Below are 137,219 nucleotides of genomic sequence, written 5' to 3'. Positions count from 1 at the left end.
TGGAGTTCCAGTAGAGAAAAATCCATACTTCCAGATGCATATTTGCTTTGCTCATTAGCTTTGGTTTCATTCATAGCCAGTCAGTCTATTTAGCCTGAGCAATACAAGCTCCAGGCCAGGGGGGTTGCACCGCTTAGAACCCCGAGGTGTAGAGCAGAGGAGGCACCACAGAACACAACAGAGATGCTCTGGTTGCTCGTCTGCCACTTGGTGTGGTGGGTGGGACATGTGCTGCTGTTGTAGGAGCAGTGGTTGTAGTAGGAGCAGCGGTTGTAGTAGGAGCAGCGGTAGGAGCAGGAGCAGCGGCTGTAGTAGGAGCAGGAGCAGCGGTTGTAGTAGGAGCAGCGGTAGGAGCAGGAGCAGCGGCTGTAGTAGGAGCAGGAGCAGCGGTTATAGTAGGAGCAGGAGCAGCGGTTGTAGTAGGAGCAGGAGCAGTGGTTGTAGGAGCAGGAGCAGCGGCTGTAGTAGGAGCAGGAGCAGCGGTTGTAGAAGGAGCAGGAGCAGTGGTTGTAGTAGGAGCAGGAGCAGCGGTTGTAGTAGGAGCAGGAGCAGAGGTTGTAGTAGGAGCAGGAGCAGTGGTTGTAGGAGCAGGAGCAGCGGCTGTAGTAGGAGCAGGAGCAGCGGTTGTAGTAGGAGCAGGAGCAGTGGTTGTAGTAGGAGCAGGAGCAGTGGTTGTAGTAGGAGCAGGAGCAGCGTTGTAGTAGGAGCAGGAGCAGCGGTTGTAGTAGGAGCAGGAGCAGCGGTTGTAGTAGGAGCAGGAGCAGCGGTTGTAGTAGGAGCAGGAGCAGCGGTTGTAGTAGGAGCAGGAGCAGTGGTTGTAGTAGGAGCAGGAGCAGTGGTTGTAGTAGGAGCAGGAGCAGTGGCTGTAGTAGGAGCAGCGGTTGTAGTAGGAGCAGTGGTTGTAGTAGGAGCAGGAGCAGCGGCTGTAGTAGGAGCAGGAGCAGTGGTTGTAGTAGGAGCAGGAGCAGTGGTTGTAGTAGGAGCAGGAGCAGTGGTTGTAGTAGGAGCAGGAGCAGCATTGTAGTAAGAGCAGGAGCAGCGGTTGTAGTAGGAGCAGGAGCAGCGGTTGTAGTACGAGCAGCGGTTGTAGGAGCAGGAGAAGCAGTTGTAGTAGGAGCAGGAGCAGTGGTTGTAGTAGAAGCAGCGGTTGTAGTAGGAGCAGGAGCAGCGGTTGTAGTACGAGCAGCGGTTGTAGGAGCAGGAGAAGCAGTTGTAGTAGGAGCAGGAGCAGTGGTTGTAGTAGAAGCAGCGGTTGTAGTAGGAGCAGCGGTTGTAGTAGGAGCAGGAGCAGCGGCTGTAGTAGGAGCAGGAGCAGTGGTTGTAGTAGGAGCAGGAGCAGTGGTTGTAGTAGGAGCAGGAGCAGCGGTTGTAGTAGGAGCAGGAGCAGCAGTTGTAGTTGTAGTAGGAGCAGCAGTTGTAGTAGGAGCAGGAGCAGTGGTTGTAGTAGCAGCAGGAGCAGTGGTTGTAGGAGCAGGAGCTGCGGTTGTAGGAACAGCCGTTGTTGGAGCAGCCGTTGTTGGAGCAGCTGTTGTTGGAGCAGCCATTGCAGGAGCAGCCGTTGCTGGAGCAGCCGTTGTTGGAGCAGCCGTTGTTGGAGCAGCCGTTGTTAGAGCAGCCATTGTTGGAGCAGCCATTGTTGGAGCAGCCGTTGCGGGAGTAGCGGTTCATTAGTATCCTGAATACAGAGAATGATAGAGACTATATATAATATGATAGAGAATGTAGAGTCTATGTCCTGAACACACCACGTTCCTCTGGTTCCAGGAAGATTGTGTGTGATAGAAGAAACAATTGAGTCAATGTGGACTGCAAAGCATTCTTAAAGGGACATTTCACTCATAAATGAAGATTTGTCAGATGTTTTCAGACCTCAAAAGTAGACTCTTGTCAAGATGAAACATTGATTGTGTGGATCTGGCTATAGGCCTCAATCCCAAATTAATGGATTAGCACTGTCTAATTTCCTAGATTTCCTGGTTTTATTCGGTGCTCATCTTTTCCATTCATTTGAAATGGAGGCGCAGAGCTGGATCTACACAACCAATGTCATTGGACATAGTTTCGTCTTGACTCCTTTAGAGGTCAGAAAAAGTCTAACAAACTTTTATTAGAAAGTGCAATGTCCCTTAAAGGCTTTAATCCTTAGCTGCTCGATCCATTTTTGGACTTATTAATGGATGATATGTACCCATTGATTCTTGAAGAAAATAACTTATAAAGGCCTCATGAGTTTAGGGCTCTATTCAATCTGGATCGCTGAAGCGTTACAGATTGCGCCCCCGGCAACTGCTCCGCCCACAACCGCAAGGCTCTCCAGAGGGTAGTGAGGTCTGCATAACGCATCACCGGGGGCAGGAGCAGTGGTTGTAGTAGGAGCAGGAGCAGCATTGTAGTAGGAGCAGGAGCAGCAGTTGTAGTAGGAGCAGGAGCAGCGGTTGTAGTAGGAGCAGGAGCAGCGTTGTAGTAGGAGCAGGAGCAGCGGTTGTAGTATGAGCAGGAGCAGAGGTTGTAGTAGGAGCAGGAGCAGTGGTTGTAGGAGCAGGAGCAGCGGCTGTAGTAGGAGCAGGAGCAGCGGTTGTAGTAGGAGCAGGAGCAGTGGTTGTAGTAGGAGCAGGAGCAGTGGTTGTAGTAGGAGCAGGAGCAGCGGTTGTAGTAGGAGCAGGAACAGCGGTTGTAGTAGGAGCAGGAGCAGCGGTTGTAGTAGGAGCAGGAGCAGTGGTTGTAGTAGGAGCAGGAGCAGTGGTTGTAGTAGGAGCAGGAGCAGTGGCTGTAGTAGGAGCAGCGGTTGTAGTAGGAGCAGTGGTTGTAGTAGGAGCAGGAGCAGCGGCTGTAGTAGGAGCAGGAGCAGTGGTTGTAGTAGGAGCAGGAGCAGTGGTTGTAGTAGGAGCAGGAGCAGTGGTTGTAGTAGGAGCAGCGTTGTAGTAAGAGCAGGAGCAGCGGTTGTAGTAGGAGCAGGAGCAGCGGTTGTAGTACGAGCAGGAGCAGTGGTTGTAGTAGGAGCAGCGGTTGTAGGAGCAGGAGCAGCAGTTGTAGTAGGAGCAGGAGCAGTGGTTGTAGTAGAAGCAGCGGTTATAGTAGGAGCAGTGGTTGTAGTAGGGGCAGGAGCAGTGGTTGTAGTAGGAGCAGGAGCAGTGGTTGTAGTAGGAGCAGGAGCAGTGGTTGTAGTAGGAGCAGGAGCAGCGGTTGTAGTAGGAGCAGGAGCAGCAGTTGTAGTAGGAGCAGGAGCAGCAGTTGTAGTAGGAGCAGGAGCAGTGGTTGTAGTAGCAGCAGGAGCAGTGGTTGTAGTAGCAGCAGGAGCAGTGGTTGTAGGAGCAGGAGCTGCGGTTGTAGGAGCAGCCGTTGTTGGAGCAGCCGTTGTTGGAGCATAACGCATCACCGGGGGCAAACTACCTGCCCTCCAGGACACCTACACCACCCGATGTCACAGGAAGGCCAAAAAGATCATCAAGGACAACCACCACCTGAGCCACTGCTTGTTAAACAGCCATCACAAACATTGAGTGGCTGCTACCAACATACTGACTCATCTCTAGCCACTTTAATAATTAAAAATTGGATGTAATGAATTCATCACCAGCCACTATAAACAATGCCACTTTATTTTATGTTTACATACCCTACATTACTCATCTCATATGTATATACTGTACTCTATACCATCTACTGCATCTTGCCTATGCCCTTCGGCCATCGCTCATCCATGTATTCATATGTACATATTCTTATTCATTCCTTTACACTTGTGTGTATAAGGTAGTTGTGAAATTGTTAGAGTACTTGTTAGATATTACTGCATGGGCGGAACTAGAAGCACAAGCATTTCGCTACACTCGCATTAACATCTGCTAACCATGTGCGTGAGACCAATAAAATTTGAATTGATTTGTCTATGTATCCAGAGATGGTCCTCAGTGTATCGAGTGCTGTAGAGTCTATGTCCTGAACACACCACGTTCCTCTGGTTCCAGGAAGATTGTGTGTGTGTGTGTGTGTATGTGTGTATGTGCACGTGTGATTGGGTTTTTTTTCCTGGCAGTTTCGTCCGACATATCCTGTCAGTGTACAAAATAGCAGCGTCAAGGTTCAACACTTATCACTTTGAGTGTTTTACACCACCTTTCCATAACTATTTACTCTACTGTTTTTGTTGATGGAAAATCTTCATTTGGGTAAATGTATAAATAAATATCATACTGATAGTTGCTATAACAAACACAGTCCAGGGGCAATGATGTTGCTTAGCAAATTCCTTAGCACCATATCACACAAATGACTTGTAATTTGGGAAATCATTCTTTGATTACAAGGTCTACTTTTATTACAGAAATTGCCAGATACCAAATCACTTTTTAAAGCAGTCCCATATACCAGTTGAAGTCAGAAGTTTACATACACTTAGGTTGAAGTCATTAAGATTTGTTTTTCAACCACTCCACAAATTTCTTGTTCACAAACTATAAGTTTGGCAAGTCGGTTAGGACATCTACTTTGTGCATGACACAAGTCATTTTTCCAACAATTGCCTACAGACAGATTATTTCACTTATAATTCACTGTATCACAATTCCAGTGGGTCAGAAGTTTACATACACTAAGTTGACTGTGCTTTTAAACAGCTTGGAAAATTCCAGAAAAGGATGTCATGGCTTTAGAAGGCTAATTGACATCATTTGAGTCAAATGGAGGTGTACCTGTGGATGTATTTCAAGGCCTACCTTCAAACTCAGTGCCTCTTTGCTTGGCATCATGGGAAAATCAAAAGTCTGGTTCATCCTTGGGAACAATTTCCAAAAGCCTGAAGGTACCACGTTCATTTGTACAAACAATAGTACGCAAGTATAAACACCATGGGACCACGCAGCCATCATACCGCTCAGGAAGGAGACGCATTCTGTCTCCTAGAGATGAACGTACTTTGATGCAAAAAATGCGACTCAATCCCAGAACAACAGCAAAGGACCTTGTGAAGATGCTGGAGGAAACAAGTACAAAACTATCTATATCCACAGTAAAACGAGTCCAATATGGAAGAAGCCACTGCACCAAAACCGCCATAAAAAAGCCTGACTATGGTTTGCAACTGCACATGGGTGACAAAGATCGTACATTTTGGAGAAATGTCCTCTGGTCTGATGAAACAAAAATAGAACTGTTTGTCCAAAATGATCATCGTTATGTTTGGAGGAAAAAAGGGGAGGCTTGCAATCTAAAGAACACCATCCCAACCTGTGAAGCATGGGGTGGCAGCATCATGTTGTGGGGGTGCTTTGCTGCAGGAGGGACGGGGGGACTTCACAAAATAGATGGCATCATGAGGGAGGAAAATTATGTGAATATTTTGAAGCAACATCTCAAGACATCAGTCAGGAAGTTAAAGCTTGGTCGTAAATGTGTCTTCCAAATGGGCAATGATCCCAAGCGTACTTCCAAAGTTGTGGCAAAATGGCTTAAGGACAACAAAGCCAAAGTATTGGAGTGGCCATCACAAAGCCCTGACCTCAAACCTATAGAATATGTGTGGGCAGAACTGAAACAGCATGTTGGAGCTAGGAGGTCTACAAACCTGACTCAGTTACACCAGCTCTGTCAGAAGGAATGGGCCAAAATTTACCCAACATATTGTGGGAAGCTTGTGGAAGGCTACCTGAAATGTTTGACCCAAGTTACAACTTCTTTGGGATAGGGGGCGGTATTTTCACGTCCGGATGAAAAGCGTGCCCAAAGTAAATTGCCTGTTTCTCAGGCCCAGAAGCTAGGATATGTATATAATTAGTAGATGTGGATAGAAAACACTCTGAAGTTTCTAAAACTGTTAGAATAATGTCTGTGAGTGTAACAGAACTGATTTGGCAGACGAAACCCCAAGCACAATCCATCCAGGGAAACGTTTTTTTGAGCTCATTGTGTTTTCCACTAGGTTTCATTGGGAATCCTGATTTATATGGGCCCTGGTTGCAGTTCCCATGGCGTCCACTAGATGTCAACAGTCTTTAGAAATTGGTTGAGGTTTTTCTTTTCAGGAATGAATAAGTACGGCTGTAAATTGTTCGTGTCACTGTGAAGGGCTGAAGTCTTTTATTGCGCGTACACAGGAGAGTGCTCCGTGGTATTTTTCTTCTGTGTTGAAAACAGATTATCCCGTCTTAAATTTGAACGATTACTTACATGTTAGGATACCTGAGGAAGGATTAGGAACATTGTTTTAAATGTTTGGACCAATTTTACAGGTAACTTATTAGATACTTTGTAGGCATGTTGGGCGTGTTGAAACCGGTGTATTTCTGAATCAAATGCGCCAAATAAATGGACATTTTTGGGACTTAAAAAAGTACATTATTGAACAAAAGGACCATTTGTGATGTTTCTGGGACATTTTGGAGTGCCAACAGAAGAAGATCTTCAAAGGTAAGGCATATAGTATATGGCTACTTCTGACTTTTGTGTCGCAACTCCTTGGTTGAAAATGATTTGTTATGCATTTGTGTGATGGATGCCCTCCTCAGATAATCGCATGGTTAGCTTTCGCCGTAAAGCCTTTTTGAAATCTGACACGTTGGCTGGATTAACAACAAGTTAAGCTTTATTTTGATGTATTGAACTTGTGATTTCATGAAAGTTTAATATTTATAGTAATTTCATTTGAATTTGGCACTCTGCCATTTCACCGGATGTTGGCCAGGTGGGACGCTACCTTTCCACTGATCTGCAAACAATATAACAATATAAAGGCAATGCTACCAAATACTTAATGAGTGTATGTAAACTTCTGTGATGAAAATAAATAAAAGCTGAAATAAATAATTCTCTACTATCATTCTGACATTTCACATGACCTAAGACAGGGAATTTGTACTAGGATTAAATGTCAGGAATTGCGGAAAGCTGAGTTTAAATGTATTTGGCTAAGGTGTATGTAAACTTCTGGCTATCAAAAACCATTACTCCCACTAACAACTTGTGCCCCCTTCTCTATGACTTCTGTTGAATGGACAATCTACTATATCTTCTCACACATCATGCATAAAACAACAACATTTATTCTTACTCTTCCTTCACCTCAACCCATGAGTTGTGTTCCGCCACCTGCCAACCCCATTTTGCGCTACTGCTACTCTCTGTTCATCATATATGCATAGTCACTTTAACCATATCTACATGTACATACTACCTCAATCAGCATGACTAACTGGTGTCTGTATGTAGCCTCACTACTTTTATAGCCTTGCTACTGTATATAGCCTCGCTACTGTTTTTCACTGTCTTTTAACTGTTGTTTTTATTTCTTTACTTACCTATTGTTCACTTAATACCTTTTTTTGCACCATTGGCTAGAGCCTGTAAGTAAGCATTTCACTGTAAGGTCTACCTACACCTGCTGTATTCGGCGCAAGTGACAAATAAACTTTGATTTGATTTGAGTTATTTTGTTTTGCCTAGACCGTAGACCTTGTTTTCAACATATATATTTTATAGCTTGTTTTTTAAAACATTTTAGTTCCCGTCAGTATTGGAAACTGCATCCCTTGGATTTGAAACTACATCCTTGTCTGATAGACTTCCCGGCAGTGGTGTGGCAGCTTCACTGTAAAGATTACCATGTCACATCTGCTGGATTGTATGGGGTTAAAGTTGAAGTCTGAAGAAGACTTTTTATGATATCACGCTTCCTCTTACCAGATAGTTGATATAGCAGCTGAGGTCAGACATGTTATACAGAAGAGCAACAAAGACTTAGAATTTCTCCCAAATGACTTCCCCATCTCCATCCTGAATTTCACAGTCAAAATTAAATACATCATTCTATATTTAGATCATATATGCCCATAATCCACTGTATATTTAGATCAGGTAGGCCTACAATGCACTTTTGAGATATTGTTCAGTTTGTCTGTGTCGTGGAATAACTCTGAGTTATCATTACAGAAAACCGTGACATGTCACAACCACAAACTACTGTAATAGCGCCTCATAAAACATAAATTGGCCCATTAGTTCCATAACAACCTGATAACAGCATGGAAGTCTGCTATTGTTTGATGTGTTATATTGAAGTGAGAAGACATTTACCGGTAATGGGGAAGTAGATACAGTTTAATAATTGTCTTTTGGAAAGTGTACTCCGTGACAATGCACAACAACAAGACAGCATTGTCGTTGTAGTGTATATTTTCTGTGGAAATGGAGCGTACCACCCACTTACCCCCTCTTTTGTTTCTCTCTTTAGAACTCAATGTGGAGCGTACCACCCACTTACCCCCTCTTTTGTTTCTCTCTTTAGAACTCAATGTGGAGCGTACCACCCACTTACCCCCTCTTTTGTTTCTCTCTTTAGAACTCAATGTGGAGCGTACCACCCACTTACCCCCTCTTTTGTTTCTCTCTAGAACTCAATGCACCCTATTTCCTTATTTCTTTATTACACCATGCAGACGTAGATTAACAAATACACTGTGTGTACAAAATTGAGTTGCATCTGCTTTTGCCTTCAGAACAGACAATTCGTCAGGGCATGGACAAGATCCCCTAAGCTTTCCACAGGAACGCTGGCCCACAGTTGTGTCAAGTTGGACGGATGTCATCCAGGAAAGGTTGGCTACTTTGAAGATTCTCAAATATAAAATATATTTTGATTTGTTTATCACTTTTTTTGGCTACTACACGATTCCATATGTGTTATTTCACCATTGATGTCTTCACTATTATTCCACAATGTAGAAAATTGTAAAAATGAAGAAAAACCCTTGAATGAGTAGGTGTTCTCAAACTTTTGACCGGTAGTGTAGATCATGGAAAGAGCAGGTGTTCCTAATGTTTGTACACTGGGGTATAAAGCCTGGTAAGATGATAAGCCTTATCATAGTTAAAGATGAGACACCTTTTTATAGTTAGTTTAGCTCCTTTTTGTACCTGAATTGATATGTGTAGTCACACTGTATGTGATAGATTTTGATAATACTTACATGGTTAATTCATCACTTTATCTTAAATTAGATTAGAATATATTTATTTTTCCTTTGAAGGAACTTTTTATACATTGACCTTAAAGTGCCCTACAAAGCTCAACAATGGAACTGATATTAAGATTAATAGCAAGAGCAATTCAGATAAACCTATTTACTGTGATAAAAGATAATATAATAATACCTTTAATAAAATACATGATACATTAATATGTAAATATTTAACTGGGTCACATAGCAATTCGATTTTTATTTGGTTACTGGTCAACATTTGTACTATGAGAAAATAAATCATTCACAATTTGGAAAGCTATTTTGTTCAAAGTAACTCACAGCTTGAATGATTACAAAACATTCATATATTTTAGGCATTGCAATATACCCTGTCAACCAGAGTATGTTAATTATGCATCTTGAAATACACAGAGGACACACAAACCGCAAGGTCATTGTAAAAACACATTGTCAGAGAAAAGAGAAAGCTGTACAGCTCATTCTCCTGTGCTCTTCATTCAGTTTCCAACACGCTCTCAGGATGGTGCGGTCAATGTGACTCTTGTCGTCTAGGTGGCGATCATTGCCATAGTGAACGAAGGATCAGGGTGGCTGTCGAACCAAACAGTAGAGTCAGGGAGTAACTGAAGACACGGCTGCCCCCTGCTGGTGTGGTGAGAGTGGTTGGCCATGTGGCTTTTGTTTCTGCAGTTGTTGGTCCAATTGTAGAATTCTTTAGGTCAGTTGTTTGTCCAATTGTAGAATTTTTTGGGACAGTTGTTGGTCGTATTGTAGAATTGTTTTGGTCAGTTGTTGGTCGTACTGTAGAATTTATTTGGTCAGTTGTTGGTCGTATTGTAGAATTTTTGGGTTCATTTGTTGATCCCATTGTAGAATTATGTTGCTCAGTTGTTGGTGTTGTAGAATTCTGTTGGTTGAAATGGAATAATTTACATTAGGCTACATGTTAATTCAGCATTAATTCACCCGTGTTTGAAATTTAAATGAATTAGGGACAGTTTTGAAATTTGCTGGGGTGGTATAATTTCTTCCATCCCAGCCAAATGTCATCTTCTGCTTGCATGCGTCTCCCCTATCAAGGTGTTTTGGTACTTCCCTAAAGGCAGAAATTCATCTAGCGTGTTAGGGGGTGATGAAACAAGGGAGCTCCGTTCATTTTCAATGAAGGGGAGAGAAGTTGGCGATGCAAGCATGCGTGAGGGCGAGTGAACAGGGTTGGGGAAAGCTGAACTTTTGTCACGTGTTTCCCGTGGCATCGCTTTGCTATTGATCGATCGAAGCCCGCTATAGTTTCCAGACCCTACTGGATTGGCTGTTGACACCTAGCATTACAAGCCTGCCAGCTAGCACCAACATGAAGGTGAAGCTAGCGTATAGTGAGTGAGTGGATCACTGTTGTTATTCACTACGCTTTTCCAAGCGCTTACTATACCACAGGTCAATATAGTCTGCCAGTCTGACTGTCTATCCTGCCCTCTATCCACCATTAGTTGCACTTAGAGTCACTTCTCCCCATCTTTCATCCTTTCTTTCTCATTCTCCCCCTGCAGAGCATTGCTAAGAGTGGAATGCTAATGAGTTTAAAACATGTTCAGCTATTATTACTGAGTTAGGTTTAAGTACATTACCTGTGCCATGGTGGAGGCCAGCAGGGCCAGTGTGCAGAGTCCCAGAACCAGGTACTTCATATTGCAGAGAGGCGAGGTGTCTTATGGGTCAGATACAAGAGGAAACTGCTGTCCTGGGTCTACAATCCTGGGTTTGCTATCCTTGGTCTGATCTGGCTGTGTAGAGTCTGACTACAGCTGAGGGTGAGCCTGGTCTTATATAACGTTCATCCAGGAAACAACCTTGACCAGCCCACATTACAGAACGGGAGCCGCCCATGAATGCAAAGTTGTCAAATGGCCTTGCCCATTAATTCGCAAAGAACATTTCTCTGTATTTCATCTGTAAACATTTGGGGTTAAAGAAGATGTATGATTGTGCAACATCAAAGGATGTCCATGCAAAAAACAACTATTTTTATTTCTCTAAAACAACATTGGAGGCGGCTTATGGTGGAGAAATTAACATACAATTGTCTGGCAACAGCTCTGGTGAACATTCCTGCAGTCAGCATGCCAATTACACGCTCCATCAAAACTTGAGATAACTGTGGCATTGTGTGGTGTGACAAAACTGCACATTTTAAAGTGGCCTTTTATTGATCCCAGCACAAGGTGCACCTGTGTAATGATCATGCTGTTTAATCAGCATCTTGATTTGCCACATTTGTCAGGTGGATGGATTATCTATGTGTAAAATACATAGACCTACATAGCATTAGCAGTAATTAAAACAGATAACATTACTCTCCGTAGCATCAGATACAGTTGAAGTCGGAAGTTTACATACACCTTAGCCAAATACATTTAAACTGAGTTTTTCACAATTCCTGACATTTAATCAGAGTAAAAATTCCCTGTCTTAGGTCAGTTAACATCAGCACTTTATTTTAAGAAGGGAAATTGTGTCACTTCTCTTGCGTTCAGTGCAAGCAGAGTCAGGGTATGTGCAGCAGTTTGGGCCGCCTGGCTCGTTGCAAACTGTGTGATGACCTTTTCTTCCTAACAAAGACCGTAATTAATTTTCCAGAATTTTACACAACTATGACATAGCATTGAAGGTTGTGCAATGTAACCGCAATATTGAGACTTAGGGTTGCCACCCGTTCGATAAAATACGGAACGGTTCCGTATTTCACTGAAAGAATACACTTTTGTTTTCTAAAGGAGTTTCCGGATTTGACTATATTAATGACCAAAGGCTTGTATTTTTGTGGGTTTATTATAATTAAGTCTATGATTTGATAGAGCAGTCTGACTGAGTGGAGTGGTGGTAGGCAGCAGCACACTCGTAAACATTCATTCAAACAGTGCTTTACTGCGTTTACCAGCAGCTCTTAGCAATGCTTGAAGCACAGCGCTGTTTATGACTTCAAGCCTATCAACTCGTGAGATTAGGCTGGCAATACTATAGTGCCTATAAGAACATCCAACAGTCAAAGGTATATGAAATACAAATGGTATAGAGATAAATAGTCGACGCGTCATAATTCCTATAATAACTACAACCTAAAACTTCTTAACTGGGAATATTGAAGACTCATGTGAAAAGGAAACATCAGCTTTCATATGTTCTCATGTTCTGAGCAAGGAACTTAAACGTTAGCTTTTTTACATGGCACATATTACACTTTTACTTACTTCTTCTTGTGTTTTTGCAGTATTTCAACCAAATTGAACATGTTTCATTATTTGAGACTAAATTGATTTTATTTATGTATTATATTAAGTTAAAATAAAAGTGTTCATTGTCCATTCAGTGTTGTTGCTTTTTTTGTTCCTCCAATAACCTGTATCGGTATCAGCGTTGACAAATCATAATCGGTCAACCTCTAACGTGTCACAGTTCCCTCCAATATCCAGCAATTTCGCACAGCCATTGAAGGGGAGTGGGACAACATTCCACAAGCCACAATCAACAGCCTGATCAACTTTATGTAAAGGAGATGTGTTGTACAGCATGAGGCAAATGGTGGTCACACCATATACTGACTGGTTTTCTGATCCATGCCCCTACTTAATTTTTTTTTTACTAACAGATACATATCTGTATTCCCAGTCATGTGAAATCCATAGATTAGGGCCTAATTTAATATACTGTATTTCCATTGACTGATTTTCTTATAGAAACTGTAACTCTGTAGAATCTTTGAAATTGTTGCATGTTGCCTTTATATTTTTGTTCAGTTTACTATGATGTCTTACGAGGGTCCTGAACCTCCCTATTTGTAACATTTCTACCGATATTGCCCTAAATTATATTTCCCACTGACTGACCGTGTTTTTTTTTAGATCCCCTAACAATACAGTGTGGACCTTGGTCAGGGAGGTGACCAAGAACCCGAGGTCACTCTGACAGAGCTACAGAGTTCCTCTGTGGAGATGGGAAAACCTCCAGAAGGACAACGGGTAGGGTTTCAGACGGAAGCCACTCCTCAGTAAAAGACACATGACATCCCGCTTGGAGTTTGCCAAAAGGCACCTAAAGGACTCTCAGACCACAATAAACAATATTCTCTGGTTTGATGAAACAAAGATTGAACTCTTTGGCCTGAATGCCAAGCGTCATGTGTGGAGGAAACCTGGACAATACCTATGGTGAAGCAAGGTGGTGGCATCATCATGCTGTGTAGGAACTGCGAGACTGGTCAGGATTGTGGCAAAGATGAATGGGGCAAAGTGCAGATGAAAACCTGCTCCAGAGCGCTCAGAACCTCAGACTGGAGCAAAGTTTCTAACAGGACACTAAGCACACAGCCAAGACAGCGCTGGAGTGGCTTTGGGACAAGTCTCTGAATGTCTTCGAGTGGCCCAGCCAGACCCCGGACTTGAACCCAATCTAACTCCCTGGAGAGACCTGAAAATAGCTGTGCAGCGATGCACCCCATCCAACCTGACAGAGCTTGAGAGGATCTCCAGAGAAGAATGGGAGAAACTCCCCAAATACAGGTTTGCCAAGCTTGTAGCTTCATACCCAAGAAGACGACCTGTTTTTTCTTTGTCATTATGTGATATTGCTTGAAGATTGATGATGGGGAAAAAACTATTCAATCCATTTTAGAATAAGGTTGTAATGTATCAAAGTGGAAAAAGTCAAGTGATCTGAATACTTTCCAAATGCACTGTATGTACATATGGGTAGGGTTAAAGCGACTAGGCAGCAGGATAGATAATAAACAGTTAACAGCAGTGTATGTGATGAGTCAAAAGATAGTTAAATGCAGATAGTTAAATAGCTAATCAATAGCTAGCCAGACTAACAATTTAGCAGTCTTATGGCTTGGGGGGGCTGCTGTTCATGGTCCTGTTAGTTCCAGAGTTGGTGCATCGGTTTCCTCTGATGATCTCAATGTTGATGGGACATGGTTCGTCAAGACCTCCAACAGCCGAAGCTAAGTAGTAACGTTAACATGATGCCTTCTAATTGCAGTCGCTGTACTCATAATATACAGGAGAACGATCGCCCTACGGCGAGGATAGTTGACGCAATCGTTAGGAAGGGTAATTTAAGTGTAGGAAAGGATGAAAAGGCGTCTGTGCCACCAGTAAGTACAGATAGTAGTATAAATCCCTTCGCACGGTCCCCGCCACCGGACAAATTTCTCATGGCTTCTGGAGGGAAATGCCGTATGAATGCTCAACTGGTGTCGCTCATTTAGCCGACAGAAACTTTCAACCGGTTCTCCCCATTAAGCAGCGAGTCAGAGTCTAAGGCCAAGCCTTCTCTGGTCTCTCCTCTTCCCGTTACGGAGCCTGAGACGCCGAAGCATCCCACCATTAGCTCTGACAAATTGAAAACCATAGTCATTGGCGACTCCATTGCCTGTAGTATTAGACTTAAAACGAATCATCCAGCGATCATACACTGTTTACCAGGGGGCAGGGCTACCGACATTAAGGCTAATCTGAAGATGGTGCTGGCTAAAGCTAAAACTGGCGAGTGTAGAGAGTACAGGGATATTGTTATCCACGTCGGAAGCAAAGACGTTAGGATGAAACAGTCAGAGGTCACCAAGCGCAACATAGCTTCAGCGTGTAAATCAGCTAGAAAGATGTGTCGGCATCGAGTAATTGTCTCTGGCCCCCTCCCAGTTAGGGGGAGGGATGAGCTCTACAGCAGAGTCTCACAACTCAAGCTCTGGTTGAAAACGGTTTTCTGCCCCTCCCAAAAGATAGAATTTGTAGATAAAAGTATTTTTGGGACTCACCCACAAACAGGACCAAGCCTGGCCTGTTGAGGAGTGACAGACTCCATCCTAGCTGGAGGGGTGCTCTCATCTTATATACAAACATAGATAGGGCTCCCTTAGCTCCACAATGAAATACGGTGCAGGCCAGGCAGCAGGCTGTTAGCCATCCTGCCAGCTTAGTGGAGTCTGCCACTAGCGCAGTCAGTGTAGTCAGCTCAGCTATCCCCATTGAGACTGTGTCTGTGCCTCGACCTAGGTTGAGGAAAACTAAACATGCTTAGGCGAACACCGGCAATCTCACTAGAATAAAGACCTCCTCCATTCCTGCCATTATTGAAAGAGATTGTGATACCTCACATCTCAGAATAGGGCTACTTAATGTTAGATCCCTCACTTCCAAGGCTGTTTTAGTCAATAAACTAATCACTGATCATAATCTTGATGTGATTGGCCTGACTGAAACATGGCTTAAGCCTGATGAATTTACTGTGTTAAATGAGGCCTCACCCCCTGGTTACACTAGTGACCATATCCCACGCACATCCCGCAAATGCAGAGGTGTTGCTAACATTTACGATAGCAAATTTCAATTTACAAAAAACCTGACGTTTTTGTCTTTTGAGCTTCTAGTCTTGAAATCTTTGCAGCCTACTCAATCACTTTTTATAGCTACTGTTTACAGGCCTCTTGGGCCATATATACAGCGTTCCTCACTGAGTTCCCTGAATTCCTATTGGACCTTGTAGTCATAGCAGATAATATTATAATTTTTGGTGACTTTAATATTTACATGGAAAAGTCCACAGACCCACTCCAAAAGGCTTTCGGAGCCATCATCGACTCAGTGGGTTTTGTCCAACATGTCTCCGGACCTACTCACTGCCACAGTCATACTCTGGGCCTAGTTTTGTCCCATGGAATAAATGTTATGGATCTTAATGTTTTTCCTCAAAATCATGGACTATCGGACCACCGTTTTATTACGTTTGCAATTGCAAATGATCTGCTCAGACCCCAACCAAGGAACATCAAAAGTGCTATAAATTCTCAGACAACACAAAGATTCCTTGATGCCCTTCCAGACTCCCTCTGCCTACCCAAGGACGTCAGAGGACAAAAATCAGTTAACCACCTAACTGAGGAACTCAATGTAACCTTGCGCAATACCCTAGATGCAGTTGCACCCCTAAAAACTAAAAACATTTGTCGTAAGAAACTAGCTCCCTGGTATACAAAAAATACCCGAGCTCTGAAGCAAGCTTCCAGAAAATTGGAACGGAAATGGCGCCACACCAAACTGGAAGTCTTCCGACTAGCTTGGAAAGACAGTACCGTGCAGTATCAAAGAGCCCTCACTGCTGCTCGATCATCCTATTTTTCCAACCTAAAGGAGGAAAAATAAGAACAATCCGAAATGTATTTTTGATACTGTCGCAAAGCTAACTAAAAAGCAGCATTCCCCAAGAGAGGATGGCTTTCACTTCAGCAGTAATAAATTCATTAACTTCTTTGAGGAAAAGATCATGATCATTAGAAAGCAAATTAGGGACTCCTCTTTAAACCTGCGTATTCCTCCAAAGCTCAGTTGTCCTGAGTCTGCACAACTCTGCCAGGACCTAGGATCAAGGGAGACACTCAAGTGTTTTAGTACTATATCTCTTGACACAATGATGAAAATAATCATGGCCTCTAAACCTTCAAGCTGCATACTGGACCCTATTCCAACTAAACTACTGAAAGAGCTGCTTCCTGTGCTTGGCCCTCCTAAGTTGAACATAATAAACGGCTCTCTATCCACCGGATGTGTACAAAACTCACTAAAAGTGGCAGTAATAAAGCCTCTCTTGAAAAAGCCAAACCTTGACCCAGAAAATATAAAGAACTATATTGAATCTCCTATTCCTCTAAAAAATTGTAGAAAAAGCTGTTGCGCAGCATCTCACTGCCTTCCCAAAGACAAGCAATGTATATGAAATGCTTCAGTCTGGTTTTAGACCCCATCATAGCACTGAGACTGCACTTGTGAAGGTGGTAAATTACATTTTAATGGCGTCAGACCGAGGCTCTGCATCTGTCCTCGTGCTCCTAGACCTTAGTGCTGCTTTTGATACCATCGATCTTTTGGAGAGATTGGAAACCCAAATTGGTCTACATGGACAAGTTCTGGTCTGGTTTAGACCTTATATGTCGTACAGATATCAGTTTGTCTCTGTGAATGGTTTGTCCTCTGACAAATCAACTGTAAATTTCGGTGTTCCTCAAGGTTCCGTTTTAGGTCCACTATTGTTTTCACAGTATATTTTACCTATTGGGGATGTCATTCGAAAACATAATGTTAACTTTCACTGCTATGCGGATGACACACAGCGGTACATTTCAATGAAACATGGTGAAGCCCCAAAATTTCCCTTGCTGGAAGCCAGGCTTCGGATGGCTGCAAACTTTCTACTTTTAAACTCGGACAAAACAGAGATGCTTGTTCAAGGTCCCAAGAAACAAAGAGATCTTCTGTTGAATCTGACAATTAATCTTGATGGTTGTACAGTCGTCTCAAATAAAACTGTGAAGGACATCGGCCTTACTCTGGACCCTGATCTCTCTTTTGACAAACATATCAAGATTGTTTCAAAGACAGCTTTTTTCCATACGCGTAACATTGCTAAGATCATACATTTTCTGTCCAATATTGATGCAGAAAAATGTATCCATGCTTTTGTTACTTCTAGGTTAGACTACTGCAGTGCTCTACTTTCCGGCTACCCGGATAAAGCACTAAATAATCTTCAGTTAGTGCTAAATACGACTGATAGAATCCTGAGTTTTACTGCTAACATACAAAGCCTTACATGGGCTTGCTTCTACCTATCTTTCAGATTTGGTCCTGCCGTACATACCTACACGTACGCTACGGTCACAAGACGCAGGCCTCCTAATTGTCCCTAGAATTTCTAAGCAAACAACTGGAGGCAGGGCTTTCTCCTATAGAGCTCAATTTTTATGGAATGGTCTGCCTACCCATGTGAGAGACGCAGACTCGGTCTCAACCTTATAGTCTTTATTGAAGACTCATCTCTTCAGTAGGTCCTATGATTGAGTGTAGTCTGGCCCAGGAGTGTGAAGGTGAACGGAAAGGCACTGGAGCAACAAACCGCCCTTGCTGTCTCTGCCTGGCCGGTTCCCCTCTCTCCACTGGGACTCTCTGCCTCTAACCCTATTACAGGGGCCGAGTCACTGGCTTACTGGTGCTCTTCCATGCCGTTACTAGGAGGGGTCCGTCACTTGAGTGGGTTGAGTCACTGACGTGGTCTTCCTGTCTGGGTTGGCTCCCCGCCTTGGGTTGTGCTGTGGCGGAGATCTTTGTGGGCTATACTTGGCGTTGTCGCAGGATGGTAAGTTGGTGGTTGAAGATATCCCTCTAGTGGTGTGGGGGCTGTGCTTTGGCAAAGTGGGTGGGGTTATATCCTGCCTGTTTGGCCCTGTCCGGGGGTTTCCTCGGATGGGGCCACAGTGTCTCCTGACCCCTCCTGTCTCAGCCTCCAGTATTTATGCTGCAGTAGTTTATGTGTCGTGGGGCTAGGGTCAGTCTGTAATATCTGGAGTATTTTTCCAGTGTCCTGTGTGAATTTAAGTATGCTCTCTCTAATTCTTTCTTTCTTTCTCTCTCACAGGGGACCTGGGCCGTAGGACCATGCCTCAGGACTACCTGGCATGATGACTGCTTGCTGTCCCCAGTCCACCTGGCCGTGCTGCTGCTCCAGTTTCAACTGTTCTGCCTGCGGCTATAGAACCCTGACCTGTTTACCGGATGTGCTACCTGTCCCAGACCTGCTTTTTTCAACTCTCTAGAGACAGCAGGAGCGGTAGAGATACTCTCAATGATCGGCTATGAAAAGCCAACTGACATTTACTCCTGAGGTGCTGACCTGTTGCATCCTCGACAACCACTGTGATTATTATTTTTTGACCATGCTGGTCATTTATGAACATTTGAACATCTTGGCCATGTTCTGTTATAATCTCCACCCGGCACAGCCAGAAGAGGACTGGCCACCCCTCAGAGCCTGGTTCCTCTCTAGGTTTCTTCCTAGGTTTTGGCCTTTCTAGGGAGTTTTTCCTAGCCACCGTGCTTCTACACCTGCATTGCTTGCTGTTTGGGGTTTTAGGCTGGGTTTCTTTACAGCACTTTGAGATATCAGCTGATGTACGGAGGGCTATATAAATACATTTGACTGCCATGCGATAGCAGAGAGAACAGTCTATGACTTGGGTGGCTGGAGGTTTCTGGAGTCTTTGGCAATTTTTAGGGTCTTCCTCTGACACCGCCTGGTATAGAGGTCTGGGATGGCAGGAAGCTCGGCCCCAGTGATGTACTGGGCCGTAAGCACTATCCTATGTAGTTTTGAGGTCTGGTGCCAAGTAGTTGCCATACCAAGCGGTAATGCAGCCAGTCAAGATGCTCTCAATGCTGCAGCTGTAAACCTTTTTTGAGTATCTGAGGACCCATGCCAAATCTTTCCAACCTCCTGAAGGTGAAGAGTTGTTGTCATGACCTCTTCACAACTGCGTTGGTGTGTGTTGACCATGATAATTCCTTCGTGATGTGGACCCCGGGGAACTTGAAGCTCACGACCTGATCCACTTCAGCCCCTGTCGATGTGGATGGTGGCATACTCGGCCCTCCGTTTCCTGTAGTGCACGATCAACTCCTTTGTCTTGCTGACACTGAGGGAGAGGTTGTTGTCTTGGCACCACACTTACAGGTCTCTGACCTTCTCCCTGTAGGAGAGAAGTGTCGTCAGTGATCAGGCCTACGACCGGCAATCTTAATGATGGTGTTGGAGTAGTGCACGGCCATACAATCGAGGGTGAAAAGGGAGTACAGGAAGGGACTAAGTACGCATCCCTGAGAGGCCCCCATGTTTAGGCCAGCCCGTCAGGAAGTACAGGATCCAGTTGCAGAGGGAAGTGTTTAATTCCAGGGTCCTTAGCATAGTTATGAGCTTGGAGGGAACTATGGTGTTGAACACTGAGCTGTAGTCAATGAACAGCATTCTCACGTTGGTATTCCCTTTGTTCAGATGTGAAAGGGCAGTGTGGAGTGCAATATAGATTGCTCATCTGTGGATCTGTTGAGGCGGTATGCAATTTGGAGTTGGTCCAGGCTTTCTCGGATGATGTTGTTGGCGTAAGCCATGATCAGCCTTTCAAAGCGTTTCATGGCTACAGGTGTGAGTGCTATGGGGCGATAGTAATTTAGACAGGTGACATTGGTGTTCTTAGGTATTACAGACTGGGTCAGTGAGAGGTTGAAAATGGCAGTGAAGATACTTTCCAGCTGGTCAGTGCATACTCTGAGTATGAGTCCTGGTAATCTGCCTGGCCCCTTACCATCCAGCCTTGTGAAATTGAACCTGTAAAGCTCTTATTCACATTGGCTACGGAGAGCGTGATCACACAGTCGTCTGAAACTGCTGGTACTCTCATGCATGGTTCAGTGTTGCTAGCCTCGAAGCGAGCATAGAAGATATTTAGCTCGTCTGGTAGGCTCACGTCCCTGAAAATGTTTATATCCTCCAATATTCTCTATCTGCAACTTGTTATGGTACTTGGGCTGCTATAACATTTGGTTTGAACTAACTCTGAGGATTTAGGCATGCTTTTTAAAACATTCTGCCATAAAGGCCCTTCCACTGCCAGTGTTTCACTAGCAGCTATGCTAATGCTGGCTGTGGGGTAATTAAATAAATAATATTTTTGGTCATTTTCTCTCAAGATCAATGGATGAGTCACTTTTTGTTAATAGAAATAACACATATTTCAAAGGCTGGTGTACCGCCCCTTTAAATGGCAGTCATTTTTAACACATAAAATAGTCCAGAATTAGTACTTACTTCAAAATGAAGAAAAAAAACTGAATGGTACTACAATTCAGTACAATGGTACTACTTAACAAGTGTATTTTATTTACAACTACAGTACAATCAAACATTTTTATATATATTTTTTAGCGTGTGCTAGTGATGATGTTTTCAGACATTTTGCACATGGTTATATGCATGTTCATGGTCTTTTTATAAGGTTGAAGGGACCAGTCATTGGTAGTGGTGAAAATAGGGGAAGGGCTCAGTGCTTGTCATTTTGATCAGTCTGTTGAGAGTTTCAGTCCCAAAGCATCTTCATAGCTCCTTCATACAATGTCCATGCCTAATGAATAGTATACACAGCTCACCTACTACAATTTCCACCTTTATATAGCACCTTCATTATTATCACTTACTATTACTAAGCCTGCACCTGTGAAACTGTACACAGATATGTTTTTTTTTCAGTTGTTAGTGAATGACTGTAAAGTAGAGTACTCTTCCAGTAAAGTGTTCCACAGGGCTCTGTTCTTATTCCTATACCATTTGGATTATTATGGCCATTAGGGGCCCCAGGAGGAGACTGTAAGAGCCCGACAGGGCTCCGGTGCCTCCATGAGGTGTGGGCGACATATGGTTGGCAGCAGTTATGTTGTTCTGGTTTGCTGTGGTATAATCAGTGGTCTGCAGGGACACATTGGTTGTGGTAGTCGTGGCGGTTACTAGAGTTGAGTGTGTGGACTGCGTACCAAGGGTTGTGGCGGCCGTTGTTGTATGGTTGGAGACAGATATGGTAGGAGGTCCCATGGTAACGTTACTGCTGATGTTGTTATTGGAGGTTGTCATTGGAAACGTGGTGTTCTCTGAGGGTTGGTTGCTGACTGGGTTTGATGAGATGGTTTCTGGTACTGTAATGTTTGAAGGGGTAACAGTTGTGCTGGTAGTTATGTTGGTAGCCTGTCAAAGATCATAGGAGAAAGATATATCCGATAACATATTATTATAACTTATGAAACAAACAATGAGCAAAAAGCTAATTGAAATGCTCTGCAATAATACCCTTATATTCAGTATGTCCTGATACATGAATGGTCATGTATCTAAATGTAATATCAGTCATGTATCTAAATGTAATGCCAGTCATCATATGGCGTAACATACCTCATGCCAATAGTCAATCATCATTTGTAGATATCACGTCTGTCATTAATTATTACGTCGATTCATTTCAAGAAAAGACGCACTGATGAAAGTGCACTAAACTAATTCCCACATGAGTCATTCATTATTCCGGGCTGTATCATAACCGGCAGTAATTGCGAGTCCCATAGTGCGGCACACATTTGGCCCAGTGTCGTCCGAGTTAGGGTTTGGCCGGGGTAGGCCGTCATTGTAAATAAGAATTTGGTCTTAACTGACTTGCCTAGTTAAATAAAGGTTAAATAAATAAAATAAAATCCACTATGGTGATGTGTGAGACAGGGTTCGACTGTGTTAAGACCACTACACACTTTGTGCAAACAGAGGGAAGGAGCGTCGTTTTCCCCTGCATTACCATGTGTGAAAACGATGCTCCGTCGCTGTGTTTGCGTAGTTTGTGTATAGTGGCCTTTAGCCAATGATTGACTCCAATTGTCTGATGCCAGAGACTAAGCCCTCCCACACTGTTTCCGAGAGGTCGACAATGACTCATGGCTATGCCACAAAAGGTCAACCACCCATGACTCTACTTGACTGCACCAGCCACACTTACTTTGCATATGGCTTCAGTTCTCGTGGCTGATAGTTGCAGTCTGTACTCTGTTACGTAAGTGTTCCCTGTCTCCTCTGCTTTTCATCTGGTCTAATCTAGTAGTCGGTTTTGTTTTTGCAGATAAGTCCTATCTCCTTTGTTCCTCTCACCGGAGCGTTCCCATACACGGACAGACACCAGAGGGAGAGGATAGATTGGTGATAGGGAATTGTTGTCTTTATTGGTTATTAATAGCATTTAGAGCTATCAATTATTTAGCAATCATGCAGAGGCCTAGATGTGTTAATTCTATCTGCTTGATTAGAATACCTTAAATGCTATAGTTACCAAATGCTGTTAATTGTATAAATAACAGAACAAGCACTAGTGTCCAGAGAGTTTTGTGCTGTCTAGCTCTGGGTTGAACACATATCTCTATGGGATGAACACATGTTTACTGCAACCCAGATCATTAGGTAACCTAAATATTGCTGATATGCATGATATTAATAGTGTCATGTTTATTTACAGTGCATTCGGAAAATATTCAGTCCCCTTCACCTTTTCCACATTTTGTTACATTACAACCTTATTCTAAAATGGATTAAATAGAAAAAAAATCTTCATCGTTCGGCACTCAGTACTCTATAATGTTTTTAGAAATGTTTGCAAATTTATAAAGAATAAAAAACAGAAACCTTATTTACATAAGTATTCAGACCCTTTGCTATGAGATTCAAAATTGAGGTCAGGTACATCCTGTTTCCATTGATCATCCTGTTTCTACAACTTGATTGGAGTCCACCTGTGGTAAATTCAAAAGATTACACATGATTTGGAAAGGCACACACCTGTCTATATAAGGTCCCACAGTTGACGGTCCATGTCAGAGCAAAAACCAAGCCATGAGGACGAAGGAATTGTCTATAGAAGCTAAGATCTGGGGAAGGGTACCAAAACATTTCTCCAGCATTGAAGGTCCCCAAGAACACAGTTGCCTCCTTCATTCTTAAATGGAAGAAGTTTGCAATCACCAAGACTCTTCCTCGAGCTGGACACATGGCCAAACTGAGCAATCGGGGGAGAAGGGCCTTGGTCAGGGATGTGACCAAGAACACGATGGTGACATTTTGACAGAGCTACAGAGTTCCTCTGTGGAGATGTATGAGAACCTTCCAGAAGGACAACTATCTCTGCAGTACTCCACTAATCAGGCCTTTATGGTAGAGTGGCCAGACGGAGTGGCATCTCCTCAGTAAAAGGCACAGGACAGCCCGCTCAGAGTTTGCCAAAAGACACCTAAAGGACTCTCAAGACCAAGAGAAACAAGATTCTCTAGTCTGAGGAAACCAAGGTTGAACTATTTGGCCTGAATGCCAATGTGGAGGAAACCTGGCACCATCACTATGATGAAACATGTTGGATGGCAGCATCATGCTGTTGGGCTGTTTTTCAGCGGCAGGGACTGGGAGACTAGTCAGGATTGGGGGGAAGATGAACGGAGAAAAGTACAGAGAGATCCTTGATGAAAACCTGCTCCAGAGTGCCCCAGGACTTCAGACTGGGGCAAAGGACCCTAAGCACACAGCCAATACAATGCAGGAGTGGCTTCGGGATAAGCCTCTGAATGTCCTTGAGTGGCCCAGCCTGAGCAGGACTTGAACCTGATCGAACATCTCTGGAGAGACTTGAAAATAGCTGTGCAGCCACGCTTCCCATCCAACCTGACAGATCTTGAGTGGATCTGCAGAGAAGAATGGGAGAAACTCCCAAAATACAGGTGTGCCAAGCTTGTAGCGTCATGCCCAAGAAGACTCGAGGCTGTAATCGCTGCCAAAGGTGCTTCAACAAAGTACTGAGTAAAGGGTCTGAATACTTATGTAAATGTGATATTTCAGTTTTTGATTTGTAATAAATTTGCTATGGGGTATTGTGTGTACATTTTGGCAGTGATCATGCTAGCACATACCCATAGACTGCCAGTCATTGCGTTAACGCTAGTTAGCATTGGCTGGCGAAACTACCATATTTGTTTATTTTTTTATTTGTCCTTTATTTAACTAGGCAAGTCAGTTAAAAACAAATTCTTATTTACAATGATGTCCTAGGAACAGTGGGTTAACTGCCTTGTTCAGGGGCAGAACGACAGACTTTTACCTTGTCAGCTCGGGGATTCGATCTAGCAACCATTCGGTTACTGGCCCAACGACATTAAAAGGGTATCCACGAGTTCATCTGACTCTGGGGAAGTAGGTAAAGGGGGCCCCCATTGCCAAAAATCCCGAAGTGTCATTGAATAAGTAGGGTCAGTAGGACTTAGTATATATTTATGCTGTCCTGTCATGTCATTCATCAACATTACCTATAATAATACATTTTAGGCTACTAAACACATTGGCCCTCTGTATCTCAGTAGGTAGAGCACGGATTTTGCCAGGACAGGATTCTGGGTTTGATTTCCAGGACAAACCTTATGTAAAATGTATGCTAAGTCACTTTGGATAAAAAAAAATCTGTGGTATCATATGGTATTATTATTATATACTACATTTGGGTTTGTAATATAATACTGTACCCTTCACTGTGATTAAAAATGAAAACAGAACACTTTTGACTAAGCAAAGAAACATCAGCTCGTGGACAGCTCATTTTTGTTTGCTATGTTTTACATAAGCAAAGTCAATGTGAATTTAAAAGGATTATGGTTAGCTACTGCAAACATACATTTAAATAGACAGGTTCCATATATTTTGCTACGTAATAGAATAGCCCTTGCTGGAATCTGTGTGCCAACCAGTGCCTTTAAAGGGGAACAAAGATACAGTACACAGCATCACCTACCTCAATGAAAACCAATGGCAGAAAGGCCAGAGAGGCAAACAGTACAAACTTCCCCATCTCTCTCCCAGTTGGTCTTCTGTGGTTTCCCCCTGGCTTTGTGGAGGAGGCTGACCTTCTCTCTGGCTTTTTATACTGCTACCAGTTTCCCAAAAGTAATAATGTCTCATAGTCACGGCAATTGGGGACGTCTAACGTCACGATAATCAAGTAGTAATTGGACTGACGCCAGTTCGCTTCATTAGTGTTTGGATACAGAGAGAGCAGATACTGAAATGTGCCTGATATGTAAAATAAAATGTAAAAAGTAAGCAAATGTGTCGTGAACATAACATGGCATAGCCCAGGGGGGTAGCTGAGGTTGAGGACACTAAAGAAGATGAATGTGATTTGACTAGATAAGTAGCATCTCAACCTTCTACACGGTGAAAATCTGTGCCACAGTTTTCGTCAGACCTGGCTCTCTCTCTTGCAGTCATGAAACTTTCTGTGGACTGAAGAGGACATAACAGTATATATGGCTTTATTGTTTTGGTGGTAGTGGAGGTTCAGATGAGACAACTGTTAGATTTGGACTTATACCTCTTTCATACACAGACAAAGTTTCCACAAATGTACCACGCCTGCTTCTTTTAACCTGCTTTTTAGCATATCTGAAAGAAAAAATCCACAAAGATCCACATAAAGAACTAGTCATGATTCCTGCATTTTCACAGACCCTGTAACCAAAAAAGCAGGTATCAGGTCTGTGTGAATGGTTCCTAGCTTTTTTGCAGGTAAATTCATTAACACTTATATTGTTTAACAGCGCCCTAATTTTAACTGCAAACAGCCCCGATGGTTTAACAACACCCCCCCCACCCCTCCCAATTTGCCAGTTACCCACCGATATGTATTAAATGGGTATATATACCTGCAAGAAAGTGGTAAATGGTATGCTAAGTGGTAAGCTAAATGGTAAAAGTGGCTGTTTGAAAGCAGGTCATATAAACATTGGTGCCTTACATTTTTTTTACAGGTAACATCTTCTGTCTGAAACGGGTATTAGACTCGGATGTATGTAATACCTGTTTCCAGAGAAGCCGCAGTTCTTCGGGCACACCGCCAGGTGTTACTTATTGTTGTGCCAGGCAGGGAAGCGGCCCCCTACTGTGCAGGCCAACAACCTGTCTGATGTGTTCGACCTCTAAAAAGTCAGCAAACTTCATCACCGACCGACCTCTGTTCTCTTTCTATTCCGTGTTTAACCTTAAATCACCTCCATGAAAAACCAACAGTGACTGACTGAGCCTGGATTTGAGAGAGTAGATCAGATAAGCCAGACCACATGAACTGGAATGTTACCACAAAAACAAGTAATTAAAGAGCAGCAGTAAAATAACAATGGCGAGACTATATACAGGGGGTACCGGTACAGAGTCTATATGCCGGGGCACCGGTTAGTTGAGGTAATATGTACATGTAGATAGAGTTATTTAAGTGACTATGCATAGATGATAACTGAGAGTAGCAGCGGTGTAAAAGAAGGGGAGAGGCGGGGGCAATGCAAATAGTCTGGGTAGCCATTTGATTAGATGTTCAGGAGTCTTATGGCTAGGGGGTAGAAGCTGTTTAGAAGCCTCTTGGAACTAGACTTGACGCTCCGGTACCGCTTGCCGTGCTGTAGCAGAGAGAACAGTCTATGACTAGGGTGGCTGGAGTCTTTGACTATTTTTAGGGCCTTCCTCTGACATCAGCTGGTATAGAGGTCCTGGATGGCAGGAAGCTTTGCCCCAGTGATGTACTGGGCCGTAAGCACTACCCTCTGTAGTGCCTATACCAGTTACCATACCAGGCAGTGATGCTCTCAATGGTGCAGCTGTAGAACCTTTTGAGAATCTGAGGACCCATGCCAAATAATTTCAGTCTCCTGTGGGGGAATAGGTTTTGTCGTGCCCTCTTCACGACTGTCTTGGTGTGCTTGGACCATGTTAGTTTGTATTAGAGGTCGACCGATTCTGATTTTTCAACACCGATACCGATTATTGGGGGGGCAAAAAAGACGATACCGATTAATCGGCCGATTTTTTTTATTTTATTTATTTGTAATAATGACAATTACAACTGAATGAACACTTATTTTAACTTAATATAATACACCAATAAAATCTATTTAGCCTCAAATAAATAATGAAACATGTTCAATTTGGTTTAAATAATGCAAAAACAAAGTGTTGGAGAAGAAAGTAAAAGTGCAATATGTGCCATGTAAAAAAGCTAACGTTTCAGTTCCTTACTCAGAACATGAGAACATATGAAAGCTGGTGGTTCCTTTTAACATGAGTCTTCAATATTCCCAGGTAAGAAGTTTTAGGTTGTAGTTATTATAGGAATTATAGGACTATTTCCCTCTATACCATTTGTATTTCATTAACCTTTGAATATTGGATGTTCTTATAGGCACTTAGTATTGCCAGTGTAACAGTATAGCTTCCGTCCCTCTCCTCGCTCCTCCCTGGGCTCGAACCAGGTACACAACGACAACAGCCACCCTCGAAGCAGAGTTACCCATGCAGAGCAAGGGGAACAACCACTCCAAGTCTCAGAGCAAGTGATGTTTGAAACGCTATTAGCGCTCACCCCGCTAACTAGCTAGCCATTTCACATCGGTTACACCAGCCTCATCTCGGGAGTTGATAGGCTTGAAGTCATAAACAGTGCAATGCTTGAAGCACAACGAGAGCTGAGCTGCTGGCAAAACGCACGAAAGGGCTGTTTGAATGAATGCTTACGAGCCTGCTGCTGCCTACCACCGCTCAGTCAGATACTTGTATGCTTGTATGCTCAGTCAGATTATATGCAATGCAGGACACGCTAGATAAACTAGTAATATCATCAACCATGTGTAGTTAACTAGTGATTATGATTGATTGATTGATTGTTTTTTATAAGATAAGTTTAATGCTAGCTAGCAACTTACCTTGGCTTACTGCATTCGCGTAACAGGCAGTCTCCCTGTGGAGTGCAACAAGAGGCAGGTGGTTATAGCATTGGACTAGTTAACTGTAAGGTTGCAAGAGTGGCTCCCCCGAGCTGACAAGGTGAAAATCTGTCACCGTTCCTAGGCCGTCATTGAAAATAAGAATTTGTTCTTAACTGACTTGCCTAGTTAAATAAATATTAAATAAAGGTGTATAAAAAAAAAATAATTGGCCAAATCAGTGTCCAAAAATTTCCGATCAAATCTTGAAATCGGCCCTAATTAATCGGCCATTGCGATTAATCGGTCGACCTCTTATTTGTAAAGGGGTAAGACAACAGGATATAAGATAAACAGAGTAGCAGCAGCTTGTATGTGAGTGGGTGTATGTACATACATGTATGTACATATTATGTGTGTGTGAGCAAATTTTGGCATGAGTGTTTTTGTGTGTGTTGGAGTGACACTGTGTGTGACTGTGAGTGGGCATAGAGACAGTCCAAAGATTGAAATACATGGTTAACTCCAGTCTGTGTAGCTATTTTTAGTCGTATTCAGACTTGAAGCTCTCATTTATTTATTTTTTACCCCTTTTTTCTCCCCAATTTCGTGGTATCCAATTGGTAGTAGTTACAGTCTTGTATCATCACTGCGGACTCGGGAGAGGCGAAGGTCGAGAGCACAACCCAACCAGCACAACCCAAGCACAACCCAAGCACAACCGAACCAAGCCGCACTGCTTCTTGACACAACGCACATCCAACCCAGAAGCACCAATGTGTCGGAGGAAACACCGTACACCTGGCGACCTGGTCAGCGTGCACTGCGCCAGGCCCGACACAGGATTCGCTAGTGCGCGATGAGACAAGGATATCCCTGCCGGCCAAACCCTCCCTAACCCGGACGACGCTGGGCCCTGCCCCCTATCGTGGCCGGCTGCGACAGAGCCTGGGCTCGAACCCAGAATCTCAGCTAGCACTGCGATGCACTGCGCCACCCGGGATGCCCCTCTTCCATGTAATTTCATTGAAATTACGTTGAACCAACGTGGAATAGACGTTGAATTGACGTCTGTGCCCAGTGGGCAAAGCCTTTGTAGGTGAGCCTTATCACCTGTCTTATCATACCACACACATTTCCTGTTATAGGGCACTTTTAAGTCTATCAGAGGGATAAAGCCACTGCTCGTACCATAATATTAGTAGCTAATGCTACTGGTAATATGCCACTGATTATACTACAGTAGATCTCCAATCGGTTAGTGTAAATCACAGTTTTATGTTAAAATATACAGTCTTAAAATGTTTGTGTGAATTGACCATTGTATCTAGTACTGTCTGTAGCTATCTCATATATTGGATTCTCTATTTACGGCATGTGAATACCTGGTTTATCATGTCAATAATCAGAATCTACTGTAATTGAAACAATTTCTGCTCTTTGCTCTGGTAGAAAGGAGGGGAGGGATTGGTACATTAAGTTTTGTTTCTTCCATAAATGAAACTTCACCATGTGAAAAACCCCCCCAGCAATAAGCAGGAAAATGCCAAACGATAATGCAACAAGTACATTGTTAACTTAATGGAGTCATAAAGATTGTTTGGTTTGTCTTAGATCTGACAGATTAGAGTTAAGTTTAGTTTCATCAAGGACAAACCCTAAAGGTGTGGCACTAGAGTTCCCTCTACATGGACATGCTGCAGGAACTCACATGAAATACAAACAAATATCACTTGAGGCATTCTCAAAATGTACATGTACCTTTAAGTAATTTAGCAGACACTCTTATTATCCAGAGCAACTTACAATTAGAATGTTATGTATTATTTTAAAAGCATAATATTTTAGAACAACACCACCCACATATTTGACATACACGGACTAGGGTTAGGGATCATTTGGGATCATTTGGGATCATTTTGACCTCAAGAAGAAACAAAAAGCCACAATCATAGCAAAAATAGTCACTTAATTCTCATCAAAACATCATTAGACATGTGCATAATGTTATCTGTGTTTGTTTTTTTTGTTAAAAGAGGGGGTTGACATGAAATTAACTGTGACTTGGCAAACTGAACGTCGCTCCTGACCAATAACTCTCATTACTATGCTTTAAATATAGTTTCAGGCTTGGATAAGCAGGAAGTTCTTCAGGATTTGTCCTCGCTTTTGTAATGTTTCGCACTGATAAGAAACATGTCACCTACAGTAGAGTATAGTCTAAGTACCTGGAAAGTCAACAACTCAAGACTTGTGTCCTTAGCCACAGTTTAGCACTAGAATTGTTTGACTGGAAACCAGTGGTGTTAAGGACTGCTTAAGTCGTTTTTTAGGGATATGTACTGTACTTTACTTTACTATTTATATTTATGGCAACTTTTACTTTTATTTCACTACCTTCCTAACAAAAATAATTGTACTTTTTACTCCATAAATTTCCCCTGACACCCAAAAGTACTTGTTACATTTTGACAGGAAAATGGTCCAATTCACACACTTATCAAGAGAACATCACAGGTCATCCCTACTGCCTCTGATCTGGCCGATTCATGAAACACGAATGCTTTGTTTGTAAATTATGTCTGATTGTTGGAGTGTGCCCCTGGCTATCCATAAATAATAATAAAAAAGTAAAACTTTTTCCACCACTGCTGGAAACCAATGAGAGTGGTAAGAACTTGCGCCGGAGTAGATGGCTGCCATGTTACGATCCCCTAAACAATTGTGCTATTGTGTGTATTTTCGCGTTATTTGTAACTTATTTGGTACATAATGTTTCTGCCACCATGTCTTATGACCAAAAAGAGCTTCTAGATATCAGGACAGAGATTACTCACCCCGTACTGTAGGAAAATTGGTTCTTTAACGAGTTGGATGGGAAGGATTTACTTCAGACACCCGACAAGGCCCTCATTCCCGTCATTCGCAGGAGAAAGAGACAGAGATATCGGGGGACGAAGGTCTGGGTGCCTTGTAAAGGTCCGACGGTGTGTGGGTAATCTCCCTTTACCATTCGGTCCTATTAGCCAATGCACAATCAATGGACAATAAAATAGACCAACTACGATCACGTATATCCTACCAACGGGACATTCAAAACTGTAATATATTATGTTTCACCGAGTCGTGGCTGAACAATGACATGAATAACATACAGCTGGAGGGTTTTACGTTTTTTCGGCATGATAGAACAGCGGCCTCTGGTAAGACAAGAGTTGGCAGTCTATGTATACTTGTAAACAACAGCTGATGCATGAAATCTAAGGAAGTCTCAAGGTTTTGCTCACCTGAGATAGTGTACCTCATGATAAGCTGTAGACCACACTATTTACCAAGGGAGTTTTCATCTATATTTTTTGTAGCTGTCTTTTTACCAACACAAACCGATGCTGGCACTAAGACCACATGCAATTTCTACCAGCATGTTAAATGTGCAACCAGAGGGGGAAAACACTCTAGACCTCCTTTACTCCACACACACAGAGATGCATACAAAGCTCTCCCTCGCCCTCCATTTGGCAAATCTGACCATAATTATTTTTTCCTGATTGCTGCTTACATACAAAAACTAAAGCAGGAAGCAAAAGTGACTCGGTCAATAAAAAAGTGGTCAGATGAAGCAGATGCTAAGCTACAGGACTGATTTACTAGCACAGACTGGAGTATGTTCTGGGATTCTTCTGATGGCATTGAGGAGTACACCACATCAGTCATTGGCTTCATCAATAAGTGCGTCGATAATGTCGTCCCAAGTGACCGTACGTACATACCCCAACCAGAAGCCATGAATTACAGGCAACATCCACACTGGCTAAAGGGTAGAGTTGCCGCTTTCAAGGAGCAGGACTCTAACCCGGAAGCTTATAAGAAATCCCGCTATGCCCTCCGACGAACAATCAAACAGGCAAAGCTTCAATACAGGACTAAGATTGAATCGTACTACAACGGCTCCTGTCGCTCATTGGATGTGACAGGTCTTGCAAACTGTTACAGACTACAAAGGGAAGCACAGCCACGTGCTGCCCAGTGACACAAGCCTAACAGACAAGCCAAATTGCTTCTATGCTCGCTTCGATGCAAGGAACACTGAAATATGCATGAGAGCACCAACTGTTCCAGGCGACTGTATGATCATGCTCTCCGTAGCCGATGTGAGTAAGACCTTTAAACAGGTCAACATTCACAAGACCGCAAGGCCAGATGGATTACCAGGACTTGTACTCCGAGCATGAGCTGACCAACTGGGAAGTGTCTTCACTGACATTTTCAACCTGTCCCTGACTAAGTCTGTAATATCAACTTGTTTCAAGCAGACCACCATAGTCCCTGTGCCCAAGAACACTAAGGTAACATGCCTAAATGACTACCGACCCGTAGCACTCACGTCTGTAGCCATGAAGTGCTTTGATAGGCTGGTCATGGCTCACATTGACACCAGCATCCCAGAAACCCTAAACCCACTCCAATTTGCATACTGCCCCAACAGATCCACAAATGATGCAATCTCTTCAATTACCTTGACACCGGTGCCCCCACACATTAACTCTGTGCCGGTACCCCCTGTATATAGCCCCGTTATTGTTCTTTTACTGATGCTTTTAATTATTCGTTTTTTTGATCTCTTACTTTTTTTTAGGTCTTTTCTTAAAACTGCATTGTTGGTCAAATAAAATTTGATTTGATTTTGATTTGATTTATTGCACTCAACACTATCCTTTCCCACCTGGACAAAAGGATGACCTATGTGAGAATGCTATTCATTGACTACAGCTCAGCGTTCAACACCATAGTGCCCTCAAAGCTCATCACTAAGCTAAGGACCCTGGGACTTAACACCTTCCTCTGCAACTGGATCCTGGACTTCCTGAAGGGCTGTCCCCAGGTGGTGAGGGTAGGTAAGAACACATCCGCCACGCTGATCCTCAACATGGGGCCAGTCAGGGGTGCGTGCTCAGTCCCCTCCTGTACTCCCTGTTCACTCATGACTGCATGGCCAGGCACGACTCCAACACCATCATTAAGTTTGCAGATGACACATCATTGGTAGGCCTGATCACCGACAACAATGAGACAGCCTATAGGGAGGATGGTCAGAGACCTGGCAGTGTGGTGCCAGGATAACAACCTCTCCCTCAACGTGATCAAGAGAAAGGAGATGATTGTCGACTACAGGAAAAGGAGGACCGAGCACGCCCCCATTCTCATCAACGGGGCTGTAGTGGAGCAGGTAGAAAGCTTCAAGTTCCTTGGTGTCCACATCACCAACAAACTATCATGGTCCAAACACACTAAGACAGTCGTGAAGAGGGAACGACAAAGCCTATTCCCCCTCAGGAGACTGAAAAAATATGGCATGGGTTCTCAGATCCTCAAAAAGTTCTGCAGCTGCACCATCGAAGCCATCACTGCCCGGTATGGCAACTGCTCCGCCTCCGACTGCAAGGCACTACAGAGGTAGTGCGTACGGCCAAGCTTCCTGCCATCCAGGAACTCTATACCAGGTGATGTCAGAGGAAGGCCCTAAAAAGTGTCAAAGACTCCAGCCACCCTAGTCATAGACTCTTCTCTCTGCTACCGCACGGCAAGCGGTACCAGAGCGCCAAGTCTAGGTTCAAAAGGCTTCTTAACAGCTTCTACCCCCAAGACATAAGACTCCTGAACAGCTAATCAAAGGGCTACCCAGACTCCTCTTACGCTGCTGCTACTCTCTGTTTATTATCTGTGCATAGTCACTTTAACACTACCTACATGTACATATTACCTCAATTACCTTGACTAACCGGTGCCCCCCGCACGCACGTTGACTCTGTACCGGTACCCCCTGTATATATCCTCGCTATTGTTATTTTACTGCTGCTGTTTAATTATTTGTTACTTTTATTTTTTTTTTTTTTTTTACTTTTAACTTATCTATTTTTTACTTAACACTTATTTTTTCTTAAAACTGCCTTAAAACTGGGCTTGTAAAAGTAAGCATTTCACTGTAAGATCTACACCTGTTGTATTAGGCGCATGTGACAAATACAATTTTATTTGGTTTGATTTGATTTGAAGACCCCTGTTAAACATGTCCAATTATCATGCATATGAATTAAGAGAGTGGGAGATTAAACTTGGTTCGGTCCATGGAGAAATCATACAACTCATTTCCCTCCATTTCTCACCTGTCGCGGTGGAACACCCAACTGCCCCAAGGACACCAGAGTCAAAGAGGGAAATGCCTTTTTTTTCCCCCGGTAACACCCTGTACTCACACCAAGTGTGAAGGCACTGTTGGACAATGCAAAGGCTTTGTAGGAGATCCTTATCACCTGCCTTATCATCCCACACATTTCCTGTTGTAGGCCACTTTAATGTCTATGAGAGAGATAAGCCGAGGTAGAAGATACCATAGTAGAAGCAATAGTTGTAGCAATTGAGATAGCCAGTGGTGCTACTACTGAGACAGTAGATCTCTAATGGGTTAGTGTAGATCATGGTGCTAATTTGAAACGTCTTCTTTTTGAGTAAATGGGTCAAATTGTAGTAGCCTATGTTGTATTTTTGATTATCTGCCCTACACGCTCCCATTTACAGCGTATGAATGGCAGGTTTACCATGTCAATAAAGCTATCAGAATCTAGCCTAATTAAAACAATGTACTGCTCTTTGCTCTGACGTAGAGAAATGCAGAAAGATTAGAGAGGGGAGGAAGGGGAGGGATTGGTAAACTAACTTTTGTTTCTTCCATAAACACAACTTCACCTGGTGGAAAAAAACAAAGAAACATGGAAAAATGCCAAATGCAATAACTACATTGTTAATTGAATAGGACCATATTGGCTTGTGGTCTTAGATGTGGCAGATTGCTCGGAATAAGTTTCGCTTTATCATGAACAAACCCTAAAGGTGTGGGTAGAGCTCCTTTTACAAAGATATGTTGCATGAACTCAAGTGAAAAACAAAACAATGTCGCTTGAGGCATTCTCAAAATGTGTTCACTCGATGTGATTTGCGTGCACAAGTTCCTGCAAACTGTGAGAGTGGTGGGGCAGGTCAAATGCAAATTCTGCCATTTAAAGTGCTGATTTGCATGGCTAACTGTTGTTACTAACAAGGTTTCTTTTTTATTTAACTAGGCAAGTCAGTTTATAAGAACAAATTATTATTTACAATGGCGGCCTACCAAAAGGCAAAAGGCCTCCTGCGGGGACAGGGGCTGGGATTAAAAATGAAAGAAAAATATAGGACAAAACACACATCATGACAAGAGAGACACCATAACACTACATAAAGAGAGACCGAAGACAACAACATAGCATGGCAGCAACACATAAACACAGCATGGTAGCAACACAACATGGCAGCAGCACAACATGGTAGCAGCACAAGACATGTTACAAACATTATTGGGCACAGACAACAGCACAAAGGGCAAGAAGCTAGAGACAACAATACATCACGCAAAGCAGCCACAACTGTCAAATCAAATCAAAGTTTACTTGTCACGTGCGCCGAATACAACAGGTGTAGACCTTACAGTGAAATGCTTACTTACAGGCTCTAACCAACAGTGCAAAAAGGGTATTAGGTGAACAATAGGTAAGTAAAGAAATAAAAACAACAGTTTAAAAGACAGTGAAATATAACAGTAGCGAGGCTATATACAGTAGCGAGGCTATATACAGGCACCGGTTAGTCAGGCTGATTGAGGTAGTGTGTACATGTAGATATGTGACTATGCATATATGATAAACAGAGAGTAGCAGTAGCGTAAAATAGTGGGTGGTGGGTGGTGTGTGGCGAGACACAATGCAGATGCCTTTTTGTCAGTAAGAGTGTCCATAATTGAGTCTTTAAATTAAGAGATGGAGATAAAACGGTCCAGTTTGAGTGTTTTTTTTGCAACTCTTTCCAGTTGCTAGTTGCAGCGAACTGAAAAAAGGAGCAACCCAGGGATGTGTTTGCTTTAGGCACCTTTAACAGAACGTGACTGGCAGAACAGGTGTTGTATGTGGAGGATGAGGGCTGCAGTAGGTACCTCAGATAGGGGGGGTGAGGCCTAAGAAGGTTTTTATAAATAAGCATCAACCAGTGGGTCTTGCGACATGTATACAGAGATGACCAGTTTACAGAGGAGTATAGAGTGCAGTGATGTGTCCTACAAGGAGCGATGGTTGCAATTCTGATGGCCGAAGGTAATCTGTTTATAGTCACTGTGAACTATTTCTGCGCACTTGCAATGGTTTCTCTATTGTACTTGCAGCCACTCTAGTTAAATCCAAAGAAGTAAAACGTAAAACAAGTTCTATTTTATTTTGAGAATGTATTTACAGTTGAAGTTGGAAGTTTACATACACCTTAGCCAAATACATTTAAACTCCGTTTTTTTTCGCGCAATTCCTGACATTTAATCCAAGTAAAAATTCCCTGGCTTAGGTCAGTTAGGATCACCACCTTATTTTAAGAATGTGAAATGTCAGAATAATAGTTGAGAGAATTATTTCTTTCAGTTTTTTACTACTTTCATCACATTCCCAATGGGTCAGAAGTTTACATACACTCAATTAGTATTTGGTAGCATTGCCATTGAATTGTTTAACTTGGGTCAAATGTTTTGGGTAGCCTTCCACAAGCTTCCCACAATAAGTTGGGTGAATTTTGGCCCATTCCTCCTGACAGAGCTAGTGTAACTGAGTCAGGTTTGTAGGCCTCCTTGCTCGCACATGCTTTTTCAGTTCTGCCTACAAATTTTCTATAGGATTGAGTAGGGGCTTTGTGATGGCCACTCCAATACCTTGACTTTGTTGGCCATTTTGCCACAACTTTGGGAGTATGCTTGGGGTCATCGTCCATTTGGAAGACCCAATTGCGACCAAGCTTTAACTTCCTGACTGATGTCTTGAGCTGTTGCTTCAATATATCCACATATTTTTTCTTCTCATGATGCCATCTATTTTGTGAAGTGCACCAGTCCCTCCTGCAGCAAAGCACCCCCACAACATGATGCTGCCACCCCCGTGCTTCACAGTTGGAATGGTGTTCTTTGGCTTGCAAGCGTCCCCCTTTTTCCTCCAAACATAGTCATGGTCATTATGGCCAAACAGTTCTATTTTTGTTTCAGACCAGAGGACATTTCTCCAAAAAGTATGATCTTTGTCCCAATGTGCAGTTGCAAACTGTAGTCTGGCTTTTTTATGGCAGTTTTGGAGCAGTGGCTGTTGTTCTGGGAATTGATTTGCACTTTTTGCACCAAAGTACGTTCATCTCTAGGAGACAGAATGCGTCTCTTTCCTGAGCGGTATGACAGCTGCGTGGTCCCATGGTGTTCATACTTGCGTACTATTGTTTGTACAGATGAACGTGGTACCTTCAGGTGTTTGGAAATTGCTCACGAGGATGAACCAGACTTGTGGAGGTCTACTTTTTTTCTGAGGTCTCTGCCGAATTATTTTGATTTTCCCATGATGTCAAGCAAAGAGGCACTAAGTTTGAAAGTGGCCTTGAAATATATCCACAGGTACACCTCCAATTAACTCAAATGATGTCAATTAGCCTATCAGAAGCTTCTAAAGCCATGACCTAATTTTCTGGAATTTTCCAAGCTGTTTATAGGCACAGCCAACTTAGTGTATGTCAACTTCTGACCCACTGGAATTGTGATACAGTGAATTATAAGTGAAATAATCGGTCTGTAAACAATTATTGGAAAAATGACTTGTGTAATGCACAAAGTAGATGTCCTAACTGACTTGCCAAAACTGTAGTTTGTTAACAAGAAATGTGTGGAGTGGTTGAAAAACAAGTTTTAATGACTGTATTTACAGTTGAAGTCGGACGTTTACATACACTTAGGTTGGAGACCATTAAAACTAGTTTTTCAACCACTCCACAAATTTCTTGTTAACAAACTATAGTAAGAGGATGGGGTGGTGCAAGTCGGTTAGGATATCTACTTTGGTGCTTTAGGTGCCAAGGATTCGGACATGTTGCAGCAGTGTGTAGAAGGGAGATCCCATGATGTGAGAAATGTGCAGGAGGGCATAGTCAGATGGAGTGTACGGTTTGGATAGAGAAAGCACTGTGTGTCAACTGTGGGGATGCCCGTGCAGCTGGGGATCCGAAGTGCCCTGTGAGAGAGGTTGAGATTGCCAGAGTTTGAGTGGGGCAGAAAGTTTCCTATGCTGAGGCAGTGAAGAGAGTAGAGGATAGCCCAAGGGTGATTGAGTCGACTGGGAGGCCCCCAGTGAGTATGCCTGAGGGATGAGCCAGAGAGGATGAGTTTGAGTAAAGTTGCTATGGTGATCAACTGCACTGATGGAGTGGAAAATCACAGAAGATAGATTATGTAGTTGCAGCAGCAGAGAAATATTTGAATGTGAGAGATTTTCATCTAGAAGATCTACAGGAAGTTTTGAGAAAGAAGTTCCTTCCTCCCAGGCAGATGGGCCTGGTGTAGGATTGTTTAGGGCCAAACATAAGGGGACACAACATCTAGTCTGCCGGAAAGCCACATGAAGAAGAAGGCAGGTCTTGGGCGATGGTCTTCCACAGCTTCAGATAAGGTGTTGTTCAGCCAGGCAGTTCAGAAAGGCTGGGCAGTAGCGGAGGGAGCTTCGATGGCACAGAGAGGGAGCAGCGTCAGTCAGTTACTTAGACAGGCCCAGAGCTCTTTATCAGGCACCTCGCTCATTGTCTCCTCCTTCTCCTCTGGATAGTCCACGACTGTGTCACGCCCTGACCTGAGTATTCTTTGTTTTCTTTATATATTTTGGTTAGGTCAGGGTGTGACGAGGGTGGTAAGTGTGTTTTTTGTCTCATCTAGGATTTTGTATGTCTAGGTGTGTGTCTGGTCTAGGCATATTGTAGGTCTATGGTGGCCTGGATTGGTTCCCAATCAGAGGCAGCTGTTTATCGTTTTCTCTGATTGGGAAACCTATTTAGGTTGCCATTTTCCAGTTTGGGTTCGTGGGTTGTTGTCTATGAGATGTTGCATGTTTGCACTCAGTTTTGATAGCGGTCGTAGTGTACTTTGTGGTTTTCCGTCTTTTCATTAAAATATGTATTCACATCACGCTGCGCTTTGGTCTCCTCACTACGACGATCGTGACAGACTGAAGTGTAACACCCACCCATGTTACACTGTGTCTGTCTGAAGTTTAAGGCACTTAAACTCACCTTGTACAAAAGGTTACAATGGTTCTCCTTAGTTATTTATCAAAAGTAACCAATATCTGGACTCAATAGACAATATCTGCACACATCTGCATTTACAAATGCTATAACTTGTGGCATTAATAGAACAAACATTTTATTTTCTTTATAACAAATCATTTTATTTATGGATAGTACTGCTGAATTTAAGAGTGTATATGTCTTTATTCCACTGTCTTATTGAATAAGATGGCACCTTATTTGTAGGACAATTCTGAGTTTGGGAATTTATTATGGTATGCCTTAAATTCAAGATATGGACTGTGCCTCCCATCATTGCTCTCTATGCTTGTACTATCCCCTAGTGGATAAATGTACTACTACAGTCCCATAGAAGCCGGAAGTGACGTGTTTGACAAGCTAACGCGGTTGTCTTCTTTGAAAGAGGCTGTTGAGTAGTCGGAACAACACATTTACAAATAAAACAGACACGTAGCTACGATAAGTCACAGCTGACAATTGTAAGGACACCATTTTACACCGTAAGTTTATGTATTTTTTAAATTTCACTCGCATGCTTCACAGTATTTAATTCATCCTTTAGCAAGCTAACACGTTAACTAGCTAGCTTAGCTAGCTATGGCTAACATAATCACGCCGCTTGTTTAATTTAGCTAGGCGGGAGTCGACGCTATCCAAGTCTAGATCGTTCATGATTCTCTTTGGTATACAATTCATTTACACACGTTTCTATTTCTTGAATAACTAGCTAACGTTAGCTTAGTAGCCCTTGGTCGAGACTCTCAATCCCATTACACAGAAGAGTCGTTGAAATCATTCGTCTTCGGTACTAGTAGTAATAGTGTGCAATCGGCAGGCACGCCCCCCCCCCCCCTCTCAGAGCCTATCGTTCAAAAAAAGGTTAAAACGGTGTGTGTTTTGAATTTGTGAGATTATTTTTAATGTGATTTGAAAGTACAGGGATATATACAGTACCGCATTTGAGAATCGAATCACGTGTAGATGGAAGTATTTGGCTGTTTTGGCTTCCAGAGCCAATTCTCCTTTAAACAGAACATGCAAGGTCCTTGGACCATAATGAGTAACATTTAGTCCATTATTGGGCTAGCAAATTAGTAGCTAGCATAACAAGGGTGCTGTTAATTAGATTGACAGTCCTCTTTAAAGTGAACTCTGTGGTAAAAACAAACGAAAAGCTAAAGAGCTGTTCTCTTTGTATTCAAGCTGGCCTTGCCTTTAAATGAGGACTCAACTCTTTTGCCAGTTCACTTCACCTATTTTGTGATCCGAGTCATCTTTGCATTCACATTGCTCTGTTTAGAAAGGAACCAAGATCTTTTCCCAACATTCACTCAATACACTGGGTTTTTTACAAAGTGCAGGACAAGCTATTCCATCAGAATGTGTTATTGGACAGCTAGATATACCATATGCCTACTTACATTTTGAAAACTAATCGATTGCATTTGCTTAAAAGATGAGTCATAATAATTGTAATCAGAAGATATTTTTAACTTGTAAATATTATTGGTAACAGATTACATAATGCTGTAATTGAAAATTGTACATCCAATGTAGGCTACCATCCCTTTAAGGGTACAAAATCCATTTTAGCTCTATGTTGTGATTCTCACCAAATAGGTTGTCTTTTCACACTATTCAACCCCCACAATTGAATAAGCAGTTTATGAAGCTCTTAGCCTATAGATCACATATTGCAAACAAATCATCTGAACTGAAAACTCCTTGCATTTTAGAATTTCTGTGCATCCTTGACTATTTACATAATTACTAATCATGTTTTTTCTGCAATACTGCTCATTAGAGGTCAACCGATTATGATTTTTCAATACCGGTACCGGTTATTGGAGGACCCAAAAGGCCGATACAGATTAATTGGCCAATTTTTTTTTAACATTTATTTTTTATTTGTAATAATGACAATTACAACAATATTGAATGAACACTTATTTTAACTTAATATAATACACCAATAAAATCAATTTTGCCTCAGGTAAATAATGAAACATGTTCAATTTGGTTTAAATAATGCAAAACCAAAGTGTTGGAGAAGAAAGTAAAAGTGCAATATGTGCTATGTAAGAAAGCTAATGTTTAAGTTCCTTGCTCAGAAAGCTGGTGGTTCATTTTAACACGAGTCTTCAATATTCCCAGGTAAGAAGTTTTAGGTTGTAGTTATTATAGGAATTCTATTGCTTTTTTTCCCTCTATACCATTTGTATTTCATTAACCTTTGACTATTAGATGTTCTTATAGGCACTTTAGTATTGCTCGAACCAGCAACACAACAACAGCCACCATCGAAGCAGTGTTACCCATGCAGAGCAAGGGGAACAACTACTAGAAGGCTCAGAGCGAGTGACGTTTGAAACGCTATTAGCGCACGCTAACTAGCTAGCCATTTCACTTCAGTTACACCAGCCTCATCTCAGGAGTTGATAGGCTTGAAGTCATAAACAGAACAATGCTTGACGCACAACGAAGAGCTGCTGGCAAAACGCACGAAAATGCTGTTTGAATGAATGTTTACGCGCCTGCTTCTGCCTACCACCGCTCAAGTCAAATACTTATATGCTCAGTCAGATTATATGCAATGCAGGACACGCTAGATAATATCTAGTAAGATCATCAACCATGTGTAGTTAACTAGTGATTATGATTTATTGTTTTTTATAAGAGAAGTTTAATGCTAGCTAGCAACTTACCTTGGCTTACTGCATTCGCGTAAAAGGCAGTCTCCATGTGGAGTGCAACGAGAGAGAGGCAGGTCGTTATTGCGTTGGACTAGTTAACTGTACGGTTGCAAGATTGGGTCCCCCGAGCTGACAATGTGGATATCTGTCATTCTGCCCCTGAACGAACGAGGCAGTTAACCCACCATTCCTAGGCCGTCATTGAAAATAAGAATGTGTTCTTAACTGACTTGCCTAGTTAAATAAGGATATATATATATATATATTTAAGAAATTGGCAAATCGGCGCCCAAAAATACTGATTTCCAATTGTTATGAAAACTTGAAATTGGCCCTAATTAATCGGCCATTCCGATTTAATCGGTCGACCTCTACTGCTCATCATAATTTTCTCTTTTTTTTGGCACCAATGTGAAGGGCTATGGCAGGGTGTTGCAGTAGCCTAGTGTGTGGTGTGGGAATAGGGACAAGTGAACCTGGGGAGCTTTGTGTTCTAATTGCCCTAAAACAGGAAACAGAACGTAACTCTGACCCCTCAAAAGAGCTGCAAAAGCAAACCAAACTGAGACCATCTCGAGAGGTGGTCTGAGTTCGGTTCGCTTTTGTGGCTCTTGAGAGGCCGAGTTCCAACACTGCACAAAAATTAAGCGAACTGTCTGAAAGAGACCAAGTGTGAAAACACCTGTAGTCATATAGCAGACCACTCTTATCCAGAGCCCACAGTTGTATACTTTTTGTACTGGTCCCCCATGGGAATCAAACCCACAACCTTGGCATTGCAAGTGCCATGCTCTACCAACTGAGCCACACAGGTTAATGCCTCCCCCAAATATCTTTAGCTTGGTTTAACAAATCTTTTAAGTAAAGCAGTATCCTTTTGATTTTTATATTTGATAAAAGCTTCTTGTGCAAATTTGCAAATGAGTGCTTGCTTACCTGTGAACTCCATTGTGCCACACCCCCTCTCACCTTTTGACCTCCCTCCCCATTCCCTTCCTCCACTTTGAGTCCCTCTTCCCCTCCCTAGGTCCCATATGGCTACACCCTTACCTCAAAAGGGGCCTGGTCTGGCTGGTATGCTCTCCCAGCAGCAGCAGTCCCACCTGCCCCCAGGCTTAGGCCCCGGCCAGCCTCCCATGCTCCCTCAGGGAGCCCTGAGAGAGATCTCCCCTGTGTTCCTCTGTCGAATCGGTCAGGAGACCGTCCAGGACATCGTCACACGCACCATGGAGATCTTCCAGATCACACGAGCCACACAGGTAATGCCAGTGTTTCCCAAAGGTTCGACACATTAATTTGATACATTATGCTTTCACATCATATGTATTCAAATCCGTGTCTCATTTAAATGTCTGCTGATATGGGTGTTTGGGAAGAAATATTTCACCTGGTGAAATTAAGGTTAGTTAGAATGTGCTGTCTGTCAGTCTCATTGAGTGTGTGTCCCCCCCCCCCCAATAGAGATTCAAAATAATACTGTTTATAGTGTGTATATATGCGCAGTACCAGTCAAAAGTTTGGACACACCAAGGGTTTTTCTTTATTTTTACTATTTTCTACATTGTAGAATAATAGTGAAGACATCAAAACTATGAAATAACACATATGGAATCATGTATTAACCCCAAAAATATACTTTATATTTGAGATTCTTCAAAGTAGCCATCCTTTGCCTTGACAGTTTTGCACACACTTGGCATTCTCTCAACCAGCTTCATGAGGTAGTTACCTGGAATGCATTTAAATTACAAGTGTGCCTTGTTAAAAGTACATTTGTGGAATTTATTTTGTTCTTAATGCGTTTGAGCCAATCAGTTGTGTTGTGACAAGGTAGGGGTAGTACACAGAAGATAGCCCTATTTGGTAAAATACCAAGTCCATATTATAGCAAGAACAGCTCAGAAAACAATGCAAAACGACAGTCATTACTTTAAGACATGAAGGTCAGTCAATGTGGAACATTTCAAGAACTTTGAAAGTTTCTTCAAATGCAGTCGATATAACCAAGCGCTACAATGGAACTGGCTCTCATGAGGACCGCCAAGGGAAAGGAAGACCTCAAGTTACCTCTGCTGCAGAGAATAAGTTCCTTAGAATTACCAGCCTCAGAAATTGCAGCTCAAAGAAATGCTTCAGAGTTCAAGGAACAGACACATCTTAACATCAACTGTTCAGAGGAGACTCCGTGAATCAGGCCTTCATGGTCGAATTGCTGCAAAGAAACCACTACTAAAGGACACCAATAATAAGAGACTTGCTTGGGCCAAGAAACACGAGCAATGGAAATTGGACCGGTCCAAATGAGAATTTTTGTTCCAACTGCCATGTCTTTGTGAGACGTAGAGAAGGTGAACGGATGATCTCCGCATGTCTTGTTCCCACCGTGAAGCATGGAGGTGGTGGGATGGTGTGGGGTTTGCTTTGCTGCTGACACTCATTTATTTAGAATTCAAGGCACACTTCACCAGCATGGTTTCGACAGCATTCTGCAGCAATACGCCATCCCATCTGGTTTGCGCTTAGTGGGACTGTCATTTGTTTTTCAACAGGACAATGACCCAACACACCTCCAGGCTGTGTAAGGGCTATTTGACCAAGAAGGAGAGTGATGGAGTGCTGCATCAGATGACCTGGCATCCACAATCACCCGACCTCAAACCAATTGAGATGGTTTCTGATGAGTTGGACCGCAGAGTGAAGGAAAAGCAGCCAACAGTGCTTAGCCTATGTAGGCACTCCTTCAAGACTGTTGGAAAAGCATTCCAGGTGAAACTGGTTTACAGAATGCCAAGAGTGTGCAAAGCTGTCATCAAGGCAAAGGGTGGCTACTTTGAAGAATATAAAATATATATTTGTTTTAACTTTCTTGGTTACTACATGATTCTATGTGTGTTATTTCATAGTTTTGATGTCTTAACTATTATGTTACAATGTAGAAAATAATACAAATAAAGAAACCCTTGAATGTATAGGTGTGTTCAAACCTTTGACTGGTAGTGTGTGTGTGTGAGATTTTCACACACACTACCATTCAAAAGTTTGGGGTCACTTAGAAATGTCCTGGTTTTCCATGAAAACATACATGAAATCAGTTGAAAAATGAATAGGAAATATAGTCGACGTTGACAAGGTTTAAATAATGCTTTTTAATTGAAGTAATAATTGTGTCCTTCAAACGTTGCCTTCGTCAAAGAATCCTCCATTTGCAGCAATTACAGCCCTGCAGACCTTTGGCATTCTAGTTGTCAATTTGTTGAGGTTATCTGAAGAGATTTCATCTCATGCTTCCTGAAGCACCTCCCACAAGTTGGATTGGCTTGATGGGCACTTCTTACGTACCATACGGTCTTCCCTAAATAGTTCTTGCATAGGTTGGAGCTGTGCTTTGGGTCATTGTTCTGTTGTAGGAGGAAATTGGCTCCAATTAAGTGCCATCCACAGGGCATGGCGTTGCAAAAGGGAGTGATAGCCATCAAGATCCCCTTTACCCTGTACAAATCTCCCACTTTACCACCACCAAAGCACCCCCAGACCATCACATTGCCTCCACCATGCTTGACAGATGGCGTCAAGCACTCCTCCAGCATCTTTTTATTTATCCTGCGTCTCACGAATGTTCTTTGATCTGAACACCCCAAACTTAGATTCGTCTGTCCATAACTTTTTTTCCAGTCTTCCTCTGTCCAGTGTATGTGTTCTTTTGCTCATCTTAATCTTTTATTTTTATTGGCCAGTCTGAGATATGGCTTTTTCTTTGCAACTCTGCCTAGAAGGCCAGCATTGCGGGTACTATTTAATGAAGCTGCCATTTGAGGCTTCTGTTTCTCAAACTAGACACACTAATACTTGCCCTCTTGCTCAGTTGTGCACCAGGGCCTCCCACTTCTCTTTCTATTCTGGTTAGAGTCAGTTTGCGCTGTTCTGTGAAGGGAGTAGTATACAGCGTTGGTCATGATCTTCAGTTTCTTGTCAGGCTATTCCATGTGAGAAATTGCAGAGTTTCAAAAGACATTTGTTTCTGGCCGTTGTGAGCCTGTAATCGAACCCACAAATGCCAATGCTCCAGATACTCAACTAGTCTAAAGAAGTTGTATTGCTTCTTTAATCAGAACAACGGTTTTCAGCTTTGCTAACATAATTGAAAATGGGTTTTCTAATGATCAATTAGCCTTTTAAAATGATAAACTTGGATTGGCTAACACATGTCATTGGAACACAGGAGTGATGGTTGCTGATAATGGGCCTCTGTACGCCTATGTAGATATTCCATTAAATATCAGCCATTTCCAGCAACAAAAGTAATTTACAACATTAACAATGTCTACATTGTATTACTGATTAACTTGATGTTATTTTAATGGACACAAATTGTGCGTTTCTTTCAAAAACATGGAAACGTAAGTGACCCCAAACTTTTGAGTGTGTGTGTGTATTACCAACATACATACACACTGCCGTTCAAAAAGATACACACTATTTAGCGTCATTCTGTGGTTATCCCCCCCTCTTTCCCCATCTATCAGTTGCCTAACGGGGTGACCCAGAGCCAGGCTGTGTATCAGGACCGCTTCGGGAAACTCCAGGAGCACCTCCGTCAGCTCGCCCTGCTTTTTCGCAAGCTCCGCCTTCTCTACGAGCGCTGTGTTGAGATGACCTCTGACCTGCAGGAAGAACCCTCAGAGGTAAGGCTCAATTAAATCTATGTAAAAAAAATATTCCATTGACCTTTCACTCTACTGAGTCTATCCAAGCTGTATTGGGCTGGCTTGGTTATGCATTCACCATAGTTGCTGGAACTATGCTGGTATGGATCATGTGAAAAATGAAATATCCGAGCCAGCACAGTACGATTTGGCCCTCTAGTGTTTGTCTTTCTGGCTATACACAAGCTCTACTTGTTTTTATGTCTGTACTTTGTCACCTTTGACAGTATATTGTCCTGTAGTTGGTTTATGTGTGCCAATGATATGATGAACTTAGTGTATCACACGTCTGTCTTTCCAGCTGGTGCCATATGTAAGGGAGGAGATGGCCCCTGTGAGAGTGGAGCCCTGCAGTCCGGCTGTAAGCCAGGAGAGACAAGAAGTGCTGGAGGTTTGTGACGTGTCCACTTCGTCTGTATGTCACTGATTCAATATTGTTTGTTGGATGACAACCAATAGTTAGTACAGAGATGTTACATTCCCTTGAATCTGATTGGGTTCCGTGTGTCATGGTCCCTCTCACAGAAGATGAGGCAGAAAAACCAGGAGATGAAGATTCTGATGGACCAGATGAGGAACCTGTTATGGGACGTCAACGCCATGCTGACACTCAGGAAATGATATCACAGATGAACTCTCCCTCACTGCACTTCACGATGCCCTCCCACTAGGGGCCATGGGTTTTTCCTGACCCAGAAAACTCTTGGCCCTAGTACCTCCAACCATTGTTGTACTTGTGTGAGACAGACTGCTAGAAGCTTTTGGTGATCTACCTTTACAGTATGGTGCTTTCAGAGACATTGAATGAACAGAGTTTACTACAAATGTTTTGTACTGTCAGTATCTTTTTTAAAAATTTTTACTCCGATATGAGTTCAGACTTGCTTTTTTTTTGAGTGGTAAGCACCGACTCAGGACCAGCTAAATAAACTTGAAATCAGTGTTGTGAATTTTACTCAGTGCACAAAAGGCTGATCTAGTATCAGCAAAAAAATCTGCCCTTATTCTTTGTGTCCCAACTAGTGACTGTCACCTGTAAGCTGAGTTGAAGACAATGGGATCTCATCGCCACTGGCAGCTATTTATCTCAGGTGTTTGTGTGTTTTAGCATTATTCTTGAGGTTAGCTTCCTGAGTGCTGGGCAACACCCCCCTGCTTACCTTAAGGGTTAAGAACCTTGCATGCCGACTGCTGAGGAAGTGTGAATCTATTTTTGTACGCTGCGCATGATCTCGGAGAAAGCACAAGCAATAGGTTACTGAGTCTTTTTCTACAAAATAAATACATTGTGAAAAATGTCTGCTTTGCCTTGGATACTTTTAAGGGTCTGGTGAATGCAGTTGAAGTGATGCTTTGTGATGTCAGAAGTCTACATGTTTTGAAATCTGCCATTTGCACTGTTTTATTGGTCTTATAGTTACGTGAAATGAACCAATCGCTGTGCGACATTCTCAACTCGCCGGTGTACTGTAGAAATACACCAGCTGGAGTGCGCTGCACCATTAACTGTCCACTTGGCGCCTTCCTTTGATATGAAGTTCCACTCCATTCAAACAGCAATGGGAGTGAGTGGCATCTTCTAGTGTTCATTCACCGAGGACATAAGGCTTCCTCCATATGTTTACTCCTCCAATAGCCTGTTGTCTCAGACCCCTGGAGGCGGAGTCTCTCTTAGCTTTAGGTCCCCTCCCTCCTTTTATCACCAGGCTTTGTCTACATTTAACCACCAGACCAGGCCTCCACACAGTGTTTCTGTCTCAGTCCCCATCATGCACGTTCCAGGTCCTTGTACTTCTTGCGCAGGACAGACACCTGGTCCTTGAAGAGCAGGGGGTCCAGGCGGAACTGGGAGTGGACCAGGGGCATGTAGCCGAACCATCTGGCAAAGCTGTTCACACACTCCTGTCTCTGGATAAAGTGCTCTGGGTTGGCCCACGGAGCGCTCATCTTCGTACCCTGGGAGGATGAAAGATGTGGAGAGAGAAGAGGGTGAGTTAGAAACCCAGGTCGTCGTACGCACATAACATTAACGTACAGACGGAATTATGGTTCTGTATACCGTGGGAATGTACACTAATGTAGACTTACTGGTATCACAATTTCTCAATCTTCGTTATATGCTGATAAGGATGTTGTACAGTGTATTGCCTGTCAGAAAACTAGGGAACTGCTACAAATAGGGTTGTTCTTATCTCCAGTCTGACAGTCGGACGAGATAACCGCCACTGTGACATACGGTCTGGGATAATCTCATCTTTACAAAAATAAACCGGAGCAAGTTATTGTTATGCAGCAATAACCGACTATCTGTGGTGAGGGATTTAATGATTATTGTTGTGTAAAAATACATCTTATAACAGGTTGAACTCTCAACAGGTCTAACCCTGGTTAATAAGCGGTCTATCAAGTCATTCTGGTATTTATTGGTTGATCTTAAAATTTGAGAAAAATGTAATGTAACTTTTTTGGACAAATGTTATGCTTTATATACAGTATCACAACTACAGCAATAAATAACTCATTGGTCAGACATCCAGCTGATGGGAGTGGCCTCACCTGTGGGCTGGGCAGCTCATTGGTCAAATTCACCATCGATGGGTGTCGCCTCACCTGTGGGCTGGGCAGCTCCTTGTACTGCTTCCTCTGGGCCACTTTGATTGGTGGCAGGTGGGTGACGGAGGAAACCAGGAAGTTCATGAGGATGTCCTCACAGTTGGAAGTGCGGTCCACCAGCGCCCGCAGTGAGGGGGGCAGGTAGTGGGAGAACAGGTAGTGATAGTACCTGATGGAGAGGTAATGGAAGGGTCAGAGATAACAAAGTGATCACTAAAATGGCAAGGAAATAGTTGTTGGTTGGGATATTGAACTGTACATTAAGCCTGGTAATACATTCTACGGGCAAAATGTAAGGGCTTCAAGTAGTAGCCACAGCTCATAGACCGTCTGTTTAATGGTCTTCATTGGTTTACTATGTTTTTCTGTGTGCCAGTAGATCAACTGATCAGCTGTACACGATGGTAGTCATAGAAACAGAATCCATAGAAAGGGCTTGGAACCTCTAACCCTGGCAAATTGACTGGTTCATTTGAATGGGGAGGCCCGTTCTATGGAATCTATGGTTACAGTACCTGTGGTAGAAGGCTGCTCCCGTCAGAACGATGGAGTATTCGTTAGTCCACTTGGAGGTGTACCCCCACGCATGCTTCACCGGGTCCCAGAAGTGACTCCTAGGGGGGTAGCCCACGATACGCTCAGGAAAACTCCTCCACACCAAGAAGGCAAAGTTCACCTGCGCGAAGAGTGAATACAGTTGCATGGGTAAAGTGTGTGTGTGTGTTTTCTACCACCGTGTATAGTTGTAATGGGAGGTCATACCTCACTGGTCAGCAGGACTGTATCTTCATCCAGACTCAGTACTGCCTCTGTCTCTATGGCCACGTTGGGCAGGAAACGACTGCTCGTCTGGAGAGAGGGGAATTGAGAGATGGTCATTTCCATTCCTTGTTAAGTTTGACATTGGTTGGTTTGTGTTTGGGATAATGAAGGAATGACAGGGACACTGTCCGCTCCATTGAGGTCTGTGGCACGGGGGGAGAGAGGGTGAGTCAATGTCACGGATGTGTGAATGACAAGCAGTGACAAAGGAAGCATTTTACTCCCATAGATTCAGTGTGGTTTGGGGGGGGGGGTAGACTTACAGAGAGAGGCAGACAGGAATGACTTTCATTCTGCCCCTCCTGTAGCCTTACTTGGGATTTGGCGACGTCATTGTCACTCACCTTCCTCCTACCGTCTGTCACAGTGAGGGGGACAGGCATGGGTGGCCATTTACTCCTGTGGGGCGGCGGCTTCTCACTGTTCCACAGGATGATGATCTAGAGGGGGAGGGAATAGAGTGAGACACAATAAGCATAAGGGTTAATAGGCTTAATGAAGCAATATGGAGCAGTCTATTTGCTACCTATGACCTCTTCACCAACACGCTAAAACACACTCACCTGTGAACAGTATTTGGACTTGGAGACCACCTGAAGCAGCTTCATGATTGGCTGAGACTGGGAGACCAACGGAGAGACGGCATGGATGATGGCGGTGAACTCTTGACCTGGACTGACCCCTGCAGGAAGGAACGAGGAGGATAAGTTAGTAAAAGTACAATCTACCATGTACAGCGTTTCATATTTGAAAGTAACATATTTACTGTAGGAGACAAATATTAGATTTGCTTTGTATACTTATGATTATAAACTTTATGAAATATACATTTGTGTTTTATTATAGGAGACCCTATAGATGAGATATAATTATATGGATGAGCCAGTTTAGTCAGGTAGGTCTGAACTAGGTCGGGACCAGTCCATTCTGGTGTGTTTCCCTACCTAAGCTCAGGTAGTAGAAGGGAAAGTGGGCCAAGTGTGTGGAGTACTCTGGCAGGACGAGCAGGCCTCCTGGTAAGGCATTCCACATGTACTTATTTCTGGAGATGTGGGAGAACACCCGGTCTTTGATTATCTGAGAGAGGGAGAGCGATGACAAGGTGAGCACGTTTGAGGGGAGAACGCCCTGATGTACCCATTAGTTCAAACCTGAATTATCGATGTCCATATGGGCTGGCCAACTTTGTGTGTGCAAAACCAAAGTAATCACCTCAAGAATACAAACGCAGCAATCTTAAGTACATGCACTTCCTCACTTTGACCAGCCGGTGCCAGTATAACAACAAAACACCCAATCCACAACAATCCCATACAAATGAATCTGAGGTCAATCCATTCTCTCTTAGTTCCTGGGTCGTGTTCATTAGAGCACATCGCAGCAACAAACAAAAAAATGCCACAGAAAACAAAAACAAGCATTGGACAATGGCCAGGTACTGTTTCAGTCCGTTTTCTCCCGTTTTGTGCTTAATTAACAGGACTCCTCACCTACCTCCAGTGTGGTGAGGACTATCTTGTCCACGGAGGAGAAGTAAGCCTCCCACAGCATCTGAGTGCGCTGCCTCAGAGCCAGGACCCACTCATTTCCCACTGCGCGCACTGTAGACGGGACCTGGGGGAGAGAGGAAGACGAGGAAGGGTGCAAGTTGAGAAAGAGGAGGGTTGAGAGAGCAAAGGTGAGAGGGCAGAGCAGGCAAGGTCGATGTTTTATCGCGTTGCATACAATCAGAATCTTCAGAATGAAATGTGCTTCATAGAACGACACTACACTGCCTGGTAAAATAATAACCTTTTCTTACAGTATGTTACATTTTTACCTGTGGCTGTAAACCTTTTGAACCACTTAAACAGCCCCTAGCAGTTTACACTTGACTCAACCCACTGACAGTCAATAACCCTTACTATGGAGGAAGATGGGGAAAGTGGTCAGGGTCTAGCTACATTATCTCAACCCATCCAGAGTCAAATCCCCTATCAATTGTATTGTTTTGCAAGAGGGAGAGCTTGGGTTCAGGAAAGGTGTCCGGCAGCTATCCTAGCTCACCTACATCTGTTTATAGCACATGGCTTACCTGAAACCAACATTTCAGGCAAGTTCCATGTTACATGATGACACTACGTTCTAGTAGAGGAAAGTAAAAAGGGTCACTCCATAGACACCAAATGAAAATAGCCCAAATTCACCCCGTTCATTCTCCTAAACTACTAGCTGATATAGGAAAAATACCGAATAGACTCACCTAACCGGTAAGCCTACACCAGGCCATTACTTTGGATAATGTGATTTGATTAGAATTAAATCAAGTTAGCCTAGCAGGGAAGTCTGCATCTTCTACAGTGATGTTAAAAGGCCAGTCAGGTAGCCTGTTGACTCCACCTTTTAACCTAGTCTACTATATAACAGCTCTTCTAATGATAGGGACCTGAGGAAGCAAAGGCCCTCCCTCCTCCTCTCTCACATCTCTTGATCTGAAAGAGAGATTCACCTCTCAATGGTCTCCTGACTCTCTGATGTGCTTGGACCCATTCAACCTCCTGTCACCAGCTTTATTCCCTCAAAATTAAATTTCCAAATCCCTAACCACAACCGCATGTGTGAGGGGGAGTGTGTGTACATGCGAGCGCACATGGGCCTAATGTTGTTGTGGTCAATTCCATTTTTAATTGTCAATTCTATGATTTTAACATGTCCTTTCCAAAATGAAAATGTTTTTTTTATGGGGGGGGGGGGGGGGGGTATTGGTTAGCTGAATGTCAGGTTATTTCCTGTATCAACTGGGTTCAAACAATTGATTCCAGACCTGTTGTGAACGTGTGAGACGCGCGCATGCGTGTGTGTTACCTGCAGTAGCAATCGCTCATCTCCTTCTATGACAGCCTGGTTCCACTGGATGACATCAGAGAAGGGCAGCTCCCAACCATTACTGAGCAACACTGGAATACACGCCGCCTAGAGACAGCGAGAGAGAATAGTTCTCAGCAGATGTACGCGTAAGAGAATCTATCACCTGGGAAATGGGTGGGTCAGTGTGACAAGAACATAAACGGGCAGGGTCAGTGGTAATGCTACCGTTGGTCATCTGCTCTGCTTGTGGTAGACGGGCCATTTTTCAATATAAATATGTTGTCTAGATTTCCAGTCTTCGTCTCTGACACATACCACCATAGTAGCAGCTGGTACTTCAATAAGGCAGTCTGAGCAGATAATGAAATCGATGACACGTGTGTGTGTGTGTGTGTGTGACACTCTCTTGGGGAGGTTGCATGAATCACAGCTACTATCTTGCCTGTCCCAGGAGCCCCTTGAGGCCCTAGAGAAAAAGAGATCACATTTCTGCTACGTCTCTCACACACACAGATTTAACAGACCCCTAGTCTGCTAATTAAGTACACTACACAGAGAGGATGGCGAGAGAAATGGAGAGAGAAGAGGGGTATAATAGATCATATTTTTTAAAGCTGAGTTTGATGTTGCCGTATCCCCGTTGTTTACTGACAGTCAGGTTTTTGATGTTCTACTTTTCTTTTTTCAGCTCCCTCCTTCAATCTCTCTCCCTCCCTCTCTCTCCAAGCTGCGGTCCTGGGTGTTGATGGTTTTATTTACTTTTCTAATTAAATCACAAGAGAGCAGCCAGAACCAGCTACAGACTGAGATCAGACGACTCCGACTGAGATTCCCCCTCTGGCGGTTTGAAGCTCCTCACCAGAGACCAGCCCTCACCAAGGCAGTCATGCAGACGACGCTAAGATACGCTAGGCTACGCTCCAGGTAACAGGGTCAAGCCAGATGTTGAGGCCTCCAGAGCTGACGTGAAGCCTGGGGCTCGCCTGAGCCACTTCCCCAGAGACATGGTGCTGTGAAGCGGACTGACTAAGAAGTATTCCCCTGTCTAGATCCCAGTGCAGCTCAGCATGTGGGCATATGTGTGTTGTTTCTTGGTTGTTTACATTGGGAGATGAAGAGAGGAGCATCAGGGTCAGTGTGTGTGTGCGTGCGTGCACGCACCAAGAGTTGGAACGCAGACAATAAGTTTCCTACCACATTTGTAATTGCACGTTCTTTTGTGGGCTGGTACGAAAAGTAAAAGGAGATCTTACAAATCTCAGACTGGCCCGAATGGTAAAGCAAAGGAGATGGAGAGAGAGAGAGAGAGAGAGTGGGGGAGGGAGTGCGGAGGAGGAATGAGTTAGCTGAGTGAGAGTGAGCTTCCCTGCCAAGCCCTGTGTTCAGTGGATTTGCCCATTCAGCTTAGATCAGCAGTGTGGCAGGCTGGCAACCCTATGAAAGCTTCCGGACCATTGAGAGACTCAGTGAGAGAGAGAAGGAAAGAGAGGGAGAGAGGGCCAGGGAACACAAGAGTCTGGGAGGTTCATTGGTAGGTAAAACCATGAACACAGCTCCATCACCAAAACATCCACATGGGTGGTAATTCCACACAGTTTGTGCCATATCATTATTTCTTTAACTACATGGTTTATTGAAGCTGAGTTTAACGAAAGACAAACCCATTCAATGTTATATTTACCAAATACCCCCCCCCTCCCCCCTTTTTTACACATTAGTAGAGCACATACATTCATACGACAGTGTGGCTATGATACTAATAGTGTAACTGCTAACACAATGCACGTCAATGCATAATCTTGTTCAGAGGTGTATTCGTACACGTAGCTTGGTCCCAGGAGTTATAGGAGTTGGCAAGACGGCACAAACAAATCCCATATCTGCGACCAACCATGTATTTTGAGCAGTATTTGGCATTCTTCCAGGACCATGCTAGGGTGTTGTGATCCGTATTTAGCATCCTACCTGTAGAGACTCTAGGAAGCGAAAGGAGCCCAGGCGACGCCCCCGAGGAACCAGGCAAAAGGTGGAGTTGTGGAGCAGCTCTTGGTAATCAAACCTGAGGCGAGAAAGAAAGAGTGGGATGGAGAGTTAGTGTTGGAGGACCAAAACATATTCTGCTCGCACTTTTACAGCGGGAACAGCATTCATTTTTACAAAGGCTCCATTTCTGCCATGAAGACCAGAGGTTCTAGAGACAAAAGACTATTACGGTAGGGTCAAGAGAGACCTATTGACATTATTCTTCTGTTAAAAGACCTACTCAAGTGTTTGGGCACAATTCTGGCTGGGGAATGAGAAATCCACAAGCAAACACGCCCACACTCAATATGCTGTCTCGACCTCGGTTATGAAAAGCCAACTGACATTTACTCCTGAGGTGCTGACCTGTTGCACCCTCTACAACCACTGTGATTATTATTTGACCCTGCTGGTCATCGAACGCACATTTGAACATCTTGAAGAACAAGCTGTACTTGTTTAATTGACAGGTAGCCTAGTGGTTAGAGCGTTGTGCCAGTAATGGAAAAGTTGCAAGGTAAAGGTAAAGGACAAGGTAAAAAAATCAGTCGTTCTGCCCCTGAGCAAGGCAGTCAACCCACTGTTCCCTGGGCGCCGATTATGGCAGCCCCCCGCACCTCTCTGATTCAGTTTAAGTGCAGAAGTTTCATTTTGAATGCATTCAGTTGTACAACTGACTAGGTATCCCCCTTTCCTTACCCTAATCTCCACCAGGCACAGCCAGAAGAGGACTGGCCACCCCTCAGATCCTGGTTCGTTCCTGCCTTTTCTAGGTAGTTTTTCCTAGCCACCGTGCTTCTACATCTGCAATGTTTGGGGTTTTAGGCTGGGTTTCTGTCTAAGCCCTGCTGATGTAAAAAGGGCTTTCTAAATACATTTGATTGATTTGAATAACTGGACCTGTTACATAATACAATTCGGTATTGTGTTTGTGTTAGAGAAACAGGAAGACATGGCCACATCTTAGCTATACCATTCCATTGCCACTGACTGTTGCATGTACTACATTTGTATGAACTACATGAGCTGTGTTTTGGGAAGAAAAAACCCCGTCTCTATTGGTTTGACCCACACAGGGTCAGCTTCAGTGTCCGCTTCTAGAGTTTTGTATTTTAAAAAGGACAGTCAGTCACACTGAAAGACATCCTATCAAATCCAACTGTAGCTACAACGTAACAGTACCCATATTCTGTACACGTTCCTCTCAGGACTTGACTTGAGGCTGTTGGTAGAAAACCACGCTAGAAACCATGGTATAAAGTGGCAATATTGCCAACTAAGATGACCTGGTCCATGAAGTCTTTATGTTCATAATTTCAAAGTATGGGTAGATGGTTTACGTTAAGGTTAATGCTTTGTGATTATAATTGCGTTGGTGGTCAAAGAGTGAAATACTTTGTTCTCTCGGGTATAGGCAGATGGGGATGATAGCGTTGGAATGGAACGTAGTATGGCTTTTAATCAAATCCAATCCAACTTTATTTGACGTGCATTATACAGACCTCAAAACATTTGACACAATGAGTTGCTCCATTCCAGCAACGGAGAGCTCCGTTGAACATTCCGAAATCATGGGCATTAATATGGAGTTGGTACCCCCCTTTGCTGCTATAACAGCTTTCCACTTGATGTTGGAACATTGCTGCAGGGATTTGCTTCCATTCAGCCACAAGTGCATTAGTAATTCACATTCCAAATGGGTTTGAGGTCAGGGCTCTGTGGAGGCCAGTCAAGTTCTTCCACACCGATTGACAAACCATTTCTGTATGGACCTCGCTTTGTGGACTGTCAGGAAAGAACCTTCCACAAACTGTTGCCACAAAGTTGGAAGCACAGAATCGGCTAGAATCACTGAAACGAAGGGGCCAAGCCCCGAAACCATGAAAAACAGCCCCCATACCATTACGTTGCTTCCAGAGGCAGTTTGAAACTCGGTAGGGAGTGTTGTAGTTTATTTGCTCTCTATTTATGTTTATACTTGTGGTCATTCTGGCATCTGAATGGATATCATTCCGACAGTGTTTTGGGTATGAACGGTCATGATTTGTTCAGGCACCAGCATCCCCTCCGGGTTATGGTGACTGTGGTTTTGTGTTAAGAACTGGTATGGGGCCAGTTGTGTTGTTACGTTCGTAATTAAGATGGGTAGGGCTGTGGGTAGGGCGAATTGATCATAAATCAGTTGTTAATAAGGGTGGAAAAGAACTGTTCAGGTTATGATGGGAGTTGACAGAGTGATCTGAAATCAGTGCATAGTCAGCATTAGAAATGCCCCCGGAGCTACCAAAAGAACCCAATGTTCCCAACCAACTGTGGCAAGCTGCCAATGTTTGGAGTGCATTCTGGTACAAAATGGGTACCACGCATCACCCAGGTGGGCCCTTCACAGTTCTGAGCTAGGCAGCTCAGGTGATCTCCCCACAAGCCCAACCCTCTAAATGTAAAACACGTTGAAACCCAGCAAAAAAAAATACCTCGGAAATGTAAGCCATTATCAAGCCAGTGGAACCTTTTTTAACAGCCCGTCATGTTGCTCACTGCTCTAAGTAAATAAACACGTTTTTTTTGTTCCTATATCCTCGTCTCCTGCTCTGAGGGCAACAGTCTTGCTTACACGCTCAAGGGGCGTCAGCATAAAATATGGCCGCCGCTAATCTAGCCTGTCTCTGTCTCGGCTGTACCGACCATTGTTTATTTACCACTCTGTGAGTGATGAGATACAGGCGCCGATGTTAGCATTGATTTGGATCTTGGTGTGAGTTTCTCGGTGAACTGTTGTATGAGTGTCACTATCAAGGTTGTGGTGTATACATACATACAAATCTGCGCGCACACACGGAAATGTGCACACACAAACTAACACTTGCAGCACAAAACACATTCACATAATGTATGCAAACATCCACCAGCAAACACACACACACACACACACACACACACATACAGTATGGAAGCACATACATGCACACAAAAGGCACAAACACAACCACATAATGTACACAAGCACCCTAGAGAATTAGGGTAGTGAAAGGGTGCATTGTTTTCCGTTTGCCACCGCTATACTGCAATGTTGTGCTGTTTTCCACCTATTGAGGGAGCTTAGCCAGTTCTGCAGAACTGCAGTGTGTGTGTGCATATGTGTGTGCGTGTGTCCGATAGTTAGTGGATATGAGCTAATGTGTGTTATTTCTCATGCAAGTGTGTATAACGTCTGTTTGGATGTACTTGCATAGCCACTTACCCATTAGAGAGAGACAGAGAGAGCTCTCCCCAGCATGTGGTGGGAGTGGAGTGAGCCTGTCGCTGGCAACCTACTTCATCCCACTCTGGGTCATGCTGATTTGTTCGCTGATGTTTTTTAATGAGCGAATTTACTTAATGCAAGGGAACAAATAAATAATTGAACAGCAGTTTGTTTCCAAGAACAAATGAACAGGCTCTCTCTCTCTGTTATTCTCTCTCTCTGTCATTCTTTCTCTCTGTTGTACTCTCTCACTCTCTTTTCCTTTCCTATTGAATGAGTGCGTAAGTGTGTGTGTGTGTGTGTTGGTTCTTCTATCCTTGTGGTGACCTAAAATCCCCCAAAGTCCCCACAAGGATAGTAAAACAAGGAAAATTATCCCTCGTCGGGACATTACCCACTTCCCCATGAGGACAAATGCTATTTTAAGCTCAGGTGTTTATGGTTACAATAAGTGATTAGGTTAAGGTTAGGTTTAGGGGTTAGAGAAAATAGGATTTTGAATAGAAATCAATTTTAGGTCCCCACGAGGTTTGAAGAACAAAACGTGTGTGTGTGTGTCGAGCAGGGCCAGTATTAACAGACTGTTCTCTGTCTGCTAACGGGACATGGAGCATGTCTCCTTTCTGAACTCCATCGTCATGACCCATTGAGTGTGTGTGTGTGCGTGCGTGCGTGTTTGCTTGCAGGGGTACGTTAAGTGTGTGTGTGAGCGTTTTTTAAATGCCTATCATGGGTGTGGGATATACAGTAAGTTACCGTGATCTAATATCTAAATGTTCTTTATGTGTGTGAAACGCATGATTGTATTTGTCTACCAGTGTGTGTGCACTTGGTATTGGTGCACTTGAATGTATGAGCTTCCACCCACTTTGTGAAAAAGTCTTGAACCACCCATATGTCGCGTTTGTAGCGTTCTCTCTTGTTCATGGGGCCTATGAGATCAATGGCAATCTTCTCCATAGGTACTCCTACACGGACAGTACCCATAGGTGCTTGGGGCTTCCTTGGAGGTCTGGCTTTAGCGGCACAGCTGGTACATGTACGACACTGTAGTGTGACATCCTCTCTCATTCGGTACCAGTAGTGTCTTGTCTGCAGCCGGGCAAGTGTGCGTTCCACGCCAAAGTGTTCTTCTACAGGGCTGTCGTGCATCTGCTTCACGATGTCCGTCCGGAACACATGAGGTAGGAGTATCTGTGAGTAAAACCCTGCGCCTTCGGTACAGTAGAAGCGGCGTAAGCGAATGCCGTCCTTGACATACAGTCTCTTCCACTATGCCATAGTCTCTGGCCCGAAAGGCGACATCCCCCGATGATGGGCGTTCCTGTTCTTCCTCGAGCCATCTCTTGACGGGGCCCATGTCAGAGTCCGCTAACTAGCTTGACATAATTTCTCAGTAGTCCATCCATGGAAGAGAACAGAGTCACTTGTGTCGGTGAGGCAAATATTTTCCACGTCCAACGTGTCCTCTTCACTGTCCCGATGACCCGACTCCTCGTCGAAGGCCGCTCCAGAGTGTGCAGGCTGTAGGATGGGGTCTTCTCCTACCCCCACTGGGCAGAGCTCCATAAAGTAGCTTCCAGAACGTAATCAGCTATGCTGAGGCCAAGGTTATACTGCACTTCCGGGTGCCTGAAACAGTCATTGTTCTGGGTAGGGTCCTGTATAGTGCAGGGGGCAAGTCTGGCGGCAGGGCCTCTTGGACAGGACGTCAGCATTTTCATGGCGGCGTCCTGGACGATGTATGACCTTGAAGTTATGCTTCTCGAGCCACCTCGCTAGTTGACCTTCTGGTTCCTTCATCCTTATGAGCCACCAAAGGCTGCTGTGGTAAATGTGCACAATGAAGAGTCTTCTGAGCAGGTATTGATGGAGGTGTGTAGTGAGCTCCACTACTGCCAGTAGTTCCCTCCGTGTAGTACAATAGTTTTGCTCGGTGGAGGACAGCCGCCGGCTCCCATACGCTAGTACGCGTTCCTCACCGTCCTGCATCTGGGACAAGACGGCTCCATCAGCAAAAATCATTGACAAATTGTTGCTAGTCCGAGGTCAGAACGACGAACTGACGGACTTCTGAAACACCGGTAGGCTGGGGCCGTTCTTGGACTTTTTAGAATTTTCTGTGGTGATGCCGTGTTTGGAAACGATGTGTTCAAGGTAGGTTACCTGTCGGGGGAAGAAACGGCACTTGAAGCGTTACAATTTCAGGTTGGCTTGGCGTAGCCGACAGAACACTGGCAGGCATTGGAGCATCTCCGTGACATCCCTTCCCAGGATGATGATGTCATCTAGATATACTAGGTAGGTCGCCCATTGCATTCCATACAGGACACAGTCCATTAGCAGTTGAAACGTCGCTGGTGCGTTACAGAGCCCAAAAGGCATCACATTCCGCTCAGAGGCCCTTCCTGCTGCAGAAAGCGGCTGCTTTACGGGCCCTGGGAGTAAGCTCTACCTGCCAGTAGCCTGACGCTAAGTCCGCACTAAACCATTTGGCTGTCCACGGGGTATCTAGAGTGTCTTGGATACGGGGAAGTGGATATGAATTCTTAACAGCACACTCATGTAGAGCCCTGTAGTCCACATATTGATGGTATGTCTGGTCCTTTTTGCGTACCATGACTGTTGGTAAAGCCCAGCTGCCGTAGCTTGGAGAGGCTACTCCAGTTTCAAGACTTTGCTGGAACTGCTGGTCTGCATTGAGCTACTTTTCGAATGCCATCCACCACGGTTGCTGCTTCACAGGTGGCCCAGGCAACGTCCGAATGTCATGCTGTACAGGACAGCAGCAGCACACTTGTGAAACGTGTGTAGGCTACCGGTGCTCCTTTTTTAAAAATGGGGTGCGCTCATAAAAACCGTCAGATTTATTTATTACAATAGACAACAACAACAAATGTTAACTTTCCCAAGTAATGGAATACTAACAGCAGTTTGGATATTAGAATATTTGGATAATTGCCCATCCCTTTCACATGTTGGGCACCTTACAACTCTTTAGAAAGCAGGTCCATGTGGATTGCTGATCAAATCAGATCTCATTTGTCACATGCACCAAATTCAACGGGTTGTAGACTTTACCATGAAATGCTTGCTTACAAGACCTTCCCAACAAGTAGCATGAGTACCAGTACCAGATCAATGTGCTGGGGTACGAGGTATTTTAGGTAGAAATGTACATGAAGGCAGGGTAAAGTGACTAGGCATCAGGATAGATAATAATAAGAGTAAAATAAAAAACAGAGTAGAAGCAGCATGAGTGTGTGTATCACACCCTGATCTGTTTCACCTGTCTTTGTGATTGTCTGTCTCCCTCCCCCTCCAGGTGTCGCCCATCTTCCCCTGTGTATTTATACCGGTGTTCTCTGTTTGGCTGTTGCCAGTTAGTCAAGTCTACCAGCAATTTTTGTATTCAGCTGTTGCTTTTCCCCAGTCTCTCTCTTCTCGTCCTCCTGGTTTTGACCCTTACCTGTCCTGACCCTGAGCTCGCCCGCCTGACCACTCTGCCTTCCCCTGACCCTGCCTTCCTGCCGTCCTATACCTTTGCCCAACCTCTGGATTACCGACCTCTGCCTGACCTGAGCCTGTGCAGAGTCAGTGCAGATAGTCCAGGGAAACCATGATGTCAGCGGAGGCTTCTGAGGGGAGGATGGCTCATAATAATGGCTGGAACGGAATGGCATCAACACCTGGAAACTATGTGTTTGGTATATTTGATACCATTCCATTCATTCCACTCCAGCCATTACAACGAGCCTGTTCTCCCCAATGAAGGTGCCACCAGCCTCCTGTGCACGACGTGTGGAATACAGAAAGTAGGCCTGTGTACAGACACTGCTGACATTGTGCACTGCAGTGTGCCGTAATAAAGTGTACTGGTGTGTGTGTGCATGTGCGGTCTGCAAACGCCTCACAGATGCTATTCCGATCCCCTGTGTCCACGGGGGGGCTGAGGTTATTAAATATTAAACATAGAATATGACGGAAATCCACGTTGGAGAAAACCAGGATCGAATCGAGCAGTCGTGGCAACAGACACACTGTTCCCGCCCGCATGCACGCCCACACAAATGTCACACACACACATCTCATTTTCGATGTCACTGTCCTCTGTCGGTATTTTTTACTCTCTCATAAACACTCACATCCACAAACAATCTGAAGATTGTTTCAAGCTATACATATTTTCTCTACTAAACAGATAGACCACACACACAAATGCACAACACTCACAAACATGGTACACAGATGGTACCCGTGCACACAGCACGGCAGCTTCTGTCAGCATGCTGAGGCCCAGGGCTCACTGTTGTACGGCTATCACCAAAAGGATGTTTAAAAAGTATGCAGCACAGTGACTCACTCACTATGTGTGGGTTGTGTACGAATGAAGGTCTGTTTGTTAAGTGTGAACTCGTGCATGTCTCTCTCCTCCCTCATCTTCCCTCTCTTCTCCCTCATTTCCTCTCTCTTCTCCCTTCCCTCTTTCTTCTCCCTCTTTCACTCTCAATTTCCCTCGTTCTTGCTCTCTTCGCCCTAATCTTCCCCCTCTATTCTCTCATCTTCACCCTCTATTCTCTCATCTTCCCTCTCTCTTCTCCCTCATCTTTTCCCTCCCTCTATTCCCTTCTCTGTGGTCACGGGCCCCATATGAAACATTGATAAGGTAATGAAGCAGAATAAAGGGGGGAGTATTGAGCCGATACAGATGGACACACATGGAGGGGGCACGACCAGTTGATTGACAGCGGCTGCTGGTCAGTTAATACCACCCCACATTTCTTTCTAGCAAAGGTCAGATGTCAGTGACGTGTGTGTCTGACGGGCAGTATGGATTAGCTAAATAGTCAATACCGTGCATGCTCTGTTCACCTCGGCGGACACAAAACAAACTGAAGGGCTAACCCTGAGACGCATACCGTGCACACACACACACACACCACTGCCATACAGTACTTCTACACCCATCATACAGTTCATATGGACTTTAACGTTAATCCCAACACATACAACAGCCATAATACTGTCCCTGCCACACTGCAACAATGGCAGAATGTATTAGTGATGATACAGTCTGAGAAGTACTACTCATACTCCAACCATGCACTGTCTGTCCAGCATACATATGTCACTACAGCCCACAGTGCTGCCTCCATCCATATTCCATACTGCAGTAGACTGGACATTTCTGCTTCCAGAGAGAGAGAGGGGGGAGACAGAAAGAGAGAGCACAGGATGTGGCCAGCTGTTAATGCCTCTGGGACAGCCCCAGCACCACACACAGAGGAAAGAAATGGGGAATGAGTGAGAGGGAGAGAAATAGTGGATAGAAAGACGAACAGAATTTGCGGGAGAGACAGAGCAATGAATAGAAAGAGAGGAATATGATGTGTGTGTGTGAGAAGGAGGCATTTTGTAGCAATTTATATCTGATGGCTATGGGTCAAGCTCAGGGTTACACCCTACACAGAACATGCCTAAGATAATACAGTTGGAGAGACCGAGAGAACGAGGTGGAGCGAGAGAGCAGAGAGGGAGGCAGAGAGAGAGACCGAGGCAGTGAGCGACCGAAGGAGAGATGGAGAGAGGGAAAGGTTTTATAGGCAGTTAAGGTTTCAATGTGCAGAGAAATAAGCTCTCCGAGTATCCTCTTACATGAGAGAGAATCTCCGCTTCCACTGCAAACGGAAAATGCCAATAGGTTGCTGTGCATTATTACTCAAGACTTTCAGAGTGACAGGTGCATGTTTATGCTCAGTGTGTTTGTTTATATGTGTGCATGTGTTCGCATCATCTCCTGCTGTGTGTAAGTCTTTGTGTGTGGGCACGTCACGGTGTGTGCAGATGTTTAATCCCATCTTGTATACAGTATGTCTGTATCTTCTATGGATGCCCCCCCCTCCCCCATGCGACAGTTGCAGAAGCCAGACAGATAAGCCTGTCTCTCCTGTTTTCCCTCCCTCCCTCTGTTCCTCCCTCCCATCTATCTATCTCTCTGTCTGTCTGTCTGGCTTCTGTCCAAGTCCTCCCTTGACACAGACGTTGTCGCTATGATTGATATATTACTCAATGCGTCTTCCGACTAAGACGAGGCTAACAACCGCAGCAAGCCAAAATATCAGAGCTTAGACAGCATCTTCTTTATCTATTTTCATTTGATTGCCTTATCTAAAAAGGGAAATTGTCATAATGATTTATTTACACTGAACAAAGATATAAACGCAACAATTTTACTGAATTACAGTTCATATAAGTAAATCAGTCAATTGAAATACATTCATTAGGCCCTGAAACATGGATTTCACATGACTGGGAATACAGATAAGCATCTGTTGGTCACGGATACCTTAAAGGTAGAAGTGTGGATCAGAAAACTAGTCAGTATCTGGTGTGACCACCATTTGCCTCATGCAGTGCGACATCTCCTTCGCATAAAGTTGATCAGGCTGTAGATTGTGGAATGTTGTCCCACTCCTCTTCAATGGCTGTGTGAAGTTGCGGGATATTGGTGGGAACTGGAACACGCTCCCGTACATGTCGATCCAGAGCATCCCAAACATGCTCAATGGGTGACATGTCTGGTGAGTATGCAGGCCATGGAAGAACTGGAACATTTTCAGCTTCCATGAATTGTGTACAGATCCTTGCGACATGGGGCTGTGCATTATCATGCTGGATGGAACATGAGGTGATGGCGGCAGATGAATGGCACGACAATGGGCTTTAGGATCTTGTCATGGTAACTGTGTATTCAAATTGCCATCAATAAATGAAATCGTTGTCCGTAGCGTATGCTTGCCCATACCATAACCACACCGCCACCATTGGGCAGTGTTCACAATGTTGACATCAGCAAACCGCTCGCCTACACGACGCCATACACACGGTCTGCCATCTGCCCGGTACAGTTGAAACCGGGATCCATCTGTGAAGAGCACACTTCTCCACTTCGCCAGTGGCCATCGAAGGTGAGCATTTTCCCACTGAAGTTGTTTACGATGTCGAGCTGCAAAGACCCTGGAGAAGACAACGAGCAAGCAGATGAGCTTCCCTGATATGATTTCTGACAGTTTAAGAAATTCTTCGGTTGTGCAAACCAACAGTTTCATCAGTTGTCCGGGTGGTGGGTCTCAGACGATCCCGTAGTTGAAGAAGCCGCATGTGGAGGTCTTGGGCTGGTGTAGTTACACGTGTTCTGCGGTTGTGAGGCCGGTTGGACGTACTGCCAAATTGTCTAAAATGACGTTGGAGGCGGCTTATGGTAGAGAAATTAACATTCAATTCTTTGGCAACGGCTCTGGTGGACATTCCTGTAGTCAGCATGCCAATTGCAAACTCTTGAGACATCTGTGGCATTGTGTTGTGTGACGACAACTATACATTTTAGTGGCCTTTTATTGTCAACAGCACAAGGAGCACCTGTGTAATGATCAATGGTGTTTAATCAGCTGCTTGATATGCCGCACCTGTCAGGTGGGTAGATTTATCTTGGCAAAAGAGAAATGCTCACTGACAGGGATGTCAACACATTTGTAATAAACAATATCTTTGTGCTGATGGAAAATGTACGGGGTCTTTTACTACAGCTCATGAAACATGGGAGCGACACGTTGCGTTTATGGTTTTGTTCAGTGTTTTTATTGAACACGGATAATGATCCACATTTAAGAAGGAATGGAGATGTGACGGTGTCAAAGTTAGCTCAATTCCGTGGGTGGTCACTAGGATATCTGCTATTGATGTTTGTTGAAGCTGTGTTAGTGCCTGCCGTTCCCCTGTGATTGGTTTATCTAAGAGCTATGCTAATTGCTCTGTTTCTCTGTGTTGTTTTTGAACATAAAAACATAGCCAATTTCCACCAGGGATAATAAAGTTATATTGGATTGGATAGCATCCACACATATATTATACAAGTATAACATTGTCTATCATCCATATTAGTGGCGGACGTGCAAATTTAATGTAAAATGTGACCCGTGGATGTTTATGAACTTAATTACTCCTACACATGAAGTAAAGCCATTTGAGACTGGGTTTAGCGCTGCATAAATGTACCCATTTTATCCTTTTGAATACAGTGCATTTAGCAAAACGTAAGTGCAGGAACTCCTGCATAAAAGATAAGCTATATTGTACAGGCAATGTATGACAACATGAATTGCGCTGATGTTTTATGTCATCCTCTGATCTACAGTGCCTTGCGAAAGTATTCGGTATATTTGAACTTTGCGACCTTTTGCCACATTTCAGGCTTCAAACATAAAGATATAAAACTGTATTTTTTTGTGAAGAATCAACAACAACACAATCATGAAGTGGAACGACATTTATTGGATATTTCAAACTTTTTTAACAAATCAAAAACTGAAAAATTGGGCGTGCAAAATTATTCAGCCCCCTTAAGTTAATACTTTGTAGCGCCACCTTTTGCTGCGATTACAGCTGTAAGTCGCTTGGGGTATGTCTCTATCAGTTTTGCACATCGAGAGACTGACATTTTTTCCCATTCCTCCTTGCAAAACAGCTCGAGCTCAGTGAGGTTGGATGGAGAGCATTTGTGAACAGCGGTTTTCAGTTCTTTCCACAGATTCTCGATTGGATTCAGGTCTGGACTTTGACTTGGCCATTCTAACACCTGGATATGTTTATTTTTTAACCATTCCATTGTACTGTAACTACTGCACATGGTAGAGATTGATTGACCACTGTTTGGCAGACCGATGTCCAGCCCAGTTTCCCAGTGGATCCCATCCCAGCCTGTATAGTATACCCATAACTTAGGGTATTACAGAGGTCTTGAACTACAGCTGCTCTCTAGTAGAAACCACACAGAGCTTAGTTCATATCCTCACTGCTATTTGATCTGGACATAGTACTTAGATCCACATATACACAAATACAGTCCATCCTGTCATGACACACAATCCACTCTCTTCTCTCTGTGGAGAGGGGGGGGGGGATCGGGATCTGTGTGTGTGTGTGTGTACGTACATCAGTGCCTTTTTTCTTTTAACGCCTATCTCCATTTCTCTCGGTCTCTCTTTCATTCTCCTCCATCTCACTTTCTCTCCCTCTCTCCCCATCTCTCAATTCAATTCTGTAGACTTTGACATGGTAAGTTAAGTAACTTTTACATAGGTCGAAGTACACGTTTAACAGCAATGGTGGGACCAACAGCAATAAGGCATCAATAATACTAGTAGTAGTGGAAATGGCATTACCATTAACAGCAGCTACAACAACAATATTAATGACAATAATAATAGATGAAAGCAATAGTAGTAGGCCAGTCTCAACATGACTGAGAAGACACATGGCATGGTATGAAAGCCAGAACAAAACGGCCAATATTATTGACGTTATATTGCTCTTCTTACTGTCCGTCCCTCAGGTTATGGCGGGCGGGCACATTTTCACCTAATAATTACGAAATGTTTTCATCATCACTTAGTTGCAAATCCTTTGTACTGGATTATAATTTGGGGAAAGAAAGATTCTCTTAAGTCTAAGTATTTGCCACAGTGTAATAGGAAATGCAGTTCTGTCTCTCTGGGCAGTCGGGTTTGCCTGTGACGACCGTTCTCTGTGGCCAGACTGTGCTCACTGAGTCTGTGCCTAGTCAGTGTTTTACTCCGTTTTCGATCTGCCACCGTGGTCAGGTCGTCTGCCTGTTTAGACCCAAATAGCATCGAAGTTCTGTGGTGTCTTTCCAATAGGTGTTTTATTTTTGCTCTGTGATAATTTGGTTGGGCCAGATTTCCTGAGTGTTGTCCTGAGGCTATATGGGGTTGGTTTGGGTTAGTGAACTGAGCCTCAGAACCAGCTGGCTGAAGGGACTCTTCGATCTCTTGACATTGCACACGGAGTATACCAAACATTAGGAACGCCTTCCTGATATTGAGTTACATCGCCCCCGTTTGCCCTCAGAACAGACTCCATTTTTCGGGGAAAGCGTTCCACAGGGATTCTGGCCCATGTTGACTCCAGTGCTTCCCACAGTTGTGTCATGTTGGCTGGATGTCCCTTTGGGTGGTGGACCATTCTTGATACACACAAGAAACTGTTGAGTGTGAAAAACCCAGCAGCGTTGCAGTTCTTGACACAAACCACTGCGCCTGGCACCTACTACCATACGCCGTTCAAAGACACTTAAATCTTTTGTCTTGTCCATTCACCCTTTGAACGGCACACAATCCATGACTCAATTGTTTCAAGGCTTAAAAATCCTTCTTTAACCTGTCTCCTCCACTTCATCTACACCGCCTGAAGTGGATTTAACAAGTGACATCAATAAGGGATCATAGATTTCACCTGGATACACCTGGTCAGTCTGTCATGGAAAGAGCAGGTGTTCTTAATGTTTTGTACACTCAGTGTAGGGCTTGTGTGATGACATTTTCCAGGGTCGCTTGTTTTTAGATGGTTGTAAAATTTCATTCCTCTTTTTTCAATTCGAATAAGGAAGGGGTATTGGCCCAATTGTGCTCTACATTTAGTTATTTTGAGGTTCTCTCTGCATTTGAAATACAGTCTAGCAAAACTCTAGCATGCAGTATTTCGATTGGATGTTTGTCCCATTTGGTAAATTCATTATGTGGACCCCATACTTCGCTGCCATATAGAGCGGAGGGGTCAGTCCAGGTGGAGGGTGGGATGGTGGGCCAGGTGTACATTGGGTCGCAGGGCACAATCCCGGGAGAGGCTGGCGTTTATTCTTTAGATTGTGGCAGGGTGGAAGTCCTTCCTCTGTAGAAGGGTGGAAGCCACAATCCTTGAGTTGGGGAAGATTCCGGAGGCCTTCTCAATCACTCCCCGTAGTGAAGTGGCCACCCTCTCCTGCTGAAGACGCAGGTCGTTGCTTCCGGTGTGTATGATTATGTGGCTTGGCGACCCGAGATGGGCCTTATCAAGCAGCTCCATGGTACTCTGCGTTGTTGGGCACCACACCTTTCGCCTTTTGTGTCGAGGGGAAAAGTTTATTCTCCTGAACAAACTTCCCATTTGAGTCCAGCAACAGGACAATATCAGTGTGTCTTCTGGACTAGAGGGGATAGAGTTTGGGCTGGTGGGTGTTCAGGCTGGTCTGTGCCGCGGTCAGCGGGATGCTGTTCTGTGAGCTGGGGTGAGGCGTGCAGCAGGCAGGGCTTGGGAGGCCTGATTGGTTGGAGTGGGCTCCAATGTTGTGTGAGGGCAAGTCACAGAGTGGTGATCTAGCTGCTCCTGCAGCATGTTCTTTCTCTCCTGCATCTCCTCTCCTAGGGTGGATCAGCTCGTTATTACTGCTCTCCCTTTTTTTGTGGAGCTCTCTCACCTCCTTTGTTAGATCAGCCAGCTCTCTCTTGAGTCCGTCTCTCTCTTGCTGAACCTCTTTCAGCTGTGCTGCAAGGCTGCTGTCCTGCTCTGTCCTCACCTTGGTTAGGAGCTCCTCTAAGGTGTGGATGTCTGGTGACTGTTTGCTCACGCTCACCCTGAGCAGAACCACCTCCCCCTCCAGTTTGGTGAACTCATCCCTCATGGCAGCTCATAGTGGTGAGGAGGGCCTGAGGGAGGGGGGGTCCTCCACTATGGTGGGAAGAGAGGTGCTGGATGTGCCTTTTTGGGTGGCGAGAGTGGGGTTGAGGGTAGTGCCGGTTGAGTCTCTCGTGGGAGGGCGTGCCACTGGTGGTGATGTTCTCTCTCTCTCTCTCTCTCTCTCTGTTCTCTCCTTAACCCATTACAGTCAAAGCCCTGTCTAAGCTGGGGGATGGGGTTCTACTAAGGTACATGGAATTTTTTTAAGAAGGTTATACCAAGGATAATTTTGCTAAAAACAATAAGTGGTTAAATACACTATATATGTAGAAAATATGTGGACACCCATTCAAATTAACGGGTTAGGCTATTTCAGCCACACCCATTGCTGACAGGTGTATAAAATCGAGCACACAGCCATGCGATCTCCATAGACAAACATTGACAGTAGAATGGCCTTTCTGAAGAGCTTCGTGACTTTCAACGTGGCACCGTCATAGGTTGCCATCTTTCCAACAAGTCAGTTCATCAAATTTCTGCCCTGCTAGAGCTGCCTCGGTCAACTATAGGTGCTGTTATTGCGAAGTGGAAATGTCTAGGAGCAACAACGGCTCAGCCGCGAAGTGGTAGGTCACACAAGCTCACAGAACGGGATCGGCGAGTGCGTAGCGCGTACAAATCATCTGTCCTCAGTTGCAACACTCACTACCGAGTTCCAAACTGCCTCTGGAAGCAACGTCAGCACAAGAACCGCTTGTCGGGAGATTCATGAAATGGGTTTCCACAGCCGAGCAGCAGGTACACATGCCTACGATTACCATGCGCAATGCTAAGCGTTGCCATGAGTGGTGTAAAGCTCGCCGCCACTGGACTCTGGAGCAGTGGAATTGCGTTCTCTGGAGTGATGTTTCACCATCTGGCAGTCCGAAGGACAAATCTGAGTTTGGAGGATGCCAGGAGAACGCTACCTAGCCGAGGAGAAATAATGGTCTGGGGCTGTTTTTCTTGGTTCAGGTTAGGCCCCTTAGTTCCAGTGAAGGGAAATCTTAACGCTACAGCATACAATGACATTCTAGTTGATTCTGTGCTTCCAACTTTGTGGCAACAGTTTGGGGAAGGTATTTTCCTATTTCAGCATGATTATGCTACCCTGTACAAGACGAGGTCCATACAGAAATGGTTTGTCCAGATCGGTATGGAAGAACTAGCCTGAACAGAGCCCTAACCTCAACCCCATTGAACACCTTTAGGCTGAATTGGAACGCCGACTGCGAGCCAGGCCTAATCGCCCAACATCAGTGCCCGACCTCACTAATGCTCTTGTGGCTGAATGGAAGCAAGTCCCCACAGCAATGTTCCAACATCTAGTGGTAAGCCTTCCCAGAAGATTGCTGGCTGTATGGCAGCAAAAGGGGGGACCAACTCCGTATTAATGCCGATAATTTTGAAATGAGATGTTCGACGAACAGGTGTCCATATACTTTTGGCCATGTAGTGTATGTGTAATTTGGTGGTTTGATGTAGTTGCATTAACTCCCCTTGCTTTTTCTGGCTCGCTGGCTAGCTTGCTGGCAAGGTTTTTGTTGTGTAACGTTAGCTAGCTACTGAGAGTCAATCATTCTTCATTTGAGGTGCAAAGTTATTTCCCTCGCCCCCTATTCTGATTGAATAGAGTTGTTGCTCATTATTTATTGTCGAGTGTATCTCATTTTAAAAACAAAGAGCGAGAAACAAATCAGGAGCTCACGCTGAGCGTCTCTCTCTCTCCCTCAGTCTCTCTTTGTTAATTACAGTGAGATGTGGATAAAGGGACTAAGCTCTATAATCTGGACTGATATGACCTGACCACCAGTTGATCCCTTAGCACTATTACTCACTCCTCAACCAAGCACTAACATGGACACACACACACACACACACTCCTAGCTGAGAGTTTGAGAAACCTCATCATAGGATGTTATGTATAGAAATGAGACCACAACTGTCCATTAGGCTAAAGTGTAGTGCAGTGCAGAAGCACAGTCCTGTCTCTCTGTGACAAGCGAGAGTAGCAGAGAAAGACAAATATTAGGGGGGGGGGTGTACTAAGGTGGGGAGCAGGGAGAGTGGGATACAGAGCCGGTATGAACATGAGAGGAAGAGAGAGGGGGCATCAAACACATAAACATTCACTCCATTCTAGCCATTATTATGAGCCGTCCTGCCCTCACCAGCCACCTGTGGTCTGTACAAAGGTGGAGAGGGGCAGAGAGATACAGAGAGATAGATATTGTGAAAAGGGAAGCTGGTGGACGTTTATTGGGATGAATCTTGTCCTGGACGCAGAGCTCCCGATTTCCACTACATGGGCCAGCGGTCAAAATAGGCTTTACTGTATATTGTAAAAATTTGGGTAAGGCATAAGGTTAGCAGTGTGGTTATGGTCATCCCAATAAATACCAACCAGCGAAAGGTTCTGCTATTTTTTGTTTTTTTTGTTTTTTTGCATAACTTATTTTTAACAATGTTGCTGCTACCGTCTCTTATGACCGAAAAGATCTTCTGGACATCAGAAAAGCGATTACTCACCGCGGACTGGAAAAAACTTTTTCCTTTAACGAGTCCGATGAGAAGGATATCCTGCTTTCACTGGAACAGGCCCAGATCCATGCCTTTTGCGTGAAGAAAAGGGTACCCTTCTGAGAATCCGGAGGCGAGTGAACTCCCATTGCCTTCCATTCATCTTGCTAACGTGCAGTCATTGGAAAATGAAATTGATGACCTACGATTAAGATTATCCTACCAACCGGACATTAACCGGACATATTATGTTTCACCGAGACGTGGCTGAACGAAGATACGGACAATATAGAGCTAGCGGGATTTTGCATGCACCGGCAGAACAGAGACGCTACCTCTGGTAAGATGAGGGGTGGGTACTTTATGATTAGCTATAGACCACACTATCTACCAAGATAGTTCTCATCTGTATTATAAGCTGGCACTAAGACTGCTCTCAACCAACTCTTTAAGGCCATAACCAAAGAAGAAAATGCTCACCCAGAAACGGCGCTCCTAGTAGCTGGGGACTTTATTGTAGGCAAACGTATATCAGATTGACCTCATTTTTACCAGCATGTCACATGTGCAACCAGGGGGAAAAAAACCTAGACCACCTTAACTCCACACACAGAGATGCATACAAAGCTCTCCCCCGCCCTCCATTTGGCAAATCTGACCATAACCCTATCCTCCTGATTCCTGCTTACAAGAAAAAACTAAAGCAGAAAGTACCAGTGACTCGCTCAATACGGAAGTGGTCAGATGACGTGGATGCTACACTACAGGACTGTTTTGCTAGCACAGACTGGAATATGTTCCGGGATTCATCCAATGGCATTGAGAAATACACCACCTCAGTCATTGGCTTCATCAATAAGTGCATCGGTGACGTCGTCCCCACAGTGACTGCACGTACATATCCCAACCAGAAGCCATGGATACAGGCAACATCCGCATCGAGCTAAAGGCTAGAGCTGCCGCTTTCAAGGAGCGGGAGACTAATCCAGATGGTTATAAGAAATCCCGCTATGCCCTCGGACAAACCATCAAACAAGCAAAGCGTCAATACAGGATTAAGTTTGAATCCTACTACACCGGCTCTGATGCTCGTCGGATGTGGCAGGGCTTGAAAACTATTATGGACTACAAAGGGAAACCCAGACGCGAGCCTACCAGAAGAGCTAAATGTCTTTTTATGCTCACTTCGAGGCAAGCAACAATGAAGCATGCATGAGAGCACCAGCTGTTCTGGATCCCTGTGTGATGACGCTCTCGGTAGCCGATGTGAACAAACCCTTTAAACAGGTCAACATTCACAAAGCCGCTGCGGATTACCAGACGGATTACCAGGACGTGTACTCAAAGCATGCGCTGACCAACTGGCAAGTGTCTTCACTGACATTTTTCAACCTCTCCCTGACCGAGTCTGTAATACCTACATGTTTCATTCAGACCACCATAGTCCCTGTGCCCAAGGAAGCGAAAGTAACCTGCCTAAATGATTACTGCCCCGTGGCACTCATGTCGGTAGCCATGAAGTGCTTTGAAAGGCTGGTCATGGCTCACATCAACAGCATCCTCCCGGACACCCTAGACCCACTCCAATTCGCATACCGCCCCAACAGATCCACAGATGACACAATCACACTCCACACAGCCCTTTCTCACCTGGAGAAATGGAACATTATGTGAGAATGCTGTTCATTAACTACAGCTCAGCATTCAACACCATAGCTTAGTGATGAGCTTTGTGCGTACTAAGGACTCTGGGACTAAACACCTCCCTATGCAACTGGATCTTGGACTTCCTGACTGGCTGCCCCCAGGTGGTAAGAGTAGGCAACAACACATCTGCCACGCTGATTCTTAACACTGGGGCCCCTCAGGGGTGTGTACTTAGTCCCCTTCTGTATTCCCTGTTCACCCATGACTGCGTGGCCAATCACGGCTCCAACACTATCATTAAGTTTGCTGACGACACAATAGTTGTAGGCCTGATCACCGACAACGATGAGGCGGCCAATAGGGAGGAGATCAGAGAACAGGCAGTGTAGTGCCAGGACAACAACCTTTCCCTCAATGTGAGCAAGACTAAGGAGCTGATCGTGGACTACAGGAAAAATGGGGTTCGAACAGGCAACCATTAACATCGACTGGGCTGTAGTGGAGAGGGTCGAGAGTTTCAAGTTCCTTGGTGTCCACATCACCAACGAACTATCATGGTCCAAACATACCAAGACAGTCGTGAAGAGGGCACGACAAAACCTTTTCCCCCTCAGGAGACTGAAAAGATTTGGCAATGGTCCACAGATCCTCAAAAGGTTCTGCAGCTGCACCATCGAGAGCATCCTGATTGGTTGCATCACCACCTGGTATGGCAACTGCTCGGCATCTGACCATAAGGAGCTACAGAGGGTAGCGTGAACAGCCCAGTACATCACTTGGGCGAAGCTTCCTGCCACCCAGGACCGGTGTCAGAGGAAAGACCATAAAATTGTCAGAGTCCAGTCACCCAAGTTATAGACTGTTTTCTCTGCTACCGCACGGCAAGCGGAACCGGAGCATCAAGTCTAGGTCCAAAAGGCTCATTAACAGCTTCTACCCCCAACCGTAAGACTGCTGAACATTTCATAAATTGCCACTGGACAATTTACATTCATCCCCCTCCCCCCTTTTATACACTGCTACTCGCTGTTTGTTTGTTGCCTATTCAAAGTCACTTCGCCCCCACCTACATGTACAGACTACCTCAACTAGCCTGTATCCCCGCACACTGACTCGGTACCGGTGCCCCCTGTATATAGCCTCGTTAGTCTTATTGTGTTACTTTTTATATTAGTTTACTTGGTTAATTATTTTCTTCTTCAACTGTACTGTTGGTTAAGGGCTTGTAAGTAAGTATTTCAAGGTAAAGTCTACACTTGTTGTATTCGGCGCATGTGACAAATAAAGTTTTATTTGATTTGAAAGGGCTGGAGGGATGGCAAGAAGAAGAAGGTGGTAGAGATTAGGATGTCTGCTTGGAGGGAAAAAATAAGGGAGGAAGGGAAGTGGGACTGAAAGATTGTTTCATTATCAACTGTTTTGGCAATGGGCAGTGTTTACCACTCATTCCAATAGTGTGCTGGAATGTAATCAAATTGAAGGGGGGTGAGAGAGGAGAGAGAAATAGGCCAAAAGGTGGATGCAGCCAGTCAAGATGCTCTCAATGGTGCAGCTGTAGAATGTTTTGAGGATCAGAGGGCCCATGCCAAATCTTTTCAGCCTCCTGAGGGTAGAAGAGGCGTTGCCACAACTGTGTTGGTGTGTGTGGGCCATGATAGATCCTTAATGATTTGGACACGAGGAGCTCTCGACCCGCTCCACTTCAGACCCGTCGATGTGAAAGGGGTCATGCTAGGCCCTCTGTTTCCTGTAGTCCACGATCAGCTCCTTTTTGTCTTGCTGTTGTTCTGGCACCACACTGACAGGTCTCTGACCCTACTCCCGAAAGTCTGTCTCATCATCGTCGGTAATCAGGCCTACCACCGTCAGGTCGTCAGCAAAATGAATGAGGGAGTTGTGTGTGTGTGTGTGTAGCGCGGGGGCTGTACTGCCTTTTTGCTTCCCTCCATTTCCTATTTTAATTTTCCATTAGATTTAAACCCTCTTCCTCTCATGTCCATCACAGACTTGGAGACCACAAATTAAAAATCAGACTCTCTGTAGTTTAAAAAAAAAAGTTCTAGGGAAGAGATGGAGGTTGAGAGAGATTTAGAAAATAGGCTGTCTTTTGGGTGAAGGAAATGGGTGTTGAATCATTTCTAATGACTTTACACATCAATGACAGTGTTTCTGTGCAGCTCGCAAATAAATAGGTGTTGCATGCTCACACGTTAAAACACCGTGGAGTGGCTGTGTGTGTGCGTGTATTTTTCTGTCTAGCCTGTGTGTGTGTGTGTGTGTGTGTGTGTCCAACGTCTTGAAAAATAATAAAGCCAGACGCTTTTTAGTCTTTAGCCAGAGTCCCTCATCTTGAGAGAAACCAACTGCTGTCTGCCACCCTCCCTACACACTCACCCTTAAAACCACTCTCTTAATGCCACACCACCAAACCAGAGAAACGTCAACAGGCTTGTCATCATTAGCAGACCACCTATAGGCCTAACCCAACAGCAGATAATAGTAGATACATAAACATGGGCAATAATAGATCAGTCAATGACTCCACCGGCTTCAAAGACTATTCATTAGACCTACTGTGGCCTTAAACAAATACATTTAGAACAATACGTGAGCAGCTGTACCAATAGTCATTGACGGAAGATGGAACGCCCATCCACAGGTGCAGGTATAGTATAACAGAGTTGACTGACCGCCGCTATGAAGTTGTACACTAAGGAAACAAACCATGACCAACAGGACATACAGTACCAGTCAAACGTCATCAAGGCAAAGCGTGGTTACTTTGAAGAATCTCAACACCTTTTTTTTTTTTTGGATACTACATGATTCCATATGTTTTATTTCACAGTTTTGATGTCTTCACTATTATTCTACAATGTAGAAAAAGAGTCAATAAGGAAAAAGTATTGAATGAGTAGGTGTGTCTACACTTTTGACTGGTACTGTTAGTACTATTTTGACCATGTATTCATTAAGAAAATGTTTTTTTTCAACATCCCTGTTCGGTACTTAGTGATAACACGGTAAATGTTTCTACATTATTTACAATGTGAAAATACCCATCAATTCTGTCTACTTGTACTCCAATTCATGTCAAATGGGTCAAGTCCATTTATACAGTAAGCCAAGCATTGTATACTCTTGAAGCAAAACAAAAAAATACACAATTCACTTCCCGACTCGAGTTGACCAACTTTAATGACTACACATAGAAAAAAGACTGGCTGCGTTTTAAGGAAACAAGATAAAGCTACTATTCATTCCAATTATTTTTTCATCAGTAACATCTGTGATTTGGCATGGGCCCCCAGATCCTCAAAAGGTTCTGCAGCTGCACCGCCGAGAGCATCCTGACCATTTGCATCAGCGCCTGGTATGGCAACTGACCGTAAGGCGCTACAGAGGGTGGTGCGTATGGCCCAGTGCATCACTGGAGTCAATCTTCCTGCCATCCAGGACCTATATAATAGGCGGTGTCAGAGGAAAGCCTATGAAATTGTCAGAGACTCCAGTCTGTTTTCTCTGCTACCGCACGGCAAGCGGTACCAGAGCACCAAGTCCTTAATTACCTTAACTAACCTGTACCCCCACACACTGACTCTGTAGCTGTACCCCCTGTATATAGCATTGTTATTGTTACTTTTTATTATAATTTTTTACTTTAGTCTATTTGGTAAATATTTTCTTAACTCTTAACCAACAGCACTTCACGGTAAGGTCTACACTTATTGTATTCGGCACACATGACAAATAAAGTTTGATTTGACTTGAATTGGTCGTTTGAACCTAGTGGACTCTATCCATCACCCAATCTCCCTCTCTTGGCCTCCTATCCTCCCATTTAATTGCGTGATGTTTGATTCAGAATCGTATCCAGTTGTCCACCATTGATGAGCTGTTGCTTTTCTGAGAGGATCACGGTCCTAATGTGAGAGAATTCAGTCTGGTTTCTCGATCTCTTTATACATCTCAGTCAGCTACTCCACAAACCAGGGCCAGTGCTCATCAAGCATCTCAGAGTAGGACTGCTGATCTAGGATCAGTCTGGACTTTAATGTCACAATGAGTAAGATGGCATGATCTCCCGCTGCTTCTTTAACAGAGACATTGCTCAATGAACAACAACTCGGAGTCAATATAGACGTTAAAGTGTCTGGGTGTAAGCTAGCGAGCTAGGCGGCTGTATATTTCCGGGTGGTACAAAACCGATACAAACCATACTAAATCAATAGTCCTGAATTGTGGACCATTGTCCAATTTCATCTGTAGTAAATACCAAAATGGACAAAATAATGATTATTACCGGAGCAATGTATATGTTTACTTGTTTCCCTGTTCTCATTTCACCCATTATTGCATGGACAAAATAACACCCTATTGGATAATGGATGCAGACATGGGAGAAGCAGAGAAAGGAATAGGAGAGGAAGAGGGAAAAGGAGGGAGGTCAAAAAGAAAGTGTGTGATGGGCACGAAGCAGATGGGTTGTCGTCTAGGGGTCATCAACATGAGTCATTCCTCTTGGTTGATAGGTAGAGAGAGCGAGAGAATACTCTGTTCTCAGCCTATGCACACGTAAGAGAATATATCACCTAGGAAATGGGTGGCAGATCATCTACACGACTGCCTGTGTTTTATGATGCTGACAGAGCCCCCGCTGCCAAGCTTTAATCAGTTGGGGCCCTGACACACTCCCCTGGGAGGTAGGGAGTGTATGTGTGTGTGTCTCAGTGCGGAAGTATGCGTGGATCAGTACAAATATGTGTATGCGGGATTCCACAGATCTGTGATTGTGCCTCCATCTGAGCTGGTGTGTGAAGATAGATCAGCGTGTGTGGATTATTCTGTTAGATGCCAACGTAGAAGAAACTAGACACTGCTGCATTGTGGGTCTTGATTAAATCCTTAAAATATGCAAGTAATCTACATAAAGACTCTACCCTATTTCAGGAAGTTCTTATGTCAGACAGATTAGGTTTTTCTTTGCCATGTAACCCCTACGATCTCATATTTCCCCAACTGCAACACTACAAACTCTTGGGAGTAAATCATCTCTCCGTTTGCCATCATAAAGTACACTGTGATTATGGACAGTGTACACAGTGTGTGTGGCCAAGATGAAAAACGACAAATAGTTGAGACCTTGGAATTATACGGTCCAACGTGCTATTTTACATTTGCAATGGGAAATGGAAAAACAAATTGTAACTTGAGTAACACAAACAGTTAATAAAATACACCAGTGGATTTAGAATTCTATTTCCATGGATCCCCTATTGGCGTATTCTAAGCTTCCTGTTTCGAATGTTAATGCAGCCTAGTTGACATGCTCGTGGAGTTGCCAGATTATTGGCTCAGGTCAGGTGATGGTGATTACCTTTGCACCGAAGGGAACTTGGGGTATCATGGAGTTCTGCTTTAGGTAACGCTCAGGTCTATCTGAGGTGAACCTGCAGGCTTGTATGTGTCTTCTTGAATGTGTTTTAATGGCCTCCTGCTGCATCTGTGTGTTGGGATCATGTGGAATCGGTGGTGTGTCTGTGTTGAGAGCGATTGGACAGATAAATTGCAGAGACTAGAGGTCACGGCAAGGGAAGCAATATCACGGAGCCTGTGTGTCTCAATGTTTTTGTTTAATGCCCTTTCTGCTTTCCCAAACACTTGAACACCCTCCTCCGAATCACAATTATACCCTTTATATTCGCTAACAGAGTAGACTGATGTACAGTGGGGCAAAAAACACACGGATCAAAATAGACCAATTTCACATAGCATCTGACACCCATCATATGGCCTTCTACTCCATGTGACCGCTCTGATTTCAACATGCATCACACATCACACCCTCCCATAGGAATGTGTGGAATGTTTAGCTCTCCCTTGGATCACGCTGTTCAGTAGAATTCCTATCCTGTGTTATAGTGTGTGACCTGACCCTGTGACCACCCCCTATAGAGGAGAGACTGGTACTGTTCAAGGGCCAGCTACTGCCCCATTACCTGCCCTGTATCACTGACCATTCCTTTAACAAAAATAGAATTATGCCCACATATTGGTTGCTTGAGGTTAAGGGCCAGCTACTAACTTATGACCATTAACCTCCCTGAACCTTAAAGGGCTACTTACTGCTCCTATCACTGTACCATCCCTTTAAGGGCCGTTAACCGTCCCATTACCAAATACTGTGGGACTGGGGTTAGAATGGTCTGTGAAGGTCGTGTTGAGTTAACAAGGTGCTGTCTCTGTACACACACACACACCTAGTCAGAGCCACATCATGCAGCCTTATTGAGTAACTGTCCTGTTTTTGGCTTTTCCACAGTGGCCTTTCCAACACACACACAGAGCCCAGTGTGGCCAGACTGGCCCTGCTCCAGAGGCTGTCTAGAACATTAATTCAGCCCAGAGACTGGTTGTAAACACCAAGCACAACAACAACTGTCTTTACCTACTTCACTTTATCCACCCCATAACGTTTAGCTTTACATCGCACCAATACACAAACGACACAACAATTGTATACCAACCCCTGACCCACTCTAACACAATTTGACACAGACTATTGCCTTTTACCCACCCCTAACACAGAACTACTGGTAATATGGCACACAGACAACTCACCCTCTCCTAACATAGGACTTAAATACTAATACAGAAAACTACCGCCTGCCTGTACCCATTTCCTCAACCCCTAACTCACAGCACCAATACTCCAACAGCTTAGAGACTTCATTATCCCCAAAGGGCCATTTGCATTGCCAAACTTCCTTCTACAAAACAATGAAACACAAACAAGCTAACAGCTACTGTAACTGCCTTTGCAAAATCAGGCCTCAGCAGTCAAGAAAATAACTTGCCAAATATCATATCCTTCACAGTACTTCCACAGGATGACAAAACAACAACTTGTTTTGGGAAGGGAGTTACTGCTTTCAAAACAGGAAGGGAGTTACTGGTTTCAGTACATGAAGAGAGTTACTGGTTTCAGTACATGAAGAGAGTTACTGGTTTCAGTACATGAAGAGAGTTACTGGTTTCAGTACATGAAGAGAGTTACTGGTTTCAGTACATGAAGAGAGTTACTGGTTTCAGTACATGAAGAGTTACTGGTTTCAGTACATGAAGAGAGTTACTGGTTTCAGTACATGAAGAGTTACTGGTTTCAGTACATGAAGAGAGTTACTGGTTTCAGTACATGAAGAGTTACTGGTTTCAGTACGGGAAGGGAGTTACTGCTTTCAGTACGGGAAGGGAGTTACTGCTTTCAGTACGGGAAGGGAGTTACTGCTTTCAGTACGGGAAGGGAGTTACTGGTTTCAGTACGGGAAGGGCGTTACTGGTTTCAATACGGGAAGGGCGTTACTGGTTTCAGTACGGGAAGGGCGTTACTGGTTTCAGTACGGGAAGGGCGTTACTGCTTTCAATACATGCAGGGAGATACTGCTTTCAGTACATGAAGAGTTACTGGTTTCAGTACATGAAGGGAGTTACTGGTTTCAATACATGAAGAGAGTTACTGGTTTCAGTACATGAAGGGAGTTACTGGTTTCAGTACATGAAGGGAGTTACTGGTTTCAGTACATGAAGGGAGTTACTGGTTTCAGTACATGAAGGGAGTTACTGCTTTCAATACATGAAGGGAGATACTGCTTTCAGTACATGAAGGAAGTTACTGCTTTCAATACATGAAGGGAGATACTGCTTTCAGTACATGAAGGGAGTTACTGCTTTCAATACATGCAGGGAGATACTGGTTTCAGTACAGGAACAGTTACTGGTTTTAGTACATGCAGGGAGTTACTGCTTTCAATACATGTCAAACATTTTATAAAAATGTTTTCATCTGACAGTATGCTAAGAATGTGATATAGGATACATGTGATGGTATGTGTTAATCTTGTGCGCACGTGCGCAAGACTGCTTGCAGGTGTGTGTGTGTGTGCATCTGTGCAAAAGGTGAGGGTATATAATCCTGCACAACTAAACTCTGTTTGATTGACATATCTTCATTTAGCTAACCCCATCCTGTCTCCACCACGCACGCACACACACACACACACACACACGCACCCACACATACATACACACACACACTGCATTGAATAGAGCACCTCTTCAGGGGGTAAAAGGTGACATTGAGAGCAGACAGACAGAGACAGGAGAGAGAGCTCACACATGCCAATTAACCAAGCCCCCCTCTCATTATCACCATGGTTACCGTGCCAACCCGCAGCCACTCAAACATCTGTCCCAGTCTGATGGCTAAGTGCTTGTCTCTGACAATAATCTCAAACCTAGAGACACACACACACACACACACAGGGACAAATGCAAGATGGGCTGGTCCATTTTTACCTAGTGGGCAAGTCTAACTTGGGGTTTTTGTGTCACGCCCTGACCATAGAAAGCTGTTTATTGGTTGGAGCATGACCATGACTAGGGGGGTTTATCTAGGTGATTAATGATCTGCTCGCCTGGTATGGTTCCCAATCAGAGGCAGCTGTTTATCGTTGTCTCTGATTGGGGATCATATTTAGGCAGCTATTTCCCCACTGTGCTTTGTGGGATCTTGTCTAGGTATAGTTGCCTGCGAACGCTACTTTGAGCTTCACGTTTCGTTTTTTCGCTTTATTGTTTTTGTTCTTTGAGTTTCTCTTCCAAATAAAAGGATGGAAACATACCATGCTGCATCTTGGTCCACACGATCGTGACATTTTTCACAAAATTATTATTATCTGGCTAATAATGGGGGCCTGGAGAAAAATAAAATGGTCTGGTGTGGGGACCTGGAGAAAAATAAAATGGTCTGGTGTGGAATATGACAGCATCTGGGATCTCCGTCCTTCAGTCTATAACTATCAAGCTTTTTAAAAATAAAAATCAAGCGGCCAGTAATTTATTGGGTAAACAACCGGCGTTCCGACATCACTGTGCCTCCTTCAGGGCACACTTCCACACCTCCCTGAAGAAGGCACCATGGTGCCGGAACGCCGGTTGTTTACCCAATAAATGACTGGGCGCTTGTATATAGAGTACGAGTCTCCGTACTCTTTGTTTATAGCCTATAGGTTACTCGCCGTTAGTCAGCACCTCTACCAACTGTTTGGGCTGTGCGCCAGCTCATGCTTTTTATTACACTTTTACATAGGAGAGACACAAACACACATTATCTGGATCTTTCACACAGACAGATCTTCCGGCTAAACACAAACACGAGCGCACGCAGTCCTCCTTGTTGCATGGTGCTGTAATTAGTAGCACAGTTAATTAGACCAAGGAGCCAGGGTGAGGAACGCTCCTGCTGGGCTGCACTCCTCCACCACGTCTCCAGGGAGGATGATCACACGCAAACGTACATAAGCGCGCACATGCACAGACATCACACAAAAGCATACACCATTCGTATCCGCACAAATGGAAACACACACACAAACGCTCACACATGCACACGCACATTAATTAAAGAGCACCCGTGTTCCACCCACTCATCTTTTTCTCTCTCACACTCACACACACACACACACACACACACACACACACACACACACACACACACACACACACACACACACACACACACACACACACACACACACACACACACAAAAAGCCCTCAGTAGCATGTCAACTCCAGTGTGCAGTATAACATAAATGTCTGGCAGAGAGCATCTCTCTTTCAGCTTTCAGTGGCCTTCTCTAGCTAATAGCACCTCTTCAGATGTGGCACTTCAATCAGACAGACACAAACACATCCTTGAGAAGATATCCCAACAACACCCCTGCCTCTTTTTTCCTCCTCTCGAGTGTTTCTCAACCCGTCCAGCTGTCTTTCTTTCAAACAAGGTGGAGCGAAACCGTGACGACCGGCTCTTCAAACTACTTCAAACTAACCCCTCATAAGCATACGGCACCGTTCTTCAGATTTGTTTGCTAGCCTCCGGTTTACCTTGCTGAACCCGGCTCTGGTCTGGTGCATGCCTAGAATTCAAAAGCGCTGCTTTGGGACTTGGTGAGGGGGGGTAGTCAGAAGTGACTCATTAGTTCTTTCCTCATTCTTACTTTCTCTTTACTTTTACAAGCCCCCTGACAGACGTTGAAATAGGAAGGGGCAATGAGTCAGGAGAGCGTGCCCAAACAGATCTGGTTAAGATTGGCGAACACACACACACAGAGACAAATACACATGTATACACACACACACACATTCGCATGTGCACATGCAAACACACATGGCTGTTAATAGCTAGCGCAGTAAAAACAGTTAGCACAGTAAAAATAGCTAGCACAGTAAAAATAGCTAGCACAGTAAAAACAGTAAAAACTGCTAGCACAGTAAAAACAGCTAGCACAGTAAAAACAGTAAAAACAGCTAGCGCAGTAAAAACAGCTAGCACAGTAAAAACACTCATTAGTTCTTTCCTCATTCTTACTTTCTCTTTACTTTTACAAGCCCCCTGACAGACGTTGAAATAGGAAGGGGCAATGAGTCAGGAGAGCGTGCCCAAACAGATCTGGTTAAGATTGGCGAACACGCACACACAGAGACAAATACACATGTATACACACACACACACACACACATTCGCATGTGCACATGCAAACACACATGGCTGTTAATAGCTAGCGCAGTAAAAACAGCTAGCACAGTTAAAATAGCTAGCACAGTAAAAACAGCTAGCACAGTAAAAACAGTAAAAACAGCTAACACAGTAAAAACAGTAAAAACAGCTAGCGCAGTAAAAACAGCTAGCACAGTAAAAACAGCTAGCACAGTAAAAACAGTAAAAACAGCTAGCACAGTAAACAGTAAAAACAGCTAGCACAGTAAAAACAGTAAAAACAGCTAGCACAGTAAAAACAGCTAGCGCAGTAAAAACAGCTAGTGCAGCTAGCACAGTAAAAACAGCTAGCACAGTAAAAACAGCTAGCACAGTAAAAACAGTAAAAACAGCTAGCGCAGTAAAAACAGCTAGTGCAGCTAGCACAGTAAAAACAGCTAGCACAGTAAAAACAGCTAGCACAGTAAAAACAGCTAGCACAGTAAAAACAGTAAAAACAGCTAGCGCAGTAAAAACAGCTAGTGCAGCTAGCACAGTAAAAACAGCTAGCACAGTAAAAACAGCTAGCACAGTAAAAACAGCTAGCACAGTAAAAACAGTAAAAACAGCTAGCACAGTAAAAACAGCTAGCACAGTAAAAACAGCTAGCACAGTAAAAACAGCTAGCACAGTAAAAACAGCTAGCACAGTAAAAACAGTAAAAACAGCTAGCACAGTAAAAACAGCTAGAACAGTAAAAACAGCTAGCACAGTAAAAACAGCTAGCACAGTAAAAACAGCTAGCACAGTAAAAACAGTAAAAACAGCTAGCGCAGTAAAAACAGCTAGTGCAGCTAGCACAGTAAAAACAGCTAGCACAGTAAAAACAGCTAGCACAGTAAAAACAGCTAGCACAGTAAAAACAGTAAAAACAGCTAGCACAGTAAAAACAGCTAGCACAGTAAAAACAGCTAGCACAGTAAAAACAGCTAGCACAGTAAAAACAGCTAGCACAGTAAAAACAGTAAAAACAGCTAGCACAGTAAAAACAGCTAGAACAGTAAAAACAGCTAGAACAGTAAAAACAGTAAAAACAGCTAGCACAGTAAAAACAGTAAAAACAGCTAGCGCAGTAAAAACAGCTAGCACAGTAAAAACAGCTAGAACAGTAAAAACAGCTAGCACAGTAAAAACAGCTAGCACAGTAAAAACAGTAAGCACAGTAAAAACAGCTAGCACAGTAAAAACAGTAAAAACAGCTAGCACAGTAAAAACAGTAAAAACAGCTAGCACAGTAAAAAAAACTAGCCTTGTTAAAACTGCAGGTAGAGTGAGAACACCTTATAAAGCATGTTGGCCGGCTGATACAGAGAGAGTGTTGTTTTTCTGATACATCTCTTTCTCTCTCACACACACACACACACACACACACATACTTTCTCATTCTCTAATCAGAGGGTCAGGGTGATAGGAGAGACTCAAATGGATTCAGGTGAAGCACAGCGTGGGTTGGCGAGGCGCGACGGGGGGTGTTTGACTGTTTGTTTACAAGTAATTGGGCCACAGACGTACGAACGGCCATCTCAGATAACACACGGGGTGAACGAGGGAGGGGGGAGGTGGGCAAGGAGGAATAGGGAGGGAGGGAGGGAGGGAAGATGAGAGAGAGAAAGAGGTAGATGGAGGGATGAAGGAGTGAGGGACAAGGAAGGAGAGAGAGAGACGGTGGAGGAAGGGAAAGAGGGAGGGGGAGGATGGGAGATGTTTGGCTGAGGAGGAGAGAGAATGAAGGATGGGCTTGGGAGGAAGGGGAGTGGATGAAAGGGAGGATGGATAGAAGAGGAAGACCCTGGGGGAAATGGTATCTGATAATTAAAGAACTGTTGTCTTGCAGAATGTGCTAGTCTTTATACTGCGTGCTACCCAGTACATTCCCAATTAAATATTCAACCCGATAATATGAAAACAAAAGAGCTAACGATATACGTGCCCTTGCTTGCTAAGCTTATTACTGTCAAAGTAATGAATAACATAACTCATATCCACCAAATATGCACATCCATTATGACGCCATCGTCTGACAAAGACGACTTATATGGATACTAGTAGACCAAAGCTTTTACTCTCTGACCAGTGTGTCCAAATGTGTCTCTTTAACACTGACCCTCTGGATCCAACGGAGGGAAATCCATTACATTCCTCTATCCCTGCTCATCACTCTTTCCCACCAGAACTTTTTTCTTATGTTTGTGAAAATTACTGCACCATGTCATTCTCCTCGACCCCACTCTCAATTTTCTGTCTTGGGCTGATGTTCGCATAAGGTGCTCAAGAAGGAGGGCGTCATTTTTATCTGGTTGGGTCTCTTGGGAACAAGTACGAAGAGGAGAGAAGCTTGAAGTTCATCCAACTCCCGCCTTCTAGCTGACAGAAGAGAGATTAGTGGTTCATTAAGTTTGACAAGTTGACGGGAATGCACAGAACCAGCCCTGAGCCAATGAGAGTTGAGTCTTGCCGGGGGCAGAACACCCAAAACCAATATAAATACAATTGTATTATCTAGCCTGTTGCCTAGTCACTTTATTCCTAGTTTTTGTACTTGAGGTTGACCGATTATGATTTTTCAACGCCGATACTGATTATTGGAGGACCATAAAAAGCCGATACCGATTAAATCGGACGATTTTATAAATGTATTTGTAATAATGACAATTACAACAATACTGAATGAACACTTTTATTTTAACTTAATATATCAATCAAATCAATTTAGCCTCAAATAAATAATGAAACATGTTCAATTTGGTTTAAATAATGCAAAAACAAAGTGTTGGAGAAGAAAGTAAAAGTGCAATATGTGCCATGTAAAAAAGCTAACGTTTAAGTTCCTTGCTCAGAACATGAGAACATATGAAAGCTGGTGGTTCCTTTTAACATGAGTCTTCAATATTCCCAGGTAAGAAGTTTTAGGTTGAGGTTATTATAGGAATTATAGGACTATTTCCCTTAAAAATATATACTTCTGTGTATTGATTTTAAGAAAGGCATTGATGTTTATGGTTAGGTATGTTCGTGCAACGATTATGCTTTTTCGCAAATGTGCTTTTGTTAAATCATCCCCTGTTTGGCGAAGTTGGCTTTCTTTGTTAGGAAGGAATAGTCTTCATAGTTCGCAACGAGCCAGGCGGCCCAAACTGTTGTATATACCCCGACTCTGTTGCACAGAAAACAAGAGGAGTGACACAATTTCCCTAGTTAAAATAAATTCATGTTAGCAGGCAATATTAGCTAAATATGCAGGTTTAAAAATATATACTTGTGTATTGATTTTAAGAAAGGCGTTGATGTTTATGGTTAGGTACACATTGGTGCAACGACAGTGCTTTTTTCGCGAATGTGCTTGTTAAATCACCCGTTTGGCAAAGTAGGCTATGATTCAATGATAAATTAACAGGCACCGCATCGATTCTATGCAACGCAGGACAAGCTAGATAAACTAGTAATATCATCAACCATGTGTAGTTAACTAGTGATTATGTTAAGATTGATATTTTTTTTTTTTACACGATACGTTTAATGCTAGCACCTTACCTTGGCTCCTTGCTGCACTCGCATAACAGGTAGTCAGCCTGCCACGCAGTCTCCTCGTGGAGTGCAATGTAATCGGCCATGATCGGTGTCCAAAAATGCTGATTACCGATTGTTATGAAAACTTGAAATCGGCCCTAATTAAAATCGGTCAACCTCTAATATGTACATACTGTATCTACCTCAATTACCTCATGCCCATGCACAGCGACATGATACTGGTACCCCGGGTATATATCAAAATTATCGTTAATCATTGCATTTATTATTTATCTATTTTCCTTCTCCCTGCATTGTTGGAACAGCCCATAAGTAACCATTTCACTGTTAGTCTATCTGTGGTTTGCAAAGCATATGACAAATAAAATTTGCCATCATTTGAATAGGAATAACATAAATAGAACGGCCCGGTCGGTGGGAAAACAACCCCAAGCCCCTTCTTCCCCTTCCATGTTGGCAGATGTGAAAGTGTTGGCTAGATGTAAGCACTGTTGCTTATACCTTTCAATTTTTGCAGATCTGCAAAGGGACAAGGGCTAGGGAAAGGGGCTAGGTGTTGATTTTGGACTGGGACAATCTGACAAGGTAGGACAGGACACAACCTAGCAGTCTAAGGCTACGCCCTCAACAACAAAAATCTGTGAAAGTTAGACAGGACTTATAAACGTCATTCATTTCCCACCTAGCCCTATCAGATGAGAAAACAGAACATCAAGAATAAAGCCATTTTCTTTCAGCCGACAGTCAGAGCTGCTGCTGCTAAGCAAAGAGAAGGTTACCACAGAGACGATGTGCATGTAGCATTTTTCAAATGTCACGCCTCAGTCAGAGCCAGACCATAATAAACAAAGTCTCCGACAACAACCACAAAAAACCCGTAGTCTCACTGAAGCTAAAGCACTATACCACAGTCCGTTTCATTCAAGTGGCCATGGTGTCTTTCTTGATAAATTCATCAACCCACTTTCTGCCATTGACAGGTATGGCTTCCCATAACATCAAACGGCGCGTGAAATTGACAAAGGAAATGGAGACTTGAAGTTTCACCTGAATCTGTTTTTCTAACAGGTTTGTTTGTGCCGATTCCTAGCAAATCAAAATGTTTCACTAGAACTAACATTTAAAAAAAAACCTCTGTAGTATGATCTAAAATAAGGACGCGCGACAACGAGGTTCTAGCTCCAGCCCGTTTATTAACCTAACCCTCGCATGTCCTACATAGGTACGGATACCCCCAAGGGACATCCTACTACATCTTCCCCTCTCCCATGAACAAGAACTCAACATGCATAACCACTGAAGCATAACTGAAATGCAATTTGGAAACCAGTATTATTCTCTAACATGCTACTTCCCATCCTGAAACAGTATGAAAGCATTCAATCACACAGTATGAACATTATCTTAGGTACAGTCTCTTTTTGCTGGGTATGGTCCCCAACAGTATGTTTTCTCTTCACGTAACAGTCTTTCAGCCACTCTGGTGGCTTCACATCCCTTTTTGGGCACGCTTGTGGATCTGTGAGCATTCTCTCTCATTCACACTCTTTATGTGCATTTTCTGTGGCCTCAGTCTGTGTGGCTGGTAGATCTGGAAGAGATCCGAGGTGTGTTTTGTTCCTTCGTACCTCTTCTGAGCCTGTGTCCACCACATAGGAGCGTGGGGCATCCGCTTTCCTCAGCACTATTGCTGGTGTCTTTGAGTTTGTAATCCACACGCGTTGACCTTCGGTCAGCTCTGGCCTTTCCATAGCACGGTGACATCGATTAAAGTCTCCAGTCTGCGTTTGTTTCAGCCGCTTGTCCCTCTCAGCGAAGGCCTTCCTGTTAGGCCATCGGGGTTTAAGCTGAGCCGGCGAGACAGGCAATGGGGAACGCAGCCTCCTGCCCATCAGGAGCTCGGCAGGCGACGGCCCATGATGCAGTGGTGTAACTCTGTAAGCTAACAGAGCCCTGTATGGATCCTTGTTATTTTTCAGCAGTCCCTTGACTGTTTTCACAGCTCTCTCTGCCTCACCATTACTCTGTGCATGGTAGGGGCTACTGGTCACATGTATGAAGTCATATTCTGCGGCAAAAGCAGAAAAGGAGCTCGCAGAGAACTGGGGAGCGTTATCTGTAACCAGGACCTCAGCGACCCCTTGCCTGGAAAAAATTGACTTTAATCCATTGATAACACCAGCTGATGTGGTTATGGGTGTCTTTGCTATGTCAATGTATCTTGATGTCAATGTATCTACCACTAGCAGATAAGTGTCATTTTTCCAATAGAACATATCCACCCCTACCTTTTGCCATGGCCGTTTTGGCAGCTCCGTTGCCATCATTGGCTCCGGATGACAAGGTTGACATTTGGTACAGACCTCACACTGAGCCACTAGCTTGGCAATCTGAGTACTCAGACCAAGCCACCACACTGACTGTTGAGCCCTCAGTCTGCATTTGGTTATCCCCATGTGTCCATCATGCACTCTGTCTAACATTTCTGGTTGTAGAGTCTCTGGGATAACTATCCGTTGTCCTTTCATGAGAAGGTCTCCTTTACAGTGGAAGTCACTTTGGTGCACCCAATAGGGCTTCAGCAGTTGATGCAGTTCCTCCTGCCTGGGCCATCCCTTTTTGCACTATCTGTTGGCATATGTGGTCTCGTTGTTGCTCCTCTGCAATCTGATGCAGTTTGGTCTGAGATGCAGGTAGACTGTCCCTTATTGCATTAATGGACACCTGTACCTCACCCTCTAGACATTGCTCCTCCTCTGATAATGGACGTTTAATTGGGGCCCTGGAGAGTGCATCTGCTGTGATCAGTGCCTTCCCTGGCACATACACCATCTTGTAGGTGAACCTCAGCAATCTGAGGCGGAAGCGCAGAACTCTGGGAGGCAAGTCGTCCAGTGCTTTTGTCCCTAACAGAGCCAACAGTGGTTTGTAGTCAGTCTCTGCTATGAACTGCAGGCCAATAAGATATTGGCTGAGCCTTTCACATGCCCATGTGATAGCCAACGCCTCCTTCTCCACTTGAGCATATCTTTGCTCTGTGTCGGATAAGCTTCGGGAGATGTATGCTATTGGACGCCACTCCATGTTGTCCTGCATCTGTGTGAGGACCTCCCCTAGCCCAAAGGATGATGCATCTGCTGATACTTTTGTCTTAGCGTGGGGACGGTACTGGTTTGGTTGTATCTGAGAACTGTGGGAGGAACTTACCCACATATGTGTCCATGCCTAAGAAGGTCCTGACTTTAGCCACCTTCTGGGTTCTGGGCATATCTGTGATGGCGCTGATCTTCTCCGGGTCCGGCTCTATTCCAGCTGCACTGATTTTGTGTCCCAAGAACAAGACCTCTGATTGTGCAAAAGTGCATTTTTTATTGAGTGTCAGGCCAGTCTCCTCGAGTCGGGTCAGAACTGCTGTGAGCCTTACATCATGTTCTGCTCTGTCCCTTCCGCACACAAGCACATCGTCCGCATGGACTATGACGCCACTCAGCCCATCCAACAGCTGGGACATGCGTCTTTGGAAATGCTCAGGACCGGAAGCGATTCCAAATGGCAAAACATTAAAACAGTAACGGCCAAACGTTGTTATAAACGTTGTGAGTGCCCTACTCTCTGATGACAGCGGTATCTGCCAGAAACCTGAGCGGGCATCCAGCTTTGTGAAGACTTGTGAGCCATCCAACTGAGCCAGTGACTGCTCCACTGATGGTAAGATGTGTCTCTCTCTGCAGAGTGCATTCAATTTAGTCATGTCCACACAGATCCTGATTTCCCCATTGGCTTTTGGGACCACCACCATCCCTGCACACCAGTCTGTGGGACTCTCTATTTTAGACACCGCCCCAATTTCTTCCATCCTCCCCAACTCTTCCTTTACTCTGGCCAATAAGGGGATAGGCACCCGGCGGGGGGTGGTAAGGGCATAGGGGACAGCATCCTCTTTCAGGCGGATTTTGTAGTCACCTTCTATCTTTCCTAGACCAGAAAACACTTTTGGGAATTTCTTTTTGAAAACCTCACCTGGGTCCTCCAGTTCGCTCACTCTCTCAATGAGTTGCAATGCTTCAATTGCTGGCAGCCCCAGCAACGGTCTGGCCAGAGAGTCAATGACTCTGTCTTTACTCTCCTGTTTAATCACCAAGTGCCCTACCACTGGTAAAATGTTATTACTGGGTCCGTACAGTTTTTTGTTTGTAGAGAGCAAAGGGCCATCTCTGCTATAGCTATACAGCCTAGTTGGGATAGCTGTCACTGCTGCCCCAGTGTCTAGTTTAAATGACACAACCTCCCCATTGAGTTTAATGTCTGAATGCCAGCCAGCATTGTTTTCCTTTACTTCTCCCAGAAAGATGCTGTCCTGCTGTACCTCCTCTGAAACCTCATGCATTTGCTTTAAATCGACAGACAGCTGAAAAGTGTCCTCTCCTGTGACTTTTCCTGCATTCCGCATCCTTTGTTGGGCAATCTTTCCATCTGTGGAAAGGGGATTTCCCACAAACTCTTGAACTAGCTACTGGTGCTGTCAGTGATTTTTCTCCAAGTCTGTCTCTGTTCTGTGTTCCCCTCCGTTTTTTTTAGCTCTGTATGAAAATGCATGTATTTCCCCACTCTCCCCTACACTCTCTTCTGCTGTCTTTTTACTGTCTCACTCTGCCTAACCTGGTTTACAGCTTTGGACAAGGTAAGCTGGAAACTGTAACTTTTCAGAAAGTGATATATTTCTTATTCCGACTACAATCCGATCTCAGATCAGCTCTTCCCTGAGCGCGCCAAACTGACAATGTTCTGCTAGTTTGTGAACAGCAGTGATAAAACTGTCTGTTTGCGCATATTTAACCTAGGTCTCTCAAAAATAATGTTGTGTCTTCCTACAAAATGCGTTTCAAAACAGTCTTTAACGGCACTGTAGTTAAGTTTCTCTTCCTCAGTCAACATTGAAGCATTTAATATATCCTCGGCGTCATCACCCATAGAGTAGATCAGTGTATTAACTTGAAATGCCTCATTTTTCACGTTTAAGCCTGATGCTACCCTGTACCTTTCAAAGCGCCTGATCCATTTCGGCCAGTTTTGAATGTCCATACAAACAAATGTCTCTGGGGGACTAGTGTGAAATCCGTCAGCACTAGCCACTGGCCTGTCCGTGTTTGCGCCAGAACCCGTTGAACATGGAGTCGCAAACCCTGAAATCCCGCCAGCTTCTTCCTCTTGCAACATGTTGCTTAGCAGTAACTTAGTCCTTACTCGTTAGCTAGCAAAATAATGATATGCGCTGTTTTATCTCCAACACTGTGCCCCCCCTGCTTTGAAACAGCCTGAATGTATGATTTACTTGGTACGTCCTTCACGTTTATGCAAATTTTAAAACCACTTCTGACACCATGTAGTATGATCTAAAATAAGGACGCACGACAACGAGGTTCTAGCTCCAGCCTGTTTATTAACCTAACCCTCGCATGTCCTACATTAGGTACGGATACCCCCAAGGGACACCCTTCTACACACTCTGTTTCTACCACTCCTAAACTGGATTGTCAGCTTTACTGGTTACCTTTGCACCCACCCCTACATTAGAGGAGTGGGGTTTGGGTTAAATATTTCTCTCACCGGGGTCTCCTCTCCAGTCAAGAGAACAGGGAGAGCATCAGAGCAGGATCATTAAGGACAACTTCAATTAGCGCTAGGCAGAGACCGGGTTTAAAGAGCAGGGAAGTACTGTAGCTGCATCTTTCCCAGCAAGGATCAATGCTGCATTACCATAAGGAGAAGAGGAGGAGAACGAAAAAAAAAAAGAGCAGACCGTATTTATTTCTCTCTTTCTGGCACACTCACGTAGGCCTACTTTCTCTCCTTCTCTCGCTCACACTTTCATTTTCTCTTTCATACACACGCTTGCACATCCTATTCCTCTATTTTCTCATTCTTTCTGTCTCTCACACACACACACTCACTCCTTATCCCCCTCCCTCCCTCTATAGGGGTCTACGGACAATGTGCAAACATGGCCGACATAGCGCAGTGTTGCAATGTCGTTTGTCATAAAAGGGCTGGCTCCTTGTAATACGCTCTGCATTCAACTACATTTTTTTCCTACCTGGAAATTGAGACCTGACATATCATTCCTTGCGAAGACTGAGGGGCAGTACTGAGTGAGTTTTGCAATGGAAGTCCCGCCCCGGTGTCTACTAGAGGTCGACCGATTATGATTTTTCAACGCCGAATGCGATTATTGGAGGACCAAAAAAGCCGATACCGATTAAATCGGCCGATTTTAAAATAAAAAATGTATTTGTAATAATGACAATTACAACAATACTGAATAAACACTTATTTTAACTTAATATAATACATCAATTAAATCAATTTAGCCTCAAGTAAATAATGAAACATGTTCAATTTGGTTTAAATAATGCAAAAACAAAGTGTTGGAGAAGAACGTAAAAGTGCAATATGTGCTATGTAAGAAAGCTAACGTTTCAGTTCCTTGCTCAGAACATGAGAACATATGAAAGCTGGTGGTTCCTTTTAACATGAGTCTTCAATATTCCCAGGTAAGAAGCTTTAGGTTGTAGTTATTATAGGACTATTTCCCTCTATACCATTTGTATTTCATTAACCTTTGACTATTGGATGTTCTTATAGGCACTTTAGTATTGCCAGTGTAACAGTATAGCTTCCGTCCCTCTCCTCGCCTCTACCTGGGCTCGAACCAGCAACACAACGACAACAGCCACCATATCGAAGCAGCGTTATCCATGCAGAGCAAGGGAAACAACCACCCCAAGGCTCAGAGCAAGTGAAGTTTGAAACGCTAATAGCGCGCGCTAACTAGCCAGCCATTTCACTTCGGTCACACCAGCCTCATCTCGGGAGTTGTTAGGTTTGAAGTCATAAACCGCGCAATGCTTGGCGCACCACGAAGAGCTGCTGGCAAAACGCACGAAAGTGCTGTTTGAATTAATATTTACGAGCCTGCTTCTGCCTACCACCGCTCAGTCAGATACTTAGATACTTGCATGCTCAGTCAAATTATATGCAACACAGGACACGCTAGATAATATCTAGTAATATCATCAACCATGTGTAGTTAACTAGTGATTATGATTGATTGTTTTTATAAGATAAGTTTAATGCTAGCTAGCAACTTACCTTGGCTTACTGCATTTGCGTAACAGGCAGTCTCCTTGTGGAGTGCAACGAGAGAGGCAGGTCGTTATTGCGTGGGACTAGTTAACTGTAAGGTTGCAAGATTGGATCCCCCGAGCTGACAAGGTGAAAATCTGTCTTTCTGCCCCTGAACAGGCAGTTAACCCACCGTTCCTAGGCCGTCATTGAAAATAAGAACGTGTTAACTGACTTGCCTCGTTAAATAAAGGTGTACAATAATAATAAAATAAAAATGTATTTTAAATCAGCGTCCAAAAACACCGATTTCCGATTGTTATGACAACTTGAAATCGGCCCTAATTACTCGGCCATTCCGATTAATCGGTTGACCTCTAGTGTCTACATCACATCTTTTCTGGTATCTCCTCTGGTATAAATACAGAAGCGATGGACGTTCTGCTACTTAGCCTCTACTACTTGCAAGCTTCCTATTATGTCTATGTCCAGTTTGGAGGATCATCTTTGTAAGCTGGTGAGATAATACAATAACCTTTATAGCTGTTCAATGGGGTTGTATTCAGACCAGCAAGCACAAGACAACAGCTAGAAGGAGATATCACGAAATTTGAACACCGATTCTGATATCAAAGAAACGTAGAGAAAGACCAGTATGTTCGGAATCTGAAAAGGGTGAAGGAGACGAGGAATGGGGCTGCCGCAGGTGCCTGTCCCACCGATTGTCAGACAAGTGGATTGGCTTCTTGTTCACGTGAAACATCGTCAGACAGACACCAATAAGCCAGATACGGTATGTACTCGTCATGCAACCGATTCCTTTTGTACAGTTCATGTGTGTGTTTGTGATCTTATGTTTAGCAGACTTAGTTAGAACATGTGAAATCAGCTCTTTTCTGGATGGGAGAAATTGTGTGTGGGAAATATTCATTGCCTGTGTTATAAGATTAGCAGAGGTAATGTGTGTGTTAATTAGATTGAGATGTTTATGAAATCAGTTATTTTGGGGAAACATGTTTTTAGATTGGTTGAATTGTATTCTAACGTATTCGCTAGCTGCTTGTAGGTGTTGGAGGAGTATGGGGTTTTGGACAGTCCAGAGATGGAGCTGAGCCCTGAGGGCCCATCTACCGGTGGTTCAACTCCCCTGGATTCATCATCTCCCCGGGCCTGGTTCATCACCTCTGCGGGGGGGTCTTCACACTTTTTACCTGTCTAAAAGTACTGCTAAAGTATGTCTGCTTATTTGTACTTGTGGCAGACCTTGTTGTCTACAGCTGGACACACCCATTTACTATAGCAGGAAGGTGAAAGGCCACTACACGTAACAAACACAAGGTTAGGTAAATGTCTTGAGGGTCTAGCCTCACAATTTTTTTATATAAAAAAAACTAAAACAAGGATGACGTGAGTCATCATAGTACTCTATTGGGATTTGGCAGCCACATCCAAACAGCAAAACCAAGTGTGAGGCTCACAACATGAGTCAAACCGTCATCAACCAGAAGAGAACGTATGCGTGCACCCGTTTTCTAAACCACACTCCAACATTTAGAGTAGGGTGCCACGCGTGATAGCAGCATCCTGGAAAGACACCTGACCTGCTGGTGTGAGGAAGTAGTCCTTTAGGTTGTTGTGCACGTCTATAGCAACTCTGGTTGCCCTGTCTGTCGACATGTTTCTTGGGTCCAGGAAGCTGGTGTCCCCTTGTGCCAACTGTCTCCACTCTTCTGGAAGCAGGTTCCTAGTGGGTGTGGAGTGGTCAAACGTGCGGTGGATGTACCGTGTTGATGTGTCTGTGGTGCAAAGGTAGTGGTGGAGGGCCACGCAGGCTTCACAATGGTCTCAGCTTTCACCGGGGCAACATCAAGTGCTCATCCCAGGATCCCCCATCCTGCAGCAAGAAACCCAAAGCAGCTTTCTGAATTATTCTGGCTCTTGAGTGGCAGTAGTTGTAGATCTTCTTGGCGTCATCAAGGCCAGAAGAACCTTTGACTAAAATAAGTGCTTCTATTGAACAGTACCATGAAGGCTATCAAACGTGTACTGTAACAATTGTGTAGCCTGTTTGGACATAGTCCCCCATCCTCTTATTGGGATGCCAGATCCCTTTTATGTGAGGCATATCATTAAAATGTCTATATTGGTATCATTTTCACATCATATGTATTTAGCGTATCTTACCTGGATATGGTCAGTACCTTGCATCGCAGAGTGCCATCGGGACCATTGAGAAAAAAACCTTTGTAGTAATCGTTGCCCGAGTTTGCTGGATCTCGGATCCTAAAATGTTTTCCTCCGACAGCTACTGCACAAAATGGATAATTCCAACGATTCCCAAATTCTCTGCTGATTTTTTTCCTATTGTACCACGGTGGGATAAGCAACAAAATCCTCCTTCAGGACTTTCCAGATAGCCTGGCACACTTTCACGACACAAACAGTTGAGATTCCTAGTTTACAGTGCCTTGCAAAAGTATTCATCCCCCTTGGCGTTTTTCCTATTATGTTGCATTACAACATGTCATTTAAATAGATTTCATGTAATGGGCATACACAAAATAGTCCAAATTGGTGAAGTGAAACAAAACAAAAATAACTTGTTTCAAAAAATGATTTAAAAAATAAATACATGGAAAAGTGGTGCATGCGTATGCATTCACCCCCGTTGCTATGAAGCCTCTAAATTAGATCTGGTGCAATCAATTACCTTCAGAAGTCACATAATTAGTTAAATAAAGTCCACCTGTGTGCAATCTAAGTGTCACATGATCTCAGTATACATATATACACACACACCTGTTCCGAACAGCCCCAGAGTCTGCAACACCACCAAGCGGCACCATGAAGACCAAGGAGCTCACCAAACAGGCCAGGGACAAATTTGTGAAGAAGTACAGATCAGGGTTGGGTTATAAAAACATATCCAATACTTTGAACATCCCACGGAGCACCATTAAATCCATTATTAAAAAATGTAAAGAATATGGCACCACAACAACCTGTCAAGAGAGGGACACCCATCAAAACTCACGCACCAGGCAAGGAGGGCATTAATCAGAGGCTACAAAGATACCAAAGATAACCCTGAAGAAGCTGCAAAGCAGAGATTGGAGTATCTGTCCATAAGACCACTTTAAGCCATACACTCCACAGAGTTGGGCTTTACGGAAGAGCTGCCATAAAAAAAAAAGTAATTGCTTAAAGAAAAAAATAAGCACCTTTTGGTGTTTGCCAAAAGGCATGTGGGAGACTATCCAAACATATGGAAGGTACTCTGGTCAGATTAAACTAAAATTGAGCCTTTTGGCCATCAAGGAAAACGCTATGTCTGGCTCAAATCCAACACCTCTCATCACCCCGAGAACACCATCCCCACATGGTTGTGGCAGCATCATGCTGTGGGGATGTTTTTCATCGGCAAGGACTGGGACACTGGTTAGAATTGAAGGATGGTGCTAAATACAGGGAAATTCTTGCGAGAAACCTGCTTCACTCTTCCAGAGATTTGAGACTGGGACAGAGCTTCCACCTTCCAGCAGGACAATGACCCAAAGCATACTGCTAAAGCAACACTTGAGTGGTTTAAAGGGAAACATTTAAAGGTCTTGGAATGGCCTCGTCAAAGCCCAGACCTCAATCCAATTGAGAATCTGTGGTATGACTTAAAGAATGCTGTACACCAGCGGAACCCATCCAACTTGAAGGAGCTGGAGCAGTTTTGCCTTGAAGAATGGGCTAAAATCCCAGTGTCTAGATGTGCCAAGCTTATGGAGACATACCCCAAGAGACTTGCAACTGTAATTGCTGTAAAAGGTGGCTCTACAAAGTATTGACTTTGGGTTAGTTTTCACCGCTCAGGTTTTATTTCTTATTTGTTTCACAAAAAATATTTTGCATCTTCAAAGCATGTTGCGTAAATCAAATGATGCAACCCCCCCCCCCCCCAAAAAAAAAAATCAATTATAATTCCAGGTTGTAAGGCAACCAAATAGGAAAAATGCCAAGGGGGGTGAATACTTTCGCAAGCCACTGTATAAGTTATAACTCGTAATGATACTTTGCTGTGTGCTGCCACTCGCCAAAAACCAAATTGGTCACAGACAGCATTTATGCAGCATTTACTGGAGAGCTGTGAGTTCTCCCGTGCGAGATGCTTCAGCGGCTTGCCCCTCGCAAGTCATCAAACCGACCTCAATGTATTGAAAATGTCTTTCCTCGTCAATGCTTCACATAGGTTGGACAAGAGACGTAATTCTCCATTGTCCCCTCTTGTAGTGTTCAGTGGAAGAACTTGCCATTTTCTCAGTCTTTTTTTCCTTCTCCTCCTGAGTAGTTGTTGCAGTTCCAATCAATAAGAGACGTGTTTGTTTCTGTGGCTAAAACGTAGTGTCGTAAAGCATAGAACAGCAGACTAGCCTGACATGTAGCTAGCATTTGTAAACAGGCACATGACACGGAAGTTCAAATGTCGTCGCTAGCTAGAGTCAAATAGAGTGGCTCGGCCCCTCTTGCTTGGTAAGCTACTCTTGCTCCCAAGCCCCCTGGTGGATATACACTATACAAGGCTGACTTCCTCTCTGAGTGAAACGCAACGAATAGAGCCTGCTGGCCCATCCACACACGTAGCTCAAATGAGTGGAGCTCGTAGCCACCTTTTGATGGATTGGTATCCCCACTCCGTCTCTCCTGATAGACAGACGTTCCAGATAACAGGCAGGACACCAGCCAATCAGCAGCGGGCACAGCTATTCCATTCCCACCCTAGAGGGAAGGGGTACTGCAAGGGTTAATGAAGTTCATTTGGAGGCTACCACACAGCTAATAGCCCTACTATATTTGTGCTGTAAGTATGAGTTATTAACTAAAACTGTATCTCTCTCCTCTGGTATTTCACAAAGACATTCTTATTCAATCTTCTTGATTCATTGCATACAACTGTGGTGCTTCCACTGAAGCTAAATGCTACAAGCTAAAACAGCAGGTTTGAATAAGTGATTTACTGATAAGAGAACCAGGAAATGCTTACCACTGCAGTAGTGGCAAACTGATAACCTGCTCGCTATGTTGTCCTAACGCTATGGCTATCTAATCCATTCTGTAGGGAACGGATCCATGCAATATAGATTCCTAGATTCCATTCCAGAGAGGGTTTCTTAATAGATCAGTGGGCTTAGTGGATCTATGGATTCGCTCTAGTTCATTCGTCTCTAGCGCACAGTGAAGCTAGTGAATGAATATAGATTCACTGTGCTGACGGAGGGAGTCTGGCTCTGTCTGTCAGCTTACACCCTATTAGGAGCAGTGATGGAGTGTGTGTGTGTGTTTTTGGTTTTCCTATCCTTGTGAGGAACCAGAAGTCCACAAGGATAGGAGAACAAGGAAAAGTGGGGACATTAGGGGTTAGAGAAAATAGTATTTTGAATGGGAATCAATTGTTTGGACCCCAAAAGGACAGAAAAATAAACGTGTGTGTGTGTGTGTGTGTGTGTGTGCATGAGTGTGTGTTCACCTAAATGTGTATTTTCCTGCTTAGGGCATATGTGTGTGTGTATGCACACATTTATATCTACCTATCTGTGTATGTGTGTGATTGCAGAAGCAATAAAGTCCATTCCTGGAATGGCTCTGGCCTTGTGACCCGGCCGTCCAGCCACACTGGGGTTTGACTGGGGCCAGCAGAGTAGTCTAGCTAGGGGATAGGGAGAGGAGACGGGGCTAATGCATTTACTGGAGTGGAGACAGCTCACTCCCTGCACCTGATCACATTACAGCCATAGAGAGGAGAGAGAGAGAGTGTGAAGACAAGAGGGAGAGAGAGAGAGGAATTAAGAGAAAGAAAGACAGGGCAGAGACAGATATCTAGGGAGAGACAGCAGGGGAAAATAGATGGGGTAGATAAAGAGAAAGGGAGGAACAAAGAATGCAAGAGAGAATGAGAAAGAGATGGGGCAGAGAAATAGCAGGAGAGAGCGTGAACAGCGAGATAATGGAAGAGGGTGTCAGAAAGAGAGAGAGAGACTCATTGCGACAGAGAGGAGCAGGCTCTGGTTACTGCAGCCCTGCCAGCCTGACTACACCGGACAGGCTAGTGGGTCCACGGGGACAGGGGTGACAACCTGGGGACAGCTGGAAACACAGGGACAAGGATGGGCAATCTGGCCAGGGTGTGGGTAACCTGAACTGTGTTGTGAGAGTGGGATATGAGGGGTGGGTGTGGGTCCGGAGACATGGGTATTGGGTGAAGGAGCAGCAGTAGTAATAGTAGTGGATACCAAGCTAAGGATAGTCCTCGGAATGGAGCTATGAATGGAGTTGGCTAGGAAGTTGATCGTGGAGACTGCTTGTAATGTAGGGCGTAGGGTCAGAGGGAAGAGTGAAGGAAATGACTGAAATAGGCTAGGTGGTGTGTAGAGGCAGTGGGAAGGGCAGTGTGTGTTGGCTGGGTGTAGGATGTAAAAAGGCAAGAGGCAGAGAGTAAAGCAATTCAAATGTTCTCTGAAAACGACATGCAAACTGAGGTACAGGGATCACAGTGTAACAAAGCATATAGGTCTAACTCCGGGTTCAAATACACATCATAGCAATGTGTGGTCCTCTATAGGACAACATGAAGAAAAATATACAAATGCTAGTTTGAGCACAGAAGAGTAGCCTAGCTGGGCCAGTAACCGAAAGGTCACTGGTTCAAATCCCAAAGTTGACTAGGTGAAAAACAATCTGTCAATGTGTCCTAGAGCAAGGCACTTAACCCTAATTGCTCCAGGGTCGCAGTCAATAATGGCTGATCCCTGGCCGTGACCCCACTCTCCGAGAGTGTCTCAGGGGGAGTGGGATATGCAACAAAACTAATTTCCAATTCACTCATGTATATAATACATGTACATGAAATAGGGCAAATGTAAGCACCCACCTAACTATTATTAATAATACCATCCCAAGAGCCCATATAGCCAAGCGTCAGAATAGGATTTAAACAGTCTATACCTAGTAGACAGTCCCAGAGCGAGCAGCTGGGAGCAGCATCCAGTCGGTCTCATTTATCATAGGTGTTGCAGAGACAGGGGACTCAACACCAAACTGGCCTCAGCTAGCTCCCAGGCTATCATTAAATAAGAGATGAACAGTAGAACTCAGACTAGCCACACACTCAAACATACCTACACTGACATCCCAACACACACATTGCATACTGATGCCACAACCACACTGCTGCTACTGTCTATTATCTATCCTGTTGCCTAGTCACTTTACCTCTACCTATATGTACATAGCTACCTCAATTACCTCGTACCCCTGCACATCGACTCGGCACTTCCTGTATAAAGCCATGTTACTTTAACACGTTATTGTTATTCGTTATTAACTGAATTTCTCCTTGTCAGCTATTTTATTTTTGTATTATTTTAACTCTGCATTGTTGGAAAAAGGACCCGTAAGAAAGCATTTCACAGTTAGTGAAATCGTTAACCTGTTGTTTACGAAGCACGTGACAAATACATTTGGATTTTATTTGACTTATTCATAGTGTTCAGTATATTCCTAAATTGCCTATAGGAGGTATCTGGGCCAGGGTAGAGTGTCTGGGTTTGGCCCACAGTAGTAAATGCCACACAATACCACCACACCCTTTCATATAAGAGTGTTTTTATTGGGTTCAAATGTATCAAGTGCTGAGGAGTGTAAGGATACGTGGTTACTGTTGATTCTAGGGGTCCTCCGTAGCTCATGTCATGTTGAGAAGATGCTAGCTGAATAAATCAGCTAGGGTAATGCTAACGTGGTCGTCAGTCGTCAGTATGGTATGAGGTGAAATTAAGTTGTCGCCTTATAAAAAGCTGCCCACTTGTCTGTCGACTAACAGGGGTTGACTGAAGTCGGGACGCAGTTGAAGTGGGCTCAACCAACCTCAAAAAGGAGGCAGGTAAGGAGGAGTATTCTGAATCAGAAAGTGGAAAATCACAGTATAAAGTCAGGTTAATCTTGGAACTACCCATCCCGGATCTGGGAGAATTGTCATCAACTACACTAATTAGCATAGCGCAACGGTCAAAAAATATGACTAGAAAATAGTCATATTCATGAAGTCACAAGTGAAATATAGTGAAACGCAGCTTAGCCTTTTGTTAATCACCCTGTCGTCTCAGATTTTGAAATTATGCTGTACAGACAAAGCAAGACAAGCGTTTGTGTAAATTTATCAATAGCCTAGCATAGCATTATGTCCAGCTAGCAGCAGGAAGCTTGGTCACGAAAATCAGAAAAGCAATCAAATGAACCGTTTACCTTTGATGATCTTCGGATGTTTTCACTGACGAGACTCCCAGTTAGACAGCAAATGTTCCTTTTGTTCCATAAAGTTGATTTTATACCCAAAATACTTCCATTTGTTGGTCACATTATGTTGAGAAATCCACCGGAAATAGCAGTCTCGACAACGCCGAAAACATTTCCAAATTATATCCATAATATCGACAGAAACATGGCAAACGTTTTTTATAATCAATCCTCAAGGTGTTTTTTAAATATCTATTCGATAATATATCAACAGGGACAATTGCCTTTTCAGTAGGAGTAAGAGGAAAAATGACTACCTCCGTCTTTTACGCAAGAATCACTGAGAGCCCTCAGCTGGCCACTTACGCAATGTAGTCGTTTACGCTCATTCTCCAACATAAAGGCGTGAAACTACGTCAAAATGCTGTAGACACCTTAGGGAATACGTAGAAAAAGGAATCTGGTTGATATCCCTTTCAATGGCCAATAGGGGTGCATAGGAACACAACGGTTTCAAAATAAGAGGCACTTCCTGATTGGATTTTCCTCAGGGTTTTGCCTGCAATATCAGTTCTGTTATAGTCACAGACAATATTTTGACATTTTTGGAAACGTTAGAGTGTTTTCTATCCACATTATATGCATATTCTAGCATCTGGTCCTGAGAAATAGGCGGTTTACTTTGGGAACGTTATTTTTCCAAAAATAAAAATAGTGCCCCCTAGTTTCAAGAGGTTAAATCCACCCCTTTCAAATCCCAATTGAACCCTAACACCAGACACACATACATATATGAGTGAATAGCCTCTGAACCATGCCCCTAGCCATCTGTCAAAGACTCAAGCCACCCAATGGGACATTAAGACCAATGGTTTAAAGCAGTCCTCTTTTCCCTCAGACGAAAAAAAGAAAAATGACTAATGAACACACATTTACATGTATATTTAATACATGTATTCTATTTTTGTCTTGACATTTCTGAAAGACAAGACTTGCTGAAGGGCAACTTCACCTAATTGTATGGAACATTAAACATAGTGTAAGGAGCACTTAGTTTCACATGTCCCCTTTTTCCTAATCCCTACCATCCATAATCTCTGGATACAGAGTTGTGGGTTCAGAAAGTCAAGTGGAGGCTATCAAAACGGGTAAACAAGTGAAAAACAGAGAGAGAGAGGGGAAGGAGAGTCTTATCAGCAGAAGGCAGGAGTCTCCCTCTCTCCATCTCCTATAGTCTCTCCCATATTGTCAAAGGCTTTCAGCTCCAGTTGGCTCGGACAAAAGGGAGTGAGGACGCCGGGGGCTTTTCCCGCAATGATCGCCGTGGCGCTGGCCCTGCTGGATAAACGGCCCGATTAGGCCGGTGAATGGCCCCCATTAAGGACATCCACACTAGTAGAGCCAGGGCCCCCGCGTGGGCTGGTGGTAAGACAGCGTGGGCCTCAGGGGCCAAACGGCTCCACATCAGGAACCTGAGAGGCACCTGACAACCTGACAGGCTGGACTCTCCCACTCAATATACACAGGTCCAAAGGAGAGGGATAGCTAAATGCAAAGAGTTGGGGGGGGGGGGGTCTGCTTAAGACATAAACAATTAGCCAAGGACTGTGAGGCAGTAGAGCAAGGAAGTCTTTCTTACCAGAACATTTAAAAAGGTAACAAAATATTCAAATGTGGGACTGCAAACAAGCCACATTTTTGTTGCCAAGCATAACTGATTCTGTTTACCACTACAGTGTAGCCAGACAAAATAGACAACCATCTGAGAAGCAACCAGACATAGTAACACGGAACCACCTGGTATCACCCTGGGTGCTATGAGGTCAGCTTACTGATAGGGGGCAGTAGAGCAATAGAGAGATCACTGGTCCACCTCTCTTTTTAGTTGAATTAAATGCGACCCTCTTTGACTCAGAGAGGTCTTATCCGGTGTCCTGTGTGAATTTAATTCTCTCTCCCTCTTTCTCTCGCAGGACCTGAGCCCTAGGACCATGGCTCAGGACTACCTGGCCTGATGACTCCTTGCTGTCCCCAGTCCACCTGGTCATGCTGCTGCTCCAGTTTCAACTGTTCTGCCTGAGGCTATGGAACCCTGACCTGTTCACTGGATGTGCTACCTTGTGCCAAACATGCTGTTTTGGACTCTGAATGATCGGCTATGAAAAGCCAACTGACATTTACTCCTGAGGTGCTGACCTGTTGCACCCTCTACAACCACTGTGATTATTATTATTTGACCCTGCTGGTCATCTATGAACGTTTGAACATCTTGGCCATGTACTGTTATAATCTCCACCCGGCACAGCCAGAAGAGGACTAGCCACCCCTCAGAGCCTGGTTCCTCTCTAGGTTTCTCCTTTCTAGGGAGTTTTTCCTAGCCACCATGCATCTACATCTGTATTGCTTGCTGTTTGGGGTTTTAGGCTGGGTTTCTGTATAGCACTTTGTGACATCGGCTGATGTAAAAAAGGGATTTATAAATCAATTTGATTGAATGTTAAAAAGAGGGAGGGGCGGTGATTAAAAAAATACATAAATCAAAAAGTGGGAGTAGACCGATGGGGAGAAGTACTTGCAGTAAGAGTGGAGTTCAAGAGGAAGACTAAATAAAGAGAGGGAGAGAGAAGGGAGTGCAGGAGTGTGGGCGAGACACTGGAAGAGGTGAAAAGGAGAGAGAGAGAGAGCTAGGGATGGAGGACAAGAACAAAATTACAGAGACAGAGGGAGAGAGATGGGAGTGAGGGAGATCAGGACCGGAAGAGGAAAAATGAGAGAGAGAGAAAGAAATATAAGGCTCTGTCTCAATTCACCTTTTTTTAAACAGAGACACAAACAGAGGAGTTTGTTCTGGACTGGAACACGAGCCGCACACACCACATGCTCTCCAGGGGTACAATTTCACAGCCCCTAATTACAGTGGGGTATAGGATTTCTTATTGGGGCCTGCCAACATCCCAACACACACACTATTATACATGCACACAAACACACGAAGGCATACACATACGCACTCACAGAAACACACATGCATGCACACACAAACACACACAAATCCACCCATTCAAACAAAACACACTTACACAAGCATGCATTCAAGTACACACCCATGGTCGAACTGCAGGAACACTAACTACAGTACAATTCAAGCCTCTTATTATGTCAGGGCCATGCCTAGTTTCAGTTCATTTATAGAAAAATCACAATTATTTCAGATACATAATTCCTATAATGCAATATGCATGTAATAATGATGATGTTGTTCTTTACTGTACTATATAGACTACATGGACAAAAGTATGTGGACACCCCTTCAAAATAGTGGATTCTGCTATTTCAGCCACATCTGTTGTTGACAGGTGTATAAAATTGAGCACACCGCCATGCAATCTCCATAGACAAACATTGGCTGTAGAATGGCCTTTCTGAAGAGCTCTGTGACTTTCAACGTGGCACTTTCATAGGATGCCACCTTTCCAACAAGTCAGTTCGTCAAATTTCTGCCCTGCTAGAGCTGCCCCGGTCAATTGTAAGTGCGTCTAGGAGCAACAGCGGCTCAGCAACGAAGGGGTAGGCCACACAAGCTCACAGAATGGGACCGCCAAGTGCTGAAGTGCATAGCACGTAAAAATCATCTGTCATCGGTTGCAACACTCACTACCGGTTGGAGTGGTGTAAAGCTCGACGCCATTGGACTCTGGAGCAGTGGAAACACGTTCTCTGGAGTGAAGAATCACGCTTCACTGTGTCTGGCAGTCCGACAGACGAATCTGGCTTTGGCGGATGCCAGGAGAAAGCTACCTTCCCCAATGCACAGTGCCAAATGTAGTTTGGTAGAGGAGGAATAATGGTCTGGGGCTGTTTTTCATGGTTCGGGCTAGGCCCCATAGTTCCAGTGAAGGGAAATCTTAACGCTACAGCATACAATGCCATTCTAGTTGAGTCGGTTCTTCCAACTTTGTGGCAACCGTTTTGGGAAGGTATTTTCCTATTTCAGCATGACAATGCCCATGTGCACAAAACAAGGTCCATACAGAAATGGTTTGTCAAAATCGGTGTGGAAGAACTTGACTGGCCTGAACAGAGCCCTGACCTCAACCCCATCAAACGCCGACGGCGAGCCAGGCCTAATCGCCCAACATCAGTGCCCGACCTCAGTAATGCTCTTGTGGCTAAATGGAAGCCAGCAATGTTCCAACATCTAGTTGAAAGCCTTCCCAGAAGAGTGAAGGCTGTTTTAGCAGCAAAGGGGGGGGACCAACTCCATATCATATTAATGCCCATGATTTTGGAATGAGATGCTCAACGAGCATGTATACACATACTTTTGGCCATGTAGTGTATTTATGTATATTACTGTATATTCCTGTACTGTATCTACAGTGTACAACAGTTACTGTATATTCTGCACTGCAGTAGCGAACAGTGGTCTTTTTATTAATCTCTTTTTATTCCCCTCTTCTCCCTCTCCTTGAGTACTTTTTGGGTCATGAATAATGGCCTATGCTCTGACACCGTCTTCCACTTGGCAAGGCCGTCGTCATGGGAATATCCGTTTAAGCTGAATGGAGAGGTACATCCTTTTGCCATTACACCGCCCTCCCCCACGTCCCTGATACGTATACCTCAGTGCTTCAACTAGAACTAAAGCAACCATGTAAAGTATTCTACTAGTATGTGTTATATATATATATATATATATATATATATATATATATATATATATATGTATGTATGTATGTATGTATGTATGTGTGTGTGTGTGTGTCTCCTGAAAGTCCGTGCTTAATTTCCACTCCTCTCTTTTCACACACACCCTCATTTAGATTCACTGTACAATGCAGGTTTTTCTTTCCTTTCTCAGGGAATCCTTCAAAGTAAGAAAAAAGAGAAACTAGGCCATTAAGCTGCGGTAAAGCCTCTCCCTTGCCTAAAGTATCCCCCTCTCTCCCTCCCTCTTTCTCTCGCTTCGTCACCCTCCCTCTTGGCCCCTCTTTCTTTCTGGGTCCTTTCCCTGCCTGAAGTCCTACCTTCTTCTCCTCTTCCTCCCCATCTGTTACCCCTTCCCACCTTTTCTTCTTCTCTTTCCTGCTGTCTGCCTCTCTCCCCCTCTTCGTCCCTCCCTCCCTTTATCTAACCCCCATGTCTTGCCTGTCCTGTACTCCCCTTCAGGTACACCCCCCCCATCCCCTACCTTGTCTAGTCCCAGGTCCTCCTGGGTTAATCTCTTGGTGGACCAGATGCATGGGCTCATTAACCTGGTGCAACCTGCTAAGAGGCTGCAGCCTGTCTGAGCCCACAGCCAAGGAGGACAGGAGAAACAGGGAGAGGAAGAATGGCATTTGGGGAGAGAGAGAGAGACATGGATGGTGGGAGTCGTTACCTAACCTTATTCTCAGAATCCTTCAGCTTCATGGGACATTTATATATTGTAAAGCCTTCATTTAATTCATTCTGACTCCACTTCCATGCATGGTTCTCATGTTAAAAGCCCACCCACTCCTCGGGATATGAGAGTCAGAGAGAGGTCTTTGTCACCCCTATCTAACCCCTCGCCATATCCAAATCACTATCATATAACATAAGCCCCCACACCCCCTGATGTCTGAGCAGACCGTTTGTTATGTGTGGAATAAATGAGCTCATTCATACAGTATTGAGTGGGAGATCCGTCCCCTTTCCTTCACCACTGGCCCAATGTCAACAACCCAGAAAGGTAGCTATGTCCTGGCCAGATGACAACTGCTATTACTGGGTAAGACAAGTCTCTCCACTCGCGCTCTCTCTCTCTCTTATTCTAGAGGTAACCGACCAGGACCAGATTACTGGTGTACTTTGTTGGAAGCTACATAAAAAGATAGCCTCCCACTATTCTTACCCAATCAACTTCTAGCCTCCCCTTATTCTTACCCAATCAACTGCTATTCTTATTCCAGTCAACTTTTCCTCTCCTCAATCCTCTTTGCATCGTGATACTGCTCCTCTATGCATGGATGAATAAACACACTTATCAGGAGGTTTCAGAACCTTTTTCTATTGGCCTTTGGACAATCTATTGGTCTTTGGATGTTGACTTGCTTTAAAAGGGGTGTAAACTCGTCACCAAGACCTTACACAGCCAGGACCACACTCTATACTTTAAATCTAACACAACATGCAACCAACACTTGATAATCCTAACATGATAACTGGAACAGTAACTGTAAAAGCCAGATAATATCCAGAAGGAGACCTCAGTTTAGATGAGAGAAAATCAAACTCATAAAACCCCTAAATCTAAGAGCCGCAATAAACGCCCAGAACAAGTAAAAACTAAGCAATAGTACAAGCCCAACGTGTATTCCTGATGAAACTGAACACAAGTTATGACACCACCTCACAATAATAACCTATCCCTAAGGGGAGAATCCTAACTTCCACTTAAGTCAAATTTTCACTTAGTCATGCATTGTTGTCAATGAGTGACTAACTGAATTGGAAGTTTGGCAGAATGCCAAATCCTGACTTACTTCTCATACTCCAGGTTGTCATGGTCACAGCGGGCATCTTTGTGTTTCTCCCAGTCCTTCCCGTGACGGCATGTGGTGAGGGACACGATGTCCTTCCCGTTATGGATGTGATGCAGGGCGTTACGGGTGTCCGACCCGATGCCCGTTAGATACCGCTTCCCTTTGAACATCAATAGGTACTTCCTGCGTGGGGGCACTGTGTTTCGCACCAACCAGCCCCTCTCGCCCCCCTTCTGGGGGTGCTCCTTGGAGAACAGGGGGATGGAGACGTCGAACCCGGGCCTGAAGTGTTCCGTGTTGAGGCTGGCTTTAGCCAGGATGGCCTGGCCAATATTGAAGCCCAGGTCTTCGTTGTAGTTGGGCCAGGTCCCCGAGTACAGATTAAAGACAAGGTGGTTCCGTCCCTCGTTCCAGAGCGGGTAACCTTTGATACGATCGTCCAGGTTGGGCACGAACTGCCCCGAGAGCTGGTCTCGGTCCAGAGTGTCAATCCCCAAAACGAACAGACACGCCTCGCGAGGGTCCGTGGTGTAGTACCGCGACTCGCCTATAGACATCAGTATCTTACGATAGCTCTCCGATACGCGCTCGCCCTTCTCCGACGGGTAAACGTATACTCTAAACCCGTCCCGCCCTCTACGTCGACATCTCGTAAAGTCGAAGCAGGTCTCCATGCGGCAGCGACTGTCTTTATAGATGCCCGTCCAGGCTTGGTGACGCTGGTGGGGGGACTCGGCGGAACCCGGCCCCGTCTGGAGTTCCTCCAGCTGGGCATAGCCCGGCAGGAAGGCCCGGTCGGTCCAGTTGGGCCAGGGACGCACCACCTCACCCCTCGGCCGCCCCAGCAGCTTGAAGAGACGGACCTGGACCCCGCCTCCCCAGTAGAAGAGCAGCAGCCAACAGCAAGCACACAGCCCCAACAGGACATACTTCTTACGCGCCTGCATGGGGCCCAGAGTGCCTCTCGTTCTCTTCCTCTATCACTCTCCTTCTCTCTTTTTCTCTCTCTGCCCCTCAGTTCTAAGCCTCACAGCGGTGGGCGAGTTATTTCGAAAGGTCTAACAAGGAGGGTCCAATATAGAACGGTGTGGTAACTTGGACATCGTCACTTCCAAGTCTGGTCCCATCCAGTTTGAGCCCATTGAGGATAAATAAATGGATGTTGAAGCCACTCTCTCCGGTTTCTCTCGCTCAGATTCGGGTGCCGTTAGCCTGTCTCTTGCTAGACCGTCTTTGTGGTGCGTGTGTGCACTTCCTGCACTGCCCGATGCTGTGGATGATGAAGGACGATGTCTCCTCTCTCTCAAGCCCTCCTCGCCGCCTCATGGCGCCCGCTGTCTCCCGGGTCTCTCCTGAGGACGCAAATAAACGAGATCACAGCTCAGTACACAACCCGAGGAGCACTTAACAGCACAGCCAGAGCCCAGCAGCACTATGCACATTAACAAGTCAAGGAACACGGTCTCACACCATTATGTAATGCACAACACACGCCCATACCAACATGCCGATATACTGTATAAACCAAAACATACACTATCAGTATGAAGCGTGTACACACTCAGCAATAAATTAGCACAGCGGTGGTCATTTCATTCACATAAAAATTCACTATAAACCCCCCCGAGTTGAACTGAAGATGAAATCTAGTCTCTTCAAAACACAGACCTCGCTCAGTTCAGTTCAGATAGCAGACAGTTCTGGTGAGACAGACATAAAAAATAAAAAAACATTGACTCTCAAAGTTTAAACAATACCACCACTCTATATTTGATTATATATATTCAAAGTAGTTTGAATGTTTGGTCCTGTTATGCTTTTGACATCCAGTCCTGGAACCGTGGCGTTTTGGTTTCAGTATGCCGAACATCAAGCAGCCAGCTCTGATATGATCACGTACTTCAAGCTCTGGTTGAACAGCGTCAGATACAGTGGAGAAGGAAACGGGGAGCCGTTTAGCAACTTCAAATGGAGATTGGTAAAGTAAGGTAAAGTAAGGGAAAATAGACACTTTATGGCAGTGTAATGTCTGTTAATCTTGGGGTGGGGAGAGAGTGGCTTTTTGTTACATTTGAAAACAGCAACCCGGTATGTTTGCCAAAGCATCCCCCCCCCCCATAACTCCCCAGTGTGTGTGTCTGTGGTGTGCATGGAACACCTCACAGAGCAGACCAGTGTTCCTACTGCCAGCCGCCACACAAAGGCAGCTTTCAGGTCTCACCTGCTCTCCCTTACTTTCTCTTTTCCTCCCCATCTCTACATCCCTCCCTCCCTCCCGCTCATTCTTCTACATCCATGTAGAATTGATGCCCCCCCCCCCTTCATTTTGCTCCTGTTATCGTGCTCCATACAGACGGGTGATATTGATCAACAATGCATTGTCTCATTAGACCAGTGTATTGTGACACTACAGAATTACCTTTGAATGTAAATTGAATGACTACTGAAACATACATTTCCAACTCATTCTGTCTGTGTTTATGTGCAACCATGTGTAAGTCAGGCGGTGTCTGTATGCAGGCCTTGTGACTATTTGTGTATGCATGCATGCATGTATGCATGTACAGTAGATCAGAAAAGTGAGTACACCCCTCACATTTTTGTAAATATTTGAGTATATCATTTCATGTGACAACACTGAAGAAATGACACTTTGCTACAATGTAAAGTAGTGAGTGTACAGCTTGTTTAACAGTGTAAATTTGCTGTCCCCTCAAAATAACTCAACACACAGCCATTAATGTCTAAACCGCTGGCAACAAAAGTGAGTACACCCCTAAGTGAAAATGTCCACATTGGGCCCAAAGTGTCAATGCTTCAGTATGTCACAGTACATGTTGACATTCATGGTTCACTCAATGAACTGTAGCTCCCCAGTGCCGGCAGCACTCATGCAGCCCCAGACCATGACACTCCCACCACCATGCTTGACTGTAGGCAAGACACACTTGTCTTTGTACTCCTCACCTAGTTGCCGCAAAACACGCTTGACACCATCTGAACCAAATACGTTTATCTTGGTCTCATCAGACCACAGGACATGGTTCCAGTAATCCATGTCCTTAGTCTGCTTGTCTTCAGCAAACTGTTTGCGGGCTTTCTTGTGCATCATCTTTAGAAGAGGCTTCCTTCTGGGACGACAGCCATGCAGACCAATTTGATGCAGTGTACGGCATATGGTCTGAGCACTGACAGGCTGACCCCCCCACCCCTTCAACCTCTGCAGCAATGCTGGCAGCACTCATACGTCTATTTCCCAAAGACAACCTCTGGATATGACGCTGAGCACGTGCACTCAACTTCTTTGGTCGACCATGGCAAAGCCTGTTCTGAGTGGAACCTGTCCAGTTAAACCGCTGTATGGTCTTGGCCACCGTGCTGCAGCTCAGTTTCAGGGTCTTGGCAATCTTCTTATAGCCCAGGCCCTCTTTATGTAGAGCAACAATTCTTTTTTTCAGATCCTCAGAGAGTTCTTTGCCATGAGGTGCCATGTTGAACTTCCAGTGACCAGTCAGTATGAGGGAGTGTGAGAGCGATGACACCAAATTTAACACACCTGCTCCCCATTCACACCTGAGACCTTGTAACACTAACGAGTCACATGACACCGGGGAGGGAAAATGGCTAATTGGGCCCAATTTGGACATTTTCACTTAGGGGTGTACTCACTTTTGTTGCCAGCGGTTTAGACATTAATGGCTGTGTGTTGAGTTATTTTGAGGGGACAGCAAATTTACACTGTTATACAAGCTGTACACTCACTACCTTACATTGTAGCCAAGTGTCATTTCTTCAGTGTTGTCACATGAAAATATATACTCAAATATTTACAAATATGTGAGGGGTGTACTCACTTTTGTGATATACTGTATGTATGTATGTATGTATGTATGTATGTATGTATGTCACTGAGAGCCATAGAGATTCTGGGTGTTGGTTTTTGGCTCAGCCAAGCTTCTCTCCCACACAGCACAGTGGCAAGCAGACAAAGTTGTAAGGAAACAGACACTAGGGATCCCATTACATAGTCCTCATCAATAATTTACCAGCTCCTTTAGTTAAGACATTGATTTTCCTTTCTGCTTTATATCCCCTGCCTCTCCTGCTGAAGTAAAACTCAATCTACCTCAGCATACTCTCACACGGCTAAGACATATATCCAGTCTGACAGAAAAAAAGACAACCTGAGCTACGGGTTGGAACCGGTTCAGGGAACAGAACCAAACAGCGATTTTGAAGAATGGAAACAGAACTCGGAATGAAAGTGATCTCTAGTGTTCCGGAACAAAAATGTTATTCTGAAATCATGAGAATCGGTAAATAATGTCAATTTTCTGTTCCCAAGATATAGGGGTTTTGCTCAGACTGATTGGAAAAACATTTTGGTTCCAACCCTGACCCGAGCACTATAATGTCTCTGATGATTTGTAGTTCAGGTAATGATGAGGGTGTTGGTAAAGACAAGGATGGATTCTCACTTTCTTCTCCAACTAATACCGAGATATTTTCTCAAAATGAAAGACACCAAAAAGTTTAATCCCACACGGCCACCAAAGAACCAGGGAAATATCAACTAATTCCCTCCACATCGATCAGTAATCCCCATTACCAACTGTCAACATTATGCAAGGCAACGATAGAACCCCAATCGCCATCCTGTTTGTTGTACTGTGTAAATGAAAACAGCAGTGTAGCAATAGATGGCATAGCGCTTTGAGATGGCATAGCGCTGGGAGATGGCATAGCGCTGGGAGATGGCATAGCGCTGGGAGATGGCATAGCGCTGGGAGATGGCATAGCACTGGGAGCGTTAATGAATGTTGGCCAATACAAACCCCGGGCATGTCTGGCCAGTAACAGCCTTTACACAAATGCACATAAACACACACCTTGGAGAAGGAGTTACGCAGCCAGACTCCTATTAAGAGAGTATGTGGCTCCACTGTCACAAATCAATGATGAATGGATCAGTATGGTAGGGCCTAGCACTGAGAAAGGCCACATGGCCTGTTGAGGAGCCTGAGGGAAAGTACAGGATTCAGACAGAGGGGAACCTTAAGGGTTCTGGTTGGAAGCTCTTAGACTGCATCCTTCCTTCCTTTCTTCCTTCCATCTTTTGTATGGTTGATCACTGGTCTGACAGGAAGCCTTTGACACATATGGTAAAGAAGGGTTATGGATTCGTTTTTAGTTCCACCGCCAGTATGTTGATGTCAGACTCAAGAAGGTATCTGTGAAATATTTCAGCTTAGCATTGAGATATGGGATGAAAGAAGGTCATTTGTCACACAAAAGAAGGCATTGAGACTTGAAAGAGTAAGGTATCTCTGGGGGATACTTGAGATGACTGTGACTTGCCTTTTCAGGTAAGTAGTGGATTCAAATAAGAAGGACACTTGAGAGGTGTGAGGATACTGCAATGCATTGTGGGAAGGCTAACACACAAGGAAGTAGGTGGGTCGTCAAAGCAGTAGGGAGTGAAATATACAGCAACTCCTTCCTCTGACTAATCAATGTTTGTTTATACACAGAACTTCTACTTGTCACCTGTGTGTTCGCATTGAGCATTAAAAGCCCCACCATAAACTTTACAGGTGCCTTGTGAAATCTCTTTATTAGCAAGACAATCAAACTCCAAGTTATCCTTCCTCACCCTAACGTCTCTACCTCCCATGCCTACACGGCATCCTCATCTCTGGGTTTTGTTGTTGGTTCACAAGCTTCAGTCAGTGTCGGTGACAGCTGGACCGGCGGCCTGCTCAAACCTCATCCATCCATCCCTCCTCTGCCTCCCTCAGGACCTCGAAGACTGCCTACCCTCAACTTTGCCTGCTGTTCCCACAAGACTAAACTAGTCTCTCTGCAGCTATTGACGGAAATGCAATTGAATCAGCAGTAGATGGAATTGTGTTTACAGCAACTGTCGACTGCTACTCAGATGCAATAATACAGGAGTGTAACAGGGTGGGGAATATGTACGAAGGCATTGATAAAACTGAAATGAGCTTGAGTTGGACTCTGAAGGAAGTAGTCATTTCCTCTGTACATGAGGAAATGGCACTACTACGCCGGAGAGGGTTTGCATAGGTATATAAAGTAGACTATAAATAGACACTCGACCAGCAGCATCTGATTTTAAAATAGTAACTCAATTCTTTCCGAACAGAGTCGGCATGCCTGAGTCAGTGTCTATCTGCGTGATAGAGTTATTACACAGAGACTCAAACGCTGAACTGCTATTTGTTATGCCGTTTTCTGCCAACGTGTTCAGTTAGTAGGCTCTTTGTGTGTGCGCGCGTTTTTGTGCACACACAAAACGTGTATTGCTTGACTAAAGCTGGACATATGTTAGTCCAGGGAACTTGTTCCTAAAGAAAAACAAATCTTGCGTTGAGGTGAGAGGCGAAGCCAGACTAAAATTAAGCGCTGGACTCTGTCATTAGAGGCCGGAGAACTGTAGCGGCAATTCCAAGGGGCACTCCTAGTCCTAGCCTTATTGTGCCATGCAATGTGTGCTTGTGGAGATGTGTGTTTATGTGGGGAAGACCTGACCAGGAATGACTGAGGTTGTGGTCGAGGTGTGACTGCGGTCATCTCAGATAGTGCTTTTGGGAAAAAGGGAAAACAGGAACAGTACAACCAACGCCCAAGCACCCAGGCATTAAGGGCTTCTAGGTGATTCTATTTGCCCTGGGTTTTTTTTTTACAATGGAGGCGGTGAGAGACTCCTACATGGTTAATAAGATGTTTACCTCTAGCCTGAATGACCCATGCCTAGCCTCCTACCGCCTTCAATTCCAAACTCAATGATAATTACAACCTGGCTTGATTAAATGTGTCTCAATAATATGCTAATCTCACTCCGACGCCACAAGGGCTGATTAAGCAAACACACTAGATGGGTTGGAACAACTAGAGCTGCTAGCTCTGCATCAAATCGTGCTGCTCACACAGCAGATCATGTGGGATATAAAACACAACTTATCATGCTATCTACAGGGCAATTGGTAAGGATTCAGACCCCTTGACTTTTTCCACATTTTGCTACCTTACTGCCTTGTTCTCAAATTGATTAAAATGTCCCCCCCCCCCCCCCCCCTCTCAATCTACACACAATATCCCATAATGACAAAGCAACATTTTTTTGCTTAAATTTTAGCAAATATAAGTGTTTCAACCCTTTACTCAGTACTTTGTTAAAGCCCCTTTGGCAGCCATTAAAGCCTTGAGTCTTCTTGGGTATGATGCTACAAGCTTGGCACACCTATATTTGGGAAGTTTCTCCCATTCTTCTTTGCAAATTCTCTCAAGCTCTGTCAGGTTGGATGGGGAGCGTCGCTGCACAGCTATTTTCTGGTCTCTCCAGAAATGTTCAATCGGATTCAAATCTGGGCTCTGGCTGGGCCACTCAAGGACATTCAGAGACTTGTCCCCAGTCTGAGGTCCTGAGCACTCTGGAGCAGGTTTTCATCAAGGATCTCTCTGTACTTTGCTCCATTCATCTGTCACTCGATCATGATTAGTCTCACAGTCCCTGATGCTGAAAAAATATCCCCCACAGCATGATGCTGCCACCACCATGCTTCACCGTAGGGATGGTGACAGGTTTTATCCAGACGGGACTCTTGACATTCAGGCCAAAGAGTTCAATCGTGGTTTCATCAGACCAGAGAATCTTGTTTCTCATGGTATGAGAGTCCTTTAGATGCCTTTTGGCAAACTCCAAGAAGCTGTCATGTGCCTTTTACTGAGGAGTGGATTTCCGTCTGGCCATAAAGGCCTGATTGGTGGATTGCTGTAGAGATGGGAGAAGCTTCCAGAAGGACAACCATCTCCACAGAGGAACTCTGAAGCTCTGTCCAAGTGACCATCGGGTTCTTGGTCACTTCCCTGACCAAGACCCTTCTCCTCCGATTGCGCAGTTTGGCTGAGCGGCCAGCTCTAGGAAGAGTCTTGGTGGTTCCAAACTTCTTCCATTTAAGAATGACGGAGGCCACTGTGTTCTTGGGGACACAATTTATTTAATCCATTTTAGAATAAGGCTGTAACATAACAAAATGTTGAAAAGTCAAGGGGTCTGAATACTTTCAAATGCACTGTACATGGGGCTCAAGCAGTCCCTGATGCTATAATTCAAACATTGATTCCTCCACTATGATACCTATCAAGAACCAGCCCGCCTGCAGCCATGATGTACCTCGCCCTTCACGACACAAAATAAGGTAATATATTAAGTGTGAATGATGCAATGAGTCCGACATCCTTGTCAGAGGAGCAGAGATCCGAGTCACTTTCAATCACCTATCCACATCTCTAGATACCATGGTATCACATTCAAGCTGAGTCATACAGTATAGACTAGTCCAGATTGAAAGAATCATCATGACGATTCTTTCAACGCCTTTACTAGACCACGTTCTCCTAATATGGATAAATAATAAGTAGTATCTAGAATTCTGAAAGAGAATCGAGTCTGCTGTATCCGTTTTTGGACGTACAAATGAATATATACACGTATTGATTCTTGACGAATATAACTTGAGCTTCGTTCAACTGTCATTCCCCATCAGAACCCAAAATATAAGCTTGTTTTACTCCATTGTTTGTAAACAATGTAAATGCAAACGAACACTGTATAGCTTCATGGTTCAAACTAATTTAGATATCAATCCTTGCAGTCTATTAATTTGAGTGTGGTTGCATTTCCCCATGCCCATCCCTCAGCTCGCTTTAAAGCCATTACTGTTTGGTAACAGTGAATGTGAAATCATTCCACAGGTTTAGTGTTTTGATTTCTAATTATTTATGGGGCGTCAGTTTGGACCAGGTCCCCGTCCTTGGCTGCGCTTCATCAGTCAATACCATAAATTAATTATTGTCAGGGGATATCACCATTTAAATTTGTCAACCAAATGCTTCACCACAGAATTGGCTGTGACACCTCACTTGAAATGGGGTATACTGAGCTTTATAGCTCTGTCAAGTGTATCCAATCTGAGTGTGCAAGAAAGGCATCCCGGAGGGTCCACCCTTGGAAAAACAGGGTCAACCATCATCACACCTCAAAATGTGCCAATGGCATTTCTTTGACACACACAAGGTCATGCATAATGTTGTTTTTAATAGATTTAACATGTCATTTACGAATGCCATCGTTCTATTGCAACAAATGCAAAATTACACCCATATTAGAAGACTTCTGAAGCAGAGCATTCAACCTTCATCGTATTCTACATATTTCTATCCCTCAGAAAACAGCGTAAGAGTAAAACAAAACAAAAATGTCACATACACGCAATATGTGCAGTGAAATGTGTTGTTTTACAGGGACAGCCATGGTAGTACGGCGCCCCTGGAGCAAATTAGGTTTAAGTGCCTTGCTCAAGAGTCCCGATTGATGTTTCACCTTGTCAGTTCAGGTATTCGAACCAGCGAACTCTCGGTTTCTGGCCCAACGCTCTAACCGCTAGGTTATTGTGTTGTTACCTGTACTTATTGCGGTCCTACGGGAATGACAGGCAGACAGTCTCATCCACTTTCAAAAGCAAGTATTTAGTCCTTGTCGGTAATCTTCGTGAGTTGTCAGCAATAGTTGTCATTGCTTGCTTGCTTCTGTTCTCTTGACGCTCCTCTAGCTACAGCGGCACGTTGTGTTTGCATACAAATTGAGCGTCCTTTCTAGCGGCATGAGGGTAGATCAATACATCGATGTAGTTGATGCACTGGCGCTCCTCTCGATTTACGAGCTCTGTAACATGATTGTGTTACACGACTGACACGCGCAAACATACACACCGGGCGCGTCCATAAAAATAATAATCACCACGGCGATTCCCTCCGCCTATGTCTGCGATTACAATCACAGTTTTCTCACTCTCCACAGTGGCATAATTTGGGTGTTCGCACTACCTGGAGCCACATTAAACGGCACATTTTCTCCGCAGAGAGAAAATTAGCACATTATTTCATATGATTCCCTCTCAGTGAATATTCAACGTGACAGCAGTACTTTAGCCTATATGAGACATAGACTGCAGCCTATCCCTGGGTCACGACAAGTGTCATTCCCTTTATCGGAGCGTGAGTGTGTCGAGGGCGTTGATGCAATTCGGTAGAAGCTATTGAAACAATGCATAGGGGAAATAAACAATCGAGGTGGCTATAAATAGACCAATCATTCAAATGCGCTGCCATAGGTTGGGTTCATAGGCTACTCGTAGAATATTTTAACAGTGACAGTATGAGACTGAGCCGAGCATGCACTCCGTAGGCTATGCTCGTACCCTTATGAAATTAATATTGAACAGTAGGCACAATGCCCTTGGACACTGAGCACGACATCACATGCAGAATCACCACATTTCCTATAAACACTTGTCCATATACAGTACTATGTGATTGAGAATAATCCCATTACTTCCGGAGTGCAACATGCAGTCATTGATATAGGCTGTTGAACAGACTAAATACAGACATAGTACTCCGGGTATGGGCTGCCTACATCACCAGTGCGCTCCGCCTGCTTTCTTCCGACAGAGAACTCACCCTCACCGGGGGGTCAAAATAAAGTGCAGTTCCCCTCTCAGCCGATTTCCTTTTCACTCCTCGGCCAAGCATTTGCAAATCACCTCCGCATGCACGCATACGTTATCCTGCAATACCGGATATGGATATCTGCGATATATAGTCCATTTTTAACACACACAACGTTCCAAAGACAACCCGCCCCCTGCGTTTGTGATTGGTTGTCGCGGCGCCGAGGTACCTCAGTCGCACAAAGCTGTAGGCTATTTATAGAAAATACACACATCTGGCCAGCGGTTCCGCGCAACTGGAGGACTTTGGAACCTCAGAATTACGCACACAGAACAGCTTCGACTTTGAAGTGAAACCCTAAATATCGTGACCATGGGTGTATAAGGTTATATTTGTGCAAAACATAGCTCTGAGATATTCAGCATCAAAGTTATCACATCCCAGATGTTGTAGTGAATTCTTATTTCATAACCCATTACGGTCCTCACCTTAAATGTACCTTAAGTGCAGAGCATCAAAATCCTGAGACGTTTGTAAATCCGTTGTTTAAGGGGGTGGAAACGCACCTGGGTTCAGCCATAAAAGTCTACATGGCACAGAATGTTAAACTTATTACAGACATGTAATGATTCAATAAAGATAATACCCTTCATTCTTTCTAATCACATCATCAAATATATGAATTGATGTTCATCACACTGTAACGGTTTTGACTTGAGGTTATTTTTTTATAGGGGTGCCAGGTAGGTTGTGCCTACCAGAGAAAACATTAGTTTCTCCTTTTAGTTTGGGAGGGAATGAGTCCCATCTGGTCCGTCAAGTCTACACCATTACAAAGGACTTATGTAAACGTCAGAAGGGAAATCAACTTTTCATAAACCCTTAAAACATTGAAAGAACTTCAAAAACGACTATTCTTTTGCGTGGGTTGTATTAGCAACATCAATGGATTACACACACATAATAATATAACACAATGAGTTCTGGTTCCTCCAGAAATGTCCTGTACCTCGGGCCTAAAAAGAGTCCCGCCCGGTAAAGGAGTTCAGTGAACTCAAGTGACTTTGGTCACGCAATGTTGGTCCGTTCATTCCGTGTAGCGTAAACCCAGTATTAAATCATACAATCAATATAACAATTTTACCACAGAACTTTATTTGTTAAAAGTGATAGTTCATAAAAGTGACAATTGCACTATATCCTATAGAGAACTAGCAATTTTGCTAAAGCTTAGCTCTGGATCAGTAAAATGACACATTTTCTGGTCTCTGACACCCAAAGTCAGTAAATGACTTGCTAGTTATCAGTTAAAATGTGGTATGTTTGTAATTTTGGCGAAATACTTCTATGTAAGGTTTTCGTATTTAAATAGAAAAAGACAAACGCAGCAATGTCTCTCCAGTTGGCCTTAACCATGCTCAAATGCACATGTAGCCTATGTATGTGTTTTTACCATAAAGAGCTTAAAGGAAAATTCCACCCAAGAACGATCTTCTGGTATTTGTTTCATTGGTCCATTGTTGATATAGCCCCCAAAATAGTTTGTATGTCAGAAATCAAGGTAAAATAACTTTCAAAATACCGAAATACAGCCGGTATGATGCACGTTGCCTCATATGACGCAAAACACGTAACATGTATCATACCGGCTGTATTTCTGTATTTTAAAAGTTATATATCTTGAAAACTTGATTGCTGACATGCAAAACATTTTGGGACTATATCAACAATGGATCAATGAAACAAATACCAAAATATTGTTTTGGGGTGTAGTTTTCCTTTAAGTGAGGGCCATTCTTCTGAAAAAGTGGAGAAAAAAAAAATATGATTTTGAGATGAGTAGTTTTCAAGTCCCAGATCTCAGAACTATTTCGTGACGTGTTCCTCTTTCATGACTCAATAAGTACATCACTTATATACAATCATTTTGTATTGACAACCCAGCTTTGTGTAGTTGGATTGTAAATAGAACCTTATAGCACCAAGTCCAATGGTTTTTGCGCAGATACTTTTCATTGGGATGATTTACATTTTCACATGTCTGATTAAAAAAAAAACACGAGCTGGCGCACACCCTGAATAATAGTTTGTGTGGAGGTGCTGACTAACAACAAATAAACTACCAAAATAAAGAAAGTTGCACACTCCAGGTGTAATCTCCCAGCAATTTAATGTGTATTTACCAATGTTTCGACATCTTTTGCACTCCTTTTCACATAGATTTTCACGTCTTGTTTTGCCCTTTGTACAGTGCCTTGCGAAAGTATTCGGCCCCCTTGAACTTTGCGACCTTTTGCCACATTTCAGGCTTCAAACATAAATATATAAAACTGTCTTTTTTTGTGAAGAATCAACAACAAGTGGGTCACAATCATGAAGTGGAACGACATTTATTGGATATTTCAAACTTTTTTAACAAATCAAAAACTGAAAAATTGGGCGTGCAAAATTATTCAGCCCCCTTAAGTTAATACTTTGTAGCGCCACCTTTTGCTGCGATTACAGCTGTAAGTCGCTTGGGGTATGTCTCTATCAGTTTTGCACATCGAGAGACTGACATTTTTTCCCATTCCTCCTTGCAAAACAGCTCGAGCTCAGTGAGGTTGGATGGAGAGCATTTGTGAACAGCAGTTTTCAGTTCTTTCCACAGATTCTCAATTGGATTCAGGTCTGGACTTTGACTTGGCCATTCTAACACCTGGATATGTTTATTTTTGAACCATTCCATTGTAGATTTTGCTTTATGTTTTGGATCATTGTCTTGTTGGAAGACAAATCTCCGTCCCAGTCTCAGGTCTTTTGCAGACTCCATCAGGTTTTCTTCCAGAATGGTCCTGTATTTGGCTCCATCCATCTTCCCATCAATTTTAACCATCTTCCCTGTCCCTGCTGAAGAAAAGCAGGCCCAAACCATGATGCTGCCACCACCATGTTTGACAGTGGGGATGGTATGTTCAGAGTGATGAGCTGTGTTGCTTTTACGCCAAACATAACATTTAGCATTGTTGCCAAAAAGTTCAATTTTGGTTTCATCTGATCAGAGCACCTTCTTCCACATGTTTGGTGTGTCTCCCAGGTGGCTTGTGGCAAACTTTAAACAACACTTTTTATGGATATCTTTAAGAAATGGCTTTCTTCTTGCCACTCTTCCATAAAGGCCAGATTTGTGCAATATACGACTGATTGTTGTCCTATGGACAGAGTCTCCCACCTCAGCTGTAGATCTCTGCAGTTCATCCAGAGTGATCTCCTCTTGGCTGCATCTCTGATCAGTCTTCTCCTTGTATGAGCTGAACGTTTAGAGGGACGGCCAGGTCTTGGTAGATTTGCAGTGGTCTGATACTCCTTCCATTTCAATATTATCGCTTGCACAGTGCTCCTTGGGATGTTTAAAGCTTGGGAAATCTTTTTGTATCCAAATCCGGCTTTAAACTTCTTCACAACAGTATCTCGGACCTGCCTGGTGTGTTCCTTGTTCTTCATGATGCTCTCTGCGCTTTTAACGGACCTCTGAGACTATCACAGTGCAGGTGCATTTATACGGAGACTTGATTACACACAGGTGGATTGTATTTATCATCATTAGTCATTTAGGTCAACATTGGGATCCTCACTGAACTTCTGGAGAGAGTTTGCTGCACTGAAAGTAAAGGGGCTGAATAATTTTGCACGCCCAATTTTTCAGTTTTTGATTTGTTAAAAAAGTTTGAAATATCCAATAAATGTCGTTCCACTTCATGATTGTGTCCCACTTGTTGTTGATTCTTCACAAAAAAATACAGTTTTATATCTTTATGTTTGAAGCCTGAAATGTGGCAAAAGATCGCAAAGTTCAAGGGGGCCGAATACTTTCGCAAGGCACTGTATGTTGTCTGTGCACTTTGTTGGAATTTTATTCAATTTTGCTTTGATGGGATCCACATTTGTAGTGGTTACTCCTCCTACTGAATTGCTGTGCGGTAATGTTTGCTGTTTCTTTACAGTTTCACTTTGTCTGACTCTTTGAATAGCTTTTGTCAGTGTCACGTCTGAGTCGAACTGTAGCTTTTCTGACAGCCCCTGATAGTCTATTATTCCAACAACAATTCTGTCTCTTATCAATTTTTCTTTGAGCACTCCAACGTTACCATGCTCAGCCATCTTGTGTACACCTGGGATGAATGCCTCTGCACTCTCTCCCTCATCTTGACATCTCATGTTGAATTAAGCTCTCTCAAAAATAAAATAATACTTTTAGACACAGTGCTGCTCAAAATACTCCTTTTTCTGCTTCATACTTACTTCAGAAAGTAGTCAGACCCCTTTACTTTTTCCACATTTTGTTAAGTTACAGACGTATTCTAAAATGGTTTAAACCCCCCCCCCCTCATCGATCTACACACAATACCCCATAATGACAAAGAAAAAACAAGTTTTTAGAAAATTTAGCAAATGTATTTGCCAAAGCTGCTTCAACAAAGTGCAGAGTAAAGGGTCTGAATACTTATGTAAATAAGTATGGGGAATTGTGTGTAGATTGACGAGGATTTGTATTTTTTTAAAATACGTTTTTGAATAAGGCTGTAACGTAACAAAATGTGGAAAAGGTCAAGGGGTCTGAATCATTTTTGAACGCACCATATTTTTTATCTGCATGTCCATTGATACTCCCAAAATATAATCAGCGGCATACTCCATAGCATATTTAAGAGAGTTCACCTGATATTCCTCTGGTTTTGTATTCAGCCCTGGTGCCATACGAAACCTCTCAAATCTCCTCATCCATCTTGGCCATTCTCCCGTGTTTGAGAAGTCAAAGGGGCTCTGGATGAATTATAGCTAACGTGTTTCTACATCTGCATTGCTTTCTGTTTGGGGTTTTAGGCTGGGTTTCTGTAAAAGCACTTTGTGACATCTGCTGATGTAAAAAGGGCTTTCTAAATACATTTTATTGATTCATTGATTATATGTACAACTGCCACTGCCATTTCGATCTTTGTTTTGTTTCATTCTGCTTGCCGAGACACTTTTCCTCCTCCTAGTGTTTTTTCCCTCCTCTCCTGTCCCTTCTGTACTGCTCGGTTTCCACTAGATTCCAATGCCCAAAGTCAAAATTGGAAATATCATAACATTTCATGCAAACAAAAATGAGCTTTTTGGTCTTAATTTAAGGTTAGGGTTAGGCATCTGTTCATCAGTGTGGTTAAGGTTAAAGACATGCTCTGGAGCTTTGACGATTACTAAGTCTTTTTTAAACCTCACGCTTTGGGCTGGATGTGTCAATTCGAAGCTCATAAGCATAATCTATATGCAGAATTACTGTTTCACCTTAATTAGACACAAAATCCCTAGTTTGAAGGGGACTTTTTTTCTGGATCTGTGCTAGGCCATTTTCCCTACATTTTCCACCACGTGGGCCAGCCCCCTAGCAATTCTAGTTTCAGACAATGAGCTTCAGCCCCTCTCCATCTGAGTGACAGCTCGCATCATGCACATGATTCACCCACAGCAGAGCAGAGAGAGAGAGAGAGAGTGAGAGAGAGAGAGAGAGAGAGAGAGAGAGAGAGAGAGAGAGAGAGAGAGAGAGAGATAGAGAGAGCAATGACTTCAACCAATAAGCTTCAGCACCTTGCCATATGAGTGACAGCTAGCAAGATGCACATGATGCACCCACAGCAGAGCAGAGAGAGAGCAATGTTGGGGTGCACAAATCTGCACATATGTGAGATTGTACGCAATTTTCAGGGACTGTTTTTGGCTCGTGAGCGCTACTTTCAGAACTACTGGCTAAAATGTATACACAATTATAAGAGCATCTCTTTAAGGTTACATTTAGGGTTAGGTTTCAAAGACTATTTTAAAAAGAGAAATTGTAGAACTGGGCGAGGTTTATCCATAATTATGACTTTTTGGCTATGGCAGCTAGTGACGACCGTGCTGCTCGGTGAGGGCCCGGCTTTGCCCAGCAACCAAGACTCCACACACACAGTCAGCCTGTGGACAGACACATCCTGCTGCTGGGCTTCCTCACGACTTCAGCGAGCATGTATAAAAGTGTTGTTCTTTTGCACAACATCTCTGGTTCCCCTTCGCTTGTAAATGTCCACACTCACCGAGGATGACATTAGGTTAGCTAGTTTCAGGAGATAGATTGGCAATCAACGTCATAGTTTTTACTTCTGACACCATGTGAGAATAAGGAGACACAATCACTGAGGTATAATAAGAATTGGAGACTGCGTTCAAGTTGTCCGACCGTTGTTTTCAAGGTAATCTATTTACGTTCGCATATGCCGATTTATGGACGTCTATATCCGGGTTGCATCCGGTTTCAACGGACCAATATCACATGTGTACTAGGACTCAGTGTGCACAGGGAGCTACGCGAGCAGCGACGACATCATCACATCATCCAAAGACATCGCAGACATTGGATGAAAATAAAATGTTAATATCTTTGGCTGTGAATGCTGGAGAAAAAAAAATATTTTAATAATTTTGTAATATCTTAAATAGACCGACATATAATGGGAGGACACAGGATGTAATCTTTGCTTGTCATTTATTAGGAACTGATTTACACCACTATCTATCATGGAGACCAATACTCAACTAACTATCTCTATTGCTCACAGAACGGTTACCAACCTAGGACCGGTGAAAGCGCCACCTATTGGTTAGATGAGCCAGCATCATTTATCACTCTATAACAAATTGAATGGGAGTTTTGTGCACAAAGGTGATGACTAAAGTGTCTTATTAGGAATTTTTGAATCTGACTTCTCTATGTGGCCATGTACAGAAATTGTCTTTCTGGGCCGGGCATCAGTTAAACTACAGTACCGAAGCAAACCTGTAGGAGCAGTCTAAATTGGGCTTCCAGACCGGAACCCTGGCCCCTTGGACACCGTAGTGTTAGCCATGGGCGGATTGGCCGTCTGGCAATTCTGGCAAATGCCAGAAGGGCCGGCCATATTTTATTGGGATGGGCTGGTCGAAATTGACAATAAATAATAAATATATAGACTGAACAAAAATATAAACACGGAAATTGTCTTTCTGGGCCGGGCGTCAGTTAAACTGCAGGACCGAAGCAAAACTGTAGGAGTAGTCTAACATGCAGCAATTTCAATGATTTTTCTGAGTTACTGTTCATTTAAGGAAAATAGTAAATTTGAATAAATTCATTAGGCTCTAAGTTATGGATTTCACATGACTGTGAATACACATCCAACACATCTGTTGGTCACAGAGACCCCCCCAAAAAAGGTTGGGGCTTGGATCAGAAAACCAGTCAGTATTTGGTGTGACCACCATTTGCCTCATGCACCGCGACACTTCTCCTTCGTATACAGTTGATCATGTTGTTGATTGTGGCCTGTGGAATGTTGAACTACTCCTCTTCAATGGCTGTGTGAAGTTGCTGAATATTGGCAGGAACTGGAACACTCTGTCGTACAAGTCGATCCAGATCGTCCCAAACATGCTCAATGGGTGACATGTCTGATGAGTATGCAGGCCATGGAAGAACTAGGACATTTTCAGCTTCTAGGAATTGTATACAGATCCGTGGGACATGGGGCCGTGCATTATCATGCTGAAACATGAGGTGATGGCAGCAGATGAATGGCAGGACAATGGGCCCCAGGACACACCTACTCATTCAAGGGTTTTTCTTTATTTTTTACTATTTCCTACATTGTATAATAATAGTGAAGACATAAACACTATGAAATAACACATATGGAATCAAGTAGTGACCAAAAAAGTTAAACAAATCAACATATATAGTATATTTGAGATTTTTCAAAGTAGCCATCCTTTGCCTTGATTACAGCTTTGCACACTCTTGGCATTCTCTCACCAAGCTTCATGAGATAGTCACCTGGAATGAATTTAAATTAACAGGGGTGCCTGGTTAAACGTTAATTTGTGGAATTTCTTTCCTTCTTTAATATGTTTGAGCCAATCAGTTGTGTTGTTGTTACAAGGCAGGGGTGGTGTACAGAAGATGTACCTTATTTGGTAAAATACCAAGTCCATATTATGGCAAGAACTGCTCAAATAAGCAAAGACAAACAACAGTCCATTGTTACTTTCAGATATGAAGGTCAGTCAATACGGAAAATGTCAATAACTTTTAAAGTTTCTTCAAGTGCAGTCGCAAAATCCAACTGCCATGTCTTTGTGAGACGCAGAGTAGGTGAATGGATCATCTCCGCATGTGTGGTTTCCACTATGAAGCATGGAGGAGGAGGTGCGATGGTGTGGGGGTGCTTTGCTGGTAACACTGTTAGTGATTTACTTAGAATTCAAGGCACACTTAACCAGCATGGCAACCACAACATTCTGCAGTGATACGCCATCACATCTAGTTTGCGCTTAATGGAGCTATCATTTGTTTTTCAACAGGACAATGACCCAACATACCAGACTATGTAGGGCTATTTGACCATGAATGAGAGTGATGGAGTGCTGTATCAGATGACCTGGCCTCCACAATCACCCAACCTCAACCCAGTTGAGATGGCTTGGGATGGGGTGGACCGCAGAGTGAAGGAAAAGCAGCCAACAAGTGCTCAGCATATGTGGGAACTCCTTCAAGACAGTTGGAAAAGCATTCCTCATGAAGCTGGTTGAGAGAATGCCAAGAGTGTTCAAAGCTGTCACCAAGGCAAAGAGTGGCTACTTTGAAGAATCTAAAATCTAAAATATATTTTTTCTTCTTTATCTAATAAATGTGTTTCATTCACACCTAAGTTGTTGCTGAGCTCAGTACAGGCAGTGTGGTCCCCTGGTGTTCTGGTACCAGTGCCGTGAGAAAGGATGCTAGGCTTAACAGAAGCAGCTCAGGGACGAGTGCAGTGGAGGTACGAAGAAAGCAGAGGGAGACACACAGATATACTGCCAGTTCCTTTTTATGTAATACTAATGAACACAATAATCCCAATTATGTCTACGTATTGACACACTTAAAATCTGCAAATCAGTTTCCTATAATTGTCTAATAAGTGTATTTATTCACTCACAGCTGGGATGATGCTTGAACTAGCACAGACAGTGAACCAGATAATGATGACGCTCAGGACCATCATAAAGTTGAGGAAAGAAAGCAAGCAAGCAAGAGAGGCAAGTGCCCCAGAAAAGTCAATAGAGGAGATCAAGGAGAATCACAGACAGACCAACCGAGTAACAACAGAGGTGAACAAGTAGAAGCACAGACAGATAGACAGAGTGACAACAGAGTGAATCAAGGAGAAGCACAGACAGACATTGGTAGCAAAGAAGATGCAGAAACAGACAGCAGGGAGACAACAGAATTAGAGGCACAGTTATAGTGGTGAGTTGTATCACCATACTCCATTGGTGTTTATTCATGTTGTATTTGTTTTTAACATGAGCTGGTTAAAAAGAGCTGTTTCGCTGTTACTGGTACATTAAAGATTGAGAAATGCTGTGGTGATGTGATGTAGGCTGGTGTAGCTAAAATGCCAGTGTTGAATTTCTGTCCCAGTCTGCCTCGGTGTTAGCTTGGAGCATGTTTAGTAAGATAAAACAGGATATAGTTACAGAGCAGTAATGGTACTGTAGTACATCATGCTAAAAGTTTAGCCTTTTAGATCTTAATAAGATTACATGGACATGGGTACTTGATCCTAGATCAGTACTTCTACTCTGAGATGCTGCCTTTATGAATGAGGCCCAGCAACCTGGACTTAGGAATAGACATAACATAGTATGTTTGGTTAGGAATTGCAATTCGTACAATATGCTACAGATTTGCTAAACTTATGTTATGAATTCCAATTTGTTGTTGCTAACGTTAGCTAGGTGGCTAATGCTAATATTAGCTAGGTAGCTAACATTAGCTAGGCTAGGGGTTAGGGTTAAGGCTTAAAGTGAGGGTTAGGTTAAAGGATGAAGGTTAGGGGAAAGATTAGCTAACATGCTAAATAGTTGGAAAGTAGCTAAAAAGTAGTAAGTAGCTGCTAATTAGTTAAAATGTTAAAGTTGTCAATGATGATATTCAAACACGCAACCTTTGGGTTGCTAGACGTTTGCGTTATATGCCTACCCATCCACCCCAACCAACTTTAGTTTTTTCCTTCAGTAATTGTTAAGTTCACCGTGGGGTCATGATAGAGGCGGTACCAAATGTTAGATGTATTATAATAATTGATTATGCTTATGTTGTATTAATAGAAGGGGAGGGGTTATAACACCCCTCCCTCCTTACATTTATAGGGTCCTAGACTACAGATTAACAATATATATGCATTATAATGTTAAATATTGTTCCACAGTCTTTTCTCATCTCTGCCTCTTATATAGAAACGGTCTGAGGGATGTGCGACTGTGAGGCAGAACTCTGCAGGAGAGTGAAAGAGATAAGAGACTAGTCAGACATTCCACTATAAATCAACTTGGGGAGTGGACATTTACTGCTGAGCCTTTAGATAACACTGAAACTCTTGTTTGTATAGCTGTGTATGCATGGGCTTGGTCTCATGAGTATAAGGTAATGATGTAGGCAGTGACATTACTAAGGCTGGACTTCGGGCTTAATAAAATAACTTGGAACCTTTACTATTTTGCAGAACTTACTCGGAAACATGCATGCTATGTTCCTGTTGTTAACTTCTGTCTGCATTTGCATTAACAAAGGTTTTTGATTGATTTAATTTAAGATATTGTCTGAATGCTAATTTCCCCAATGAGCCAATGATTGATAAGGAACAAACCCCAACATAACCTGCTGTCTTATGTAAACATACCGAACGTAACACACTGTATCATACTCATTTGATTGTCTCTGATTTACTTTTAGTATGTTAGATCTAGTCTATGAGACCAAGCTGGGCCCAGGAGTCTACGGGACCAAGAAACCGAACACATACTGTTGTAAAGTCTAGTTATATTTCCCCCCATAGGTATTTCATTTGGAACAATAATGATATTTTGTATAGAAACATGTCTTTCTTTTTCAGAACTGGTTAAATAATCATACTGTATCCTGCTGGTGAATCAACTTTTTAATAGGGTGGTTTGTTGCTCCAGTGCCATTCCATTCACCTTCACACTCCTGGGCCAGACTACACTCAATCATAGGACCTACTGAAGAGATGAGTCTTCAATAAAGACTTAAAGGTTGAGACCAAGTCTGCGTCACTCACATGGATAGGCAGACCATTCCATAGAAATTGAGCTCTATAGGAGAAAGCCCTGCCTGCAGCAGTTTTCTTAGATATTCTAGGGACAGTAAGGAGGCCTGCGTCTTGTGACCATGGTGTACGTGTAGGTATGTACGGCAGGACCAAATCGGAAAGATAGGTAGGAGCAAGCCCATGTAATGCTTTGTAGGTTAGCAGTAAAACCTTGAAATCAGCCCTTGCCTTAACAGGAAGCCAGTGTAGAGAGGCTAGCACTGGAGTAATATGATCAAATTTGGGGGTTCTAGTCAAGATTCTAGCAGCCGTGTTTAGCACTAACTGAAGTTTGTTTAGTGTTTAATCCGGGGACCCGGAAAGTAGAGCATTGCAGTAGTCTAAGATAGCGTAGCAGTCAAGCGTCTTTTGTCTTCATCTTGTCATGTACCGTGTATACAGTTGAAGTCAGAAGTTAACATACACCTTTTTCTTTTTTCAATTCCCTGTTTTAGGTCAGTTACGATCACCACTTTATTTGAAGAATGTGAAATGTCAGAATAATAGTAGAGAGAATGATGTAATGAGGTCAGGGCTTTGTGATGGCCACTCCAATACCTTGACTTTGTTGTCCTTAAGCCATTTTGCCACAACTTTTGAAGCTTGCTTAGGGTCATTGTCCATTTGGAAGACCCATTTGCGACCAAGCTTTAACTTCCTGACTGATGTCTTGCGATGTTGCTTCAATATATCCACATAACTTTTTTGCCGAATGATGCCATCTATTTTGTGAAGTGCACCAGTCGCTCCTGCAGCAAAGCACCCCCACAACATGATGCTGCCACCCCTGTGATTCACTGTTGGGATGGAGTTCTTCGGCTTGCAAGCCTCCCCCTTTTTCCTCTAAACAATGGTCATTATGGCCAAACAGTTCTATTTTTGTTTCAACAGGCCAGAGGATATTTCTCCATAAAGTACGATCTTTGTCCCCATGTGCAGTTGCAAACCGTAGTCTGGCTTTTTTTTATGGCAGTTTTGGAGCAGTGGCTTCTTCCTCACTGAGCGGCCATTCAGGTTATGTCGATATAGGACTTGTTTTACTGTGGATATAGATACTTTTGTACCTGTTTCCTCCAGCATTTTCACAAGGTCCTTTGCTGTTGTTCTGGGATTGATTTGCACTTTTAGCACCAAAGTACTTTCATCTCCAGGAGACAGAACACGTTTTTTCCTGAGCGGTATGACGGCTGAGTGGTCCCATGGTGTTTATACTTGCATACTTTTGTTTGTACAGATGAACGTGGTACCTTCAGGCGTTTGGAAATTGCTCCAAAGGATGAACCAGACTTGTGGAGGTCTACAATTTATTTTCTGAGGTCTTGGCTGATTTCTTTTGATTTCCCCATCATGTCAAGCAAAGAGGCACTGAGTTTGAAGTTAGGCATTGAAATACATCCACAGGTACACCTCCAGTTGACTCAAATTATGTCAATTAGCCTATCAGAAGCTTCTAAAGCCATGACATCCTTTTCTGGAATTTTCCAAGCTGTTTAAAGGCACAGTCAACTTAGTGTATGTAAACTTCTGACTCACGGGAATTGTGATACAGTGAATTAGTGAAATAATCTGTCTGTAAACAACTGTTGGAAAAATGACTTGTGTCATGCACAAAGTAAATGTCCTAAACGACTTGCCAAAACTATAGTTAGTTAACAAGAAATGTGTGGAGTGGTTGAAAACTACTTTTAATGACTCCAACCTAAGTGTATGTAAACTTCCGATTTCAACCGTTTATCTTTTTTATATCTTTTTATATCTATTTTCTTCGCTAATCTTTTTAAATATTTTTCTCAACCCCAACTTCAACATACTCTCCTGCAACCCGCCTCACCCAATGTGATATGGATATGCTTTTTTCTTTACTTTAGAACCGGAACCCCCGACAGAGGCTAGCCAGCTAACTAGCTAGCTAGTAGTCAGCTAACCACTGCTAGCGGTCATCAGCTAACCTTTAGCCAGGACAACTCCTGCCAGTCTGTACAGCGTGTTTCAACCCAGAGCTTAATTGACTCCTTTTTCTCCATATCACCGGATTCCTACCGCAAGCTCTGAACTTCTTCACCTGGATCATCGCAGCTAGCTGCTCTCTGATTGGTTTCTCCTAACGTCTCTGTCCCGAAGCAAGCACCTATTAGCCTGGAGCTAGCCTATGCTAGGCCCATCTCCCGGCTAGCTGAAGAGGTCCATCAGCCACTCCTTGGGCTACAATACCTATTTTGCCAATTGGCCTGGACCCCTTTTATTGCCCATACGGAGCCCTGCCGATCCATCGCGACTGGACTACCGACGTAATCCGCCAGAGGGTTTTTCCAACAGGCTCCTTCGTCACAACGTCCTCTGAATACCTATCTGCTTGCTGCGGCCCGCTAGCTGTTTAGAGCATACCGGACTGTTAGCTGAAGTGGTCCATCAGTTAATTTCTTGGGCTACTTTACCTATTTTGCCCATTAGCTTGGACCCTTTTACTACACGGACCACTGCTGATCCATCACGACTGGTCTGCTGACGTAACCGCACGAGGGGGCAACAACAACAGACTTCTTCCGTCGCAATGTCCCTCTAAGGCCCTTCTGCTAGCCTGCTATCCCCGGCCCGCTAGCTGTCTGACCCCAAATCCGTAAACATAGGCACCCTCATAGATATCATCCTAACCAACCTGCCCTTCAAATACACCTCTGCTGTCTTCAACCAGGATCTCAGCGATCACTGCCTAATTGCTTGCATCCTTAATGGGTCTGCGGTAAAACGACCACCCCTCATGACTGTCAAACGCTCCCTAAAACACTTCAGCGAGCAGGCCTTTCTAATCGACCTGGCCCGGGTATCCTGGAAGGATATTGATCTCATTCCGTCAGTAGAAGATACCTGGTTATTCTTTAAAAGTGCTTCCTCACAATCTTAAATAAGCATGCCCCATTACCTTTTGTTTAACCAGGAACAGATATAGCCCGTGGTTCACTGCCCTCGACCAGCACAAAAACATCCTCTGCCGCACAGCAATAGTATCAAATAGCCCCCGCGATATACAACTTACAACTCAGGAACCAATATACACAGACAGTTAGTAAAGCAAAGGCTAGCATTTTCAAATAGAAAATTGCATCCTGCAGCACAAACTCCAAAAAGTTCTGGGACACTGTAAAGTCCATGGAGAATAAGAGCACCTCCTCCCAGCTGCCCACTGCACTAAGACTAGGAAACACTGTCACCACCGATAAATCCAAAATATTTGAGAATTTAATTAAGCGTTTTTCTACGGCTGGCCATGCTTTCTACCTCGCCACCCCTACCCTGGTCAACAGCACTGCACCTCCCACAGCAACTTGCCCAAGCCTCCCTGTTACGATCTACTAGGTGTGGTGGGTGGAATCAGGCGCAGAGAGCAGGTTCAGTCGTTTTCCTCAGATTTATTCCCCAGCGCAACAAAAACAGTCACGCCAACACACAGGGCGTAAATACGTTGCTAGTCCAAAACAACTACAGGACTAAACAGTCCGGAGAATAAATACAATAATAAATCACACCAACAAAACACAGAGTAACAAAAACAAGCCCGCACAAATACCCAGCGGGCCTAGTGCCCTTAAATACCCTACAAACAAATCCTAATACAAAACAGGTGTACCCAATTAACCAATAACCCAAAACAAACGGAAAGGGAATCGATGGCAGCTAATAGGCCGGCGACGACGACCGTCGAGCACCGCCCGAACAGGAAGGGGCACCATCCTCGGCGAGGTTCGTGACACTCCCCCATTTCTTCTTCACCTAAATCCAGATAGCTGATGTTCTGAAAGAGGTGCAAAACCTGGACCCCTACAAATCAGCAGGGATAGACAATCTGGACCCCTCTCTTTCTAAAATTATCAGCCAAAATTGTTGCAAGCCCTATTACTAGCCTGTTCAATCTCTCTTTCATATCGTCTGAGATCCCCAAAGATTGGAAAGCTGACGCGGTCATCACCCTCTTCAAGGGGGTAGACACTCTAGACCCAAACTGCTGCAGACCTATATCTATCCTACCCTGCGGTCTTCGAAAGCAAAGTTAACAAACAGATCACCGACCATTTCGAATCCCACCATACCTTCTCCGCTATGCAATCTGATTTCCAAGCTGGTCATGGGTGCATCGCAGCCACGCTCAATGATATCATAACAGCCATCGATAAGAGACAATACTGTGCAGCTGTCTTCATCGACCTGGCCAAGGCTTTCAACTCTGTCAAGCACTGCATTCTTATCGGCAGACTCAATAGCCTTGGCTTCTCAAATGACTGCCTCGCCTGGTTCACCAACTACTTCTCAGACAATGTTCAGTGTGTCAAATCGGAGGGCCTGTTGTCCGGACCTCTGGCAGTCTCTATGGGGGTGCCACAGGGTTCACTTCTCGGGCCGACTCTCCTTACAGTTCTCTGCTGCCAATGACTGGAACAAAATGCAAAAATCACTGAAGCTAGAGATCCATATCTCCCTCACTAACTTTAAGCACCAGCTGTCAGAGCAGCTCACAGATCACTGCACCTGTACATAGCCCATCTGTAAATAGCCCATCCAACTACCTAATCCCCATACGGTTATTAAATGTTTTGCTCTTTTGCACCCCAGTATCTCTACTTGCACATTCATCTTCTGCCCATCTATCACTCCAGTGTTTAAATGCTAAATTGTAATTATTTTGCCACTATGGCCTATATATTGCCTTACCTCCCTTATCTTACCTCATTTGCACACACTGTATATATATTTTTTTCTCTATTGTGTTATTGACTGTATGTTTGTTTATTCCATGTGTAAGTCTGTGTTGTTGTTTGTGTCGCACTGCTTTGCTTTATCTTGGCCAGGTTGCAGTTGTAAACGGGAACTTGTTCTCAACTAGCCTAGCTGGTTAAATAAATGTGAACTTAAACAAATGTAAAAATTACCTAGAAGTGACAAAAGCATGGATACATTTTTCAGCATAATTATTAGACAGAAAGTTTCTGATTTTTGCAATGTTACGTAGATGGAAAAAAAGCTGTCCTTGGAACAGTCTTGATATGTTCGTCAAAAGAGAGATCAGGGTAATGCAGAGGTCCTTCAGTTTTATTTGAGACGACTGTACAACCATCAAGATTAATTGTCAGATTCAAAACAAGATTTCTTTGTTTCTTGGGACCTAGAACAAGCATCTCTGTTTTGTCCGAGTTTAAAAGTAGAACATTTGCCACCATCCACTTATGTCTGAAACACAGGCTTCCAGGGAGGGCAATTCTGGGGCTTCACCATGTTTCATCGAAATGTTTCCAAGAGGTAAAATATATAGTGAAAACAATAGTGGTCCTAAAACGGAGCCTTGAGGAACACCAACATTTACAGTTGATTCGTCAGAGGACAAACCATCCACAGAGACAACCTGATATCTTTCTGACAGACAAGATCTAAACCAGGACAGAACTTGTCCGTGTAGACCAATTTGGGTTTCCAATCCCTCC

The 137,219-nt window shown here is 43.8% G+C and overlaps 2 protein-coding genes and 1 non-coding gene across 4 annotated transcripts; 1 reads left to right on the top strand and 2 right to left on the bottom strand.

Annotated features, from left to right (window-relative positions):
• The first annotated feature begins 39,697 nt into the window (after positions 1–39,697).
• LOC139373393 (mediator of RNA polymerase II transcription subunit 30) lies at positions 39,698–47,624 on the top strand. The gene is made up of 5 exons (XM_071113845.1): positions 39,698–39,837; positions 43,058–43,289; positions 46,554–46,712; positions 47,035–47,124; positions 47,259–47,624. Exons 2-5 carry the CDS (start codon positions 43,065–43,067, stop codon positions 47,352–47,354), a joined length of 570 nt encoding a protein of 189 aa, XP_070969946.1. The 5' UTR covers positions 39,698–39,837; positions 43,058–43,064; the 3' UTR covers positions 47,355–47,624.
• trnaa-ugc (transfer RNA alanine (anticodon UGC)) lies at positions 42,771–42,840 on the bottom strand. The gene has a single exon. It is a non-coding gene; the product is annotated as a tRNA-Ala (tRNA).
• Positions 47,590–120,115, bottom strand: LOC139373392 (exostosin-1c-like). Of its 2 annotated transcripts, XM_071113844.1 has the most exons (12): positions 119,516–120,115; positions 110,030–111,381; positions 54,981–55,074; positions 53,013–53,120; positions 51,663–51,782; positions 51,113–51,245; positions 50,732–50,850; positions 50,513–50,608; positions 50,109–50,195; positions 49,862–50,022; positions 49,344–49,515; positions 47,590–48,689 (listed from the first exon to the last, which is right to left on the bottom strand). In XM_071113844.1, exons 2-12 carry the CDS (start codon positions 110,974–110,976, stop codon positions 48,501–48,503), a joined length of 2,226 nt encoding a protein of 741 aa, XP_070969945.1. In that variant the 5' UTR covers positions 110,977–111,381; positions 119,516–120,115; the 3' UTR covers positions 47,590–48,500. The 2 variants fall into 2 exon arrangements, with proteins under 2 accessions (XP_070969945.1, XP_070969944.1); XM_071113843.1 differs by lacking the exon at positions 119,516–120,115 and having other exon boundaries at positions 48,379–48,689; positions 49,290–49,515; positions 110,030–111,167.
• Between the last annotated feature and the right edge of the window lie 17,104 nt (positions 120,116–137,219).

The sequence above is a fragment of the Oncorhynchus clarkii genome, chromosome 18 (genome assembly GCF_045791955.1).
Source record: "Oncorhynchus clarkii lewisi isolate Uvic-CL-2024 chromosome 18, UVic_Ocla_1.0, whole genome shotgun sequence".
Taxonomy (NCBI): Eukaryota; Metazoa; Chordata; class Actinopteri; order Salmoniformes; family Salmonidae; genus Oncorhynchus; species Oncorhynchus clarkii.
The sequence above is the reverse complement of the archived record's forward strand: the minus strand, read 5'-3'. Positions and strand labels throughout refer to the sequence as shown.

Bases quoted from the DNA above. Each gene is read 5' to 3' on its own strand.
- LOC139373393 (XM_071113845.1), top strand. From the start codon at position 43,065: ATGGCTACACCCTTACCTCAAAAGGGGCCTGGTCTGGCTGGTATGCTC. The intron at 43,290-46,553 runs GTAATGCCAGTG...CCCATCTATCAG, and splicing joins AGATCACACGAGCCACACAG to TTGCCTAACGGGGTGACCCA. The intron at 46,713-47,034 runs GTAAGGCTCAAT...CTGTCTTTCCAG, and splicing joins TGCAGGAAGAACCCTCAGAG to CTGGTGCCATATGTAAGGGA.
- LOC139373392 (XM_071113843.1), bottom strand. From the start codon at position 110,976: ATGCAGGCGCGTAAGAAGTATGTCCTGTTGGGGCTGTGTGCTTGCTGT. The intron at 50,609-50,731 runs GTGAGTGTGTTT...CTCCCCCTCTAG, and splicing joins AGTCCAAATACTGTTCACAG to ATCATCATCCTGTGGAACAG. The intron at 50,023-50,108 runs GTATGACCTCCC...CTCTTCGCGCAG, and splicing joins CAGTCCTGCTGACCAGTGAG to GTGAACTTTGCCTTCTTGGT.